This window comes from Polypterus senegalus, chromosome 13 (genome assembly GCF_016835505.1).
Source record: "Polypterus senegalus isolate Bchr_013 chromosome 13, ASM1683550v1, whole genome shotgun sequence".
In the NCBI taxonomy this organism is placed as follows: Eukaryota; Metazoa; Chordata; class Cladistia; order Polypteriformes; family Polypteridae; genus Polypterus; species Polypterus senegalus.
Window position 1 is genome coordinate 37729735 of NC_053166.1, and position 144179 is coordinate 37873913.

The 144179-nt window shown below is 39.0% G+C and overlaps 3 protein-coding genes across 4 annotated transcripts; 2 read left to right on the forward strand and 1 right to left on the reverse strand.

The window, feature by feature from the left end:
* Positions 1–1965: 1965 nt before the first annotated feature.
* LOC120543298 (olfactory receptor class A-like protein 1) lies at positions 1966–2907 on the reverse strand. The gene has a single exon (XM_039776334.1). It carries the CDS (start codon positions 2905–2907, stop codon positions 1966–1968), a length of 942 nt encoding a protein of 313 aa, XP_039632268.1.
* Positions 2908–25309: 22402 nt separating this feature from the next.
* LOC120542597 (TRAF-interacting protein with FHA domain-containing protein B-like) lies at positions 25310–31071 on the forward strand. Its single transcript, XM_039775165.1, has 2 exons — positions 25310–25348; positions 29837–31071. The coding sequence occupies exon 2, from the start codon at positions 29845–29847 to the stop codon at positions 30313–30315; it is 471 nt and encodes a 156-aa protein (XP_039631099.1). The 5' UTR covers positions 25310–25348; positions 29837–29844; the 3' UTR covers positions 30316–31071.
* Positions 31072–37816: 6745 nt separating this feature from the next.
* LOC120541925 (core histone macro-H2A.1) lies at positions 37817–105117 on the forward strand. 2 transcript variants are annotated; one of them, XM_039773908.1, is made up of 9 exons: positions 37817–37971; positions 47442–47640; positions 48405–48511; positions 49619–49813; positions 51458–51568; positions 61372–61471; positions 77588–77677; positions 100343–100517; positions 104556–105117. In XM_039773908.1, exons 2-9 carry the CDS (start codon positions 47469–47471, stop codon positions 104719–104721), a joined length of 1116 nt encoding a protein of 371 aa, XP_039629842.1. In that variant the 5' UTR covers positions 37817–37971; positions 47442–47468; the 3' UTR covers positions 104722–105117. The 2 variants fall into 2 exon arrangements, with proteins under 2 accessions (XP_039629842.1, XP_039629843.1); XM_039773909.1 differs by lacking the exon at positions 61372–61471 and adding an exon at positions 71726–71816 and having other exon boundaries at positions 37818–37971; positions 104556–104721.
* The last annotated feature ends 39062 nt before the right edge of the window (positions 105118–144179 follow it).

Consider the following 144179-nt stretch of genomic DNA (forward strand, 5'->3'; position numbering starts at 1 on the left):
TACAGATTTTTTTCAAAACATGGCAGGATCTAATCAGTAATATTTCAGAATACGCTCTTAAAGCACCGGGGAAGCAATTATTTCTTTATTTCTTTCTCTTCTCCATTCAACTCTATTGGCTTATCAAACTTATCAATTTAGGTATGTTTATAAGCCTTAAGTTTTACTCCGTTGGCCATGTTCTCTCTCTCAGGGGTGGGGATCAACTTGTTCTCAATCCTACTTTTTATAAAAATTGATTGATTTGTATGGAATGATTGCAATAACATTAATACAATTTCAAAAAAAAAAAATGGTATCTTGCACTGCCACCTAGTGGATTCCTCTAGATTTACGTAAAATACACTTGCAAGTATAAACAGCAAAACGCTTGCGTAGCAGGAGCGTCCGCTGCAGCATGCATCGTGTTGCGTTAAGTATAAACCTGGCCTTGGGCGCAGCCATCAGCAGTGTCTGTCTGCCAAGAGAGTGTCAGCCTTGTCGAGAGGTTTACTTACCTTGGCAGTGACATTCATGTCTCTGGTGAGTCTTCCTATGAAGTCGGTAGATGGATTGGGAGAGCATGGGGGGTCATGAGGTCGCTGGTGCTCCCGATAGCTATGCCAAAGTATGAAGGTTCAAGTCTTTAGAGTCCTGGCTTCCTGTCTTGCTATATAGTTTGCGAATATAGACGCTATCCAATGACCTGAGACGAAGACAGGACTCCTTTGGGGCTGTGTTTCTTCAGAGAATCCTTGGGTACCTCTGGTTTGACTTTATGTTGAATGAGTGGTTGCTCACAGAGTCCCGAAAGAGGTACATTACCTGCATTGTGAGGACTCGTCAGTTGCAGCACTACGGTCATGTGGCGCGATTCCCAGAGGGTGAGCTGGCTCGAAGGATCCTTATTATTCAGGCCCAGAGTGGCTTGACAAGGCCAAGGGGATGCCCACGTAACACCTGGCTGCAGCAGATAGTCATTTCAGGAGAGTAGGACTGGACCGTGTGTCTGCCTGGGGGGTTGACAACTAGGATCCCAAGCTATTTTGTTGTGTGGTGGGTGTGGCAAACAGTGAGGCTTGAACTCAAGTCACTTAATCGCATGGCATCATTTTCTGCTATTGCACTGAAGGAGACATCTTTCTGCCCAACGGCTAATCAGACTGTGTAAGGAGACATCTTTCTGCCCAACGGCTAATCAGACTGCTAATTACACAGGAGTCTCCTGTTTCACAGCAGGCTCTTTCTCAGCCTCACAGCACGGCCCTTCTTGTTACACTCATGTTTCTAGAGATAATGTAACCATTGACCCAGAAATATGTAGACCATAGCATTATGACAATGAAGAATACACCACCATGAATATAGGGACCATTACCTTATGTCTATTAAGACCACAGACTGTTGCTTTCTCAGACTATATCTTCATGCGTCTTGTTTATTGGGAGTACATTATGACATTATGTCTCCAAGGGTATGAATTGATATCTGTTTGGTAGTTTTACCATTTACAACTCTTTATTAAATCATTCAAATGAACTTTACCGGGTATACTTTAACCTGTTGAACCTTTAATTTGGCTTTGAGTCTTGCAGCTCATTTTGTATCATCAAACCCCTTGGCTACTGGGAGATTTTTGTAAAACCCCAGGATGAACACTTTTTTATTCTTATGTCAGGATGGCACCATATGTCATAGTAGTTGCTTATATTATTTCACTTGCACATCCCACATCCTATTTGCTTATAAAATATCAGAAACTTTTACATTATTGCTTAATTTTATTATTATTATTATTTTGAGACATGCTTGTCAACACAATAAGACATAATGGAAGCTACTTCTTTATCAGATTTTATGAGACATTATTTGGTACATAATTGCATATGCAAAATGAGGACAGAAGTTATATTTAGTCTTTTTTGTAATGTCCTTTTTGTCATAGAGACAGGCATTAAGCAATAATGCATTATGAGACAACAGTACTTACAGTCTCGACTCGGTGCTTTCTGGAGAGCTATTCTCACTTTTTTTTTTGCATGTCAAAATTTCTTTGATATTGTTGTTAGTCTTGAGAATAATAATTGGAAAAACAGTAGCATAGCAAGTTGAAAAGAAAAATCTCACATCTACAGCATAAGGGCTTACTGTCTTGCCGGTTAGTATGTACAGGAATATTGTGTTTTCAGCGCCTAGAAACAGGATGTCACTGACAACCAAGGCAATAACAATTTTAGCTGCTTTAATCTCTCTTAACGTGTTGAAACCGGACACAGACATCTGTTTAATTTTTCTTTGATGTCTGTACAGTAGCAGCAGAATTGCAGTACTTGTTGTAGCCATGAAGATGACAAACACCAGATCACGAATGACACTGGCAATTCCAAAGCCAAGGAAAGTAGCCTGATCAGGGAAGCGTACAATGCAGTAGCCCAGATAGTATGTGTATTCCTGTCCAGTTGTGTTACTAGCATGCCTGCTGTACAGAACTGAACAAAAACAAATTCCAAGATTTGGAAGGATCATAGTGAACATAATGAGTCCCAGCATTTTAGAGACTTTCAGACGACATACAGTCCAAGTAGGATGCGGTGATTTCATCACCAGAAATTGGTAACCACTGAGCAAGGAACTTAAACTGAAAGTCATAGCCCGAGAAAGTCTAGAAATGTAGACAATAACACTGCATGCGGTGTCTTTGAAAAATGTAGCTGCTCCGACAACAAAGAGACTATATGGAAGCCCTCGAGTCATTATCAGGATCGTGTTAGTAAGTGCCAGTGCTGATAAGATCTTCTCATTTGGACCAAACTTGACTCCAGAAACCCAAAGAGATCCCAAAGCAACCAAAATGGCAACGTTGGCTGGTATGCCAATTATTGCAAGTGAGAAGAATACAGCTGCCTTGAGTAAAGAGTACCAGTCCATTTTTGCTTGATTTTCTTTGTATTTGTATCTCTTGAAATTTCAAATGTGTCAAATGTACTGTCTGTGCTTGCTTTGAATTATATATTTGCATGCTAAAAAGAGTATGCGGAAAACTGATACGCCAGAAGCAAGAAGTACGGGGCAGAAAACAATGGCATGATTATAATGAATAAGGCAGAAGCAGAAGTTTCTTTGTGTTGGATAATTTCATTGCTCAGTATCTTTGAATACATTTTTTTTATTTTATTGAATTGTATTGCTAATAAAATCTTAAAGTATTGCATAACCCAATTCTCTATCAAATGTTGAGTGTTAGCCCATTGGATGACCACTGTGCCTGCAGTTTTCTAGCCACTTACTTAATAAGGAGTCAATTATTACTGCTAATGGAACAATCTTTTTGTTATAACCTAAGTTTAGTTCAATCACTTTTTATTATTCAGACAACTTAAATGCTAATGTTAAGGAAGCCAACAGCTAGCTTTATTTGCAACTGAAATGATCATCAAATCTTTATCAATAAGATATTTTGAAACAAAAAATACTGTAAGTGAAGTACTAATATTCTCCGAACTACACAACATTTTGATGATTATTTCAGTAAAGGAAAACCTATACTTTTAGAAGTGTGTAAATCTTCTTTGTATACTGTTTTATGCTCAAATCAATACCATTGTCAATTTATCTTTAATCGAGACAGCCACCAATTACTTAAAATAAGAAATCAACATAGGAGACATTTCAAGGTAGAAAAGCTCATATTTGTTGTACTAATAAAATGAATCACCTTTTTCCACCTTCTCAGTGTTTAACCTATGGATAATGTGAGAGATTATGACACTTAGAAATGTTCATATAAATAACTAGCACAATACCCGCGATTCGCAGCGGAGAAGTAGTGTGTTAAAGAAGTAATGAAAACGGAAAGGAAACATTTTGAAAATAACGTAACATGATTGTCAATGTAATTGTTTTGTCACTGTTATGAGTGTTGCTGTCATATATATACACACATACATACATATGAACATATACATATACATATATACAGTACATATACATACATATATATATACATATGTACACACATACATACATACATACACACACACATATATATATATACACACATACATATATACTGTATATACATACACACACATATATAAACATATATACATATATACATATCTACATATACACTGTGGCCGCCGGCCGGGGCTGGAGCCCGGCCGGGACGCCCAGGAGGACGTGAGGAGGGCTTGTGCCTCCTCCAGACCGCGAGGGGGCGTCCGTCCTGGTTCTATTGGGAGCCACGGGTCGAGGGCATGGAAGCCCTACCCTGTAGGGGCCCGTGGTTACCGCCAGGCGGCGCCCCGATGCCGGTTCGTCCCGGTGGCCTCGGCCGGGATGGAGCCCGGCCGGGACGCTTGAGGACCGGAGGAGGGCGTGCCTCCTCCAGAACGCAGTGGGGCGTCCGTCCTGGTTAGACAGGGGGCCTCGGGTACAGGGCTTGGAAGCCCAGCCTTGTAGGGACCCGTGGCCACCGCCAGGCGGCGCCCAGTGCCTGTTTATTCGGGAGCCGCACTTCCGCCACACCAGGAAGTGCCGGGGGGAAGACGACCGGCGAGACACAGATGGCTTCCGGGTGCACGGCCGGCACTTCCGCCACACAGGGGTGTGGCCGCTGTTAAGTGCCGGGAAGCAGCTGGAGCCCATCCGGCTCCCCATAAAAGGGGCCGCCTCCCTCCAGTCGGTGGTGGAAGTCGGGAGGCAGAAAGACTGAACTGGAGAGAGAGGACGGGAGGCGGCCAGGAAGGCAAAGAGACTGTGGGTCCTGGACTTTGGGGGAATCAGTGCAAGAGGCACTGGGGTTCGTGAGTGTGCACTGGACTTCTGTATTTGTAAATAGTGTAAATAAACAGTGTGATGGGTGACAAATTGATGTCCGTCTGTCTGTGCCGGGGCCAGCTTTCACAACACATATATATATACACATACATATATACATATATATATATACATATCTACATATATACACACATACATATACACACACACACATATGTGTCTGATATGGCATTATTAATTTGATTTAGCAGCATTACATTGTAATGTTTTGCTATTTGAAAATAAAATAATTTATAAAAGAAAAAATACACCATTTAAAAATAAAAATGTGAATGCCAGAGAAATATCGAAGTGTTCTGGTACTGTTGAAGTAGGCAGACATGGCAGGGGCACCCTCAGTCCCAATGAAGGCGCTCGGAGACTCAGGACAGACAGCAGAATTAAACTTTATTGTATGGCACACATACAGACTTAACTCAGATGGAACAATGAGCCCCCAGCAATGGCACCTTTTACTTTTATTACATTTTTGATCATCTCCGTCATAATTCTTCCTCATCTGACTTCTAGCATTCTATTGCTCTAGTCCTCCCTCTAATTAACTCCACTAATAATTCTTAGTTGTGAGAGTGTCAAATCCCCGCTCTCTCCATCTTATCTGTTTGATGAGGGCTATTCTCTCCCTCTGCTATCTTAGCGCTTGCTACCATGATTTACAACCAAAGAGTTCACATTCCCTTCTCTAAGTGCTCTCTAGCACGTCTGACCTTTGGTTTATGATAAACTAGTGTTTTCTGGCTCATACAAAATAATAAAGAATATGTAGGCATAAGTCTTTTTAATGCTAACTCTTACATCTTAATACTTAGTATAAAACAATGCTTACTTTCTCATGTGCTTATAATACTTTTCTTGTACATATAAATTACCAATTTTAAGAATACAATTTTCTATGTTTTGCCCTCTTTTTGGGGTTCACTAAAACTCCAACCAATCTGCAATCCAGAAGGTGAGAAGGGGAGCCAGGTTTCAATCTTCTTTTGGGTTTTGAACCCAAGACCACCATCAGTCATCACAACCCCTGGCTCACCTTTCTCTCCTTCTGGTGACACAGAGGCTAAACATCTCCCCCCTTTCACAGACTAGAGAGGAATAAAAGACTTCTGGTCTGCTAAATTAAAGGAGGCACTATATTTGGCAATAGCTTAGACTTACAGTAATATAAAGTATAAGAGTATGTAAAAATAAGTAGGCCCAGCGGTGGGCTGGCACCCTGCCCGGGGTTTGTTTCCTGCCTTGCGCCCTGTCTTGGCTGGGATTGGCTCCAGCAGACCCCTGTGACCCTGTAGTTAGGATATAGCGGGCTGGATAATGTATTGATGGATAAAAAATTAGTAGAAGTTATATTGTACAATAGTATAAAATCAATAATATAGATATTATGAAAGTATAAAAATATTGGGTTACATAGAATAACAATAGTATAAAACAACATCATCAGATAATGGCAAAGTCCAGTGTTCTTGATCTAGTGTGCTCAGTCCAATGGCTTTTCCAATTTAGTGTGGACTTTCCATTGAATAACATTACAACATTTGCTTTCACCCAGGTACTTTGCGCACCATAAAGTGTCCTCTTCTTGGGAAGCTGTTACCAGCACGTCACCCAGGAAGTCTTTGGTTTAGCACTTCCTCATCCGCAATGTCACTAAGAAGAAAATCTAAATCTGAAGTTAAAGATGCTTGTGGCTCGACAACCTGAATATTCATCTGTCTGATGGCAATTCTGGTAATAAATGATCTGAAAACTGACGATAGGCAATAAAATACCATTCAAGGACACAACGATGTAATCAAGAGAATAATTCCTGCTTCAGTAAACATGTTCCTAGGTTCAAATGGGACCAATCCTAAGTGTGCTGGTCTTGCCTTTTGTTTCTAAAGTTGGTTTACACTAAGTACATAATATCAGAATTATCCCATAACCACTCAGCTCCTAAATAAGGTGAAATAACATTGCAATCAATCAATGTCATCGTTTCCATTCCTCTAAAGTAACTGTTTAATGTACCTAGCTCTGCAGTCAGACCTTTTAATAATACTGTTGGTGGCAACACAGACAGCACAAATATTCATCTTAATTCAAAAGTTCCCAGTTGTATTTTGGCACTGATGTACACAACAATAATCAGAGATCAGGCCTTATACACCTCACCAAGCTCACATCCTGACACTTTCATCCATAAAGTTGCCCAAATTTACACCCAGCTGTGGTCTTAAACTTGGACCACCTTTATCGCATTAGTGCAAACAATTATTTTGCTGACAGTAGGTGTCAATCCTCCCTTCGGACGATGTAAGCACTACTATCTGAAATGCAAGTCACTAGCTGTTCTCTGAGGTCATATTTAAATTGCAAAGGTTATAACCAAGCTTCTCAATAAGGGTAAAATCTTCTGCCACCAGCTAGGATTTTCAATTCACAAACTACAAATTTACCACTACATGCATAAGACACTCCATCTCCTATGTGCCAAATTATTACTTTGTTTCGTTATCTTTTATAATACGTATGGTCAATATACCATCACATTTGTTGTATCACTATCAACATGTTATCCTGAACTGTATCATTCAATCCTATTGGTTAAGGATATTCAATGACCAAGTATATTTAAACTGAACTGGTCATAACTATGACTGCTGGAATGCCTCTGCAATGATAGTCACTTAACATAATCCCAAATAGGCATTTTGTGCTGTGTTAGATCAGATTTCGATTAGCTCCAGATTACATAAATCATTGGTCCTTAAAGGTACACATACTGATCACATTTTTAAATTATTTAAGTATATTATTCCAATTTCTATACCAGTGAAACCATAAACACTTTGAATTCATAATAATAATCTATCCATCCATCCATTTACCAACCTGTTGAATCCAAACACAGGGTCACGGGGATCTGCTGGAGCCAATCCCAGCCAACACAGGGTGCAAGGCAGGAACCAATCCCGGGCAGGGTGCCAACCCACCACAGGACGCACATACCCACACCCATACACCAAGCACACACTAGGGACAATTTAGAATCACCAATGCACCTAACCTGCATGTCTTTGGACTGTGGGAGGAAACCCACGCAGACACGGGGAGAACATGCGGGAAGCGAACCCAGGTCTCCTAACTGCGAGACAGCAGCGCTAATAATAATCCAGTATTCCTATTAATACAAATATTCAATGAATACATGTTGTTTATGAAAAGAGCTCCTCGGCTCTGCTTTGCTTGCAGATTATTAGCTTTTACTTCCATACCTTCCATATCTTCAAATCCTCTTTGAAAGTTATTACTGCGGAAATGTGAGCTCGAGTACCTGGTTGTCAAACAAGTGGGTGAACTGTGGACAGTTAAAGTGGGCTCCAGCAAAGAATGACGAGCCCTGTGGAGTAGAAGTGTGACAGATTTCTTCTCTGGTGAGGATTAAAGCAGGTCTTGGGGTTCAATACCCCAAGGCAAATGAGACTTCTCTAGAATTCTTGGTCCAAAGTGGCTGGATGCCATCTACAATTCATGACCCACGATGATCTTTTGGCGTCAACCCTCACCAGCACAATTGAGTTTTAGCAGCCGGGATCTGGGATGCCTTGGACTGGAATTTAGGTACATTGTCCAGTAGTCAATCATTTGATGGCCAGATCCATGACTTGATCCCCTCTCTGGTATGGCTGTTTTTTTTTTTTTGAGTCAGATGATTTGTTTATCTGCAGACCTTTATCACAACCGAGTCTCCCGGTTCAATTTCAAATGCTGCCATCTACGATGTACTAGGAAAGAACAGCTTTACCATGCATGTGTAAAGTCTCAAAATTTTTTACTTAAATAGTCAGATTGTCAATTCTTTGTAGAATTAAATCACCAGTTTTATTAACATCAGGAATTGGCCAAGGATTAACAAATAGCTTGGAGTGAAAATTGTGATCTTCTAGGTAATCAGTTTAAGACCCCCAAATCAGCCGGTATTCTGTTATCTCATTTTGTGTTTCTTTTTTGTTTGGATGCAGGTAAAGGAAAAGGAAACAATTAAGGTTCTGAATCCATTATCCACCCCATTATAACATAACTACAGGGTCACGGGGGTCTGCCAGAGCCAATCCAAGCCAACACAGGGTGCAAGGCAGGAAACAAACCCCAGGCAGGGAGCCAGCCCACCGCAGATAAAAAAAACCATGTCATTAAAAATTAAAACAAAGATGTATGTTCCATTAAGTAGTAATTGTTTACTCATGAAGAAAATGGCTAAGATGAAAGCCACTATAGCCGCTCTATATCAGACACCCCTGATTTAATAGAAAAAGCAGGTTTAAAATTGATTATTGGTTGATTACATTGCACTACACAAATTTCAAAATGACGATTTATTTTTTAACAGCATATGTGAACTTTCTATATGTCCAGTGACAGTTTCAACAATGATAGCACTATTTTGTAACAATCTATTCAGGCCATTAACAGCTGCTGTGAAGATTGTTCATACTTTTCTTTACAGAAATTGAAACTTTTTTAGTAGATGGGCTGCTCGTGACCATTTTCACCGTGTTTATTTGTTCCAATAAGAATTGACAGCACTTCACATTATCAGACATTCGCTCTGGTCTTAGTCAGCAAAGAACTTATCATAGACCTAACAGCATCGAGTATTAGCTCTAGAATAAGTGTTATAAATAAGCTTAGATTTAATTCATCTATTATTGTCTGAATCCACCTAGGCCATTAAAAGCTCCCCCAGTGCCATCTTTGTGTATGGCTCTATTTGTCATGAACATCTGAACATTATAGTATGTGTATCGATTAAAATTGTAACCATACATTAGGTGAAAAGGGGCTCAACAAGTGTATAGGATAAATAGATGTACAAATGTGATTATTAAAACTGAGATCAGGTTTTACCTTAGTGTTCTTTATGGCTTATTGACCTACCCTGGGATTAAACCCTGAAAATCAGGTTCACAAATTTTTTAAGGAACAGACTACTGTATAAGCCAAAATTAAGACTAGTTAGTGAAGGAAGATACCATTATTGCACCTTAAAACAACACGAGATCAATATAGATGAACCTGCTTCATCCATTGAAGGGCTGCCCAAATCATGGTGTACACCAGCAGAAGAAGGTACAAGGCAGAGCCGAGCTCTTAATAGGGCGGCACACTTAGCTATAACTAAACTAATTCATACTGGGAGAACTTAGGGACATGAATTCACATAACATGCGTATCTTGACAATGTCAGCTGAACCCGGAGAACCTGTCGAAACCCTTCAGGGGTGTCAAACTCCAGTCCAGGAGGGCCACAGTGGCTGCAGGTTTTTATTCTAACCATCTTCTTAATTAGTCACCAGTTTTTGCTGCTAATTACTTCTTCTAATTAATTTGACTCAGGCCTTTTAGTTGTTTCTTTTTCCTTATTTAGCAGCCAAACAATAATGAGACACAAAACAAGCTGCCACATCACACAATATCTGAAAGTAAAGAAAGGTGAAGGTCTCAGTAAGGTTGATCTCTCAAATCACCAAAACACTTTGACGATATTCTTATGAAAAACAGAAAATCAACAGTTTTGGAAATGTTAGCTGTGGCAGAACGAGAGCAACAACAAGCCATGGAATTAAATAACGAGTTTAATTAACAGCAAGAATTGGCTTCTCATTAAGAAACTGGTTGGTCTTGAAGCCCCAGTTTAGCTGCTCATCTGTTGACTCATTTCACGTCTCATTTCTGTTTGGCTGCATTTTAATAAGAAAACAAATCAATTCAGAGGACTGAATCTTTCTAACAGGGCTATTAAAATGTGAAGTAGCAGTGAGAACAGGTCACTGATTAGGAAAAGGGTTAGAATGAAAACCTGCAGCCGCTGCGGCCCCCCAGGCCTGGAGTTCGACACCTGTGCTCTATATTGAGTGCCATATGTAGAAGGATGTGTTCTTTTCCTGGTGTAATTTTTTTCCTAATTTAGAGGATGTTAAATGTAGAAATAGTGTTCTTGTTTGAAGTGTTCTTTTTACATTAAATGATAAAAGTGTCTGATGTTAAATACCATATTTAGTATAGATAACAAATGTCACGTTTAACAGGCAAGTGGAAAATTAAGTGAATCCAAACTGTAAATGCCCTATTTAGAAGGAGGCCTAATTTTTAAGGAGTTGCCAGGATTATCACTGGCAGTGGTTGCACAGGACGGGGAAAACCTCCAAGCAAAGTCTGAAAACAGAAGTGCACCTCTGCATGTCTGGGTGAGTAAAAGTGAACCACTAGGGGCAGTTATCTGAATCACAACGAGTTTGAGGCCACTTAACTCTGTAGCCTTACTGACTTTTCCTCCAAATTACATGCACACTCAGTCCATTGGCAGCTGTCTTGAAATCGTCTACACCTGTAATGCTGTCATTCATTGAGCAGCCATTTGAGCTCATGTCTAAGTTGGTATGCTTGCTTCATTAGTTTATATGCTTTGCTATTCTCTGCTTTGTCTACCAATGCACTAGTACCACCTGGAAAATACACAATATATTCAATGTGCATTCATAAAGCGTTGTTCAAAGCAAAGCAGGCTGTGATGGCTGTCAGTGGAGCTTGTGAGAAGACCATTTTTGCATGTTGTCATTCAACAGGTGAGGAAATAGGCTGTCAATTGTAAATGTTTCATTATTTTCAAACAAATCATTTTTTTTACTTAAACATTAAACATCAATAGATCATTATGTTATTTCTGTAGCTTCTTACAAAGGAGAACTATAATACAAAACAGAGGCTACAGCGCCATCTAGTTATAGGTTAGACAAACAACAACATACTAAAAAATAGTCTGAGAACTCCCATTATAATTTGCCTGACAACTATGTAGGAATATTTTGGACAACATAAATAAATAAATAAGTGCATTATGAAATGTGACAATAAAAAGATATGTGAAAATAAGTAGTTAAATGTGTCATGAAATGATCTGTATTGCTTATTTCTTTATACAATACAATAGTTTATTTTTGTGTAGCCCAAAATCACACAGGAAGTGCCGCAATGGGCTTTAACATCCCCTGCCTCTTGACAGCCCCCCAGCCTTGACTCTCTGAGAAGACAAGGAAAAACTCCCCAAAAAAAAAAAACCTTGTAGGGAAAAATGGAAGAAACCTTGGGAAAGGCAGTTCAAAGAGAGACCCCTCTCCAGGTAGGTTGGGCGTCAAAAGAAGGGGGTCAATACAATACAATACAATACACAGAGCAGAACAAATCCTCAATACAGCATAAAAATAAACATTTTAGAAGTACGGAGCAGAATTTAACAGTATTATGTTAGTATTTATGTATTTATTGAATTATTTTTTCATTTATTTATTTGAGTGATACTTCATGCAACATTAAATATTTTTCAGAAGTTTATAATGTATGTTGTTTAACTTATATTGTTTCAAGACCCTATATGTCATGATAAAAGCCCTATTCTAGAGTTTGAGGGTCTCTGGACTACTAGGGGACAATGTCTCACAGGCGTACTTACTGTTAGTCTGGCCCACTCTTGTGCACTTCTGTAGTAAGGCTAATGTGCAGAAATCTCTGGTGCTGCTAAGGGAATTGCTACCCATACAAAACCAGAGACTGGCGCTGTCAGCCGGGACCTTGGCAGTGCTTATAGCAGGGTACCCAGAAGGTGGCTGGGGCACAACATTTTGATCAGTAAGCTTGGAGCTGGGATGCAGCTGACAATAAGAGCTCCGCTGGTCAAAGTAGTGGAAGGTGAGCAGTTGAAACATGTAACAGAACAGGAGTTTATTAGTTTCTGACCTTTGCTGTACTTTGCTTTTAATTTGCATTATTTATTTAGGCTTTATTATTAAAGCTTTTTTTTGTTTGTTTTTTCTGTCAATTTGGGATTCTTGCATTGGTGTTTGGAGTTGTGAGACGCCCCCTACAGGCCACAAGGGTCATTATTGTCACATGTATGGAGTACTGTGAAAATCTTGCTTTCATATAATAATAAATATTCACCGTGTCACCACTCTTAGGAGCCATAATTAGTAAGAACTGCCTTTCCTCTTAACGCTGGTTTTCTGTACATGAAAAATCTCAGAGAATTAATGCCATGGGAAAGCGCTAATCAAGATGTTAATAGATTATAATCTACTGTTTTCAAACTCAGTTCTGGGGACCCCCGTGGCTGCAGGTTTTTGTTCCAACCAGATTCCTAATCAGTGACAACACCTGATAACACGGAGCTCATTTAATTAGCTGGTATTATTTTGTCTTTTATTCGACATTCAAAAAAATCATAGCAGCATGATTTTTACATTTATAAAACATTTAGAAATACTTCTGCTTTTGCTATAGATTTAAATGCTTAACTCTCTTATGTTGATTTTCATTTTACTTTGCCATTTCTCTGTGCAGTTTTCCCCCCTTCATTGTATCTTAATAATGACAACTTAAAACGAGCAGATCAGACACGCTGGCAAAAAACACTGAATAATCAAAGGCTGCAAGTACTTTAGCGTCAGACCCACTAAATAGTAAATAATGGATTAATTAAACAATTAGAACACCTGGAAAAGTAGGATGGAAATATTGTTAAAAAGACAAAAATACATTATTCCCATATAACTGCTTGGTACATTTTAATATTTTTTTATAGGAAACTTAGTTTTCTAATTTCTATATCATTCCCTAAACACAGAACTTAGGAAATATCACATCACTTAATTTGCCCAGGAGTTCAATTAAAAACAGAAGCTGGTTGAACAAAACCCTGCAGCCACAGGACTGAGTTTGGGAAACAGTGGATTATAATCTCTTCACTTTACAGTAGCTGTGAGAAATAATATTGTCTAACAATCCAAATTGTCTGTGTTTTTTCATAGTATTTCTATATATATATATATATTAATCAATTATTGTTTAACAAATTAGACACAAGTGTAATTATGCTGGGGTGGCACAGTGGGTAGTGCTGCTGCCTCGCAGTAAGGAGACCAGGGTTCGCTTCCTGGGTCCTCCCTGCGTGGAGTTGGCATGTTTCCTCCGGGTACTCCGGTTTCCTCCCACAGTCCAAAGACATGCAGGTTAGGTGCATTGGTGATCCTAAATTGTGCTTGGTGGGTGGGTGTGTGTGTGTGCCCTGTGGTGGGCTGGCGCCCTGCCCGGGATTTGTTACTGCCTTACGCCCTGTGTTGGCTGGGATTGGCTCCAGCAGACCCCCCTGTGACCCTGTAGTTAGAATATAGCGGGTTGGAAAATGACGGACAGACTGACTGAAATTATGCTCTTCAGAAATGCAAAGAGTTCTTGTAATGCTGAAGCTTTTCACGTAACACAACATAACATAACATTCTCAAACCTGCCAGATCCAATTCATGGTCACTGGGGCCTCATCCCCTCCCAACAAAACTGGGTCCAAGCAGGCAATGGCAGTGGGCAGGCTGTCAGACAGAGTCCTCTCACCCATGCAGGGCTAGTTTGCCGTTGTATTGCTCGAGCATGCATGTCCTTGGGGAAGTGAAGTACATGGCGGTGCTCTTTTTTATCTCAAGGCTTAATTTCTGTTAAAACATGGCCACTTGGATTGAAACAAGCAACACAGGAAATACTTTTCAGATTGCTAATACACTGTACTAGACTTACATCTTAAACATTAATCCTTTGTGTTTGAATTCCAACTTGAATAATATAGAAATGTTGGGTGTTTTCAAGATTTGCACCAATTTCTTAAATGATAATCTCAGAAATCACTTGCCCAAGTTATAACTCTGAAACCGGTCCTCTTTTATATTTGGCATTCTTGTTTAGACGTTTCTTAGCAGCCTAACTATTAAAAAAAAATGCAAATAAAAATGGATGATAGGACCTTTGCATGTGAACACTTCCTAAAACTTAATAAGTCTTTCTGTGTTTATAACCAAGATATAATGAAAAATACAGTGAAAATGGTGTTTATGTAGGAAACCAAGCAAAGTTCAATAAATTCACATGACTTTATAATTAAGAAGTCAAGTTTCTCAAATTTGGTGGAATGGACACAAGAGAAGATGACATTGTTCTGAAAGCTTGAATTTACAGGCAATGAAATAAAGAAATTGGTGGGATATTAGTTTATTAATTTTACCAACATGCTACTCTTATGGATTATGACTTTCTAAAAGTCAGATTGCTTTAGCACAACATTCTCAAGCCTGCCTAATCCATTTTGGAGCCATCAGTAACAACAGAAACATTTATTTCTATAGTACATTTTCATACAACAATGTAGGTCAAAGTGCTTTACAGGATGAAGAAAGAGAAAAAAGACAAAATAAATAAGAAAATAGAATTAGGGAACACTAATTAACATAGAATAAAAGTAAAGTCCGATCGCCTGGAAGGGCAAAAAAAAAAAAAATCTGCAGGGCTTCTGAGGCCACGAGACCACCCAGCCCCCTCTAGGCATTCTAACATAAATGAAACATCTCCTGGAAGGTCCATCAGAGGGTCCACTGGAACACACAACCACACTTACATTTTAGGCCAATTTAGGGTCATCAGTTTTACCCTAACCTGCATATCTTTAGAAATCTAGGAAGAAAGCCTTAGCACCAGGAGAATGGCTGACAGAGGCACAAGGATAATATGAAACTCCAAGTGGGCAACAGCTACTTGTGGGATTCAAACTCAGGACATTGGAAGTGGCAGCGCTAAGCCAGGAACAACTTTGCCACTCTAGAACTGTTCATGTTTTCCAGTAGTGCTTTTCACATCTAAATAAATGCAGAACCATTACATAAGGAACTGAAACTGACCTGAATTGTTTCAGTCTGACCATATATGCCTAGGTGGCAGCTGTGAGAATAACAAAGACTGAGGTCTCCTTCCACAATGAACGGAGGCACTGCTCGTGAAGGTGGCGGGAAATGGAGCTGAGTCACATATTATGAGTGTTTTTACATTTTCAGCAACAAAATGCTTTTTGCCTTTTGGTTTCCTCGTGTGATCCATCATTTGTTTCTGCTTCGTCATTCATTTGCATAAAGTGCACTCTCAGAGCAGCACAGAGCATGCAAATTAGCATAATATTAATAAATATTGAGAAAAAAATGCTTTGACAAGTAGTGCTTTTGTTGATTAGTGAGTGACTGAGTGAATGAGTCAATCAACTATTTATTTTATATACATTCTCTCTCTCTCTCTGTATATATATATATATATATATATATATATATATATATATATAGTGACAATTAAGAGTCCAAGACATTAAAGGGTAATAATAGATAAAGGATAAAGGGCAGCCACCCGTATATTGTTTTTCCCAGCTGCAAAAAGGGTTTTTATATCAGAAACACAATGTGCATATCACTAGAGTCCAAAACAGAACCGACTATAGTAGCCCAAGATGGAGGCTTTAAAGGTCTGGAGAGGAACTGATGTCATCAGAATGGCCAGAACCAGAAGTGATGTCAGCAAAGGGGCCGGCTTCAGAAGTGATGTCAGCAAAGGGGCCGACTTTGGAAGTGATGTCTTCTGAGGCGCCGGAACCTTGCAGGATTTCCCGGGAAAGGTCTGTAGGGAACTGAGAAAGACAGTCAGTGCACTCCGCACAGCCCCCTGGTTGGATGTTTTATTACACTTACTCAGACCCTTTAGCTGCCTCCTATTCGCACGTGTGTGACTATATATATATATATATATATATATATATATATATATATATATATATATATATATATAAGGTGGTCCAGGTCTAAGGGTGCAGACCTATCAATATCTGGGAATGCAGCTAGATGACAAATTAGACTGGACTGCCAATACTGATGCTCTATGTAAGAAATTTCAGAGCAGACTATACTTTCTTAGAAGGTTGGCGTCCTTCAACATCTGCAATAAGATGCTGCAGATGTTCTACCAGACGGTTGTGGCGAGTGCCCTCTTCTACGCGGTGGTGTGCTGGGGAGGCAGCATAAAGATGAAGGACGCCTCACGCCTGGACAAACTTGTTAAGAAGGCAGGCTCTATTGTAGGAGTAAAGCTGGACAGTTTAACATCTGTGGCAGAGCGACGGGCATTAAGCAAACTCCTGTCAATCATGAATAATCCACTGCATCCACTGAACAGGATCATCTCCAGACAGAGGAGTAGCTTCAGTGACAGACTTGTGTCACTGTCCTGCTCCACTGACAGACTGAGGAGATCGTTCCTCCCCCACACTATGCGACTCTTCAGTTCCACCCGGGAGAGTAAATGCTAACATTACTCAAAGTTATTGTCTGCTTTTACATGCATTTTTATTACTATTTAATCTAATGTTGTTTTTTGTATCAGTATACTGCTGCTGAATTATGTGAATTTCCCCTTGGGATTAATAAAATATCTATCTATCTATCTATCTATCTATCTATCTATCTATCTATCTATCTATCTATCTATCTATCTACAGTGGTGTGAAAAACTATTTGCCCCCTTCCTGATTTCTTATTCTTTTGCATGTTTGTCACATAAAAATGTTTCTGATCATCAAACACATTTAACCATTAGTCAAATATAACACAAGTAAACAGAAAATGCAGTTTTTAAATGATGGTTTTTATTATTTAGGGAGAAAAAAAATCCAAACCTACATGGCCCTGTGTGAAAAAGTAATTGCCCCTTGTTAAAAATAACCTAACTGTGGTGTATCACACCTGAGTTCAATTTCCGTAGCCACCCCAGGCCTGATTACTGCCACACCTGTTTCAATCAAGAAATCACTTAAATAGGAGCTGCCTGACACAGAGAAGTAGACCAAAAGCACCTCAAAAGCTAGACATCATGCCAAGATCCAAAGAAATTCAGGAACAAATGAGAACAGAAGTAATTGAGATCTATCAGTCTGGTAAAGGTTATAAAGCCATTTCTAAAGCTTTGGGACTCCAGCGAACAACAGTGAGAGCCATTATCCACAAATGGCAAAATCATTTAACAGTGGTGAACCTTCCCAGGAGTGGCCGGCTGACCAAAATTACCCCAAGAGCGCAGAGACGACTCATCTGAGAGGTCACAAAAGACCCCAGGACAACGTCTAAAGAACTGCAGGCCTCACTTGCCTCAATTAAGGTCAGTGTTCACGACTCCACCATAAGAAAGAGACTGGGCAAAAACGGCCTGCATGGCAGATTTCCAAGACGCAAACCACTGTTAAGCAAAAAGAACATTAGGGCTCGTCTCAATTTTGCTAAGAAACATCTCAATGATTGCCAAGACTTTTGGAAAAATACCTTGTGGACTGATGAGACAAAAGTTGAACTTTTTGAAAGGCAAATGTCCCGTTACATCTGGCGTAAAAGGAACACAGCATTTCAGAAAAAGAACATCATACCAACAGTAAAATATGGTGGTGGTAGTGTGATGGTCTGGGGTTGTTTTGCTGCTTCAGGACCTGGAAGGCTTGCTGTGAAAGATGGAACCATGAATTCTACTGTCTACCAAAAAATCTGAAGGAGAATGTCCGGTCATCTGTTCGTCAACTCAAGCTGAAGCGATCTTGGGTGCTGCAACAGGATAATGACCCAAAACACTCCAGCAAATCCACCTCTGAATGGCTGAAGAAAAACAAAATGAAGACTTTGGAGTGGCCTAGTCAAAGTCCTGACCTGAATCCAATTGAGATGCCATGGCATGAACTTAAAAAGGCGGTTCATGCTAGAAAACCCTCAAATAAAGCTGAATTACAACAATTCTGCAAAGATGAGTGGGCCAAAATTCCTCCAGAGCGCTGTAAAAGACTCATTGCAAGTTATCGCAAACGTTTGATTGCAGTTATTGCTGCTAAGGGTGGCCCAACCAGTTATTAGGTTCAGGGGGCAATTACTTTTTCACACAGGGCCATGTAGGTTTGGATTTTTTTTTCTCCCTAAATAATAAAAACCATCATTTAAAAACTGCATTTTGTGTTTACTTGTGTTATATTTGACTAATGGTTAAATGTGTTTGATGATCAGAAACATTTTGTGTGACAAACATGCAAAAGAATAAGAAATCAGGAAGGGGGCAAATAGTTTTTCACACCACTGTATCTATCTATCTATCTATCTATCTATCTATCTATGCAGATCCAGATTGTCTGGATGACTTTGATTTATGTGGGGATGATTCCAGTTCGCCGCAAAGACGATTCTTCTCGATGGTCCGGGATTTTTCAGGTGATTTTCTATGTAATAAACTTAATAAGTGATAGCATAATGAAAATTGCATAATTAGATCTGGATGACCCTATATATATATATATGTATAATCCACATACGCGAGTGGCAAAGACATGAAGTGGTTGGCGCGTAGCGCAGGCCAGGAGGGTTGGCAAGTGAAATTTTCACTTTCAATAAACAACAAATCTTTTAATTCTCGCTGATACGCCTCTTCATTGGGAAGAAACACTACTTTTCCCTGATGGCAACACGAGTTAGATGATCTCAAAGTCTTCATCTTTAAGTTTAAATCCAAATTAGGGCTACAACGATTAGTCGATGTAATCGACGACATCAACTACAAAAAATCATTGACGCAGATTTTTTATTGTCAATGAGTCATAAACAGAACCTTCAACAGAACCACATTGGTTTTTGTAACTGCAATGCACAACATGAATGTCTGGGGGCAGACATTTGTTATTGTTTGTCAAGACTGCACAGAGTCCTACCAATGCAAGCATCCTGGAGCTGTGATGCCGCCGTCTCTTGAGCGAGTGAAGTTAGTGTCATGTGTTAACGTTGATGTTTGTACTATAATGTGTATATCAAGGTTTCGACAATGATAGTAAACCCTTAAACTGACACATACTTGGGGGTTAATGCACCCCTGGACGCCAAATACTTTTTAGCTGCACTTTTTAAGTAAACGTCACAATTCACAAAGAAAATGTGAAATTTTAATTTTAATGGAACACATTTTTTTTCATGCAAAGAGCATCACAATTACTGTAACACTGATCATTTTACACACTGCAAATGAACTGCAAAAACTATAAAAAAAAAAAACTACTGCAACAATCTATTATTATATGTTCAAAGTGCAACTGAAGCCATTAATGAAATTCAGTAAATCACCGAGCCAACTGCACTTGAGCTGGCTGCACGCAAACACACAGAGGTAAACGCTGACGCTGGCAGGCTAGTCTAGTGCAGCGGCTGAATCCCTGAATCAGTGGTCGTGAGCTGGCTGCGCAACGAATGTACGGCACTGACTGATCAGCTCTGGCGTGTCGGCAAATTGCTCTGTGAAGCAAATATAGCCGGTTTCGGGGTTCAATGAATGTACGTCGCTGAATATGCTTGCCCCCTGCGTGCAAATTGCACTGAGACACGACTATAGTCGGTTGCAACATTCAATGAATATACATTGCCAAATACACTCAGCTTCGGCATGCTAGCAAATTGCACTCAGAAACCAACTCTAGCCTGTTTGCGGCGTTCAACAAATGTACTTTTCCAAATATACTCGGCTCCGATGTGCTGGCAGTAATTAGCTTGTTACATATTTTAGTTTTTTTTTTATTTTGCCATAATATAGTACACAATGTGATAAACTACAAGACATTTCCTTCAGAGTGTGTTGATTAAAACATCTTCTCTGTCTGCAAAATCATTCTTGTGTATTCCTGCTACCTCTGCTCCCTCTGAGCGTCTCTTCTCAGCAGCTGGGAAAATTGTCTCAAAGAAGAGAGCCAGCCTCACACCAGGGCATGTCGAAATGCTCACGTTTCTGCATTGCAATCAGGAATATATGAACTGAATCTTTTATAAATTGTACATTATTGTTTTATTTTATTTGTAGTGAAGCTTTATTTATACTTTAGGACTTTAAGACACACCAATGACCATTTTTGGTTAAGTTAAATGCACTTTTTTTGTTTAAAGACTATGTGCACATTAGTTTGTATTGTTTAATGTATTTCTTGTGATAGTCATACTAATATAAAATGTCTGATTATTTTCAAATTCATATGTTTCACTGGTTGTTATTTTAATTTGATTATTATTAATTTTAATCATGTTAATGCAGAGACATCAGGGTGACATTCACAGGTTGACAGATGTGAGCAGATGAGGTAAGACATGCACTGGAGCCCAGAATATGATGTGCAACCACAGGTCTCAGGCATCAAAATAGTCAGGCATGAAATAATCGTGACTAATCGAAAATAAAACATTGAACGATTAGTTGACTACCAAAATAATCATTAGTTGCAGCCCTACAAACAATATATTCAATCTCTTTCAACTGTTCCGTTATTTCACCGAGTAATAATTTCCATTTGTTTGCGCTAATGCAATCTTTCGAATTTTAGTACTTTCATTATCTCTAACCTGCTCTGCATGTGTATTGCACCAACATTTTTGAATTCTTTACAACATTCTACTTTGTAATCTACTTGACACTTTTATTTCTGGCTCCAGATGTGGTTAAATCTCTTGGCACAAAGTCTTGTCTCGCGGGACTTGAAAGTATCTCTCTGAGAAAGTCACGTCTCGTCCCAGGCTAAAACGTCTTGTCTTGTCCCAGGATTTTTTTAATATAATAGAGATCTCAAAAAAAATTAAAGGAACACTTTTTAATCAGAGTACAGCTTCAGGTCAATGAAACTTTTGGGCTATTGATCTGGTCAGTTAAGCAGCAGAGGGGCTTGTTAATCAGATTCAGCTGCTTTGGTGCACTAGAGGGGCAACAATGAGACGACCCCCAAAACAGGAATGGATTAACAGGTGTGGGCCACGGACATTTTTCCCTCCTTATCTGTTTTTTTTTACTAGTTTTGCATTTGGCTACGCTTAGTGTCACTACTGGTAGCATGAGGCGATACCTGAACCCTACAGAGGTTGCACAGGTAGTCCAACTTCTCCAGGATGGCACATCAGTACGTATCATTGCCAAAGACCTGCAGTGTCTCCCAGCACAGTCTCAGTAGCATGGAGGAGATTCCAGGAGTCAGGCAGTTACTCTAGGAGAGCTGGACAGGGCCATAGAAGGTCATTAATGCATCAGAAGGACCACTATCTGCTCCTTTGGGCAAGGACGAACAGGATGAGCACTGCCAGAGCCCTACAAAATGATCTCTAGCAGGCCACTGGTGTGAATGTCTTTGACCAAACAATCAGAAACAGACTTCATGAGGGTAGCGTAAGGGCCTGACGTTCTCTAGTGGGCCCTGTGCTCACTGCTCGGCACCATGGAGCTCGATCGGCATTTGCCATAAAATACCAGAATTGGCGGGTCCTCCACTGGCGCCCTGTGCTTTTCACAGATGAGAGCAGGTTCACCCTGAGCACATTTGGCTGACGTGAAATGGTCTGGAGAAGTCGTGGAGAACATTTTGCTGCCTGTAACATCGTTCAACATGACTGGTTTGGTGGTGGGTCAGTGATGGTCTGGGGAGGCATATCCATGGAGGGATGCACAGACCTGTACAAGCTAGACAATGGCACCTTGACTGTCATTAGGTATTTGGATGAAATCCTTGGATCCATTGTCAGACCATCTTACTTGAAGTTCCTGAAAAATTAGTATGTCACAGCTGGTTTTTGGTGGGGGCAGAGTGTCTGTGTGAGACCACTTTACCTCAAAGTGAGCAAAGAAATGATTTAGTTCCTCTGCCCAGTAAGCAAGAAAAGTAAGTAAGAGAACTAAGTAAGAAAAGAAAGAGGAAACTAAGAGAAGTAAGAAAACGACCTAGTAATTTGGAAATGGATAGCATTTTAAGGATTTGAAAGAGAAAGGCATTAAAACAGCTTTTGTGTGGATTCCTTGAGTCAAGCTACTCTTGATCAAGAGACAGCATCAGAAGCGTCTCGCCTGGGCTAAAGACAAAACTGCTGCTGAGTGGTCCAAAGTTATGTTCTCTGATGAAAGTAAATTTTGCATTTCCTTTGGAAATCAAGGTCCCAGAGTCTGGAGGAAGAGAGGAGAGGCACAGAATCCACATTACTTGAAGTCCAGTGTAAAGTTTCCACAGTCAGTGATGGTTTGGGGTGCCATGTCATCTGCTGCTGTTGGTCCATTGTGTTTTCTGAGGTCCAAGGTCAACGCAGCCGTCTACCAGGAAGTTTTAGAGCACTTCGTGCTTCCTGCTGCTGACGAACTTTATGGAGATGCAAATTTCATTTTCCAACAGGACCTTGCACCTGCATACAGTGCCAAAGCTACCAGTACCCGGTTTAAGGACCTTGGTATCCCTGTTCTTGATTGGCCAGCAAACTCGCCTGACCTTAACCCCATAGAAAATCTATGGGGTATTGTGAAGATGAAGATGCAATACGCCAGACCCAACAATTCAGAAGAGCTGAAGCGCCACTATCAGAGCAATATGGGCTCTCATAACACCTGAGCAGTGCCACAGACTGATCGACTCCATGCCACGCCGCATTGCTGCAGTAATCCAGGCCAAAGGAGCCCCAACTAAATATTGAGTGCTGTACATGCTCATACTTTTCATGTTCATACCTTCCAGCTGGCCAACATTTCTAAAAATCCTTTTTTTCCATTGGTCTTAATTGATATTCTAATCATCAACATTAAAAGAAATAAACATTTGAAATACATCAGTCTGTGTGTAATGAATGAATCTAATATACAAGTTTCACTTTTTGAATGGGATTACTGAAAAAAATCAACTTTGTCATGATATTCTAATTTTATGACCAGCACCTGTTCTTCCAAATTAACATTCATTAGTTGTCTGCTCTCATGCACATGGAGCTTGATTGTGTCGGGGCAATTATAGCTGGAGTGAATTGCTGGTATGTCAGATCAGACAACAGAACTTTACGGGGCGTACTGCCAACTGCCTCTGAATCGCTACAATTATGTAAATAAAGAATGTTACTGAAAAAGTCATTCATGTAACATGGCCTTAAGACAGGTATTCAATGACAGATGTGAAATGAGGCAAGGCAGAAGCTAACCTTTTTACATTTAACAAGCAATATGTATTTACCTTGGCATTTTGGTACAGTTGAGGTTGGTATTACATTACTTTTATCAGTGATGTTTATCCTTTAAACAAACTACTGTATATCATTACTAGCAATTAAAAAAAATTTAATTACTAGTGAATCAAAAAAATGAATACACATCTAACACCTTCCTTATATGGTAACCCTCAGTCATCCAACCCTGCCTACATCCGACCCCGCCCCATCACGTGTCCTGCAGCGAATGGCACTTGAATTCTTTAAGCTATCTACGGACTTGTGCTGTTGGGGAAGGCTACAGGACACTCATTTGTTTGAGCTCCCACTCATCGCCTGTCTCTTTTTTGAAGTGGCAATGTGGCCAGCCGCCTGTACCCTCTCAAATTGACTGTTATTAAAAGGCACAGCTCAGATCAAACATGATTATCCTGAAGAGGTTAAACATGGAAAAAATGTGGCATTCCCGAGGACTGGATAACTTTATCATCACAAATCCCAGTGTCCACTCTATCAACATAATATACAACATAAAAGTCAGATACACGTGTCTAGATTTTATATTACTTAATATACTGTATAACAAGTAAAAAATCTAGCTTTGTCCAGTTTTCAAATAGAGAAGTACATGGATATGAACTGAACACAAAAACGAAGAAGTTTTCACAAAGTTTTGTGAAATCTGTGCCACTGCCAGATCATCATGAACCAAAGCACCAAGGCAGGAGGCATTTACTGGATGGAACGCCATTCCATTACCGGGCATTATCACGCACCCACGTTCACTCCGGACAGGACCAGACCAGTTTACTGAGAATAACCAGCTCATCATTTGGGCAGAAAAGGAAATCCGAAACTCCAGGACAGTCCAAGGCCAAGCAATCGTAATCAGGTACGGCGTTGATTTGCTTCATTAGCTCTGAAGTACTTTCTGGTGCAGAAGTAGGGCGTCCCGGGGAAAAAAACAAACGTCCTCAATGCACTTTAGAGGAAGGAGGAGGGGATTCCTGGCTTTGCCGCAGCTTCGCTCTGTTGGAGAGTTTCGTTCGCATGTTTAATAAGGTGGTTTACAGCATGTTCGTGTAACAAACTAGAGGAGAATTAAAGGTGACGATGATGAAGGGAGTAAGCGTTATGTTAAACGCTATCTATCTATCTATCTATCTATCTATCTATCTATCTACAGTATCTTCTGTTCCTTCCCTAAAACATGCTGCATTGACGCTACTGCAAATCAATACGGTCTTAACTTAATCGTGTCCCACAACGGGCAAAGCTCTTCGTTACTTCTATAATTAAAATAAACTAATGAATGCATTAAGTTAGAAACGTAGTGTTAGGGTGAGTTGCGGATTGCTTGTTTTACCACAGCTTGCGTGGACGAGTGTGCCGCTTAGTGTCGGGAGTGGCTGCGGCTCCCTGCAAAAATGGAGGTTAAAAAAACAAAACCAAACTTTTTCCTTTACGTAAACACCGCTCTGTGGTTCTCATTTTCTGCATACGCCTGACCAATACAGAGAATGTGAGGTTTTTACTTCCTCGCAGGTGACTGTATTTAACTATTTGAGTGCAGGAAACCTTTACTTAAATCCGCAGAGGCCATCTGAAGCAGTCAAGCAACATCACTTTTAAGGATTCAGGTAAATTCCATATTTACACAATGCAAAACTGACATTGTTGTAGACTAGCTAGCTTGGTTTAATGTGGAAAAATGTTTTACACTGGAAAGCAAATAATAATTGGGCAATACTGAATTGTTAGTCCATCCATTTTCTGGTCAGTACGCTTTATACCTCAGGGTCTCAGTGTCGTTAAAGGAGGAATTAAAAGACTACAGTATATATTTTATCGTCGTTCCCGATGATACACTTTGGAATAAAGTTTAAATCTTGCCTTGCAATATATCCAGCAGCGCGAACTCCTGCACCTTTTCAACTAAATCTTTATTAATAAAAGCACGGTTATAGTAATTCGTCATAATGTAAATAATAGCTGGATAAATTCACGCATTCACCCATTTTCAAATCTGCCTATTCCGATTAAGCGATCTGGATAATCGGAACAAAAATGAATTGAAATTCAATCTAATATAGCGCCTTCCGTATTTATCTATCTAGCCTGATAGATTAATTATTATCTATTTCCCAGTGGCGGTCAACGTGGGTTGGGGGCTTGTTGTGGCTAACTAGTGGGACCCCAGTGAACTTCCAAGGGTGCCGCAAGATCACTGAAAACCAATTTATAATAGCCGCAAAGTATTAGCTCTCTAAAACAGCAGTCATGATCAGGGGTGTCAAACGTACCTTTATAAAGAGGGCCGCCTTATCGATATTCAAAACAATGTGTGTGGTATGGCCGGCAGCGACTCCCAGTTTTCTTAAAGGCCCTAACAAGAAAAAACGAAAAGAAACCAAAATGCGACATTTCGCATGGTGGCGTGTGGCAACCACCGAAGAGAGATGCTGGTGGGCTTCACAGACGCCGCTCACTTTTTAAAGCTGCACGGATGTCAGCGCTGCTCGATTCTTTTGTCTTTTTGCCGTCTCGTTTGTTCTTTAAAAGCCTTTGCACTTTCATTCGTACTCACTGTGGATGAAAACCTTCCAGTGTTAAATCCAGTACAGTGTTATCTGAAAGAAAAAATGTCTGTAGCGACTAATTCTGCATTTTATTTATTTTTAATTTTTTTATTTCAGAAATACGTATCCATTTATGTTTAATGTAAAAGTAATACTAAAGCCGAGTGAGTACTGAGCAGCTTTTGCTGTTACCAAAAATATTTGCAATGACGAATTCTGTATTTTGATTATACTTTAAGAATAATAAAATAATTAAGTGATTCAGACACTAGTAAAATATACTGCTCAAAAGAATTAAAGGAACACTTTTTAATCAGAGTATAGCATAAAGTCAATGAAACTTATGGGATATTAATCTGGTCAGTTAAGTAGCAGAGGGGGTTGTTAATCAGTTTCAGCTGCTGTGGTGTTAATGAAATTAACAACAGATGCACTAGAGGGCAACAATGAGATGACCCCAAAACAGGAATGGTTTAACAGGTGGAGGCCACTGACATTTTTCCCTCCTCATCTTTTCTGACTGTTTCTTCACTAGTTTTGCATTTGGCTACAGTCAGTGTCACTACTGGTAGCATGAGGCGATACCTGGACCCTACAGATGTTGCACAGGTAGTCCAACTTCTCCAGGATGGCACATCAATACGTGTCATTGCCAGAAGGTTTGCTGTGTCTCCCTGCACAGTCTCAAGGGCATGGAGGAGATTCTAGGAGACAAGCAGTTACTCTAGGAGAGCTGGAGAGGGCCATAGAAGGTCCATAACCCATCAGCAGGACCAGTATCTGCTCCTTTGGGCAAGGAGGAACAGGATGAGCACTGCCAGAGCCCTACAAAATGACCTCCAGCAGGCCACTGGTGTGAATGTCTCTGACCAAACAACCAGAAAGACTTCATGAGGGTGACCCAAGGGCCCCATGTCCTCTAATGGGCCCTGAGCTCACTGCCCAGCAGCATGCAGCTCGATTGGCATTCGCCATAGAATACCAGAATTGGCAGATGCACCACTGGTGCCCTGTGCTTTTACAGATGAGAGCAGGTTCACCCTGAGCACGTGACAGAAGTGAAAGGGTCTGGAGAAGCCATGGAGAACATTATGCTGCCTGTAACATCATTCAGCATGAGCAGTTTGGTGGTGGGTTAATGATTGTCTGGGGAGGCATATCCATGGAGGGTCACACAGACCGCTACAGGCTTGACAAAGGCACCTTGGCTGCCATTAGGTATCAGGATGAAATCCTTGGACCCATTGTCAGACCCTATGCTGGTACAGTGGCTCCTGGTGCACGACAATTCCTGGCCTCATGTGGTGAGAGTATGCAGGCAGTTCCTGGAGGATGAAGGAATTGATACCATTGACTGGCCACCACACTTTCCTGACCTAAATCCAATAGAACACCTCTGGGACATTATGTTTTGGTCCATCCAATGCCACCAGGTTGCACCTCAGACTGTCCAGGAGCTCAGTGATGCCCTGGTCCAGATCTGGGAGGAGATCCCCCACAATACCATCTGTCATCTCATTAGAAGCATGCACCGATGTTGTCAGGCATGCATACAAGAACACTGGGGCCATACAAAGTGCTGCGTACAATTTTGAGTTGCTGCAATTAAATTTTGGCAAAATGGACTAGCCTGCCACATAACTTTTTCACTCTGATTTTTGGGGCGTCTTTGAATTCAGGGCTCTGTAGGTTGATCATTTTCATTTCCATCAAACGATGTGGCATCCTTTCGTTCCTAACACATTACCCAGTCTATATCAGTATAGATATCCAGGAGGATTTCTTTTCTCCATTGAGATCTGATGTGTTTTCAAAGTGTTCCTTTAATTTTTTTAAGCAGTTTAGATTGTATCTAATAAAAACATACAAATTGACTTGGCATACACATTTTGCATTTTGATTTAAAAACTGAAAAGGTGTAATAACACGAGCAGCAAATACTTCTTTAAATAAATCTAAGTTCATAAACGATAATCTTTGTCAAGAATGCAGCAAAATTACAAGAGTGGGAACAACACGGCCTGTATATGGGGTCCCTCGCATATTCTCGTGGTTTATCGGCGGATATTGAAGGAATACAGATTGAGAACCCCTGCTTTAATCAGGAAAAACACAAAGCAGGGTACAACTGCTGTACACATTCCTCTGCCAAAATTCGAGAACAAAAGAAAACGGGAAACACACTTTAGGCATGAGATGAACAAACTTCACTATTTAAATAAAAATACGGACATAATTTAAATTGATTCTTGTGTTTCTAAGGGACATAATTGTACGTAAAAGGGGAAATAATCGACGTGTTCGCAAACAGTTGCACGTAGCAATTTAGCCAAAGAATTGAAAATGCGACCAAGACTGAAGTTTTTTCTTTCTTTTATTTAAATAAACGTAGGTGACAAGTGCGTGAGGGGACGTCAGTCAATGCACGATCGTCACACCCCCTCGCACGCATGCGCACACCTTTTTCCACTCACAGCAGGTCAGTTTAAAGAAGCTTAAGAACTTCTCGTGCAGATCTTTGGGATTTGATAGGAAACCTCATACAGACACGAAGTGACTGTGCTGTGCAAAATGTGGAGGCTGACCACACAGGGCTTTTGAACCCCTCTTGCTCCAGATGAGAAACACCAGCACTAAGCAACCTGCTGTTCATTTTTGGTCTATATTTAGTATTCGAAAGGTAGGAATCATTGTGGAATATACGTAATTATAGCATAAGAAAACATTCTAAAAGCCACGCAGTCCAATTCTGTGTCACGGGGAACAGGAGCCAATGGGATATATATTTGTGAACCAGCAGCGGACTGGACACCAGCATATCCTTCCCTTTCTTACTTCGTTTATTTTTTTCCTCTCTTCCCACTTCTATTCGGGGTCGACGTGTCCGATCACATCCGCCCATCAGACCCTTTTCCTTTTTATTTCTGTATTTGCCTGATGCCTTTATCCAGTGCGACTTGCGCCATTTGAGATTTGGTTACGTTTGTTTTTGTTTATGCAAATGCTAGCGACTTGCTCGTGGTCACACAGTGTCAGTAGCGGGCCTGATCCCACGACCTCAAGGTTTAAAGTCCACAGCCTTAACCAGTAGGCCACACTTTTACTTCAGATCTTCTTCTACTTTATCCAACCACCTCTTTGGCCTCCTTTGCTTTCACTTCCCATCACTTTTTTGCCCACATATTAATCATCTCTCCTCATCACATGCCCATACCGCTTTAATCTCCTTTCCCATACTTTCCTAGATTTATCTCCCCATCTGGTTGTACCTCTGTCTCATTTCTTATTTTGTCCTTTGGAACTCCACACATGCATCTCCACATTCTCATTTCTGCCTCATCTAACTTTTCCTGTGCTCTCTTGACTGGCCACATCTTAGCTCCATCCACCATTGCTAGTCATACCCCCCAGTCTTCAACCTTCGCCTTAATCTTTGATCACATAACAATCCTGATACCTTCAATTAAAAAGTAATTATAAAAGCAGTCAAAATGTATTCAATATTTATTATGTTTGGAGCGAATTTGAATCTTCTTTGTTTTCTTTCAGGGGCCACTATGAACAATAACAAAAGTGACAATTTAGCAAAAATTAACATCACCCTTTACCACCCAGAAGGCCAAAGTGGTATATTCCAGGATATCATTGTGAAGGACCAGTACTGCATATTCCAAAACTTTTCCATTGGAAGAAGCCCTAAATGCAACCTACAGCTGAATCACATATTTATATCAAGGCGACACTTTGAACTTGAACCTTATTTTATTAAAGGCAACCCTTACCTTTGCTTCAGCCTAAAAAATCTCAGCCATAAAAGCATTCTTAAAGTGAATGGAATGAACATTGAATACCTGCAGAAAACTCCTATTCATGCCAAAAACACAATTCTCTTCTCTGGATTCCAGATGTTGGTGACCGTGGATCAAGGCGTCTCCTGGGATGGCTATGTGTGTGAGATTCACGTGTCGGACTCTCCTGTAATTCATATGAAGCAGCCCGAGGAAAATGATGAATCTGATGTCATATAAGTAGTCAAAGTTGTTGTCTGGCTCTTGCAGGATATTTTGCCAAGAGCTGATCATTGCAAACAGATGTATAAAATAGTTGGAAGCAAAATGATACCTCTTGAGGTTAATGTGATGTACAATTTTATAAACTCATGACCTCATTTGGTATGACAAACAATCTACTAACTCTCCAGCGACCACAAAGATTTCCCAAGGAAAAGAAGAGCTTACACAAAAAGCCTAAAATATGACATTCCGTGATTGGGCAGGGTCTGCCTATTCATTCATGCACAAAATGAGCTTATTATCGATTCTGCTTGTATTTTTACTGTCACCTACAGGAAGTCCATGCAATGAACTATTGGTTAAGCACTGGACTCTAAACTTCAGAGCACTAACTTAACGGCCACTGCAAATGAATGACATGAGGCCGTGCTGAGCTGTCCGCTCTTATGAATCCATTGAGTGACCCGGACTACGTGGGCATGAAGAACTTGAATCACCACCAAGACACCATAATGAAGATCAACTACAACTAGAAGGGACATTTTGACATTATTCAGTGGTTTTTACTTGTGTGTGGTCATTTGGAACTTTTTAACCATTCAAATCGCATTGTGCCAGGTGTACTGGCTGCATCTGTATATGAAATATCCGTCTGTTTACCCAGTGAGTTTATGAAACTGCTATCTCTAATTAAGAATTACAAGGAGATGAGTGCAAGGATATACAGTGGTGTGAAAAACTATTTGCCCCCTTCCTGATTTCTTATTCTTTTGCATGTTTGTCACACAAAATGTTTCTGATCATCAAACACATTTAACCATTAGTCAAATATAACACAAATAAACACAAAATGCAGTTTTTAAATGATGGTTTTTATTATTTAGGGAGAAAAAAATCCAAACCTACATGGCCCTGTGTGAAAAAGTAATTGCCCCCTTGTTAAAAAATAACCTAACTGTGGTGTATCACACCTGAGTTCAATTTCCGTAGCCACCCCCAGGCCTGATTACTGCCACACCTGTTTCAATCAAGAAATCACTTAAATAGGAGCTGCCTGACACAGAGAAGTAGACCAAAAGCACCTCAAAAGCTAGACATCATGCCAAGATCCAAAGAAATTCAGGAACAAATGAGAACAGAAGTAATTGAGTCAGTCTGGTAAAGGTTATAAAGCCATTTCTAAAGCTTTGGGACTCCAGCGAACCACAGTGAGAGCCATTATCCACAAATGGCAAAAACATGGAACAGTGGTGAACCTTCCCAGGAGTGGCCGGCCAACAAAATTACCCCAAGAGCGCAGAGACGACTCATCCGAGAGGTCACAAAAGACCCCAGGACAACGTCTAAAGAACTGCAGGCCTCACTTGCCTCAGTTAAGGTCAGTGTTCACGACTCCACCATAAGAAAGAGACTGGGCAAAAACGGCCTGCATGGCAGATTTCCAAGACGCAAACCACTGTTAAGCAAAAAGAACATTAGGGCTCGTCTCAATTTTGCTAAGAAACATCTCAATGATTGCCAAGACTTTTGGGAAAATACCTTGTGGACTGATGAGACAAAAGTTGAACTTTTGGAAGGCAAATGTCCTGTTACATCTGGCGTAAAAGGAACACAGCATTTCAGAAAAAGAACATCATACCAACAGTAAAATATGGTGGTGGTAGTGTGATGGTCTGGGGTTGTTTTGCTGCTTCAGGACCTGGAAGGCTTGCTGTGATAGATGGAACCATGAATTCTACTGTCTACCAAAAACTCCTGAAGGAGAATGTCCGGCCATCTGTTCGTCAACTCAAGCTGAAGCGATCTTGGGTGCTGCAACAGGACAATGACCCAAAACACACCAGCAAATCCACCTCTGAATGGCTGAAGAAAAACAAAATGAAGACTTTGGAGTGGCCTAGTCAAAGTCCTGACCTGAATCCAATTGAGATGCTATGGCATGACCTTAAAAAGGCGGTTCATGCTAGAAAACCCTCAAATAAAGCTGAATTACAATTCTGCAAAGATGAGTGGGCCAAAATTCCTCCAGAGCGCTGTAAAAGACTCATTGCAAGTTATTGCAAACGCTTGATTGCAGTTATTGCTGCTAAGGGTGGCCCAACCAGTTATTAGGTTCAGGGGGCAATTACTTTTTCACACAGGGCCATGTAGGTTTGGATTTTTTTCTCCTAAATAATAAAACACATCATTTAAAAACTGCATTTTGTGTTTACTTGTGTTATATTTGACTAATGGTTAAATGTGTTTGATGATCAGAAACATTTTGTGTGACAAACATGCAAAAGAATAAGAAATCAGGAAGGGGGCAAATAGTTTTTCACACCACTGTAAATGTGTGAGCATTTATGTACAACATATGTTTGAAATAGCCAGTAACAGAATTATTTTTAGTGTATTACTAGTTAGCAGGCTTAGTGCTCGTATTTAATGTTACAAGAAGGAAGAGGTCTTTTCTAAACAAGTGTATCAACATGGTAGGTGTACTTCACAGAAAAAGGAAAAGAAATGCATAATAATTGGGACAAAGACACATTTTTTCCTTGATTCAGATGTGATTAAAGTGCACATTGCAGACTTTCATTTAAGGGTTTTTGCAGACATTTTCGTCACACCATATAGAAATGACCACATGTTTTATACAAGGTCCCCCAATTGCTGGGCACCATAGTGTTTGGGACACAGCAATGTCAAGTGCTATTAAAACTGTCACATTAGGACTTTGTCACATCTCCCATGGATGCAATGATGATTGAAGTCTGTTATTCATAGACATCTCCAGGTGCTGAGGATCTTCTCTGGTGATGCTCTGCCAAGCCTCAAATGCAGCCATCTTCAGTTCCTGCTTGTTTTTTCCTGTTTAAGTTTTCTCGTCAGCATATTGAAGGCCTACTCAGTTGGATTTAAAACGGGTGACTGGCTTGGCCATTCAAGGATTTTCATTTTTAGGTCTGAATAATTCCTGTGATGCCATAGCAGTGGTTCATTATCTTGTTGTAGGATAAAGTGCCGTCCAATGTGTTTGGAGGCCTTCTAATCTCCACACTTTGCTCTTTCCATCACTCTGATACAGGTTCATCTTTGTCTCGTCTGTTAACAAGATCTTTTTCCAACCTTCTGCGGGTTCTTTTAAGTCCTACTTCACAAACTGTAATCTGGCCATCCTGTTGTTGTGGCTAACTAGTGCTCTGCATCTTACAGGATGGCCTCTGTGTTTCTGTTCATGAAGTCTTCTGTGGATAGTCGTCTCTGACACACACACATCTGCCTCCTGAAGACTATCTCTGATCTGTCAGACAGGCATTTAGGGCTTTTTCTTAATGATACTCTAGACAGTTGATTTAGGTAATTCTAAGAATTTACCAAAGTCTCTAATGGTTTTATTCTTATTTTTCAGCCTCATAATGGCTTGTTTGACTTTCACTGGCACAGCTCTTCTCCTCATGTTGAATAATAGCAACTACAAACTCCAAAGGGTTCAAGCAAGCCAATGTAGCTGATGAATCAATAAAACCTGCCTGAGGAATCACAAGCAGCTGTGACACCAATTGTCCCAAACATTATGGTTCCCTGAAATGGGGGTGACCTTGTATAAAAAGTGTTGTCATTTCTACATAGTGTGACCAAAATGTGTATAAATACCATTAAGTTAAAGTCTGCAATGAGCACTTTAATTATATCTGAATTGTTGAAGCAGAAGGGTGTTATACTGTGTTAGCCATTATAGATGCAATGAGAAGACAAGCAAAATGACACAACTAAAAAGATTACACTGTGCAAGCTTTGAAGGCAACTCGGGTCCCTTTTTCAGGCAGTTTGTAAACAGTTAGCCAATAAAAGGTGTCAAGTTGTTTGACTTCTGTTTGCGTCAATGGATTTGTAATTTCCGTGGAGGAGAAAAATGTGTCTTTGTCCCAAACATTATGTGAAATAAATAGAAAATCTGTTTAAAATAAAAAGCTACATCTAAAATGTACAGTAAACCTAATACACAGTTCATAAAATAGATAGCTCTTATTGTTCATGAAGATGTGAAACAGTTTTTATTCATAAACTACAATGACTGTTATGTCTAGAAATACACGGGAAAGTGAAGGGAGGCAGATGTGCTTTGGATTCAATATTTTACTGTTTACGTGTAGACTGGAAACACGTTTTTTGTTCAATAGCTGCCTTGTTTCAGATTTAAGTGCACATTGTTTTGTCACAGTGGACTCCTCCACGTTTGCAGTGTTTAATTACAGATTATGTCAATACTAATTTAAGATTTGGGGAATATTAAACTGTATAACTTCCAGGTTTGGTGCTTGCTGAAACTTTTAATAATGAGAAATATAACCCAAAATAATAATTCATTCATTTTCCAAGCCTGTTTTTGTTTTCCCACTGCATGGTCCATGGGGCCTTAGTAGGAAAGCTGAACAGGCAGGAACCAACCCTGGGTGGGATGCCTGTCCATTACTGGGTCCAACTAACATCTGTCCATTTTATGATCTTCCAGGGTTGGGGTTCTGAGCACCTCTCAGGAGCTTTGAGTGTAAGGTAATAGCTAACCCTGAGTACAAGTAACATCTCTCCTTCCATCTTCTGAATTTGATTCTTTCAGTACAGGACTGCGACTGCCTTGAGATAAGCAGGAGGCTATTCTTGCAGGATTTGGCCCAAGATGGAAACCAAACCTGGAAGGGAAGGTACAGGTAAAAAATGTCCATGTGTTTTCTAAACACGACAAGGGATTTTTACACACTTTGCATTTCAGCACTCAGTGGCCCAGCTCTGTGTTTGTGTGGTCTATCACTTTGCCGCTGTGATGTTCTTACTGCAGACACTTTCCTTTCACAATAACAACACTTACAAGTTGACCAGGAGACAGATCTATCATAGCAGAAATATCACCTACTGACTTGTGGCCAAGGTGGCATCCTATGACAGTGCCATGTTTAAGGTCACTGGGCTCTTCCACTCCATCCATTCTACTGCCAGTGTTTGTCAATGGAGATTGCACCTGTTAATAATGAGATACCTGAACTCAATAATATGGAGGGCTGTCCACATAATGTGGTCATGTAGTGTAGCTCTAGGAAATCCTAGGTTCAAAAAAAGTTAGATGAGGCAGAAATGAGAATGTGGAGATGCATGTGTGGAGTTCCAAAGAAGGACAAAATAAGAAATGAATCTACAGTAGGTTCAAATCCTTGCTTGCTTAAATACTTATGTTATCCATCTTTTTGTGTGGGTTTTCTGTTTTCCACTCACAAGTCGTGTGTGTTAGATTAATTAAGTATGTGTGAATGTTTCTCTATAGGCGACCGGTGCCCGGTCCTGATTTTCAGTCCTGTTTATACCTTGTGTACCATGCTGCCTAAGTAAGGTCCTCCTTCTAGCAATCCTGAGCAGGTTTAAGGCAGGTCAATATATGAAATATGAGATTATTACTGATGTTCATGGACATGGACAATGCTATCTAAGGACGACACACAGGTACAGTAGCAATGGCTTGTATATGTCTACATTTCAGAAAGATAATAGTCAAGCAGAAAGATTTTAAGTGATTTAACACCAGATAGATCAGTACAGGGAACACAAATCCTGCAGTGGTCTTCCTTGTACAATACTGTAACTGATATAAACAGGATAAACCCCTGCCAAAAAACCTGCAGCCAATCAGAAAGCAGAGAATGGTATGACTTGTGCATAGTCGCTGACAGCCTGCTGTCCAGTTAGTCACATAAAAGCTGAGCATAACATGAATGTGGTTATCGAGGGCATAGCATAGCTTCCTCTGACTCTCTTAGTGCCATGCAGGGGCTAAGTCCAAACTCGGGAATACTTGGTGCAAGGCAGGAAACAGCAATGGACAGAGTAGCAGTCCATCCCAGGCCCCACTCCCACATACACACACACACTCTTACACAGGGACCACCACCTGGTAAGTCTTTGGAGCGCCTGGAGGAAAATCCATATAGACGCAGTGACAACATGCAGACTCCACACATATCATAGCTAGACACAGATTGCAAACCTAAGACCACGCTATTTCTGTGGAAATTACTTCATAAATAATAAACAGGAGAGAAATGGTGTTGTAATTTAATATTTGGAAATTAAAAGGGGGACCTGAGGCTGTTGTAGGTTATTCACAGAGTAATGTGAAAGCTGTTGCACATGGTAAGCAAATCAAAATATTACACAGGTAATATTTGACAGCGTTTTAAGGAACAAATATTCATAGAATAAATGAGTCAAACTTTCATAACTTTTTTCAGTTACATTACCTTTACCAATAGACAGTGTTTCAATGAAAACTAAAACTTGATATGTCCATATACTGTATGTTATCTATCTATTATAAAAAAAATCCTGGCAGGGAGATCAGGGAGCCGAGACGTGATCTTCTCGGAAGACAATTTGACGTCCCGCCTGAGACACTTTAATGTCATGCAAGACAAGGCAGAGAGACAGGACAGCTGCTGTACAGGCTTTTAAATGATCAACGTGAAGTGCGAAAGATAGCAGCTGATCAGACCGCATCTCCTTAGCGTACGTTCAGCACCCCCTCCCCCTTCACAACGCGAGCAGCTTTATACATCCTGCGAGAAAGAGATTTAACCATGCCCGGGGCAGGAAATAAAGGACAAATATTGTTTTTACAAAAGTTTTAAAGTAAAAGTAAAAATAATGCATATGTAACAGTTCACATGAAAATAACAATCTCTTTAAATTGTGTATCCGAAAAACCAAACCCGGGGCCAGTGAAGTGAGTATGGGGTGTTGCTTAGTTTTTCACAGAATGAAAAATGTGTCCTGTGATGGACTGGCATCCCAGCCAGAGTGTGTTCCAGCCTTGTGGATGGATTGATGGATAAAATGAATTATCAGTTGTATATCCCAGCTAGTGCTGCTGCCTTGCAATAAGGAGACCAGAGCTCAGCATTCTGAGTCTTCCCCGACTACATGGAGTTTGCATATTCCCACCATGTCACTTGGTTTCCTCTGGGTGCTCCAGTTTCATCCCATAGTCCAAAGACATGCCAGTCAGGTGGGTTGGCAATGCTAAATTGGGGCTAGTGGGTGTGAGTGTACGTGTGGTGTGTGTTTTCACCCTGTTATGGACTGGCCCCCTGTCCAGGGGTTGTTCCCGCCTTAGGCCCTTATGCTTGCTGGGGTTGGCTCCTGCTCTGTATGAGGTGGGTTTAGAAAATGGATAGCTAGGTCAACTGTATATAGTACATGTGAATTAGAATTCAGGGATGGTAAATGCTCACAATTCCCAAAATCACTTCTTACAGTTAATATAATATAAAATTGACAAACATAAAATGAAAATCTGGATCCTGGCAAGTGATTAGATTATACAAATAAATGTACTGTTAACACCAGAGGCCGAAATTCAGGTACATGTTTCTAAAGGATAAAGGTACCCTGGCTGCCGGACCCGTTGCCCCGGTTTCCAGTCCCCAAGCGGCGCTGCCCCCAGGAGGTCTTCTGCCTGAGACACAAGCGCGTACTGTCACTATGCGTACAGTGCGGCATATGCCATCAAGCTCAGGCTGCACGGCCTTATGATTTCGGTCGCTGTGGATTGTGGGAATCAAAGACACTGCCCCATCTCGTGCTATTTTATTGGAGCAGTAGGGAAGGCTGTCCGTAGACATATTGCTGTGTATTTTCTGTGTAAGTAACTTCATTTCTTTCCATCTTAATGTGCACGGTACGGCCCTCGTATAAGTTGCCGCGGTGTCGCCCCCTTTTGTGCAGCTGTTGTCGGTTCTGTCGTTGTGTCGTTTACGCCACTGCGATCGCGCGATGGTGACTGTCCTATTTATTGCTCAAATGCAATACGGTATCGTCGCAGGCATGGTTTAGTGCAAGTCTCTCCTGGAATAAATAATCTGACAGCGTGTAAAGAGAAGCCCCCCTCCTCCTTCGTCACTTCCTCTCATTCTGTGAATTATGAATTTTTGTGGAGAATTAATGTATAATTTGAACGCGGTGCTTTGCTGGCCGGGGCTGCAGAACATACCGAGGTGATTGCCTTGTGAATCCCGGAACCATCCCGTCACTCGTGCAGTGCGTGGTTCACGACATGCCTTCCTAGCCAGTTTCGTTAAAATAAAAAGAATTCGGTACGTGGGGATACAGTATAACAGGCTAAAAAAGTGCGGATACAGTCGTAGTTTTTCTTTCGAAGTGATTAAGGTCAGAGGTACGTGCGCCGGCTGTGGTACTGCCATACATGCCTCGCACACCGGCAGTGGTTCAAGTTACAGTATGCACGTAAGACTTGGCAAAACTAAAAATTGGGAATCATTTTAATACGTGGCCGACCTAACATACCTGTGATAAATACTATTATATAAGGCCACGTCTGACTGTTACAGTGTTCCGTCAAAGAGCACATTATTTCCGTATTGTACTGTGTAGAAATAACAAATCGTATTACTTTGAAAGGCAGATGACTTCCGCCAAGGGTTAAAGTAGGACGTTAAAATTAAATAAAAAGAAAAGTCTGAATTAGCGCAAATCGCCGTAATTCGTGGTGTTCATGGGAAATGCAGTGATTTACTTCAAGAAAGTAGAAATACATAATGAACAAGAAAGTTGCACCAAATATTTCAAATAGTAAAATGTAAATATTTAAAAATTTTTGATTGTATCATATATTTGTCACATTCCACCCTTTTTAGAGGTCTGCAGTGGGACAGATCCCTAGGAAAGAATCAAAAATCAAAACACCATATTCGTAACCACTGACAGTGAAATAGTCTAAAATGACACCCTGCATGTTTATGTTTAAAAGGTGTTATTCTCAACCTTTTAAGGGCTGTGACCACCAGTGACGAATTAGATATAAAAATAAATTTGTGACCGGCAGCCTTGAAATAGAATTAAACAACAGTCCACATGGCTACTATACTGATGCTCATTTTTTCAAAGTTTTGTACAAGAGTCATTTTGACCCCATTTTGAGAGTCATTGGTTGATGTGGCCTGCACAACTTTTAGTCCTTTTAATCATTTCTGCTAAAAAAAACTTTATGGTTTACTCTTTACCTTAAGTGTGTGATTTCCTGCAGAAAATGTAGTCCAGAAATGGCCTACAAATTAGGGTTGCTGGTCCATTGGGCCAAAAATAGGAGGAGACCCCAAATATCTCAATGTTTTGCATAACTAGACAGCCAGGCAAATTGAATGGTGTAGCATATTGTATTTTTGGGTTTTCTTGTACTGGTAGCCAGGAGGTGTCAGTTCGTTTGAACACACACACATACAAAAAAATACCTCTTGATCATCAACCTGTTCACAGTGAGAAGGCAATCAATTATTACTCACTGCTGCCTTGAACCTTGAGCCACCGTTTTTGGGTGACTGTCTGCGTATTAAATTAGCATGGATGTACTCAAGCATGAGAGGGTCTAGAAAGTGAAAGGTGGGGAGGATGTACTGTACCATTAGGTTAGGGTTAGGGTTAGGGTTAGGAGTTCTGGTCATAAGCAATTGGTAGCAAATGTAACATGCGTTTACCACTAGTTTAAGGTATAAGAAGGGAAACAGGTTGTTATGATAGGAACTTGGATATTATTGCTCTTCTAAATTTTATAAGAAAACAGTAACATTCACACATGATGGGAAAAACAATTTGTATTATTAGAACATAAAGTGAGGATTGTTGTGTTACTGTTATTTCATCAAAATGTTGTGTATTTGTATGTATATGTTATATTCACTGTGGTGAGATGGCACCCTGCCAGGGATTTGTTCCTGCCTTGTGCCCTGTGTTGGCTGGGATTGGCTCCAGCAAACTCCCGTGACCCTGTGTAGTGGGTAGAATGACGACCGACTGTTATATTCATTCATTCATTCATTTTAAAACATGCTTAATCCATTCCAAGGTTGTAAGGACTCGGTCCAATCCCAGTAGCTTGAAGTGAAAGATACAAATTAACCCTGAATGGCATGCCAGACTGCTGCAGGACATACTTATTCATTTAGCTGGTCCACTCCTATGGGACCATTTAGGGAAATCGGTTAATGGAACCGTCATGTGATGTAAACCCCAACTTTAGGATTTTGGAGAAATGCAAGAAAAAACTTCTTTCAAGGCGTAGGATTGTTGCAGAATGCACCAGGTCTTCTTCCAGGATTTTACTGCTTTCTTCTTTCTTGACTACTGTACCAAAATTCCACCCTGCAAATTGAGTTTAAAGATATAATAGCTGACCATTTTTTAAACCTGCCTTATCTTGAGCTGGGTCGCACTCCAGCGAGCATAGGGTGCAAGGCAGGAACAATCCCTCGACAGGGTGCCAGTCCATGACAGGGTGAAGTGCTGCAAGTACTGGAGTCAATTTAGCATCGCCAGTATACCTAACCAACATGTTATTGGACTGTCGGAGGAACACCACGTGGACATGGGGAAGACCATGGAAATTTTGTGCAGGGAGGATCCGGGACATGAACCTTGGTCTCCTAACTGCAAGTGCTACCAGTGCTTATAATATAATTTAATATAATATAATCCACTCTCTATATATTAAATCCTAAGCCTAAAAGTGCAACGATTTTGTGCAGTGATTTTATGTGACATTTTTTGTCACGCTTTAAATCAGGCTTATTTTAAAACCTACATATATATGTTTGGTATCATTCTTTTCAGAATTTATCAAACTTTAATGTGATGTTGTTAGATTTTCAGATTCTTATTCCGGTGTATAAATTCTAAACTTAAAAATATCAAGAACTCATGTCCTGCAAGACAAGACTTTGTGCCAACAGATTTAACCACGCCCGGGGCCGGAAATAAAAGACAAAGAGTAGGTCAGCTGCTGTACAGGCTTTTCAATGTTTGAAACGCCACGTGAGATGCAGATCACACGGCATGGCAGTAGCAGCAAGTCAGCAGTTGATTGAGCAAAGAGGAGGTGAAAAAAAACTTTGTTTCCCATTGTATCACCGTTTAAGACGGAGTTTCAGATGAGCGACCGCGTCTCCTTAGTGTGCGTTCAGACCCCCTCTTCAGAACACGAGCGGCAGAGATGCGATGTGTCTGGCGAGCAAAGCAAGCAGGGGAGAAGCCCCCTAGTATAATATAATATAATATAATATAATATAATATAATATAATATAATATAATATAATATAATACTAGTTTTGTTACCAAACTAAGACAAGTTGAAATCTAAATAATCAACATGGACCTCAGCATATTCAGCATTAACAGTCATTTATTGGAATTTATTTTGTAATAATAAAGTAATAAAATGCATTGCATTTTTATTCCAACAGGTGGCACATAGCAAACATTAAAACTGCTTTTATAAATTCCATACCAAATGGCATATAAGAGAGACACAGCAACTGGATGTACACACAGACACAAAAACACACACACACAGACACTTGTCATTTTTTTTCAGGTGTATTATATTATATTATATTATATTATATTATATTATATTATATTATATTATATTATATTATATTATCCATCCATTATCCAACCCACTATATCCTAACTATAGGGTCACGGAGGTCTGCTGGAGCCAATCCCAGCCAACACAGGGCGCAAGGCAGGAACAAACCCTGGGCAGGGCGAAAGCCCACCGCATTATATTATATTATATTATATTATATTATATTATATTATATTATATTATATTATATTATATTATATTATATTATATTATATTATATTATATTATATTGTGGAGCAATGGTTAAGTAGTTAACACTGCAACCTCATAGTTGTAGGTTTTTGGGTTTAAATCTCACAAGTAAGAATTTCAGTGCACTGTATACATGTGACAGTTCTGACTGAATGACCTGTGACTTCAGGTTGGTGGCTGCATGGAGTCTGAATGTTCTTGTGATATTGTGGTGTTTTTTCCTTCCCCGGATGCTGTGTGGATGCTGGTGTAGATGTGGTTCCTGTCTTGTGCCCTGTGTAGCTGACATTAATACCTTGAACAGGTGTTAATATGTCCAGGCTGGCAGATCATTGCAAGGACCATTCACACACACTCATCAACACAGGAACAATTTGGAAGTCTCAGTCAACCTAAACTTTGGGGTGGTTAGAGGAAAATCCAGGCAGACCTGGGGAAAATGTGCAGACGTCACATAGATAGCACTTGGGCACAGCAGGCAGACCCAGGACAGTCTTATTTATGATGCTGCCAGGAGAGCACCACACAACCCTGTACTGAAATAAACTAATTTGAAAATTGAATAAACACATTAAAAAGAATGTCATTTAAATTAATTAATGCTTTAAAAAGAATGTCTACAGATATAGGACTGCAGATAATTTGTGGTTCCAGAAAATTTTATATACCTCAGGTAATCTAAACATGTTCTCAGTTAATCTCAGGTCAAAGCTCAGGCAGTTTAACAGTTAAATGGTGAATGTATACATTAATTATTTATGAATTAGCCTTGTTCATTCATAATTTCTTCATTTAAATTTGGAATTCTGTATTTTTCAAAAAATGGAAATGATTAGATGTTGCCTTATGACAGGGTGAAATAAAGATCTTCAAAGTTTACTTTCTAGGGCCTGATTGCCTAATCGTGTTGTGTCAGGTATGGCTGATCGTTTTGCCAGGAGCCACATTGTTGTGTTTCCTTAGTTACTGTTGTGACAGCCTAGTGGCTCGGTGGCACAAGACAAATGGTGGGGAAACGAAACAAATATTGTTAGGGAGTACGTAAGGCAGTTTTATATACAGTAGGTGGATATATCTGAATTCATATTGAATGTCCGTTTCTGCATGACTCCAAAGCAGAAATGGAGAGAGAAGAGATAAACTAATAATTGCTTTAAAGTTCTTTCAAAGGGCAGAGCACAACAGAGCAGTAGGGTACCAATTTGTTTTTGTAGAATAATAGACTAAAATGGATTTGAGGAGTATTAATGTAGCCCAGTAACAAGAATTTTGCAAATTAAGTATTTCTCATGAAATGTGAATGTAATTTACATAAGGATTGTAATATTTTACTTTATATTTGAACAGTTAGTTCATTAAGAAGACGTCTACGCAGGAAAATGCATTTCTTTAAGAAAATTTCAGCATTATAATAACAAATGATTTTTTTGGATCCATGATGTTTTTATATGTAAGTAATATGGGATTGTATTATCTTGTTCTTTTTACAACTGATAGGTTTGCGTCGTCGGAGTCCCTATATGCACAATGTGTGGTAGACATAATCCATAATCTTCACACATGCACATGTAAGTGTGTGTGTGTGTGTGTACAATTATATACTGTAGATGCCCCCACTTGTCTAAGCAGCCCCCCGGTATTTACAAGGTTAGGACAAATGAGAATCTTGATTTAAATCAAATCAACAACAAAAAAAAAGATATCCCCATTGAGATGCCAGCTCTTATTAATGTCAGGGGTGAAATTCTGCTCGTCGTTATTCAGATTTGAGTCCCTGGCCTGGCTACATTTCCAGTAGGTCCTTCCTTGACTTCCTTAAAACTGTACTATACACCTTTACACTTGGAATTAACGTGCATTTTGTATCTGGATTGTACTGGGCTATCATTTAGCTGGGTTACGTTTACGCCTGATAGAAAATGCATTTTATTTGCACTGAAATGAAATTAGGGTTATCACCTGCTTCTGACATTCTTCAGATGTGGTCAGAGTGATCTAATCCCCTAAATTCACAGATTTCCAGTTGCAGCCGTGTAATACCCACTAGGTGGCAGCACACATTAAAAATGTTTGACTGTCATGTTAGGTGGGTGTGCTCAGGCTCCAACTGACAGACATGTCTGGTTTGGTAGCATTCCAACTAAAGCTTTCAGGAAATGTAACACAGTGGACATATTTATTAGTCTTTTCATGTTTCATTTGTCATTTGCATATGCCAATTTACAAAAAAATAAAAATGCCACCTGTCTAGAAATAAAAACTGTTAAGGGAATTAGATAGATAGATAGATACTTTATTAATCCCAAGGGGAAATTCACATACTGCAGCAGCAGCATACTGATAAAGAACAATATTGAATTAAAGAGTGATAACAATGAAGGTATAACAGACAATAATTTTGTATAATATTAACGTTTACCTCCTCGGGTGGAATTGAAGAGTCGCATAGTGTGGGGTCTCCTCAGTCTGTCAGTGGAGCAGGACGGTGACAGCAATCTGTCGCTGAAGCTGCTCCTCTGTCTGGAGATGATCCTGTTCAGTGGACGCAGTGGATTCTCCATGATTGACAGGAGCCTGCTCAGCGCCCGTCACTCTGCCATGGATGTCAAACTGTCCAGCTCCGTGCCTACAATAGAGCCTGACTTCCTCACCAGTTTGTCCAGGCGTTAGGCTTCCCCAGCACATCACCCTGTAGAAGAGGGCACTCGCCACAACCATCTGATAGAACATCTGCATCATCTTATCGGAGCTTATAGAGCTGACATAGGGGTAAAGAAGTGGTGCAGGCATCTTGTGCTCGACGCACACAACCACAAGCGTGCAGTTCAGTCACAGGTCAAGGCCTCGTGTGCTACACTCAGTTCATCAGTGGTGAGCTGACCACCAGTCAGGACTGAGGGTTTTAGTCTGACCCAGTGGGTGAGCTATATCTACAGTGGTCGGACTCATCTCGGGCAAGGAAGGTGAGCTGGCATACAGGGACGAGGTGGAACGGCTGTTGGAGCATTGCATTGCTCCTCAACACCACAATAACGAAGGAGCTTGTTATTGACTTTATAAAAAACAAAACTGACATCCAGCCCCTTATCATTGGCGGGGCCTGTGTGGAGAGGGTACCGGTGTTCAGGTTTCTGGGCATTGAGCTGGAGGATGACCTGACCTGGAGCGCCAATGCCAAGGAGCTGCTGAAGAAGGCGCAGCAGAGACTGTATTTTCTGAGAATCCTCAGAATGAACCATCTCCCCAAAAATCTGCTCCTTGCCTTTTATCACTGTTCCATCGAGAGTGTGTGGTATGGCAGCTGTACTTCCTCAGAAAGGAAAGCGCTCCAAAGGGTCTTCAGGACAGCGGAGAGAACAATTGGCTTGTACCCTCCCCCTTCTGGAACAAATCTACACCTCCCGATGCCGCAAAAAAGCAATGGACATTTCACAGGATTCATCACATCCCGGTCATTGCCTCTTCCAGCTTTTGCCATCTGGCAAGAGATACAAAGCAATGAAAACCAGGACAAACCACCTTAAAAACAGCTTTTATCCAAAAGCAATCATGGCCCTGAACTCAGAATAAAACTGTTCCATATAATTATCTAAATGTGTAATGTAGACCTTAAGTCAACCAGTGCAATTTTTATATATGACAAGTGTAATTTGTATATATTTGTAATGTACTTTTATTACTATTCCTTTTCTTGTTTTTTAACTCTGTATGCCTCACACTGAGTCGAAAGCATCTTCAGTTTTGTTGTTCATTGTAAAAGTGGAACTCACAATAAAGATCTATCTATCTATCTATCTATCTATCTATCTATCTATCTATCTATCTATCTATCTATCTATCTATCTATCTATCTATCTATCTATCTATCATATAGTGCCTTTATCTATCTATCTATCTATCTATCTATCTATCTATCTATCTATCTATCTATCTATCTATCTATCATATAGTGCCTTTATCTATCTATCTATCTATCTATCTATCTATCTATCTATCTATCTATCTATCTATCTATCTATCTATCTATCATATAGTGCCTTTATCTATCTATCTATCTATCTATCTATCTATCTATCTATCTATCTATCTGTCTATCTATCATATAGTGCCTCTATCTATCTATCTATCTATCTATCTATCTATCTATCTATCTATCTATCTATCATATAGTGCCTCTATCTATCTATCTATCTATCTATATTCTGCGTGATGTTGCTTTGTGTGCATCACTGCAGGCTTTGGCATTTGCTGTTTTCTGTTCCATCACCTCCTACAATGGTGTAGTTTGGGTATCATTTTAGTTTAGGTACTGCAAAAATGCATCTATTACTCTTTTGCTCTTATGTTACAAGACCTTAACAAAGGCTTCTTTTGGTCTTCACATTGCAGAGATGAATAAACACTTTACTGATGCTTTGTAAATGTAACGAAAGGCCAAAGAACTATTTGATAATGTCTTGTTACATAAGAGTAAATGAGCAATTGGTGCATTTTTGCATTACCTAAACTAAAGTACTGCAGTGGGCTGGCGCCCTGTCTGGGGTTTGTTCCTGCCTTGCACCCTGTGCAGGCTGGGATTGGCTCCGGCAGACCCCCGTGATCCTGTGTTAGGATATAGCGGGTTGGATGACTGACTGACTAAACTAAAGTATTATGATAGTTTGTTTGTGTTCAGGCATTTTAGGAGTACATTTTGGGTGACTTTTTCACCAGTGGGAGGTACCTTTATACACCTACATATTTTGAAATGCAACAGGCATATTTTTAAAAGAATTTATTCATTCATATAGTAAATGCTTGATATCTGTCCGTGACACCACATCGTGTAGGGCTTGTTGCCACCCATAGCATATGTAAATGACAAACATATGTAAGAGCGTAAGTGGTGAACCCACATGGATTCATTGAACAAAGAAAGTAAGAGCAGTGGCCCTAGTCAGAAATATAGAATATTGCTTGCTGAGCCTTCATCACTTAAAATATTCAAAGGTAAGATGTGGCTGCCTAATTGTACATGTGTCAAACTGCTAAAAAGCTCAGGAAAGGTAAAAAAATCTAGAGTTTGAATGAGAACAAATAATAAACACCAAGGCCCCTTCAGGACAGGCCTGAGCCCTACTACTTGTCTTTGGTCTTTACCTCTGCATGTCTTCTTTATTATCCCAAAGCTTTATGAGAAGTCTTAGAACATATAAAGAGCTTATCTTTTGTCTTTTCTCATAGTTTTTATATTTGTAATTTAGCATGATTGTTGATGTGTGAGCCATGCAATTAACTAGCACCCTAATGCTACTGTGAGGTGTTTGGGTCCCTCACTAGCCTGAGTGGATTTGAGAATTTTTTATATGAAAATGTATTTTTAAATGTATTTTAGCTTCTAAAGAGGCCCAAATAAAAGATATCATTTAAATATGAACTACAGTTTTTGAGGTTAAATACTAAATGTTTGCCACAACAGTATCCTGTTTTATGTTCCTAGTGAAGGAATCATACTGGCTGGGGCACTATGTCTAGCCGAGGAGGAAAGAAGAAGACCACAAAAATATCTCGATCGGCAAAGGCCGGCGTCATATTTCCTGTTGGCAGAATGCTACGCTACATAAAGAAAGGTCATCCCAAGTACAGAATTGGGGTGGGTGCACCAGTATATATGGCGGCTGTCCTGGAATACCTTACAGGTGAGCTGTCAAAAAAATTGGAACAACTTCGTTTTGGACAACTGATTGTGAGATCATGAAACATTTACTGATAATATAAAAATGTAGATTTACTCCATGAGTACAGCAGTTTTCCATAAATGTTTTTACTTTATATTCTGATTTTGTAATATACTAGATGAGAAGCAACTTATAGGACAAAAGAACTGAAGTCCTCAAAAGAAGTTTCTATGAAACAATTATTTTCCATTTGAACCCACACTCACAACTTCACTCATTTTCCAAACCTGTATATTCAAATACAGTAGGGGTACCAAAGCCTGCCCTGGAATCACTGGATATGACACAGGAGCCAGGCCTAGACTGGGCACCAGTCTGTCACAGGGCACACTTAAGCTCTCACCAAGGCTAATACTCAGTTTCTAGTAACATAACTTGACTGTTTTTAGGGGGTGGGAGGCAAAAACTACACAAACACAGAGAGAATATGCAAATAGCACAAAGACATTGACTTTGGCAGGATTCAAACCCAGGACTTTGGAACTGTTAGTCAGCATCGCTACCCATAATGCATTTCATTCACTCAGTAAAGTAATGAATAGCTGCGAAAGACAACATTGTTGCATCACTAGACCTTAGTTACTGCCATATCTCCTCATGCTTTTTATTGCAGAATTACTTTTTTAACATCAGCAGAGAATAACTGAACACTCAGTACTGTACATAATATCAGGTAAATACAAATGTGTAAACCAAGTTTTTTTTTTTTTTTGTTGTCCTTTTAGCTGAGATCTTAGAGCTGGCAGGTAATGCTGCACGGGACAATAAGAAAGGTCGTGTAACGCCTAGACACATTCTTCTGGCAATTGCCAATGATGAAGAACTAAACCAGGTAAAATGGAAGCGGATTATTTAATCTCATGAATGGGAAACATGCGAAACAGCAATGAATGTCCTTGCATATATTGTAAATTTTCATGTATATCATTAAGAGCATGGAAGGCAGGGTAGTGTACTGAGTAAGAATGCTACTTCATATATCCAGTGACCAGCATATGAATCCCATCCCATCATTGTCTGCCAATGTCTGTCGGTCTGAGTTTTGCTTCAGGCACTCTGCTTTTCCTTCTTCATCCCAGAGTTGTGAACCTTAGGATAGTTGTTGATCTAAATAAGGCCCATGGAGTAAGATCTGTGAAGGACTCATGCCCACTGTTGCTAGGACAGGCTTCAGCCATCCACTACACTGAATTGGATTAGGCGAGTGTGGGAATTTTGAATTATGTTATATTATGTCCAAATTACATGAAATCTAACATTAAAAGGTCTTTGCATCCTGTACAGTCACTATCATATTGTAGAAGCCTACTCCATTTTCCAGTCATTTATCACATATCTGGTAATCAAGATAGCTGTATGATTTGGTGGAATCTAACACAGGCCAAAACTGTAATAGGGGTCACTTAGAAAAGTACAGCTATACACACACAAGCTCGTGAGAAGGAAATTTATCGTCATTATCTATTCAGCCAACATACCTTTATACTTAGAAGAAACCACAGCCCAGACAACTAGACAACATGGTGAGTCTATGCATATTAAATTTGACAGGCACCCTTCTCTGGCACTGAACTAGTAGCAGTAGTGCTGTGAGGCAGTACTGTAACATGTTGCAGTCATTTAAGAATCATTCTTGCACTTTTTTTCTCAATAACGGATATGCTGGCAGCAATAGTTAGCTCAAGGCCGATACTAACCATCCCAGTGATGTGCACATTGATTTGATTGGTCCCTCTACATTTGCTCAGTATCAGTAAACATGAGTGTGCTCTATGACAAACTACCATATCTTTCAGATTCAGTGGATGGATTATCATCATCATTTTTTTATAATTAGGATAATGATGTTGATGATTATTATTAATTATTGTAGTGTAGTAATAGTATTGTTGTTGTAAGTAATGTTATTCCAAAACAAATGTCTTGCTTTATTTTGCAGTTATTGAAGGGTGTTACCATAGCTGCTGGAGGTGTTTTGCCCAACATTCACCCTGAGCTTCTGGCAAAAAAGAGGGGCTCAAAGGGTAAGCAGGATGCTGTTATCACACCTTCACCCGCCAAGAAATCCAAAGTGTCCACAGCAAAGAAAGGCACAGGAAAGAAAGGTGGCAAGAAAAGTGCAGGAAAGTCTAAGGTAAGGGTTGTTTTTTATTCTGAGGCAGATGTTTGTTGTCAAATTACAAAATATCTTTTTATTTTACAATAATAATAGGTATATGGGTATTGTAATTGTTTATGTTACATAGTTCTACAAAAAAGAATATGTTAAAAGCATGCTTATTACTGATTATGAAATATCCAGCACACCCCAAATCTCAGATCCTTCTTTGTTAATTTAGTGTTTTTATAGATTACACACTATTTTCATGTAGCCTTTATCATTCTTGAGGGTATTCATAGCTTTGGCAATAAAATCTTAATTCAGAATTACAAAACATACAAAATATCACCATATTCTATATCTATGTTTGCATCTGTCCCGTTCAACCATTTTATTGTTCCTCCTTTGCTTACTGCAGTTACTTTCTAAGTCTTTAATCCAGCCTTTTTAATAGACTATAACTGGTTAAAATTCTGCTGCCAGAGTCCTGACTTGAACTGAAAGTAATATCACAATTTCCCCTTAGCTGGGCTGACTACACTGCATTTCTTTTCCAAACAGTAATGTCTATAAAATTCAGTTACTTGTTTACCAATCTTTGATTTTCATTATTCCATAATACTTGCTTACACTTCTTCACCAACATGATCCTGAGATGTTTTATTGCCAGCCTACTTGCTGTGACGAGATTTCCTGGAGTTCTCATGCTTGCTCTGCCCAGAAGGCTTTATCTTTACAATCAAAATGTGGTTGAAGATCTGCTTGTTATCATTTTATATTTAATATTCTATATGTCTAACTCTTTTGAAATCAAGTTTTTTTGTAGTTTACTGTGGTTTAGTCTGTCTTTATTGTACTGCCTACCAACTTGATCTGTCTACTAAAATGTAAAGTATACATTCGTTGTGTTGTTTTAAGTTCATTGTGTTGTTTTAAGTAAGGATATTTTTCTAGCTCTACCAGAAGTGTCTTGGTATATTCCCTTGGTTTATGTTTTACTTGAATTTTATTATTTAAACATTAACATTATGGCTTCATTTGGGTGGCAAGGTGGCACAGTAGTTAGCTCTGTTGCCTTATGGATGCTATGTCTGAATCACATACCACCTGATGTTTGCTGGATGTGCTCCATGTATTCTGGCTTTCATCACCAACCCAAAGATATGCATGTTAGATTAAATGATAATTCTAAATTGGCCTGATATGGATATGTGCATTATTGTGTTCTGTATTACTGCCACTGTGTTCAGGGTTGGCTCCTGTTCTGCATGTAGTGCTGTCAGGATAACAACAACAACAACAACATTTATTTCTATAGCACATTTTCATACAAACAGTAGCTCAAAGTGCTTTACATATTAAAGAATAGAAAAATGAAAGACACAATTATAAAACAAAATAAATCAACATTAACATCGAATAAGAGTAAGGTTCAATGGCCAGGGGACAGAAAAACAAAAACTCCAGACGGCTGGAGAAAAAATAAAATCTGTAGGGATTCCAGACCACGAGACCGCCCAGTCCCTCTGTAGCCCCTACAACCCCGAAATGGATTAGGCAGTTCAGAGAATATTAGTTTATGCTATTACTGCTTCTTCTGTCTGTTTTGTAATCTTGACTTTATCATTTTGCTGTTTTTTGCTCAAATATTAATTAATTTATTTATTGATTGTTTAGAAGAAGAAAAGTTTAGCTAGCAAGTCTGCTACTGCAGACAGCACAACAGATGGCACCCCAGGTGATGGATTCACAGTCCTTTCCACCAAGAGTCTCTTTTTAGGACAGAAGGTATTGTACCAATGCATTTGTTTAAAGCTGTGTAAATTATAATAATTATTGCTAAATAAGTTTGCAGTTTCTGGGAAGATGATGATGTATTCCTTATCTCTTTCTGACTTTTATATGAATAATCTGAAAGAGTTAATTTTCTGAGAAAGTTGACCTTTTGCCAACACTATGCAAGAATTCCAATGTGGGTGCTTATTTGAAAGTTATAGGATTGTTATATTAGTCACAAATTGTTAAACTAGTGGTATTTATATAGTGCCTTTTTGTGACAAATTCCTTTCTAATGCTCTTTATATTCACTGCAAAACATAAACATGCCTAGCATAGTTGTGCAAAATGACTTACTCAAGGTCACACTGGGCCAAGACTGGAATTTGAAGCTGCAGCCATACTAGTCCAAATCCAGGTCCCTAGTCTGCTTTAAATATTTACTACAAATTTAAATGGAGAGGATTTATGTATGTTTGGACCAAAATAAGCAAACTCCAAGGTGTTTACAAGTGCACATAGCCATATTGTCATTCATTTTTTTTTACAGTCGGAGCACATCCCTGTTAACTGACTTGATCAGTGTCACAGGCACGAATTGAACCGACATCCTTCTGATTAGAGTTCAGCACCTTGACCACTCAAAAAGTGATCTGTTGGATGAAATTGTTCTAACACTTTTGTAAATGTTAAGCATACAGTAAATGGAGTGACTATTACCAAAAAAAAAAATAAAAAATGCAATTCACTGTACTTAAACAACAACTAGTGTAATTAAACACTCTAATTATAGTACATTAGGGTGGGGTTATATAACTTATTGGACTTAAATGTATTCAGGCTGATCAAATTATGTGATGTTAACTGGACATACAGTGCCTATAAAAAGTATTCAGCCCATTGGAAGTTTTCACATTTTATCATTGTACAATATTGAATCACAGTGGATTTAAATTGGCTTTTTGATACTGATCAACAGATAAAGACTGTTTAATGTCAATTTGAAAATATATTTCTGCAATGTGATCTAAAAAAATTATAAATATAAAAACACAAAATAGTGGATTCCATAAGTATTCACATTGGTGCAGCCAACTAGTTTTAGGAATCACATAATTAGTTCAATGGAGATCAACTAGAAGACTATTGAGGTAGGCCACCAAGTGATCTATGAGTATTTACAGGCTACAGTGGATGAGATTAGAGAGACTGTGCAGTGAACAACTGTTGCCCAGGCATTTTAGCAGTTGAATCGTTATGGGAGAGTGGCAAAGAGAAAACCACTGTTATAAAAGCACAAACACATAGTGTCTTGGCAGAAGACACATGGGAGACTCTGAAGTCAGAGGGGAAAAACTTCCATGGTCTGATGAAACAAAACTGCTTCTTGGTCATCAGACTAAATGTCATTTTTGGCATAAGCCAAACACAGCACATTAGCAAAAAATAACTGATGCTGTCTTCAAGAAACCTGTACCTTGGCAGATTTATTTTCTTAGCCAGTTCAAATCTCAGTCCAACTTAGAGTTTGTGGCTGGTCTTGAGAAAGGCTGTTCACTCGCAATCCCCATGTAGCTTGACAGAGCTGGAGCAGACTGGGAAAAGTGACAGTGTACTGATGTGAAAAGTGAGTGTGAAAGAGAGCACACAGACTCAAGGCTGTCATGGCTGTCGAAGGTGCGTCTACTAAATGCTAACTTAATACTTATGCAGTCGTTATTTTGTGCTTTGTATTTATAATGATTTAGGCTACTTTGCAGAGATCTGTTTTCTATTTGACATTGAAGAGCTTTTTTTCTGTTGATCTTTGTCATTAAAAGCCATATTAAATCCACTGAGATTCAATGTTGTATAAGAAAAAAAGTGGAAAATGTAAAAAGTCTAAGGGGAGGAATACTTTTATAGGTACTGTATTATCTGTTTGTGTTTTATACTTTAATATTACTTACACTGTATTACTGTAACAAAGCTATTTAAGTAATCCAAACAACCAACTTTTCTTTTATAGTAGTTTTACTTCCAAATTATGATTAAATTAATGCCACACAGCTAGTGTTTTTTTTTTCATTTTTGACTTTCTTATTATCAGGCTGTTAAACTTCACCTTTCACAACTGTGTTGATTATTACTAGTGCAACATTTTATATGAGTATTTGTCATTGTTCACATTTAAAAATGTTAATGAAGAAATAAATCTATCTGTCCATTATAATTTCTGGGTGATGATTGATTGGCACAACGATGACCACATTCATTTGATTAAAAAGTTAATTTTTTATTTTGTACTACTGTTACAATTGGTGCCTAATAAATGCACTAACAGCACACACATAACTTGAATTAAGAGATGCTTATTAGGATTAGTAAAACGAGATAATAAAAAATGGTATTGTACAGTTAGGTAGACTGACCAAATCTAACAGATACAGAAAGAGCACATTGTGCTGTGGTTAGAAAAGGTTTTATTGAAATGTTACATTGCAGCATGTACTCTTTACAGGCAGGATTTCTGACTGACGCAGTCACCATATCTGGTATCTCGGCTGACAATGGGAATGTCAGCATATTTGCATTGGTGTTTAATTCTTACCGGTAATTTTATTATTTTTTTTAGATGAATAGCTTCAGTCACTTTTTTCTGTAGCAAAGGACTTTATTTAGATTATTGGGCTCTTCATTTTCATTTGGTCAAAATCAGAAATGTGCCTAGTTAAGAGATTTTGATTTTGGAATTAGATCCATATTGTTATCTGTTTTGATTTGATCTATTGCAGTTCAAGCACATACTGACTTTACAAGGTGTGTCTCAGTGGTTTAATGCTGCACGAGAGGAATCACATAAGTTAGAATGTTTTATGATACGTATGTCTTGTTGTGACACTGTTCACCATATATTACAAAATAATCTGTCAATATAATGGAATGTTTATTAAAATATGTTTTTTTATCCATTCTTCATCACTCAAAATTAACGTTTTGCTGTCATCTGACTTATACCGGAAAGCTCAACTGAATTACATTTATTAAGCTAAAATAACACATCAAATCTACAAACAGTAAAAGATACATTTTGATTAAGTTTTAGTCACGTTGGCTTTTATTTTAAAGTAGAAGTAAAAAATATTAAATGTCATTTTTAAATATATAATATATAAATATTAATAAATAAATATAAAAAAATCTTGGAAGAAGACGAGACGTGATTTTTTCGGAGAGACACTTATACGTCCTGTGAGAATGTTGGCGTGGTACACATGCAGAGCAGATTAGAGATAATGGAAGTAATAAAATTCGAATGTCTCAAAAAAAGAATAGGAAAGATCGTATTAGTGCAAACAAATTATAACTCTGAAATAACAGAACAGCGAAAAGAGATTGAATATATTGTTTTGATTAAAACCATCAGGGAAAAAAAAGTAGTGTTTCTTCCCAATGAAAAAGCATTTCCACAAAAATTAAAAGATTCCAAAAACATTGGCGCGGTAAACATGCAGAGTAGGTTAGAGATAATGAAAGTACGAAAATTCGAAAGTCTCAATAAAAAGAATAGTAAAGATCGCATTAGCGCAAACAAATGGAAATTATTACTCAGTGAAATAATGGAACAGCGAAAAGAGATTGAATATGTTGTTTGGATTTAAACTTTAAGTTGGAGTCTTGTAGATCATCTAATTCGTGTTGCCAGCGAGAATTAAAAGATTCTAAAAACGTTGGAGCGGTATGAAGTCCCGTGAGAAAGAGACTTTTAACATGAGATTCTTTCAAGTCACGCCCTACTTACAACTGTTTTCAAACAAGACCACGGTCATCTAACCTCAGTCATGTGAATGCTTTTGTCAGACACACTTCCTGCGCTCTCAGCTCTTGTAACTTTTTTCAGGACAATAATTCTATACATTCTAGATGACGCGTCAACGACTAAGCGAAGTAGAAAGAGCATAGACAAATATTTGAAAAAGTAGTTTTATTTATTAGAGAGAAAGAAACAATATTCACTCACTTATACGTTGTGTTGTCACGATGTAAGTCCAAACATGGAATCAAAATTCAATGTGATCTTAAAGAAAAGTTAATTCCAAATATTATTTTTACTAAAGTTTTAAAGTAAAAGTGAAAGTAATGCATATGTAACAATTCCCATGAAAATAACAATCTCTTTAAATTGTATATCCGGTTAACCAAACCAGGGGGTGGGCGAGCGAAGTGAGCAGGGGGCAGAGCCCCCTAGTGTAATATAATATAATCCCCGATTATGCACCTATAAGACCTTTGCAACAACCCTGTTTGTTAGTTATTAAAGCCATTATGTTATTAATATTTTTTTAATAATTTACCTAACCTGTACATCTTTGGGAAGCAAAATTGGACATGGGGAGAACATACAAACTCCACACAAACACTGACCAGGCAAGTGATTTGAACCCAGAACTCTAAGAGGCAAAACCACTAAACACTATGCAGTATGACATTCATAATGTATTTAGTATTAGTATACATTTCTTACAAATACAACTGAAAAAGTTTTATAATATGTTGTATTTATTAAAAAAAACATTATAATGAAAATTGCAGGCTGAACCAGCTTTGCGCAACTTAGCCTACTGTAATGTATGCATTTGATCAAGAAAGAACTGGTTTCTCTCACATATACATTGACACATTAATTATTTCTGAGTCACTTTGGATAAAATAATTGTCTAAATAAGTAAATGTGTTTGTTTTCAATTTAATGCTAATGTCTTTAAAATTAAATGAGTCCTTTCAGAGCCACTGGCAACATTAGAACCTCTTGCATTATGTGCATAAATTATATAAGCTTCAAAACAAAGCTTAGAGGCAACAATGAAGGTAATACTTTAACTGACATGGGGTTAGTGTCATTTTGATTTTAGTTCAAGTTTCAGATTCAGGAATATGATTTTCAGGGTGTTAGCTTCTCAGTAATTTGTGAAATAGACAGGTTTTTCTTGTTTTTTTTTTCTTTTTCATTTTTGTCTCTTTAAAATACAAAGTAATTGATGTGAAAAGAACAGAGGTGGTATCTAAAACTGTTGCTAGGCAACATTGCTTTGATTGGATGGAGCAGGGAGAACAGCGTCTTTCCCCAAAGCTGAAATGTGAGCGAGAAATACAATCCCGGAGGTAATAGTGCTTCTTAATGATGTTGGCCATTGTGAAATGTCTGCTTCAGTGCTCATAATTATCGTATAGTTAATCACTGAGTTACTGGACAGGTGTCCTCTAGCACTGAGTGCAGAAACATTGGGAGAAGGAAAATAAAGAGCGATATCCGGTTGAATCACTCATGATCTCAGGCATACTCAAGATAAAACGGATTAATGAAAATACATTACTTGAAAATGATCAGATTACACTGCCTGTTAAATTAGGAGAAATGCTTTTAAGAGAGTGAAGTAAGCATATATCAGAAAGTTAGGTACATAAAATAAATAAATAATTTAGGTGTTTGTTACATATTTAACTTTAGTAATAAATAAAATCAAATGACATAAATTAATGATAGATAGGTATTCAATAATCAGTAATTGTTGCTTAAATAATAAACCGGTTTTCCTAATAAACCAATTATTCAATAAATCAGTTATTACACAAGGCATAAAATACCTACAAATTATTGTATTCCATTCCTCAGTTACTGGACTGATTTTGTTAAAATTTGGCACACTTCTTCTTTTGAGATATCTCAAATACAGCACACATTTTTTAAATTTCAAAATCTCCTATTTAAAACAATCAGTGAATTTGCAACATTGTCTATCTTGAAATAAAGAAACATTCTGTATGACATTGACTACATATATGTATGAAGATATGTCGATAAATGTGTATTTATGCATTCAGTTTGCTAATAATGATATTATTTCCTGAAATTATTACATATGGTATAAATTATATTGTTTAATTTTTTATCACCACAAGGTAAGTACTGTCTCTGACTTCCACCTCTGCCCTTATCCTGTGCTCGTCTCTGTGGCTGTGCAGCATCTTGTGTGAACCGCAGTCACAACAACTCAGTTCTCCAGTTCCTTGAAATCGAAGCAGGTATGTGACATGATGTTCATGACTGTAAAAGTAAAAAATAAAAGCAACTTACCTGTTTTAGAAATAAAAAAAGATGGCTTGAAACATTGTATGCTACAGTGACTAAACATGTACTTCATATTTCTGTTACACTAAAAATAACCACATGGCTGCATTATCTAAAGTTTATAATGATTCAGTATTTCTCTGTCACAGTAATTTATTGACTGTGCACCACAGTTATCACCGATCTGACATGTTTGAATGCAGCCAACAATTTCAGCTTGATACTTCAACACAGGGTTTAAATCTACATTGGGTACTTATTTGAAAAATGTTATGTTAGTTAGCCACAGGCCCTCCACATTCAACAACTAACAACAGCACAGGAATCTTTTTATCACCTGAACTGGGATCTGCAGTCTATGAAGGCAATTTCAGCCACATGATGTTGTAAAATGGTATTATAAAACATTTTATGTACACTATTAATATATATACTCACATTCTGAATATGACTCACTGTTACAAAGATACGTAATAAAAAAATGTGATTAAAAAAACTCCTCGATAAAGTGACTAGAAAATGTAAAAAAGTTCCAGCTTTTAAATCAGTTACATAATTCACTTGAATGTTCTACAATGCAGACATTTTTTCCTTCTTATTTTATGTTTTATGTCACCTAAATGATTAAACTATATTTTGCCCTACAAAGTCTTTTTGAATCTTAGTGATTAAATATATGACCTGCCGCAGTATTGTCAAATGCACTTCGTCCATTGCAGAATCTTACATGGTCAGAGCCTCTCCTGGTAGTGCTGGGAAGGCGCATTCACACAGGGTGTGTTTAGAGTCACCAGCCAAGCTGACATAAGGAGGATAAGCAACCAGGATTCAGTACCAGGACACTGGATCCATAAGACTGTGGGGGTAAGCGCTGAATAACCTCCAATGACATTATCTAATAAATGAGCACTGGATGTTGTAATGCTACCTTTTTGCACAACATGACATATCTGAGCATTTCTAGCCAAAAAAACGTTCATCAATCTCGTTATTTTTTAATTACATAAAAAGGTGCAAAGCTGACTTGCAGCTGGCAGCATTTCACAAGGAAATGTCAACTGCATAATCTATGCTAGATCAAATTTAAAATTATTTTGTAACAACTTTTAGCAGCTTTTGTTCTGTGAGTGTGCAGCAGTTGTTTTCGGAAAGCAGTTTTGTAAATTGAAAATTTTCCAGTGAATTTTTAAATTATTGCTCAGATATCGTCTTTTATGCGTTAAACTACACTCTTTGTATGTCTCGTTGTACAGGTTAAAGGGAAATGTAAAATGAAACTGACTATATTCTTTCTACTGGTGGCACGTCTGCATTAAAGGGAAACAGTCAAGTTTTTCTGGTTTTTATTGTGAAAATTACTCTCATGTGGGTACTTCAAAAAATTGTGGTATGAATTGATGCAGCTTTTTTACAAATAAATCAGTATTGAAGAGCAGACTAGTTACACCACTTGTCTAGTGTTGCGGTTGTGGAATAATGCAAATCTCAGCAGTCTTTTAAAGAATATTTTTCACTATTAAAAGATAGAAAAACTTGATAAGTACCCTATAAGGGCAGGTAGGACACTGATTGACTCCCATCCTCCAGCAGATGTTGCTGTTGTGCTAAAATTAAATATGTAGTAAACTTACCTTAGTAATTTAGTGTATTGGAAAAATGTTTATAGCAGTCTCAACTGCCATGATCGAATTTTCCAATTTTGTGCAATATTCTGAATGCAATTTCATATCTTGAAAAATATTCCTTTTATGATTTATGTGAACGCTTCTTTGTGCCTTGTTTCTAGGTTACTGCCACAGGTCATTTGACCCTGCAATATTCTAGGCATACCCTTGCTAATGTGTGCACGTGTGCAGTTTGAACATAGTCCTGCCTCGTGGCTTGAAGGTTAGAGCTATGTCTCCTGCCTACACATTCATGGTACTGCCTCTGCCTCATGCTGCTCACTTGGTGTCAGATGCAGCACAATCTACATCCACTTTCTCCAACTCTGTGAACCAGTCCAGGACGGGATCCTTTCCAGAATTTGCTGGCGGTCACACACCCAGGCCAGTGGTGTTAAGCAGAGGAGTGGGTCTCAAAAAATTGTGCTGTTAAGTGCTTGATCATCTTTCTCTCTCTCACTCTCTCTCTCGTATGCTGTACTTGCACACACACACACACACACACAAACACACACACTCTATTCATGGATTCCTTTTATATCTTGATTTTCAGGATTGCCCTGCCACTGAAATCCTTAGATTCAGTACCTTTGTAGAGTCTGTCTCCTAGACCTGTGTTGTCCCACAAACATTTACAAGCCAGAAACCGCACTGTTTTCATTATTTGTGACATAAAACAGTTGCAACTGGAGGCAGTAGTTCAGTTTTCATGAGTCCCAGCATGCAGAACAGGTGACATAATTATCAGAGATGGTGGAAGACATTCTTTATGTATTATTGGCCAGAAGAAATGGGAATCACAGTTCAGATACAATTCACAATGGAAAGTGCATTCCCATGCTTGTGTAGCTCTGCCCCAAGACATTATCTGGCAATCCAGTGAGGAAGTGGCATCTACACAGATGATGGAATGGGATTATGTAGGTGTTGTGTCAGTTTTTCCTTCCTGAGAGCCTTCCTACAACCATCGTCCAACACTGGCATTGACCTAGTCTCATCTTAACAAAACGTTTGGCCCCTGTCAAAATCACCCACTTGTTAATATGATTGTTGCATACCTTGTTGAGCCATTCTTGGTGTGTAGTAGCACAGTACAACCATTCTGAGGTCACTATGACCTGACCCAATCAAGTTGTCAGTTTGTTATGGCACACCACATGTGCAGCTTTGTAGTGGTTAAACTAAATATGACAGTTTCCATATCTGACTATGCAGCTCTCCCCTTCTGGTTTTTATGTTAACAAATCTGACTATAGCCATTTCTTTGTCATGGAGTACTCATAACTCAGTACACTGGTAATCATTAATATCCTTGTCCATATCATAATATTTTTATGAGCATTTTGGGATTATGTTTGCAATGAAAGGCACTATATAAATACTAGTTGCTTGATAGAACTAGATCAAGTGAAGGTTATCTGTTTTAACAGACATGTGTCACTGTATACAGTGCAATATCTGCATACAATGTACAAATCAGTCTAATTTAATAATTCTTCATTAACTCTACTAAATGTAATACTTTATGTATGCATTTATTTTACATTATCATGATTCTTATTCCTAAATGTTTACTTGACAGATTATATTGTTTTTATTTTCTGGAAAGCTCTTATTGTACTGAATGCTCCTTAACAAAATCATGATTCATACATTTTAAATATGGGGCAGTGTTACAGAACAGAGGTTCTCAACATTTTTACTGTGAAGAAGACTGGTGAGATGGAGAATGAGATTTTGCTTATTTAAATCAAGCACTGAAATTATTGAATAGTTTGTCCATTTAGAATTACTAAGTCAAAAATGATCGTTGGCTTTGCCTCAAAATTGAATATTGCATGAGGCACTTTCTAAAACATTGAATACATTTATATATAAGGAGTCACACTTTTGCACAATGTTATAAGCCAATGTTTATGAGAAGGACTGCAGTGCCTTTGAGAACCACTGGACACCATAAAATGTTATAGCCCCCATTTCTTCTTTAATTTATTAACGTTTAACTCTCCTCCTGTCCACTGCTGCATGCCTTTTCTTCACAGCTGAACCTTATTCACAGTGAAATCAGTAACTTGGCTGGCTTTGATGTTGAGGCGATTATCAATCCGACCAATGCAGATATTGACCTTAAAGATGATCTAGGTAAATGGGTCTTGGTCATTTCTTATATGGACTTAGAGCTGCAAAGAAAAGAATTTATGAGTGTTGCAAAGCCAAGAGTCTGATACCAAATTAAATTTCTTGTTGGCCTACAGTTTAGGCATACTATATTTCAAAATGAAAGCAGTATAGTGTTTCAGCTCAATAAACATATCAACCAAATGATTTTGCTAGATAAAGCAAAATAACTCCTATATATTGTCAGATATGCAACATTGTATGGAACTGATTAAACATCTTTTATTAAATGAGTATTAACTTACTAAAGCTATTCTGTAAAGTTCTGAATAATGACAATACTGAGCTTGCAGTTAATTGAAAGAGTAGTACCAAATTAGTGTAGCCAAAGTGATGTGTAGCCTTGGTCAAAATACTCTGGAGATTTCCAAGATTGTAGCTTATGTTAGTTGTTGCTCAAAGAGTTTCCTCAGTTACATTTGTAGGTTCAGTTGATACGCCTTTTCTTAAAAATCCAGGGCAACAAAGTAGACCTTTTGTCTATGTGCTGGCTAATTGTTTTCAGTTAATAAGAAACAATGAGTACAAAGATTATGGTGAAATTGGGAAAGGCTATTTGTGAGTCAAGTCTGCAGCTAATAAAATCATTAAATCCTACTTAAGGTATTATGAATAATGTGTAAGCAAGTCTGTAGCTAAGGGATGTGGCCCGTTCTGACTTTCATTGCAGCTTTGCTGAATAACTAACTCATATCCTTCATTAAATAAATGACCATACGGGATAGATGATACTCTTGGATCTCTTGCAATTGACGTCACTGAACTGGAACAGGGTGTTTTATATCATCATTTGTGTAAAATGTACATCATTTCCGGACAAAGTGGAGACAAGCTCTTCTCATGAGGAATGTTAGGTGGTATGATCAAACAAACTGCTGACATATCCTGTGGTGAAACTAAATATTCTCAATAACAGGTTTTTCACTGCTGTTGTTCTTATGTGAACTAACGTAAAAGGATGTGATGCAGTGACTAAAGAGGCTTGCTAAAGAGTGAATGTCCGCTTTCAGATACCCAATAATGTCCATCCATCCATTTTCTGTATACATGGTTACAATATATTGAGGAATATTTTGGAAGAAATTAAGAAATATATATGGAAATGTGGGAGTAATTATAAACACAGCAAGTGATCGTGAAGAATGAAATGTTTAGTTAAACAGGTTTTTTGTTGCATATATATTTATGTATTTATTTCATTATATCTTAATGTATTCATTTTATTGTTAACACACACAATGTGAAATATGCAGTAAACTGTTATTTTCACCAATCAAAGTTTAGAGGGTGGGCTGTTGTGAGTCCTGGGCATTGATTGATGAATCACTACTAGAGTAGAATTAACTCTTTGACCCTCAAGGACAACATTTACAAGAAACACTTCAGATGCAGACCTCTGACGATGAATTCAAGATCTTTTTTAATTAAATAGCCACAGAAATTGTTGACAACTTTTTCAAGTGCTTAATTGCCTCAGACATTCACTACGTTAAGCATTTGCTTCACCGACGAATTGCCAATCAAAATACTCTTTTCTAGAGCCCACTCATTTTGCTTGGACGGGTGAAAATGACAGTTTTCATTTCTATACATATTTCATGTTGCATGGGTTGTCACTGGAATAAGTGAATTAAGAAATAATTCAATAAATATATAAAAAAAAGCAACAAAAGACATATTTTATGAAACATATATTATCCATCCATCCATTATCCAACCCGCTATATCCTAACTACAGGTCTGCTGGAGCCAATCCCAGCTAACACAGGGCGCAAGGCAGGAAACAAACCCTGGGCAGGGCGCACACACACACACAGGACAATTTAGAATCGCCAATGCACAAAACCTGCCTGTCTTTGGATTGTGGGAGGAAACCCTCACAGACATGGGGAGAACATGCAAACTCCACGCAGGGATGACCTGGGAAGCGAACCCGGGTCTCCTAACTGTGAGGCAGTAGTGCTACCCACTGTGCCACCCAGACATATATTATGCTGGTTTTATTTATTGACTGTCACATTTCACACTACATTTATTTTTATTCATATTTATTTAGTTATTTTTTTGTCTGAAATATTTCTCCATCAAAAAACTGAATCTTTTCCCTGTATCTTAGGCACAATGGTGGGAACCACCACTGGAAAGGGTGCTTTCTTACTACAGGGTAGAAAAACCCATGCACTTTGTGCTCACTAATGCTGAGCCAATTAGAATTTCCAGTTTTTCTAACATGCTTATCAGTGAGATTTGGGAGAACATCGGTTTACACACAAGCACAAAGGCAGGATGTGCAAAGTCTACACACACAGTGACCAGAGATTCTGCACAAGGTGCCTGGGGCTGTGAGACAGCAACAATAACCACTGTGCCACCTTAATGCTCTACACTATGACCTGTACAAAAATTAACAGAAACACCATTTGGAATAAATATATTACATTTGTAAAGAAATAATTGATGGAAAGATTTGTAACAGTTAAATTATGATTTGTCTATGCATAGCTATCAGTTTATTTGAATCATGTATATTTACAATTACCCATCACAAAACAGATGTATTTATTTAATCATTAAAGGAAAAAGTGGGTTAAAAATGAATGAATGGATGGATATTCCTTTATTTGCTAATTCTGTTTTCTTCATGTAAATAATTATCCTTCTAGCATTGGATATTCTAGTTATAACACTGAATCCCCACGGAACACATGTTCTTGTATAAAACCTTTTAATATTTACAGTTCCTAGAAAAAGTATTCACCACCTTGAAGGTTTTCATATTTTATTGTTAGGCAACATTGAATCATAGTGGATTTATTTTTACTTTTTTGACACTGATCAACAGAAGAAGATTATTTAATGTCAAAATGAAAACAGATCTCTGCAAAGTGGTTTGAATGAATTGCAAACATAAAAGACAAAGCAATTGATTGCATAAATATTCACCCATTTTACCCATTTATTTATGACACACCTCATTCACAAGTGATTCAGCCAGTTGGTTTTAGAAGTCACAGAATTAGTTCATTAGTGGTAAGTTGATTGTAGTCTAAGTTAACCTTTTTTGGGAGATCCAGCTTGTGGTATGTCAGTATGGTGGCCTAATCTACACAACAAAGACACAAGGAACACTCTAAACTGAGTGAAAAGGTGATTGAAAAGCACAAGTCAGGAGATGGATACAACATTATATTATATTCTAGTCAAAAGCTTCAGCTGGTAAAACTCCAAGGAGATAGCAGTTGTCTGCACAGTTTCTCCAATATTACACACTGTAGCTTGTACAATATCTCCTTCAGACTTCTCAGAGGTGTCTAGGTGGCCTTCCTCACTAGCACTCATCTGCCTGCTCTAGGCAGATTTACAGTTGTGGCATACTCTAACTACAGTATTTCTTCTTTAACTGGATTCCAGTATTTAATGATTTGGAAATTTTCTTGTCTCCATTCACTGACTTGTGCTTCAGTCACCTTTTTCACCTTAGAGTCGTCGGTTTGTCTTCATGTGTAGGTTAGACCAACTACTGACTTACCATAACCTTCTAGATAAGGTGCATTTATCCAACAATCAAATTGAAACCCCTTGACTACAGACAGGTGATCTCCATTGAGTTAAATATGTGACTTCAGTTGTTTTGTGTTTTAGATTTGTAGTACTAGGGTGTTGTACTCTGTTAGCCATCATGGATGTAATGAGAAGTCAAGCAAAATGATACCTTTTATTGGCTAACTAAAAAGATTACAATATGCAAGCTTTCGAGGCAACTCATGTCCCTTCTTCAGGCAAGATGTAATGTAGTGTTTTATATTTGTAATTAATTCAGAAGCACTTTTCAGAGATCTGTTTTTATGTTAATGTTGAAATGTCTTTTTCTGCTGATTATTTTCAATAAAGTCAAATTAAATCCACTGCGATTCAATGTTGTATAACAACAAAATGAGAGAACTTTCAATGGGGTAAATATTTTCATAGGCACTGTAGCTTTACGTATGCTTTGAAAAGAGTGAAATAAACCTCAGACTCCAGCACCCACCTAATATAATTTTGATATCATTCCAACTATGCTATAAGCATCAAATTAATACACTTCTATTCAAAATGTACTTTAAATATATTTATTGTAATTAAAAAGCATACTTGCCTCTGTTTTGGTGTGACTTTCTAACATCTGATTGTGCAGATATAGCTTAGAGGCTGTAATACCGTAGTACTTTTGAGCACACTGTCTTGTCTAATTCCGCCATTTACATTTTAGGGTGAATTGTTAATCATTCAAAACTCAACCTGTGCAGCTGATTTATTGAGGGAATCCTGGATACTAGGGGCAATGGCCCTCATTTGCTACAATCCTCTAAAATATGGATTGACGGTTATCAAAATGAGTGGGTTTAGGAATTCTTTGAGCTGTTATTAAAGTAAATTGCAGTATGTCAGCCAAGGCTAGTATTTATTTTGCTATGGAGATGTTGATCTATTTAAAAGAATCGTGACATTTTAAATATTGTATGTTCCAAAAATATGATAATATAGACCAAGTTTCTGACCATAATCTATATTATTTACAAATATGAAAATAATTTTGGAGCAGATTAGCCAATCCTAAACTAATTTCTTAAAGGATATCCGTATAATAAATGGATTTAATTAAATTCTTTCTTTCACAGCTCTAAGTTCACATCACTTATTGAGTAGGTGTGTTCTGAGAAGATTGCGGAAATCCTTGAAAAGCAGTGAAAGAACATAATAATTAAATTGTATGTTGTACATTATGAGTGGTTTGTCTAAAAAGGAATGACATCGAGAGCAGGTGATGTCTTCACTCATGAGACAGACGGGTGGCCCCTATTCTAAACAAAGAGACCTGTCTGCATTAAATAAACACAGCTCGCTTTTGTTTTCCTAGATTCTGTCTTTTCCCAGTGCTGTCTTACCTCAGTGACAGGACAGTGTGAATTAGCAATAATAATCATCTTGGTTCATCACCTGCTCATTTTTCATCCTTTACTTGGACAATCTGCTTTTTAGATTTGGTGTGTGTAATCCACAAAGTGAAAGCTGAACTGCATTGCCCTCCATTCATCCACCCATCCATTATCCAACCACTTAATACAGTTCAGGCACACTGTTTTCTGAACCAAGCAAGAAAGGGGTCAGCCCTGCATAGAGCACCAGTCCATCTCAGGGAGCATTTATGCACAAACTCATATGACAAAGCAAAATAACTTTCCAGTGTTTCAAAGACCAGTGTCTTTTTTCTTGTATACTGTAGGTTGCCAAGCTACTCCCTACTCTATAATTTACAGAGCTATATTTTATGTATTTTAAAAATCATCCATCCATCAATCCGCTTTCTGTACCTGCTTAACCCATTACAGAAGTGTGTGGCAGTTGAGATACTCTAGCTTGCAGGACTCCAGTCTGTCACACAGGTCTAGTACTGGGCCTATTAACTTAAAAAGAAAGTTTTTGAGATGCCAGAGTGAACCAAAATGAGAACATGCAAGTCGCAAAGATGGTGTACAGGCTGCAGCCTGAATTTTAATTCCCAAATTGGTCACTATGGCAAACTTTGGTAAAACAAGTAAACATAATTAACATGTATGGTAAACAAGTTTTTATTTTATACAGTACCTTTCTTAGCACACCACTTGAATAATGTCTAAGGAAAGCATGTCATTAATACAAGCACCTTTAATCCCCTCCATTAATACATAACACTTTCAGTGAATTATTAAGAACCAGTAAAAACAGTTATCGCACATCCGAAATCTTAGTGGTATTCCACCAACTGCTTAAACTGTTGGTTTTTTAGTGAATTTCTATTTTCTAATTTGTTTTTTTGAAATATATAAAGGGTATATACATTTTATGACATCTGTCAATAATCCAAAATCTCACTCCTCGGCCCCAGAAAGAAGTTTACAAATTCTCAAATTTTAATTAAATTTCCCACAGGGGATGCACAAACCAGTGTGTTTCTTTGTGCCAGTCCCAAGCCCGGATAAATGGGGATGGTTACGTCAGGAAGGGCATCCGGTGTAAAATTTTGCCAAATCAATTTGCGGACAACGATGCAAATTTCCATACCGGATCAGTTGAGCCCTGGGTTAACAACGACCGGCACCAGTACTGTTAGTCAACAGAATGCTGGTGGAAGTTGGGCTACTGTTGGCCGAAGAAGGAGAAGAAAAGGGGGGAGACGAGAGGAGGAAGGCAAAGAGAATGGAACTGAGGGTAGGAACTTTGAATGTTGGCAGTATGACTGGTAAGGGGAGAGAGTTAGCAGATATTATGGAGAGAAGGAAGGTTGATATATTGTGTGTGCAAGAGACTAAATGGAAGGGGAGTAAGGCCAGGTGGATCAGAGGTGGATTCAAATTGTTCTGTCATGGTGTGGATGGGAGGAGGAATGGAGTATGGTTATTCTGAAGGAACAGTATGTCAAGAGTGTTTTGGAGGTGAAAAGAGTGTCAGACAGAGTAATGATTATGAGGCTGGAAATTGGAGGTGTGATGATGAATGTTGTTAGTGCATATGCCCTGCAAGTTGGGTGTGCAGTGGGCGAGAAAGAAGATTTTTGGAGTGATTTGGATGAAGTGATGAACAGTGTACCCAGAGACAGAAAGTGGTGATTGGAGAGGATTTCAATGGACATGTTGGTGATGGGAAAAGAGGAGACGAGGAGGTGATGGGTAGGTATGATGTCAAGGAGAGGAATGAAGAAGGTCAGAGGATAGTGGATTTTGCCAAAAGGATGGACATGGCTGTGGTGAATACATATTTTAAGAAGAGGGAGGAACATAGAGTGACGTACACTGGAGGAAGATGCACATAGGTAGATTATATCCTATGCAGAAGAGTCAATCTGAAGGAGATTGAAGACTGAAAAGTGGTGGCAGGGGAAAGTGTAGTTAAGCAGCATAGGATGGTGGTCTGTAGGATGATGCTGGAGATCAAGAAGATAAAGAGAATGAGGGTAGAGCCAAGGATCAAATGGTGGAATTTGAAAAAGGAAGACTGCAAGGTTGAGTTTAGGGAGAAGGTGAGACAGGCACTGGGTGGTAGTGAAGAATTACCAGACAGCTGGGAAGCTACAGCAGATGTAGTAAGGGTGACAGCAAGAATGGTGCTTGGTGTGACATCTGGACAGAGGAAGGAGGAAAAGGAAACCTGGTGGTGGAATGGGGAAGTACAGGAGAGTATACAGACGAAGAGGATGGCAAAGAAAAAGTGGGATAGTTAGAGAGATGCAGAAAGTAGACAAGAGTACAAGGAGATAAGGCACAAGGTGAAAAGAGAGGTGGTGAAGGCTAAAGAAAAGGTGTATGATGAGTTGTATGAGAGGTTGGACACTAAAGAGGGAGAAAGGACCTGTACCGATTGGCTAGACAGAGGGACCGAGCTGGGAAAGATGTGCAGCAGGTTTGGGTAATAAAGGATAAAGATGGAAACATACTCACAAGCGAGGAGAGTGTGTTGAGAAGATAGAAAGAGTACTTTTAACCAGGTTGCTTAATGGAATCATGGAAAGTGAGAGGATGCCTGAGGAGTGGAGAAGAAGTGTACTGGTGCCGATATTTAAGAATAAGAGGATGTGCAGGACTGTAGTAACTACAGGGGGATAAAATTGATGAGCCACAGCATGAAGTTATGGGAAAGAGTAGTGGAAGCTAGATTAAGAAGTGAGGTGATGATTAGTGAGCAGGAGTATGCTTTCATGCCAATAAAGAGCACCACAGATGCAGTGTTTGTTCTGAAGATGTTGATGGAGAAGTTTAGAGAAGGCCAGAAGGAGTTGCATTGCATCTTTGTGGACCTGGAGAAAGCATATGACAGGGTGCCTCGAGAGGACTTGTGGTATTGTATTAGGAAGTCAGGAGTGGCAGAGTACGTAAGAGTTGTACAGGATATGTAAGAGGGAACTGTGATTGTGGCGAGGTCTGCGGTAGGAGTGAGGGATGAAATCAAGGTGGAGGTGGGATTACATCAGGGATCGGCTCTGAGCCCTTTATTATTTGCAATGGTGTTGGACAGGTTGACAGACGAGATTAGACAGGACTCCCCGTGGACTATGATGTTTGCTGATGACATTGTGATCTGTAGTGATAGTAGGGAGCAGGTTGAGGAGACCCTGGAGAGGTGGAGATATGTTGTAGAGAGGAGAGGAATGAAGGTCAGTAGGAGCAAGACAGAATACATGTGTATAAATGAGAGGGAGGTCAGTGGAATGGTGAGGATGCAGGGAGTAGAGTTGGCGAAGGTTGATGAGTTTAAATACTTGGGATCAACAGTACAGAGTAATGGGGAGAGTGGAAGAGAGGTGAAAAAGAGCGTGCAGGCAGGGTGGAATGGGTGGAGAAGAGTGTCAGGAGTGATCTGTGACAGACGGGTATCAGCAAGAGTGAAAGGGAAGGTCTACAGGACGGTAGTGAGACCAGCTATGTTATATGGGTTGGAGACAGTGGCACTGACCAGAAAGCTGGGGGTAGCAGAGTTAAAGATGCTAAGATATGCATTGGGTGTAACGAGGATGGATAGGATTAGAAATGAGTACATTAGAGGGTCGGCTCAAGTTGGACGGTTGGGAAACAAAGTCAGAGAGGCGAGATTGCGTTGGTTTGGACAAGTGCAGAGGAGAGATGCTGGGTATATTAGGAGAAGGATGCTAAGGATAGAGCTGCCAGGGAAGAGGAAAAGAGGAAGGCCTAAGAGAAGGTTTGTGGATGTGATGAGAGAGGACATGCAGGTGATGGGTGTAACAGAACAAGATGTAGAGGACAGAAAGATATGGAATAAGATGATCCATTGTGGTGACCCCTAACGGGAGCAGCCGAAAGAAGAAGAAGAAGATGCTTTATACTTTGGAAGCATTATGGTTAGCACTGCTGCTTCATGGTTCCACCATCCTAGTTCCAAAACTTGTTCCTGATTGCACTCTGAAGTTTTCATGTACTCCTAGTATCTGCATTGGTTTCTCCAGTTTTATTCCCAAAGATGTGTGTCTTAGGTTGATTGGCAATTCTAAAATTCTCTGTGTGTGCATGAGTGTGGCCTGTGATGCACTGGCACACCATTCAGTCTCCGATACTGCCAACTTAGGCTATAGCCCCTCATGTCCTTCAACTGAGTTTAGCAAGTTTGAGCATGTTACCTTCTGTTAGACTGTTTAAGTTATTTGGTAAGATAGTGAATAGTGACAGTGTGAAAAACAGTAAAATAATCCATTTATAAAATTACATTAAAGTTCTGATAAGGGTATAGTTCTTTTTCAATGCAGCTATAGTCAGCTCTGTGTGAATCAAATGTAAAATCCTTCTGTCTTAAAAAAAACATTTCTGATTTATGTCTAAGTGTTCTGTCTTGCTGTTGAAGTGCCGCCTTCACTCTTAAAAATAACAGATCTTTAATGGCACTTTACTGTGTTATGTGGTTCGTTGTAGAACCATTGTTTTACCATTTTGGAAAAAGTTCTTTGCATAAGAAATTGTCTCTTTGTGCTCTTAAAAGGTTCCTAATATATGGATAAAATAAAAATCCAATGTATAGTAGGCAAGCTAGCATAATTCTGAGAGATGAAGTAAAACGTAACTTAGCCGGTGTTATTGTATACAGTAAGAGTCATTGTTTGGGAGCTAAAAATGGTACCCCTATGGCATAACTCTTTAAAACCACTCTAGCATCTTTATTTCTAAGAGTGTAGGTGGTCATTTAGGCTTCATTCATTCATTACATTTGTCTAAAATAACATAATATTATCGTCATTTTTCATTTTGTGTCTTGTTTTTTAGATTAAGCCCCTGTTAGGACCTTGGCATTTGTTAACGGAACGTTAGTTGCTGTGCAACATCTGAGCATGTATTAAGTTGCAGTGAAGCCATTTGGCTTTCTTTAGCTCTGCTTTTCAAGGATTTTTGTAATCTCTACAGAAAGGGTGCAAACCCAGAAAGGGGCTCTTTGCTTTAATGCTATGTAATGTGACATTTCTTTGTTTTTCATGTCTTTCTCTGAAACCTTCCTTGGGATTTCATGTTCCATTAAATATGATATGTTTCATTTTTAATTTAATTTCTTTCCTCCCACTTTCAATGTTCATCATCACAAAGGAAAATGTGTCTCATGTAATTCCCATTGGCTTGAGTTTTTATGTATGCTCAACTTCCCCTTGACCTTCAGTGGTTGACACTGGGTGTTTGCCTGTGTTTGTTGTTGTTATTGTTTTAGTTGCAAGTTGTGCAAGCTGACATTGCCTCCATCGACAGCGAAGCTATTGTACACCCGACCAATTCTGATCTCTACACTGGTGGGGAAGTAGGTAATGACATTTTCTCACTGCAGGGCTCTTGTGTGTTTGCATTCATTGGCAACAAATCTAAAGGTTGAGGGCTGTGATCTTGATTTGCAACTCCTTGCCACTTCCAGCTGCTGCCTTTTTGCTCCCTCACTACCCCTCAGCATGAGCTTGGCTGGTGTTATGAGAAAGAGCGCGGACCAATGTTTGTCTTAATCATTCCACGTTTGACAACTTTATTATAAACCACGCTTACAAGCTTTACTGCTATTGGTCTTTTCAATTCTTTTAGAGCAAAGGTGGGCAGTCTTGATCCTGTATGACAGCAGCAGATGTACATTATTATTGGAGTCAATTTGAAAAACGTGGGTTGAAATCATCATTTTGTAAAATAAATTAGTGTCAAATTCAGTTACTTTTCTTTGAAGAGATTTTTTTATTTCATGTGACCTCATGTGATCTGTTCATTAGTCCCTATATTTCTGCTATCGATGACCAGTTAATTCTACATTATCTACTCATTTTAGGTGTATGCCCTTTCAGACAGCAGAAGGCTCATTGTATCCTTGCAGTGATGAGTTATGCTCCTTTCATTCTTTCTCTAGTGCTAGTCCTCATATTTGCTGATTGACCAGTGTAGACAGGACTCACAGTAGCATTGGCCTGTACCTTTATAGAACTAACACAGTTAGTAAACATATTCTGCTAAACGGGCTGAGCTGCAAGGTCAAGGGCTCCCGACATATTGTCTGAAAAGCATTTGCTAGTAGTATTCGTTGGCATAACATTAACAGTACCAGATATCTTGCCATGCTTTAATTTTAACTTATATTAGCAAGTAAGGTACCATGTTTTCTTTTTTAACATTCATGTTGGTTGAAAGTACAGGCTTAGATCACGCAGTACCTATAAAAAATTTTCACTGTCAATGAAGTTTTTACATTTTATTGTTAAACAACTTTGAATCTTAGTTGATTCAGTTTGGCTTTTTGTGACATTGATCAACCCAAAAAAGACGCTTTAATGTCAAAGTGAAAACAGATCTCTGCAATGTGGCTCGAATTATTTACAAATATAAAGCAAAGTAATTCATGACATAAGTGTTCACCCCCTTTAATATGACACCCCATAATCATCATTGCTGCAGCCAGTTAGTTTTAGAAGTCACAGTGGAAGTCACCTGGCAGTAATTAATGGGTTTCCATTGATTACAGTATAAATGCACCATATCTAGATGGTCCAACTTTATGGTAAGTCATTATGGTGGCCTGACCTACAGAAAGAAGAGAAAAGAACACTCCAAGCAGTTCTTTTAAAAGGTCACTGAAACACACAAGTCAAAGAATGGATGCAAGAAACAATCCAGATCACTGAATGTCCATTGGAATCTAGTTAAGAACAAATGGAAAGAGTATGGCATAACCGTAAATTCATCTAGAGCAGGCTGTCCACAACAACTGAGTGAACCTGAAAGAAAAAGGCTAGTGAATGAGGCCATCAAGAGACCAATGAGTTACAAGCTACAGTGGGAGTGATATCTAAGAAAGTGCAGGAAAGTAGGCTGAAATGGTATGGACATGTGATGAGGAGAGACAATGAATATGTAGACAAAAAAGTGATGGGAATGGAAGTACAGGGGAAGACAAAGCAAGAGAGGCCAAAGTGGAGATGGATGGATAAAGTAAAAGAAGATCTGGAGGAAAATGGTTTGACTGGGGAGCAGTTGCAGGACTAAGCTATATGGAGGTTAATCAAGCACATTGACCATACATAGGAGTGGGAAAAGATGAAGAAAAAGAAGATGTAGAAAGCAGGGAAATCCTGGAGGAAAACCTGATGCATTCTGTAACAATCCTGCGCCTTGAGAGAATGTTTGTTTTCCTGCAAAACAATGACCACAAGCATGAAACCAAAACTACACAGGAATGGCTTCAAAAGAACAATGGTATTGTCCTAGATTGGCTGAGTCAGAGTCTGTGGCTGTGGCTGGACATGAAAAATGCTGTTCATTCACATCCCCATGCAACCTGACAGAGTTTGAGACTGATGGGGAAAAAATGGCCGTGTCTAGATGTGCAAAGGTGATAGAGAAACAGATGTGCACACAGATTTATGCCTGTCATGGCCGCTAAAGGTGCATATACTAAATAGTGTCTTACAGAAGGCGAATACCTATGCAATGAATAATATTTTATAGCTGTAATTAATTTAGACCATTTTGCTAGAGATCTGTTTTCACTTTGACATTAGACAATCTTTTCTCTTGATTAATGCCAACAAAGCCAAATTAAATCCACTGTGATTCAATGTTGTATAGCAATAAAGTTTCCAAGGTGTTGAATACTTTCTATAGGCACTGTGTATGCAGCTATAGGACGACAACAGCTCACTGCTAAACCATAAAATTTTTGCATACATTAACACACGTACTTTATGAAGATAGGGTGTCACGGTGGCGCAGTGGTAGACCTGGGTTCACTTCCCAGGTCCTCCCGGCGTGGAGTTTGCATGTTCTTCCCGTGTCTGTGTGGGTTTCCTCCCAAAGTCATGCAGGTTAGGTGCATTGGCGATCCTAAATTGTCCCTAGTGTGTGCTTGGTTTGTGTGTGTATGTCCTGTGGTGGCCCTGCCTGGGGTTTGTTCCTGCCTTGCGCCCTGTTTTGGCTGGGATTGGCTCCAGCAGACCCAACAACCCGTGACCCTTTGTTAGGATCTAGCGGGTTGGACAATGACTGGCTGGCTGACTGACTGTCAGAAGATAAACAAATATAACATTCTCAGACTTGCTTAATCCAACGCAGTGTCATAGATGGCTGGGGCCAATCCAAGCAGCGCTTGTTGCAAGACAGGAAACAGCCCTGGATGGGGTGCAATTTTGTCAGATGTAAAGTTACAAACAGTAAAACAGAAATGAATCTGGAATGATAAACATAAACAAGTACTAGCACTGTAAAACACTGTTAACATAATACCAAGTAGCGACAAATTTAAAGCAACCATTAAAGTGGCATTATGTTTATAAAAGGTCATTTGAACTTTTCTCATCAACTCCCAACTTTTGACAAAGTAAACAAAGTAATTTTTTTTTGTGGAATTTAGGGACTTCATATTTTTCCTACACAGTTGCATTACTTAACTTTAAGCTGACATTTCTGTAGTAGCTCTGTCCTAAGTAGTCAACAGTATGTCATTGCTTTTTATGTTTAATTGTGTCATCTCAACATATGTCAGAAAGACTTAAAGAGTCAGTTTGAAACATCCAAGTAATGCTTTCAAATTCCATGTGTCCTGAAACTGTCACACGGATTCAGTTTAGCATTACTGATCAGAATCAATCATAAAAATTTTCATTTGTGCTTCTCTACTGTGGACATTATTGGTATACATTTTTATTTGGCACAGTAAGTACAGCTTTCCATGTGAAAAAGTATTTATTACTATATGATTTCAGGCACTGTTGGTGCTAGAAGTAAGGAGTAGTGAGTAGTGTTCAGTTTTTGTCTTATTTAAGGAGCTACTGATTGTATGTCTGTCCTCACTTACACTTAATGTTGGTCTGTAAAGCTTGGATAAAGTGGAGTGGTAGATTCCACAAAGGTTTTGAAATGTTTGCTCATTAGATAAGAAGAAGACTGCAAAGGTGGTCTTAATGTTTAGGCAGGGTCTGTTCACAGTAAGAGGCACAAACTAGAAGCTGACTTAAAAGCTGACATTTAAAACTCACAGTTCAAAGAGGTCATCTAGGACCTAAGTCTCAAATATGGCTGCCAATTACTAAGGTTATATACAATTCAATCCACAATTTTTAAACTTTGTTTTGCTTATCCATTGGATATTTCTTAACACGGTCTTGCATAATGAATATTATGCTATGCTTCCTGATATTTAGCCCAATTCAGCAAACATCTAAAATACAATACTAAGAAAATAATGTCATCCAAATCATCAAAATATGTTTAATTTATACTTCCCTATGTGAATATTTATGTTTTATACAGTAAAAAGCATGTTTTGGCAGTGTAGTTTATGTTTTGCTGTTTTCTATTATAAACAGACATGGCAATGCAAATAAAATTTAGAAACCGCTGTGTTTCACTACCAAGGTAGTGAAAAGTAAGAATCTTTATTGTGCTTTTTGTTCATATCACTCGTCACAAAGCACTATATTTAGTCAGAATGTACCAAAATGAATAAATTCTTCTGTTCCTTATAACACAGCCATCATGTACGACTGGTTGAAACTGAAGCTGTGAAATGGATCTCACCAGCCCAGCTTCTTAACCATCGGGTTCTTGGTCACCTTTCTGACTAAGGCCCTTCTCCCCTGATCGCTCAGTTTAGATGGCCGGCCAGCTCTAGGAAGAGTCCTGGTGGTTTCGAACTTCTTCCACTTATGGATGATGCAGGCCATTGTGCTCATTGGGACCTTCAAAGCAGCAGAAATTTTTCTGTAACCTTCCCCAGATTTGTGCCTGGAGACAGTCCTGTCTCGGAGGTCTACAGACAATTCATTTGACTTCATGCTTGGTTTGTGCTGACATGAACTGTCAACTGTGGGACCTTATACAGATAGGCGTGTGCCTTTCCAAATCATGTCCAATCAACTGAATTTACCACAGGTGGACTCCAATTAAGCTGCAGAAACATCTCAAGGATGATCAGGGGAAACAGGATGCACCGGAGCTAAATTTTGAGCTTCATGGCAAAGGCTGTGAATAGTTATGTACATGTGCTTTCTCAATTTTTTTATTTTTAATAAATTTGCAAAAATCTCAAGTAAACTTTTTTCACGTTTTCATTATGGGGTGTTGTGTGTAGAATGCTGAGGAAAAAAATAAATCTAATCCATTTTGGAATAAGGCTGTAACATAACAAAATGTGTAAAAAGTGATGCGCTGTCAATACTTTCCAGATGCACTTGTATATCATAATATAGTATATAGCCAGAACAACCTGCGGAGACATACAAGTAATTTAGGCCCTTCTATTCTTGTGTGTATTTACCTGCTATAGTTATTCAGAACACACACACTATTTAATTGAAGAAGATTCAGAAGGCAGTTCTTATAACAGGCTGTAGGTTTATGTCAATGGAAAACTACCAAACGCTTCACACTTACCTCCAGGCTTAGCTTCACTTAGTAATATAACTTTTTTAAACCCACTTCTTACAATTCAATTTTGCTGGGGTCCAGAGCCCACTTATCCACTTACCCCAACAAGGCCATTTTGCAACCACCAATTCACCTTACTTGAAATGATAGAGTAAAATTCACACAAGCATGGAAAGAACATACAAACATTGCACTGGCAAATGCTCAAGAGTAGAATCTGAACCCAAGAGGTTGGATTTGTGAAAGAGCGGTGCTAAATAAACACTGTGCTACTCCAACACCCTGTAGTCTCTGCTACTCTACCTTGCACACCTAACTGCTATTTTTTGTCAGCTGTTTAAATACACCAGAGTAATTTTTAGTTTAAGTGAATGCCAACATGTACAGTATATATATAAATGAAAAATAGATAAATCACACATGTTCAACAGGAAAAGTGCTGCTCACCCTTGCTATAGCAGATAATCTTGGTTTGACGTGTTGCTTGATAAAGGAGAAAAAATAACAGGAATTTTCATATTTTGTGCCTTTGGGTACTTTTCAGCATCCATGCGTATGGGGTGAGCTGCCTTGCTGTCATTCTGCCTTATTTGCTTATTCCTCACACCCCAGCTTCAGGAGAGAGCATCCTTTCTTTGCTAAATGTACTAGATTCTAACACTGTCATACTGTTGTTTATCAGGCCATGCCTTGGAGAAGAAGGGCGGAAAGGAATTTGGCGAAGCTGTCAGCGAGTTACGGAAAAAGAATGGTCCCTTGGACATAGCAGGAGGTTTGTTTCATTTTCCCTGACTGTCATGCTTTTAATCATTTTAACTAGTGTGTTGTTGACTTTCTAAGACATATCTACATAGTCACAACAGTGATAAAATTTGTTAAATCTATTTTTATGGGAAATTTGAATTAAAATTCAGGAAGACAGAGGTGCTGCAACTTATCCTTGATAGATAAAGGTGCTCATTGATACCCCTTAAAATGTATGAAATGTGGCCTAAAATGTTGATCCTAATTATCAGCTGGGTAATTTCTAGATCACAAAAAAGTGGAAGAGTGACACATAATAATAATAATAATAATAATAATAATAATAATAATAATAATAATAATAATACATTTTATTTATATAGTGCCTTTCCTGAGAGTGTGTTTAATAGTAACAGCAAGTCCTATAGTGCATTAATATTGCATATATTTAGAGTGGTCATTCACAACTTTAGAAACCACAAACAAATAGTTGTATTTTTTCAAATTTAAAAGCAGAAACAGGATGAATATTCAAGAATTAATCATATGCATCACTGCCACTGTTTGAGAGGTGGGACAAGTGGAGTCTGTAGGCTGCTGTCTTGCAGTCTCTGATATTCAGGTTGATTTGGTTCTCAGACAAGAACCATACATGATAAGCTACAAATGCTAGAAACTTGTAATTACTTTTTTTAGTACATTATTCGTTGGGCACTTACAAAATAAGCACTGTATAATAGTTCAGGCTATTATTCATAGGTTATACAAGTGCCTAAAGAAAGTATTCAAACATTTTCTTAACAATTGAACCACAGTTAGTTTAATTTGGCTTTTTTGACACTGATCAATAGAAAGGTCAGTATAATCAAAGTGAAAACAGATCCCTGCAATGTGGTCGAAATTAATTAAAAACGTAAAGAACAAAATAATTGATCACATAACTTTTCACGGCCTTTAACTCAGTATTTGGTAGATGCACCTTTAGCAGCTGTAGATGACAGCTTTGGGTCTGTGTGCTTAGGTCTCTGTTGCTCTCCGATTTGCAAATCTGGACTTGAGAGTTTTTCACATTCTTCTTCACAAAACTAGCTCTGTCAGGTTGCATGGGGATTATGTTTGAACAGCCTTTTTTAAGTCCAGCCACAAATTCTTAATTGCATTGAGATCTGGACTCCAACTTTGCTGCCCCATGACATCATTGTCACATCATTGTTTTAGGTCATTCTTGCATAGCTTTGGCTGTATGCTTGTGGAGGTTGTCTTGCTGGAAAACAAATCTTCGCCTAAGGTTCAGATTTCTTCATTCAGATCCTTTTACTGCCAGAAGGGATCATACTCTTAGCCTGAAAATTGCTCCAGGGATGATGTCCAAATGAATGTTACAGGTCTTGACATGTTCTAACATGTTTTAAATCAGCTAGATTATCAATAAATGATAAAAATGCTCTGACCTCCAAAGGTCATGCAAAAAGATTAATGAAGTATATCAAGCCAAAAATGAAAATATCTTGCAGACTGCATCTGGTTTTCCTTCTGGACTTACTTGTATTTTGCTGTGTTAATTTTCCTTCACAAGCCTTCTAGGGCATGATGCAGAGAAGCATCCCCACAGCATGATGCTGTCACCACCATGCTTAACTGTAAGGATGGTGTGTTATTAATAATGTGAGTTTATGCTATACATGCCTTTTACTGTGATAGCCAAAAAACTCAATTTTGGTCTCATTAGACCATAGAATCTTCTTTTACTTGTACCTGCCCTCCCTCTCTAGTCTTTTACTTGCAGATTCAGTCGGTTTTTGTAGGATGGCCTGCTCTAAACAGATTTACATCTGTTCCATATTCTTTAAATTCTTCAATGATAGATTCAACTGGACTCCAAGGGATATTCAGATATTTTCTCGTATCCATCCCCCTGACGTATACGTTCAATCACCTTTTCATGGTGTTGCTTATTGTGTTATTTTTGTCTTCATTGTGTAGGTTAGACCACCATACTGACTCACCACAAGTTGGACTTTTCAGATAAGTTGCATTTATACTAAAATCAACAGAAGCCCCTTGACAACCAACAGGTGATCACAATTGAACTACTTATGTGACTTCTAAAACCAATTGGTTGTATCAGTGATGATTAAGGTGTGCCATATTAAGGGATGAACACTTTTGAGATCAGTTATTTTGTGTTTTATATTTTTAATTCATTTAGACCACTTTACAGAGATCTGTTTTCACTCTGTCATTAAGAGTATTTTTCTGCTGATCAGTGACAAAACACCAACTTCAATCCACTCTGATTCAGTGCTGTGTAACAATAAAATGTGAAAACTTCCAAGAAGGTGAATGCTTTTTATGGATATCGTATATGTATATAAAGTTAATTGCAGTATTGTGTCAGGCAAACACTTTTTTACCTGTATTGAAATAAAACAACTAAGTTGTCATTTTCTATTGCCATATGAACATTTTGGAATATACTGTATGGCTTTTTAAATGCAGGATACCTTTTGGAGTTTTCTTAATTACAAGAAATTCAACAGTCATAAAGTTTTGAATTACACTATAGCAAGAAAAAAATATAACATTTCAATCCCAATAAGAGCTATTACGTTCCACTTCAGGGGGCGGCACGGTGGCGCAATGGTAGCACTGCTACCTTGCAGTAAGGAGACCTGTGTTCGCTTCCCGGGTCCTCCCTGTGTGGAGTTTGCATGTTCTCCCCGTGTCTGCGTGGGTTTCCTCCGGGTACTCCGGTTTCCTCCCACAGTCCAGAGACATGCAGGTTAGGTGCATTGGCGATCCTAAATTGTCCCTAGTGTGTGCTTGGTGTGTGGGTGTATGTGTGCGTGTGCCCTGCGGTGGGCTGGCACCCTGCCCGGGGATTTGTTCCTGCCTTGCATCCTGTGTTGGCTGGGATTGGCTCCAGCAGGCCCCTGTGACCCTGTGTTAGGATATAGCGGGTTGGGTAATGACTGATGACTGACTTACTTTCCACTTCAAGTCTTACTAATTTTGTACAAACAGTTAAAAAACATTTGTATTATATGCATATATATATAAATAGTTTAGTGCTGGTCTTGTCATTTTGTTACGTTCTGACTTTCTTGAAAGTCTCTCACAGATACATGAAATAGGACTTATGGGCCTGGAGGCATGTGAGCCTTTAACATAACATGAGTGACAAGAGTCACAAAACAAACCCCATTAAGACTGAAGTATACTATGTGCATGGCATGTAGGAAAACTTGCTCCAGATGGACTGTGGAATGAATGGGTGAGAATGTGTGTTCAGGGATCAGCTTCTCAGTGACAGCCTGCTTAGGCAATGTGTATTATTGCTGAGTGAACCTAGAAAATCAACAAAATAATTTTCATATTAAACCGATTAAGGCCATTCTGTTTGGATGAAAAGTAACGTAAATTGAAAAAGGTAACCCAAACTGGCTCATGTATGAACAAAATCTTATATAGAAAGTTTAAGTGTCTGTTGTTTTAATAAAATGTGACTTTGATTGTAAGAGACTTAAATGGAATTTTTTTTTGTGCCTTGACTTCTCCCCTCATAAGCTGCAGTATTTGCACTGCTGTGATTACTCAAACACGCTCAGAGTGAAAGAAAAACAAAGCATGAAAGGTTTTGTGTGCGTGCAGAGTTCAGCTCTGCCCAGACTGGTTGAACTTTATCACCTTACATGAACACACATAAGTAGCACAGGCAGCAAGTTAGATGTGTATTTTTTATTAGAGCACAAATTGAAGTCATATGGATCAGTCTGCCATGGTAAGAGTTTGGGACAGTTCAGACAATATTTTGGACATATTTGTTTAACCCATAGACTTGTTCATATTTTTTCATGATATTACTTACCCTGCATGCAATATAAAAACTACAAGGTCTTTTCAGTGAACAAAAATTAAGTAAGGAGTGAATGCCTGATGGTAGTTGTGCAAATTCAGGAAGTAGACACATGGATAGATCGGTGGAAAATCATTTACAATTCAAACATACTTTAGACATTCATTAAACTAGTCCATTTTTTACATACGTGGACAAACATGAATATGGTCATATTTGTTGGTTCTTCTCTACGAAAAAGGAAGACGCCACAATTGTCTCTGAAATAATTTGAAACTGACCAAAGTAACTGGCACATTGTTTATTTCATGTATAACAAAAATCAGACTTTGCTTTAGAGTTTTGATTCAACAGAATATTTCAAATAATAGCACAAATAAAAACAGCATGGACAAAAATGAATGGACCCTTGCACGGCCTTTAGAGGCAATCACAGCAAACAAATTATTCCTGGAGGTCTTAGTGAGACTGAAAGTAGTTTGGCCCTCTCTTCCTGAGCAAACTGTTCTAGCTGTGTCATATTTGAAGGGGGCTCTCTCCAGACTTCACATTTCAGTTCTTTCCATAGATGCTGAATAGGAATCAAACCAGGGCTCACAGAGGGCCACTTGAGAATAATCCAATGTTTTGTCCTTAGCCATTCATGGGTTCTTTGTTGGTGTGTTGTGAGTGTTTATCCTGTTGTAGGATCTACTTTGTATAATCTGCGACTGAATCAGACATTTCTAACACTGGACAGCACGTTTTGCTCCAGAATATCTTTATAGTCTTAAGATTTCATTGTTCCCTGCGCAGATTCAAGACACCCCGTGCCACATACAGTAAAGCAGGCCCCAAAACATAACCACGCCTCTTCCATATTTCACAGTGGGTATGGTGTCCATTTCTCTGAAAGCTTCAGTTTTTATCTCTATGGACATAGAACTGATGTGACTTGGCAAAAAGCTCCAGTTTTGTCACATCTGTCCAAAGGACAATGTCCTGGAAGCAGCAAGGCTTGTCAATATACATTTTAGCAAATTCCAGTCTAGCTTTTTTTATGTTTTTCTTTCAGAGGTGGCATACTTTGGACCTTGACCTTGGAGTTCTGATTTGATTTCTTTGGAAGTTGTCCTTGACTTTTTGTCTGCCATTCTCGCAATGCTTCCGCCCAATCTGGGCTTGATTTTTCTCTTGCGGCTGTGCCCAGGGAGGTTGGCTACAGTCCCATGGACCCTACACTTCTAAATAATACCGGGTGTCCCAAAAAGAATATCAGAGTTTTAAAGAGCTGTGGCTTGGCGCATATTCATCGGAGACTGCAGAGCAACCTAGTGGCGTCTTGAGGAATTAATCTAGTTTCATTTCGTTGCCAGTAGATGGTGCTAGTGCTTATCAAAAAGCTAACAGTTTTTTGATAAGTTTCGATTATTTCGATTAGTTATGTTTGCAGTTATAGCTGTGCCGCAACAAAAAGCTTTTTGCGTTTGCGAATTCGCCAGGACTCAATCGGTTGTTACTGAGCAGCGGGCATTTCGTCAAAAATATGGGACTGACCCTTTGAATGACAATAACATCCGTTGATGGTACCGGCAATTTCGGGATACTGGGTGTATCTGCAAAGGTAAAAGCACCGGGCGACCTCGCACTTCCTCCTCTGTTGAGAATGTCGCCCGAGTGCAAACTGCGTTCACTCAGAGCCCATCGAAATCAGTTCGACGAGCAAGTCATAAGTTACAGATACCAAAGTCAAGTGTATGGAGAATTCTCTGACGCTGGTTGGTTATGAAACCGTATCGTCTGCAGTTGGTTCAGGCCCTTAGACGAGGAGATAAGACGCATTGAGTTGAGTTTTCAACTTTCATCCATCAAAATTTGGAGACCAATGAAAATGGGGCACCACCTCACTGATCTCTTCCAGTGCGGCATTTCCTAAGTGAGACCTATCCCCAATGTTGGATAGGAAGATCTAGGAATCAAGATTTGTCACTCCACCATTGGCCTCCAAGATCCCCATATATCACCCCATGTGACTTTTTTCCTTTAGGGATTTATCAAAGATTTGTGTTTCAACCACCAATGCCTACAACTTTGAACGAATTGAAGTTGAAGATAACGGCTGCCATTCAGAGCATCAATCCCGATATGTTAGAGAGAGTTTGGCAGGAATTTGAATACCACCTCGATATTGTTACAGTTATTCGTGGGAGTCACATAGAACATTTATAGACAATGTGGGAAACACGTGAATATAACAGTTTTTATATATGCTTGTATAATTCAATAAATATAGCTCTTTGAAACTCCGATATAATTTTTTTATATACGAAATGAAACTAGATTAATTCCTCAAGATGCCACTAGGTTGCTCTGCAGTCTCCGATGAATGGGCGCCATGCTACAGCTCTTTAAAACTCTGATATTCTTTTTGGGACACCCTGTATTTGCAACAGTTGTCACTAGCCTTTGCTTTTAGAATTCTTCTAATTTTCTTTTTGACCTCCTCAGACAACTTTTGGTATCATAATGGGGGACATGCAATGATACCAACCAGCAAGCTGACTACTTTTCTCCATTTAAATAGGCTGGAAGACTAATTGCACATTTGGAGACATGTGTAATACTAAGTAAAGAAAACAGCTAGTTTTCAATTATTTATGATCTTTTCTATGAGTACCAACAAATGTACCTGGGCCACTAGAATATCTCTGTAGAATAAACAATACTTGATCTCTTTTCATACTTGCTTTGCTTTACTCGATGAAACATCAAAGTCATGCAGGTATACATGGGACAATTGCTTTTCATTTAATCACATTTCACGACCCACGCAGCACTTTTCCAATGTGCTGCAAGAGTTCCAACAAATTTTCCCACGACTGCATATTTTTTTGTATTTTTGACACTTTGCACATTGCAATTACAAGTTTATCATTTAAAAATTCAGATGTGAGCATCAGTAGGAACAAAGTTACCTGAAGTATCCTCTTTAATAAAAACCCCTGTGTGCGTCCAGGTGTCCGTGTGTGTGTCTTCTGGTGAAGTGTGCATGCTGGGTCTCATGGCACGTGTTTAGTCTCTTCCTGTGCATTCCCTGTGCAGACACACACACAGGCGCGTGCACGACAGACACACGCACGCACACAGGCGCCCACACGACAGACACACGCACGCACACACACACACACACACACAAACACACGCACACGGGACACACACACACACACACGGGACGCACACACACACAGGCGCGCAGGATGCACACACACAAACACACAGGCGCTGGGACGCATACACACACACAGGCGTCGCGGGATGCACACACACACAGGCGCACAGGGCCGCACACACACACACAGGCGCGCACAGGGCGCGCACACACACGAGCGGGTCATAAGGCTATAGTTGCGAACTCTTCCAGTTGTTCAAGGTTTTCTTAGTGTTATTCAATGTTTTTACATTTAGTTTGCTATCACACTGTGCATTCAGTGGTATGATTAACTATATTTGTGCTTAAAAACGTAAAAAAATATATATTTACATACAGTTCATACGGTCTGGAATGGACTAATTGTATTTACATACAATCCTATGGGGGAAATTACTTCGGTTCACGACCAAATCGGGTTACAACCAGATTTTTGGAACGAATTACGGTCGTGAGCCGAGGTTCCACTGCATTACTGTCAGACAAAATTACAGGCATTTTACGGAAATACAAACCAGTATTACTGAGAGAGAAAATTAAAGGCACACAATACAGTGACGCATATTACAGCCACATACAAGGTCTCTTGCCATTTAATATAGACTGTTCCTACTAATGTTTATGCACTACTGTTCTAGCGCCCATTATTGTAACGGGCTTAATGTCTAGTTCTATAATATTTCAGTAATTATTTACCACTCTGATGCTGATCTTTCTGATCATAAAATAGGTCATTACGACAGCCACTGATGAAAAGAATTAATAATTAATTGCAGAATTACAGTATTTAAGGGTTCCTCTACAGTGCCTCTTTCTCTTGCACGATTTGTCTCAATAACTAATCATCACATTGTCCTCTCATAACAGGCTTAAGTTTCGAGTTTGTTTTTTTTTCCGTCCGGCCGTTTTACCGACCATCCACAAGAAACAGTGACACACAGACACACACAGTATAAGTGTTTTCGGTATCAAGGAACCGTAAAACGTCAAGATCATACAAAAAACAGAGATCAAAATTTTAGAAAAATCTAGAGCTTTAGCTCCTCCCCATAGACGATAGGTTATGGTGGGGGAGGGCACAAAGCAAAAATGATTAACACTTGTATTATTATTATTTTTATTTTTACTAGAGTTTATATCCATGTATGCAGCACAGTCCATTACAAACCTGATCTACACTTTCCGAGGAATACTTACCTTTATATTGGAAAATGATTACAAACCTATCTTTTAAAAAACCTTTTATGTTTAATCAGAACCTTGCTTTGAATAGTGTATTGCATGGAATGCACCAATAGACACATTTAGATATATTGTTTCAGGCAAGGCTCTGAGGCTGTTGGATGGACACATGAGATTTTTTTTTAACTTTCATTCAGAATGGCAAACTATTTTAAAACCATTGTGCGAGGGGTGTCACCCTCTAACAACATAATAAGGATTTGTCAAGCATCTTCTGAACATGTTCATATGAGTGTCTACCATGTTTATTAGTAACACTAAGTTGAACCAAGGTGAATGTGTGTGGATTTGCATGGATTTGTGCAAGGGAATACCACTCAATGCTGTCTTGCTTATGGATGGTTCTCGCCTTTTGTTAATCTGTTCTAAATTAGGTGATAGTGTTTTCAACAGCAAATGGGACCTGATGCCTTACTTTTAGTTGTTAGGTTAGGTTGTAATATAGGCAATATAGACTTATAGGGTTATTATTGTCAATTAAAATGCAACACATCACCACTCTTGGGTGCCATGATTATTGAGTACTGATTTACTTTGAAACTTGTGTCTCCTTTACTTGAAAAATATATAGAGAGCTGACATTAAATTTTTTTGACTTCATTAATACTTCAAAAACTGCTGTTGCTCACTCACTCGCAGTCATTGGTATACCTGTTTTCTCCTGAGCATGGATGCAGAGAAACTGGAACCTACCCCAGCAAGCATCAGGCACAAAGCAGGAACAACGCACCCAGCATTGGAGTGTTAATTAGATGATATGTTTTATTGGAAGTAGCAGATTATATGCGGAACTCCAAAAATGGAGATATATATTTTCTTTTTTGCATTAATATGATTTTAATTCATTATTTAAATACAAGTCAAGATTAAAAATGCCAGGTTGTTTTGATACTCTTCAGCTGAAATGCCTTATTGACAGTAATGCTCATGCCTCATTGATGCAATTATTTGCTGAACCTGCTAATTCAGCTTGGAGTCACGGGGAGTCATAGCCTATATCAAGGTGAAGGTAGTCTACCTCAGGGCGTGTTATTCAAATCCAAACTCATGCAATGTATTAATGGCAGAGCAAAATGTCTTTCTATTGAAAGGAAATCAAAGTATTTTTTATTAATTTGGTTATGATTATTTTGTAGTCTGCATAGCATGTTACTCTCAAGGTGGTTATAAACACTAGTATGAAACCATCACCTGCAACTGGATAACTACCAGGTTTGTTTCAAGCAATAGTGCTAGAGTGAATAACCCATATTTGTTTTACTATTTCCCACATTTTTCATAACACCACTGAAATAATGGCATCATAAATAGAAGGGTTGCTTAAAGAGTTATGATTTACAATCTATGTACAGGACTGTCCTCTTGGATATTTTCCCTTGTTTCTGACATTTTGTCATCTCTAGAACACACTAAATATGATTCAGTGGCACTTTCAGGTAGTGTGCATCTGATTAAAGATTACATTAGGACAGAGGATTTGGAGCTGGAAATAATTCAAGGATAAGGGAGGCCGGAGCTCCTCAGCAACAGTGCAGAAGCTCTGACTGTTAATGTAATGAAGTGCGTGTGAATCACAAACCCAAAAGTCACATTAAGGAGTGCAAGCCTGATTAGGATCTGGACATGCTTCCATACCTGTTAGAAGTTTAAAATAGGCCTGATCAGCCTGATTGACTTCACCCAATTGCCCGAAAGAATAATATTGATTTAGAATATCACATTTAACCCTTTATGTTCTCTGATCTATACTAATAAAAGGCAAAGCCCTCACTGACTCACTCACTCACTCACTGACTCACTCACTCACTCATCACTAATTCTCCAACTTCCCGTGTAGGTAGATGGCTGAAATTTGGCAGGCTTATTCCTTACAGCTTACTTACAAAAGTTAAGCAGGTTTCATTTCGAAATTCTACACGTAACGGTCATAACGGTTGACAACGTTCGCCATGTTGAACTTTCTTATTTATGGCCCCATCTTCACGAAATTTGGTAGGCGGCTTCCCTGCGCTAACTGAAACCGATGTACGTACTTATTTCAATGGTATGACGACACTGTCGGCCGCCATATTGAACTTTCCAACGTCACTAATTCTCCAACTTCCCGTGTAGGTAGAAGGCTGAAATTTGGCAGGCTCATTCCTTACAGCTTACTTAGAAAAGCTAAGCAGGTTTCATTTCGAAATTCTACGCATAACGGTCATAACGGTCAACAACGTCCGCCATGTTGAACTTTCTTATTCATGTCCCCATCTTCACGAAATTTGGTAGGTGGCTTCCCTGCGCTAACTGAAACCAATGTACATACTTATTTCGGTGGTATGATGCCACTGTCGGCCGCCATATTGAACTTTCCAACATCACTAATTCTCCAACTTCCCGTGTAGGTAGAAGGCTGAAATTTGGCAGGCTCATTCCTTACAGCTTACTTACAAAAGTTAAGCAGGTTTCATTTCGAAATTCTACGCGTAACGGTCATAACGGTCAACAACGTCCGCCATGTTGAACTTTTTTATTTATGGCACCATCTTCACGAAATTTGGTAGGCGGCTTCCCTGCGCTAACCGAAACCAATGTATGTACTTATTTCGGTGGTATGACGCCACTGTCAGCCGCCATATTGAACTTTCCAACGTCACTAATTCTCCAAATTCCCGTGTAGGTAGAATGTTGAAATTTGGTACTTATTTCGTGGTATGATGCCACTGTCGGCCGCCATATTGAACTTTTCAACGGTCTTTGTTACTTATGGGCCCATCTTCAAGAAATTTGGTACGCGGGTTCCCAACGCTAACTGAATCCTACTTATGTACATATATACGTCCATAGCCTGCAGCTCAGTCACCGTGTGAGGCGGCATTGGGTCCCCCATCCCAACACTTCCCATGTTGTTGGCTGCCTGCCTATATAAGGCCGTCCGTTGCTCCAGTCTCTACATTCCATACCTTGCTTCACCACGGGATTCACGTTTCCCTGCTGATAACTACAGCCTTTTTATTTAATCCACGGCTTCTCCGCTGTTTTATTGTTCATTTATTATGATTATAGTTATTGTGTAGGTATTTTAGACTTACTTTACATTGTTCAGGTACCCATTTCCTTTATCATTCCAACCGTACCCGCATTAACATGTCTATCGAGGTGATCACCATCGATCAAAGAACTGACAGTTACCGAGTGGCTTCCATGCCCAGAGATGGCACCTATCTTTTTCATTCTCTTTGTTACATATTGCACGGCCATATCAGGCTCACTCTTGATATCTGGAGAAACATTGTGTCTTATGTATTGAATGACTGGGACAGGTTCAAGGTGTGGACTGATGATGGTACAGGAGATAATTATACTACACAGGAGCACTATAAGAGTGAAATGCTTAAGCCCTTCACCTATGCATCTGCATGTGAGTTGATGGCTGCCGCTGAATTGTTCGGTTGTCACTTTCAAGTGTACCGAAATGGCCAAATATTTTACACCTTTGGACAACCATCAATGTCTCTTAAATATCTTAGATTCACAGGTGACGATTTCAGTAGTGGACACTTTGATGTTTATGAATGTTTAAACTCTCAAAAGCTGAGATGAAACTGGTTGTATACTTACAGCGCTTGACAGATGCCGAATGTCTCTTCAACACAAGTCCTACAAATACTGTCGTAATTGAAACAAACCATGAAACTTAAACCAATTATGACAGCAGCAATCCAAGCTGTGAGATTTGAAACAAGATTACTGTTCACATGGCCAACTGTACTTGCATGCTCAAGAGTAAGCTCAGCGCAAAGATTGGTCATATTACAACCGGAGGGCCTAACTCACAATGTGGTATACAAAGAGATCCTCAACAAATAATTATTGCTATATTTTCCCTCAATTTAAAAAGGTTTAGTTTTCTTCTTAATAAACTTTTAAGGCAGTACTTCGCCGCTGCAAAGCTCGGGTATTTTGCTATATATATATATATATTTATATATATATAGATATAGATATAGATATAATGTGTGTATGTATGTGTATATATATAGAGATATAGATATATATAGATATTAGATATATATATAGATATAGATATATATACTGTATATATAATGTGTGTATGTATGTATGTGTATATATATATATATTTATATATATATATATATATATATGACAGCAACACTCATAACTGTGACAAAACAATTACATTGACGCTCATGTTACGTTATTTTCAAGATGTTTCCTTATCTTTTTCATTACTTTTTAAACACACTACTTCTCCGCTGCGAAGCACAGGTATTTTGCTAGTATGAATATAAATGGCATCTTTGTCAGAAACAGAAATGAATAGCAACGCAAAAAACGTTGCATCTGGACAAGTTCTACACCATAAACTAAAACAGGTAAAAGGATCACACATTTAGAACAATTAAGGTGGCATTAGACAGTCTGCAGTATGTAACTGCAACACATTTCAAGCTCAGGTTGTTCTTGTGAAATCAGATAAAAGTCAAATTACAAAGCTATGCATATAAATAAATGAAAATAATTATATAAAACTTGAAATTATCAGTATACTGCTGCTGGATTATGTGAATTTCCCCTTGGGATTAATAAAGTATCTATCTATCTATCTATCTATCTATCTATCTATCTATCTATCTATCTATCTATCTATCTGTCTGTCTGTCTGTCTGTCTGTCTGTCTGTCTGTCTGTCTGTCTGTCTGTCTGTCTATCTATCTATCTATCTATCTATCTATCTATCTATCTATCTATCTATCTATCTATCTATCTATCCCAGTTAATTTAATTCAGTGTGACGTTAGGCAAGAGACAAAAGTTGGAGCCAGCCCTGAGCAGCAGCCCACAGCATATGATCTTTCCAACTGGGTCAATTTAGATCCTCCAATCAATCTGAAAAACATCCTGTGGAGTACTTGGAGGAAAATCAAAATAGATACAGGGAGAATGTGGATACTCTATACTGACTGTAAGGAACCTGTCCAGGATTCAAACACAGTTGGAACCACTATGTTGTCATATGAGTAATTTATCTGTATCAAATAAATGGGATGAAAGAAACAAATTAACAAATTGCTTATGTAAAATAAATGTGAGGAGAGATTTATAATATGTAATTGAATAATTTGTGTTGCTCTTATTTTAGGATCTATTTCCATTAACTGCAGTACTGTGAATTTAATACAAAGATACCACTGCTTTCTGGTCGCTGTAATAATTTCTGTTAATGCAAGACTATGACTTAAGAATAAATTGTACAGGGTTACCTGGAGGAAATGCTGACATGAGACCAGAGTTGCTCCTTCATTATTATTTGGCTGAAACTTTTATTCAGGGAGACTTACAACATTTAAGATGTAACTCATTGCATTTCTTTTGTTATTCCAATTGGAGCACATGCAGGTGAGATGACTTGCTCATGGTCAAACAGTGTTAGTAGCAGAACTTGAACCCACAATATTAGAGTTTAAGATCCAAGACCTTAACCACTATGCCACATTGCCTTTTCACACCTCATGAGGAAAGTTCCCTGTGTTAACATAGGTAATACTTGAGGTGTTTTTTAATAAGTGATTAAACATAGGATTCATTTTTAGTTTCCAGAGGAGTATTCAGGGCTGGTTCTTTCTGTGTGCCCAGCGTTACCAGGAAAAGCTGTGGCGCATGCAACCCTGAAGAAGATTTAGCAGGTTTGTCAGTGGTGGTCTTTATGGACTTCAGTAGTGACAAAAACTGTAACAGGCTAGCAGCAACCTCTGCATTAGCACCTCTCTTTCTAATTGGACACTGGACTTTCTAACCCACAGACCCCAGTCTGTCAGGTTAAACACCCACACATCCTCTACCTTGATTCTGAATATTGGCATTCCACAGGGCTGCGTCCCTTTTTATGGCTCCAACTCCATCATAAAGTATGCAGATGACACCATAGAGAGGAAAGGAGACAGAGAGGAGGTTCAGCACCTGGCAGTGTAGTGTGCTGGCAAAAATCTCTCCATCAACACCAAGAAGACCAAGGAGCTAATTTTGCTCCAACACAGGGGTATCCCGGCTTGTTCAAAGCACCATATACTGAGTAGCACATTGCATGTTGTTTCGTTCAGATTGCTTCGTCCTAGCGAGAGTTATTACAGAATATCAGGGGCCTCTGTCTAGTGAATCTCCCTGCAGTATTCATTTATAAAATTCAGGAAAAAAACAGGCACATATGATTACTTGATAGGAAACATGCTGGTGAATTGTTACCTAACTGAAAATTATTTTACCTAAAAATAAAATACCAACAAAACAGTCAAAAGTGAGCTTTCCTGTTGCTTTAAAAGGCACTTTCATTCACTCACAGTAGAACGTTCTATATTTATTTTTGCTGGCTTTGCCTTTTAGAAACCATTATTTCTTACCATGAAAGCTGCTTGTGAAAAAAAAAGTGATTTTTGCTTTCCACAATATTAATTCACTGGGACTATATATTGATAGACTTAGAAGGCCAACATATTAAATGAATTAAAAATACTGTATCTCAACATCAGTTACATTTGAATGCGTATGTTTATTATTTAAAATGTATATATTTTAATAGAACAGTCCTATTTTCTGTATGATATACGGTCAGATATGCAAGTAGCCTACTTCTGTAATGTAATGAAAGCTAGCAAAAAAAAAGAACTGCCTTGGCCAGTAATAAACAAAAGTAATAGCTCTTTGTTTTTGCAGTACATTTAAATTAAACAGTAAGTACTACACCTCAAATATAGACTTAAATATTTTCGGACTGTAGCAGGTTTTGCATGACACGCATGTTTTATTATAGCTACATTCACATCAAGTCATATGAAGAATTCAGGTCTGGATGTCTTCTGCCCCTTTCAAGCCTACATTTATTTTAAGTGTCCACTGATAGTGTTTTGTGTGCTTCAGGTTATTGCTACATTGGCAATTTATTATGTTATTTAATGTTAATGCAGATTGGTTTCTCATTTTATGTTCGGTAATCTAGAGACACATTACATAAAGAAATTGCTAAGCCAGTATGTTTTTATTATCGCTAGGGAAAAGCAACATGCCTGAATTCTTCAGTAGCACTAAACATATGATCTATCTATCTATCTATCTATCTATCTATCTATCTATCTATCTATCTATCTATCTATCTATCTATCTATCTATCTATCTATCTATCTATCTATCTTATCTATCTATCGTGCATTTTCTGTCTATCTGTCTGTTGTATCTTTAACGTCTGTCTGTCTGTCCTGAGGGATGTCTTTCAGAGATGTTAGCAGGGTCATTACACTTTACATCAGGATGACACCTCACATTTGAATTTCTTTCTCCACATTAATTAAGAGTAACTCTATACTATAATTGCAGATGTGTCACTGATACAAATATATACAGCAGCATCTGCTAACAATCAGTGATACTGCAAAAACTGCCTATGGTCAAATTCCACAGGCTTGCAAAAAACAACAAAGGTAAATATTGTCTCCTATGAGAATAAAAAAGTGGTTTCAGAGCCAAATAATTTTTTTATTTTTCTGCCAAGAATGCAAATGTAAATATCCACCTATTTTGATGAAGGTACATGTCGGTGGAAGAACTAAAAATAAAAACATAAAAAGTAGATGACATGGTGCTGTTGCATATTTCTGGTGATTTAACTCATGCCCCGGACATTAAATGTGTGGAGATTGTATGTTCTTCCTTTTACTCTGTACTGTAGTTTCCTCTTAATTACTATTTATGGCACATATTTCCAAAAGACAAGCAAATCTGTTTTTTCACTGTGGAGAGCAACATCACACTTTTAATGCTACGTGTTTTTAATGGAAAATTGCACGTAACATTCTCAGGGTCACTTATTCAGATAGGGATGGAAATTTTATTTTCTAGTTCAGCCACACCACATACCTAAACAGAGGACTAGTCCAAATTTGCTTTTGCAATCAGTCTGACCCCTGCTAGAATGTAATTTCTGATAGGCTGTCATATTTCTGATAGGCTGTCATTTCACATCATCTGTTGAACATTTTCATATTATGTTTACTTGACAAGAAATTTCAAAATAATTATTCAGAAAGCAATGAAAGGAGTCCAAAAATAAAGTTGAGCAAATGTGCAGTAGAGTCCATGCATCACACTAATGCTGATTGAAGGATCTGCTTCATGAATGATGAACTGAAATTAGTGAGTTCACACCATTACTTTTGCACTGTGGGACCTCTGTACAGGATACAAGCAGATCACTTCAGTTTAAATATTTCCAAATTGTTTCCCACTTCTTAGCTTCTTGTGGCTTTAGCACAGCAAGCCTGTGGCTGCCAAGATAACACAAATGAGATGAATCAGAAGGCAGCAGACGTTCTCACTTAACACAAATCTGGTTCATGGCAAATCTGGCCTGTCCCCAAAACCTTTCATGTGGCTTTAGAAGGCACTGAGCTGTGTCCAAGGTCTAAGTGCTCAATAGATATCTTTGGCCTGGTACTACAGCTTTAAGCCTGCTGCTTTTGTTTTGCATTTTCGCAGTTCACAAGGCACCATCCTCAGTAACAGAGAAAGCTCTTATATCTAGTTAAACACATGTCATTTACTGTCACTGTGGATCTGCAAAGTGTTGATGTCTTTTTTTGATCCAGGTGTAGTGGTATAACACTAAATACAAAGCCTCTTTATATAGAGCTGGCTTGAACTGAGGTCAGTGTGACTTTCCACATACAGTACAACAAAGAAAAGATGTACGCACTGTTTTGAGTTTTGTAAACATGGTATGTACATATATGTACAGTATGTATGCAGTGGTGTGAAAAACTATTTGCCCCCTTCCTGATTTCTTATTCTTTTGTATGTTTGTCACACAAAATGTTTCTGATCATCAAACACATTTAACCATTAGTCAAATATAACACAAGTAAACACAAAATGCAGTTTTTAAATGATGTTTTTATTATTTAGGGAGAAAAAAAATCCAAACCTACATGGCCCTGTGTGAAAAAGTAATTGCCCCCTGAACCTAATAACTGGTTGAGCCACCCTTAGCAGCAATAACTGCAATCAAGCGTTTGCGATAACTTGCAATGAGTCTTTTACAGCGCTCTGGAGGAATTTTGGCCCACTCATCTTTGCAGAATTGTTGTAATTCAGCTTTATTTGAGGGTTTTCTAGCATGAACCGCCTTTTTAAGGTCATGCCATAGCATCTCAATTGGATTCAGGTCAGGACTTTGACTAGGCCACTCCAAAGTCTTCATTTTGTTTTTCTTCAGCCATTCAGAGGTGGATTTGCTGGTGTGTTTTGGGTCATTGTCCTGTTGCAGCACCCAAGATCACTTCAGCTTGAGTTGACGAACAGATGGCGGACATTCTCCTTCAGGATTTTTGGTAGACAGTAGAATTCATGGTTCCATCTATCACAGCAAGCCTTCCAGGTCCTGAAGCAGCAAAACAACCCCAGACCATCACACTACCACCACCATATTTTACTGTTGGTATGATGTTCTTTTTCTGAAATGCTGTGTTCCTTTTATGCCAGATGTAACGGGACATTTGCCTTCCAAAAAGTTCAACTTTTGTCTCATCAGTCCACAAGGTATTTTCCCAAAAGTCTTGGCAATCATTGAGATGTTTCTTAGCAAAATTGAGACGAGCCCTAATGTTCTTTTTGCTTAACAGTGGTTTCGCGTCTTGGAAATCTGCCATGCAGGCCATTTTGCCCAGTCTCTTTCTTATGGTGGAGTCGTGAACACTGACCTTAATTGAGGCAAGTGAGGCCTGCAGTTCTTTAGACGTTGTCCTGGGGTCTTTTGTGACCTCTCGGATGAGTCGTCTCTGCGCTCTTGGGGTAATTTTGGTCGGCCGCCACTCCTGGGAAGGTTCACCACTGTTCCATGTTTTTGCCATTTGTGGATAATGGCTCTCACTGTGGTTCGCTGGAGTCCCAAAGCTTTAGAAATGGCTTTATAACCTTTACCAGACTGATAGATCTCAATTACTTCTGTTCTCATTTGTTCCTGAATTTCTTTGGATCTTGGCATGATGTCTAGCTTTTGAGGTGCTTTTGGTCTACTTCTCTGTGTCAGGCAGCTCCTATTTAAGTGATTTCTTGATTGAAACAGGTGTGGCAGTAATCAGGCCTGGGGGTGGCTACGGAAATTGAACTCAGGTGTGATACACCACAGTTAGGTTATTTTTAACAAGGGGCAATTACTTTTCACACAGGGCCATGTAGGTTTGGATTTTTTCTCCCTAAATAATAAAAACCATCATTTAAAAACTGCATTTTGTGTTTACTTGTGTTATATTTGACTAATGGTTAAATGTGTTTGATGATCAGAAACATTTTTTGTGACAAACATGCAAAAGAATAAGAAATCAGGAAGGGGGCAAATAGTTTTTCACACCACTGTATGTAGGTGATGTGTGACATTCATCAATGACTATCAGCTTAGAAAAGTCTGTGTTTAATTTCAGAAAACTTGTACAAATTAATATATTAAAATAGGAAACTTTTTTGGAAAACAATGGTCAATGATGTCTAGTCACATTGACTACTGAAAGGGCTGGCATGTCTTCACACTAATTTGAACTGACAAGAGCGTAACAATCAATGAAGGGATAAATCAAATATAGAAAATGTTTCCATAGTAACCATCAATGTTAGAAGGAAGATAGTATATACTGTATGTGTTTTTTCGCCACGCTGAATGTATCCTTTTTTTAACAAAAAGCATGACATAGTTTGTGCATTACTGCAACATATACTCTAGAATAGCAAGGAGGCTATGTGGAAAAAATATTTATGTATGAGCCCTGTGTTGCTTATAAAAATAATATGTAGATGGTGAATATTTTGACCTGATGCAAAATTCTGAAGCCCACTTAATTTAGGTTTGCATGGGCCTGGAGCCAGTTCCAGCAATGTCAAGCGTAAGGCAGGAGCTAACATAGGAAAGGTTTTGGCAAGAACCTAGATTTTCAATCTCTGTTTTCCTTAAATTATTGGCACATTACATTACCTCTACCTGAAGGGAATGTCAAACTTCATGACTGTCGTTTCTGATCTCCTTGAGTTCATCTGCAATCTCTGTCTCCATTTTTTTTCTTCGTGATTCTGTCATGGTATGTAAAACACAAGACATCAGACAGAAGAGCTTCTGTTCTGCTGGTGATGTCCAGAACACCCGCATTTATTATTCCACATATCTAAGTTGCATGCATTGTACTTCTAGCTCAGTGCTCGTTAGTTCTCAGGTCTCACACACACAGAACCCGGTTGATTTTGTTGGATGGGGTCATAAACTGGTAGAACTGAGTAACTCGAGATGTCAGACTACACAACTAAAAGGCACAGGAGCTCATCATGATCATCACCAATTTACTTAAGTTCTGTAAATGAAAAAAAGTTGTGTAACATGACATGGTCTCGATGCCTTCAGAAAGCTGTTCTAATCAAGAACTGAAGGTCACTAAAGTGCTAATGCCTACTACAATGCTTAGAAACTTATTCATTGTACCTGGTGTCGTGTTTTAGTAAATATGTTATAACATTAATGCAAAATTGACCCTAATCCAATGTGTTCTGTGCCCATATTCTACTTTCTATCATAAGTTTGAAAATGTCTGTCATATTTCATCTTAACCTCCTCTTGCTTAATCTGAAAAAATAGCTCAAGATTACCTTGAAGCTCATGCTTTATAGACCTGAGATGATAATAGTCACTCTTCTCTGAACATTTTCTAGAATTTCCATGTATTTTTTATAATATGGAGCGAGACCATAACTGCTCCAAATATTTCAGGTGAGACCTCACAATAACATTAGAATGAACACGGTGATGCAATACAAATGAACAAGAATTTGTTGTGTTTCCCACATTGTGGATGGAATCCACATTGTTTCTCATGTATATGTTGCTCAACGATTTGGAAGAAACTCCCCTTCAGCACCCTGATATAGGCCTTACCTGGAAGGCTGAGGAGTGTAATCCTTCTGTAGTTGGAGTACACCCTTTGGTCATATTTCTTAAATATAGGGACCACTACTCCCGTCTTCAGTCCAAAGGTACTTTACCCTCCTTCCATGCAACATTGAATAGACATGATAACCACACAATCCAAACAATGTCCAGGTCTTTCTCCAGTTTGATTTCATTTATCCCATCAGCCTTACCACCATGGACTCCTTGGACCGCCATAGTGACATTAGTAGCCGTGATGGGTCCAACACTGCCTCCTGATAGGAGGGCCTCTCCATCCCTGCTTAATACAGTCTTGGCAAGGTCACGCCTTCCTCTTCTGAGGCGTCGAACAGTTTGCCAGAACAGCCTCAAGGCCATCACTCAATAGAGCACATTGTGATGTTTTTAATCTATCAAATATTACCTGAACAAAATATTGTTTTTCTTATTATTTCATAAATGTGACTTTCTGAATTTGATTAAAACAAAGTAAATATGCACTGACCACTCATTTCCTAAAGGCTTAGTTTCATTTTTCTTATGTTCTTTTTCCCTTAATAAGCAACAGCCTATGTAAGAAGGAAAAACACAGATGTTTTATTATGCGTATTGTACACTCAGACAGAGTATAGTTACTGCCAGTACAATTTTAACAAAAATCCACAAATTTCAAACTTATACGGGATCTTAGCCCCTTAAACACCTACATTTTGTAATGTGCCCTATGCAGCTCTCCCATTTGTCCGTGCCATTCAGATCATTTGAGTGACAGTTTAATAAGCTGCTGCAAAACTGGCTAACTTGTTTAGACTGGTGAAACTGCACACATTATATAAGGCATAATGACAACAGAGAAGAGGCAAACAAAAACTCCATTATGCTGGAAACCCTGCCAAAATACTAACCAATGCAGACCTCCACTTCATTTTTATCATGGAGTTACACCATGATCTATCCCTTTTTGGACATTTGCACTGTGGTAACTGCTAATGGACATCCACAAACCTATCGTATCTGGATTACAAAGGCCCTCAGAAGCGCACTCATTACAGTGTGATCTAATAGGAAATCTCTTATGTCCATATGTGCAGGTGTATCAGCTGAGTTCTCACTCACTCAGTGCCCAACATTCGTGCAGCACTGCCACTATGCTCCATCCATACACAGTTCCAATTCTTCCAATCACACCAATTGTTTTGTTGTGCAGTCACACCACTGGCATTTGCAAGTACCCCATGATATTACAATGATTTTACAATATTTAACCATGCAAAAAACAAACAGACACTTGCTAGTTTGATACCCCACCATTTTTTTCCAGGCAAACATCCAATACAAATGCTTGGCCATATGAACTGAGGGCACAGGTTCATCTCTGCAATTAGACTGTAAAGAGACTGCTCCTCCCATTTGTTAGTGAGAAATATGGGACATGGAAAATGGAATGGCATGTTGTTAATGCCTGTGATAGTGAAACGCTCAATATAATTACAGGGTAAACATGCAATATTTACAGTATAAACCCACCTAGTCCAGTTCACAGGCTCTAGTCCCACATGACTTTGAACTAAACTAGGTGGGTGTATACTGTAAATGTTACATTTTTACTCACTAATTATTTGACTATCACAGATTCAAGGATTAACAGCATTACTTGCTGTCATATTTCTCACTAGCAGTCAGTCCATGCAGACACAAGGAGAAACTGTAACCCCTATATGGACTACAAACAGGTATAGGACTTAAGTGCAGGTTTCTGGGTATGAAAGACAGTAGTGCCAACTTCGGCGCTACCCGTTAGCCTAAATTTATATGTAGTAAATTAAAAAATATCAATGCAGCTCTGCACAAACAGCTGTAACCAGGATAGTGAAATATTCCATTTTATTTTTATTCTAATAATTATGATTTTTTGAGGAGGCAGAGAACACTTTACAACTTCTACTGTAAGTCTTGCCCTGGTCAATGTCTGTGTGAAGTTTATATTTCCTTCCCATATCTGTGGGAATTTTTCATCAGTTTTTCACCTCCAGTTTTCCTCCTAAATCCAAGAAGTGTGCATGTTAAATTAATAGACTGCTTTTTGTTGGCCCCATGTGGGTATGTATGTGTGTAAGTGTGCCCTGTGATGGACAGAAATACCTTCAAAGGTTGGCACCTGCCTTGTGCATAGTGTTACCAGTAAAAGTTATGACCCGCCACTCCCCAGGAAGAGCACCATGTTGGTTTGAGTATTGATAGATCATAATTTTCACTTTACTTTTTTCAAATAATATAAAGAATCATTTAAGACTTGTTGTACATGTAACTGCTGCCAAAGCGTATATTATTTCCATTAGCCTTGCTGCAAAACTCACTTCATGAAAGTGTTTGTGGCATTGTTTGTTCTTCTTCTTGCATTTCTTGATTTGAATTTACTTACCTGTAAATTTTTTTCTTTTTCATTGTTGCAGCGGCGTTAAGTGCTGGTCACGGTCTGCCTGCTAAGTTTGTAATACATTGCAACAGTCCGGGTTGGGGCTCAGACAAGTGTGAGGAGCTCCTTGAGAAGACAGTGAAGAATTGCCTAGCTCTGGCAGATGAAAAGAAGCTCAGGTCGATTGCATTCCCTTCTATTGGTAGTGGAAGGTATGTTTAATTTTTTGTTTTTTCTTTCAGTGTAACCATTGTCATGCATGTGAACCTCGTGAATACCTTACTGTGACTAATATATTGGGACTCCAGGGGGCTTCCTGTGTCCTGAGGTTGGGAATACAAATTTTGTATTGTATATAGTATAGCCCCCTCTCCAGTTTTCTCAGTGTCCCAATAAATCGGTCACAGTAAGGCACTCACAATGCTTATGTACATGATAATATATATACTCAGCAAAAAAAGAAACGTCCTCTGACTTTCAACTGTTTTTACTTTCAGTAAACTTAATGTGTAAATATTTGTATGAACACTAAAAGAGTCAACACCATAAGACATAAACTAAAAATGTTTCAAAATGTGTCCCTGAATGAAGGGAGGCTCAAAATCAAAAGTACCAGTCAGTAATCTGGTGTGGCCAGTGCAGTGCATCTCCTCCTCATGGACTGGACCAGATTTGTCAGTTCTTGCTGTGAGATGTTACCCCACTCTTCCACCAAGGCACCTGCAAGTTCCTGGACATTTCTGGGGGGGAATGGCCCTAGCCCTCACCCTGCGATCCAACAGGTCCCAGACGTGCTCAATGGGATTGAGATCCGGGCTCTTCCACTGCGAGGATGATCAGCTGTCCTTCCTGTCTCCCCTGTAGCGCTGTCTTAGGCATCTCACAGTGCAGACATGGCAATTTATTGCCCTAGCCACATCAGCAGTCCTCATGCCTCCCGGCAGCATGCCTAATGCACGTTCACGCAGATGAGCAGGGACCCTGGGCATCTTTCTTTGGGTGTTTTTCACAGTCGGTAGACAAGTCTCTTTAGTGTCCTGCGTTTTTAGAACTGTGACCTTAAATGCCTACTTTCTGTAAGCTGTTAAGGTCTTAACGACCATTCCACAGGTGCATGTTAATTAATTGATTATGGTTAATTGAACATGCATGGAAAACATTGTTTAAACCCTTTACAATGAAGATCTGTAAAGTTATTTGGATTTTTAAAACATTATTGTTGAAATACACAGTCCTGAAAAAGGGATGTTTCTTTTTTTGCTGAGTATATATAGTAGTCATTGCGGATTTATGTTTCTGAGGGTCTTGCAGAGGAGTAGGTCTTTAAATAGCAGAATAGAATTGGATGGAAATGTAAGCGAACCAGTTCCCAGATTAGTAAAACCCTTGAAAGGCAACGTTAGCTTAAGCTAGATGGCCTTAAAACTAAATACTGAAAGGGAGCATTTATGTGAGCTGTTTACTGGAGCAAATGCAGAAGCTTTTCTGTCTTAGAAACCAAATCCTCAGCTATTTTACAGATGGCATCATGCTTTTTACAAATGAGTAGATGAGGATATTGGACCAGTTAAGTACTAACTAACCAAATACAGTAGATAAGGTGGCCAAGTGCTTCAGTTCTAGAGAATAATCAAAATCATAGAGAAATAAATACTTGTACACACATGTTATATTGTAATAATCATAAATAAATAATAATAAATAATAATGAACAACGTCTTCACTAAGTGTTTTACAATATACAGTATATGGAAAACAAAACAGGTTAAAGTAAGAATCATATGTTAAAAGAAAAATAAAATTAAATAAATAAATAACCATTATAAATCACTAAGAGCACATTGAAAGAGATGCGTCTTCAAAAACAGCCAGTTATGGCAAAGTTTTTTCATAAGTGCAGGCCAATGGAGCAGAAATCTCGATTACCCATTGTAGACAACTTTGTCTGTCGGACAACCAGAAAATTAGACAGCAGAAGTGGATGAAGTAAGTAAGTCCCAAAAAGATAGCAGTAAGAGCAGTAGCAGCAAGACACTTGTATAGGAGGAGCAGAATCTTATATTGAATCACAAGGGATATTGGAATATGTTTTTGTATAAGTGCATGAGCAGCATTATTTTGGATGTACTGTAATCTTTGGGTGGTCTTTTGTGGGAGACCAACAGAGAGTTGCAGTAATCCAGTTAGGATTATATAAGAACATGGACCAGCTGCTCAGCATCCTGCATTGATATAAGTGAAGTGAGATTAGATATATTCTTGAGGTGACAAAAAGACGCTTTAGACACAGAGGCAATATGGCTATGGAAGGTAAAAACTCAACACCTAGATTTGCGACTAAGGAGGAAAGTGGAATCATCTGACCATTTATTTTAACATGAGTGTAGCCATGACATGAAGTACCCACAAAAATAGCTTCTGTTTTGTCGCTGTTATCAAGCACTGGATATCATCCAAGCATTTTATGGCCTGTGATAATTCCAAACAGCCTTTTAGAAAGGTCTGAAATTTATTCTAAAATAATCAGAACGCCAGACACAGAATATTTTGGGTAACATCTGAGTCCTTGTTTATTACTGAACCAGCTAGAAAAGAGTCAAATGTGTGTGTGAATATCAACTTTGAGCAGATATTCGGATCTTTCCTCTACTCTTATCATTATTTCACTCTTGGGTACATTTCTGAACCACTTTCTGTTTTTTCAAACTGTGATTGTTTTTTATCTGGATTTGTGATTGGATTTGGGGGTCACATTTACAGATCTTGGACTATTGTAGGAATTGTACATGAAAGGAGGGGGCACGTTCAACTTTCCTGAATGAAACAGTAGGTGGCCACATTTAATGCAGTATCTAAATCTAGTGTGGAAGATAGGTAACCTTCCAAAGAATATAAGAGTGGCATTTGTAGTACACAATAGAGATTGATAACACAGGGGATGAAACAAGTGCAACATGAACAGATTACCAATGCTTCCTGGGCGTTCCTATACACATGCCAATCCAGGCTGGTCTACTACTTACCAAAGTACTGGAGGTAAGTACTCCTTCTTCTCCTCCTACCTTTCTGTCCAGGCTTGGCTTCACTTTCTCCCCCCATTTGAACCCTTATGCAGCTCACAGCATGACTCCAGGTATACTGCAAGTGTGTCAAGAGGATGCTTTTTAAACCTTCTAGAGTGAATCCCCTTATCATTTCTGGATTGTGCTCTTGATGCCCTGGGGATATCATCGTAGAGGTCTGCCGAGAATCGCCAAGTGTTCCTGTAGACACCAGGTTCATGTGCCAGGTTTCATTTAAAGGAGCAAACTACCCCTAGACAACCATGTCCTCCCCAACTTACAGCATAAACTGCAGAGGATTCATTTGTGCCCTCAGATGTGTTAAATTATTTGTTATCTTCCTATGCCATTTGTCCAATAGCGCCCTCTTCTACCTACAGTCCTAGTCACAGACACTCCTCAACACTTTATATTAGGGGTGGCCAACTCCAATTTCGGAGAGCTACAGTGGCAAACAGGCTTTCATTCTATCTATTTTCTTAACTACTGACTAGTTTTTGCTACTAATTAACTTCATTTATTTTATTTGCTATTTTAGACTCAGACCCTTTAAATCAGGGCTGAGCAACGTCAATCCTGGAGGGCCACAGTGGCTTCAGGTTTTTGTACCAACCCAATTGCTTCTAGAGAAATCATTCATTACTAATGAAGCACATATTGCTCAATTGACATTTTTCTTTTTCATTTTAGTTGTCTCGCTTGTTAAGATTTTAAACCCTTAATTGCTTATTTTAGTCTTAATCAGCTGTATTCATTGTTTTAACGTCTCCTTATTATCAAAAAGATGCAAATGACAAAGGAGCCAGCAGTTCTACATCTAGCTTGTCTCCATTTCCACCCCGTTGGTACTCATCATTCACTATTTGGTTTAATGAAGTACTCAGAAGGAAACTGAAAAGAAAGTGAAAAACTGAAAATTACTGATCCATTCTAGGCTTTAAATCACTTGAATGATACATGTATCATTAGAAAGGAACCAAAAATATATGATTTAAGAATGAACTGACAATGTAGAATTAAAACATTAACAAGCTATGAAATTAAATAAGATCTGTTAGTGGCTTCTAATTAAGCAACTGGGTGGAACAAAAACCTGCAGCCACTGCGGCTCTCTGGGATTGGAGTTGGCCACCCCTGCTTTATACCTTTGATATCATTTCACTTTATTTCTTTACTTTTTCTTTCCAGAAATGGCTTTCCAAAGCAAACAGCAGCCCAGCTGATCCTTAAAGCTATTTCCAGCTACTTTGTCTCCACAATGTCGTCTTCAATCAAGACCGTTTACTTTGTGCTTTTCGACAGTGAGAGTATAGGCATCTACGTGCAGGAAATGGCTAAGCTGGATGCTAATTAAACCACAATCCTGTCCTTGTGTATCGCCAGAGTTTCAATACAAATTTAGTCTTGTCTGACATCCCAGGCTCTGTTTACATATTTAAAAAAGAAGATATAAAAAAACCTGATATTTTTTTTTTTCTACCTAAGCTATTTTTTCCCTGCTGGGTCAAAATGAAAGTGCTGGGTTTCTAAATAGAAGTGTGCTTTAAAAGAATGCCTGCGACATGGCGGGGTGAATTCTGCACTGTATGAAGGGTAGCCTTCAAATCCTTTCCTAATTTTTATTTTTCTTAAGGCTCTATTGGTGGTTGGAATCCTGGTTATTTGTGCGGAAGGAAAACAGAAGGAACATTTTGTAACTGTGTTTGTGATACTGTGTCCTGCACTGATTCATTAAAAAAGGTTCTGCTGATGTTCGTGTCTTGGTTTTGTGTGACTAAAAGCACAGCTAGCTGAGGAGTGAAGATTGTGTTCCTGCTTTTTATTTGTTCCAAAAAATGTCATAATGTGTCAGCCAAGGGTGCTAACGGAAATAAAAGAGTCAGGGTAGTGAGCATCAGCCTTCGTTTAGTCAATGTCATTGCTTATGTTTGTTTGTTTGTTTCTGTTTTTAGCCATTCATTTAATGAAGAACAGTCCATTCAGGGTATCCCAGAATAATTTGTGGTTTAAAGGAAAGTGTTTACAGTAGCTGATTTCTAAAATGTAAATTTAGGAAGCTTGTGAAATATTGCTCCTATTGTATTTTCAATCAAGAGTTAATGCAAGGTGCATCATAAAAATCTCACTTCTCTTAAAAAAGTGGGTTTGTGTCCATCTGTAACTCTCTTGTGTGTTCATGTTATGGTGGGTGTAGGGCAAGGGTTTTCTTTCTAATCCTTTTCTTAATTAGTGATCTGTTTTTGCTGCTAACTAACTTCTTTTGAATTAATTTTAATTGACTTGGTTTTTAAGAAATGTTTCCCTGAATTTCTTCATTGTTCCTCTGAATTGCTTCTTTTCTTTCCTTAACTGGCACCCAAACAGAAATGAAATGTGAAGTGACTGAGCCAACAGAAGACCATCTTAGTCAGGGCCTCAAACTCCAACCAATTTCACTCCAACCAGTTGCTTAATGAGGCGCTGAGTCTTGTCGTTAATTAAACCTGTTCTTTAATTCCATAGCTTGTTGCTGCTCTCATTGTGGAATAGCAGACATTTCTGAAATAGTTACATCAATGGAGATCGCCTTTATGGAGTTTCCATTGATTGTAGTCTAAATGTACCTCATCTGGAAGGTCCTTTGTGTGATGAGTGTCACCTGTCTGTAGTCAGTGGGTTTCATCGGATTGCAGTATAAATGCATCTTACTTGGGGGGTCCAACTTGTGGTAAGTCAGTACTGCAATCTGACCTGTTTAGTAGGTGCAGCTATGGTAGCCGTGCCAGCCTTGAGTCTGTGTGCTGAGGTCACTGCCATGTTTCACTCCCATTCTCTTTCCAAAACTGTGTGGGGATCGTAAGCGAACAGCCTTTATCAAGTCCAGCTACAAATTCTCAGTTGGATCGAGATCGGGACTCTCACTCAGCCACTCCAGGACATTAACTTTTGGTGTTTTTAGGCCTTTGCTGTGTAGCTTTGGCTTTATGCTTGGAGTTGTTGTCTTGCTGGAAAATAAATCTTCTCCCAAGGTGCAGGTTGCTTGCAGATTGCATCAAGTTTTCCTCCAGGATTTCTCTGTATTTTGCTGCATTCATTTTACCCTCAGACTCCTTCCAGGTCCTGCTGCAGAGAAACATCACTACAGTATAATGCTGCCAGCACCAGGCTTCACAGTAGCTGTTTTATTTGATGGCCAAAAATTCAATCATGGTCTCATCAGACCATAGAACTTTCTTTCAACTGACTCCCATGAGCCTTCTGGCAAACTCTAGCTGAGTTGTCATCTGCTTTTTTCTGTTTACCCTACTCCCATTAAGCTGAGACTAGTGAAGCACCCAGTCAGCATTTACTGTCTGCTAGGTCTCTCCATTCTCAGCCAGTGTAGTTCGTAATTCCTTCAGAGTTCTCATAGGTCTCTTGGTGGCCTTCATCACTTGTCTTCTTCTTGCATGTTCACTCTGTTTTTGTGAATGGCCTGCTCTAGGCAGATACAGCTGTGCCATATATTTCCATTTCTTAATGACTGATTTAACTGCACTCCAAGGAATATTCAGTCTCTTGGACTTTTTCTTGCCTCTGTTCCCTTGTGGTTATCATGGAGTTGCTTGTTGAGGTATTTTGTCTTCATAGTGTAGATTAGGCCCCATACTGCCTCAGCATAAGTGATGTCTTCCGGGTCAGGTGCATTTAGACTACAATCAGTGGAAACCTCAGACAGGTGATCTCCACTGAACTAATTCTGCGACTTCTAAAACCAATTGGTTGCACCAGTGATGGAGTGTGTGCTATGTGGTGGACTGGCATTGTGTCCAGGGTGGGTTCCTTCATTGTATTTGAACTCAGACTGAAATGGAGCAGAGCAAAATGGTTATGAATCTGGGCAATCAGAAGAATGCTTGCTTACTATGATCTTTTTCCTTAATCACCACAAGATGTCACTGCCACTCTCTCTCTCTCTCTCTCTCTCTCTCTCTCTCTCTCACACACACACACTCTCTCACCAAACCTCTCACTCAGGTCCTTTTTGGCAGTCTGTCTCCTTTGTCAAAACTTAATTCTAAGGAAGCCAAGTTTACTGAAGGTGTTTCCACTTGTTAAACTGCATTTTTATTCAGTTGCAGAAAACAGGTTTATTTGTGTATCTGACAAGGTAATGTTATTACTTGATGCCTGAAAAGGAATAAAAGTATGCATAATACAATTAACTATAGATATGCACTTTGACAGGGAAACCATTTTTGAAAATGCACGTAGACACCACAACTTAGAACAGTTCTCTTAATGACATTAGTGGAAAATCTTAACTCCATATAGTAAGTAGTGATGATCAGCAAAATTTGCTGCTGACCTTGTTTGCCAAGTATTTTCCTGAACATTCGCTGTGATGCTTACTTAAGGCCGTGTCACATTAGATGACTTTCCCAGCGATTTTCAGTTGTAGCCTTCATTTACATAATCATAGCTAGTTGAAACCGGTCATCTAGTGTCACATACCCAAAAACTGAGACCAACTAGTCTGTGACTTGATGCAATAAAATCATAGGTTAGATTTTGTCTTTAATTACAGGGGTGGTCTTGTGTGCATGAGAGCTGACAATCAATGAATGCTCATCCATAAGTATAATCCATTTAATGTAGTGATGAGGAATAAGAACACGGGTATTTTGAATCTCCCAAACAGAATAGTGGCTCGTCTTTCTGATGTCTTGTGTTTTATGTTCTAAAACAGAATAGAAAAAAGAAAAAAAATGATTGAGACTGCAGCTGAATTCATTGTGCCTATTAACCCTTTGTAGAGCACCGGATCCATCAGGCAGCACGGAGGCTTGTACCTCACAAACGGAAAAGAGGCTTGTTGGCCTGATGTGTGGTGTTTTACAAATTATGATGAAGTTGAGATTGCTGCTGAACTTACTACAGCTGTTAACCCATTGTACCCATTTTTGGCTGTCACAAAAAGGGGCCAGTACAACTGCACTGAAATATTGCCACTTGGTCAAAACAAAATCAGAAATATCCCACAAATAGAAGTCATGTAATATAGTGCATCCGGAAAGTATTTCCAGCGCATCACTTTTTCCACATTTTGTTATGTTACAGCCTTATTCCAAAATGGATTAAATTCATTTTTTCCTCAGAATTCTACACACAACACCTCATAATGACAATGTGAAAAAAGTTTACTTGAGGTTTTTGCAAATTTATTAAAAATAAAAAAACGGAGAAAACACATGTACATAAGTATTCACAACCTTTGCCATGAAGCTCAGAATTGAACTGAGGTGCATCCTGTTTCCCCTGATCATCCTTGAGATGTTTCTGAAGCTTAATTGGAGTCCACCTGTGGTAAATTCAGTTGATTGGACATGATTTGGAAAGGCACACACCTGTCTATAGAAGGTCCCACAGTTGACAGTTCTTGTCAGCACAAACCAAGCATGAAGTCAAAGGAATTGTCTGTAGACCTCCGAGACAGGATTGTCTTGAGGCACAAATCTGGGGAAGGTTACAGAAAAATTTCTGCTGCTTTGAAGGTCCCAATGAGCACAGTGGCCTCCATTATCTGTAAGTGGAAGAAGTTGTAAACCACCGGACTCTTCCTAGAGCTGGCCGGCCATCTAAACTGAGCGATCAGGGGAGAAGGGCCTTAGTCAGGGAGGTGACCAAGAACCTGATGGTGACTCTGTCAGAGCTCCAGAAGTCCTCTGTGGAGAGAGGAGAACCTTCCAGAAGTACAACCATCTCTGCAGCAAATCACCAATCAGTCCTGTATGGTAGAGTGGCCAGATGGAAGCCACTCCTTAGTAAAAGGCACATGGCAGCCCGCCTGGAGTTTACCAAAAGGCACCTGAAGGACTATCAGACCATGAGAAACAAAATTCTCTGGTCTGATGAGACAAAGATTGAACTGTTTGGTGTGAATGCCAGGCATCACGTTTGGAGGAAACCAGGCACCGCTCATCGCCAGGCCAATACCATCCCTACAGTGAAGCATGGTGGTGGCAGCATCATGCTGTGGAAATGTTTTTCAGCGGCACGAACTGGGAGACTAGTCAGGATAAAGGGAAAGATGACTGCAGCAATGTACAGAGACATCCTGGATGAAAACCTGCTCCAGAGCGCTTTTGACCTCAGACTGGGGCGACGGTTCATCTTTCAGCAGGACAACGACCCTAAGCACACAGCCAAGATATCAAAGGAGTGGCTTCAGGACAACTCTGTGAATGTCATTGAGTGGCCCAGCCAGAGCCCAGACTTGAATCCGATTGAACATCTCTGGAGAGATCTTAAAATGGCTGTGCACCGACGCTTCCCATCCAACCTGATGGAGCTTGAGAGGTGCTGCAAAGAGGAATGGGCGAAACTGGCCAAGGATAGGTGTGCCAAGCTTGTGGCATCATATTCAGACGAGGCAGTAATTGCTGCCAAAGGTGCATCGACAAAGTATTAAGCAAAGGCTGTGAATACTTATGTACATGTGATTTCTCAGTTTTTATATTTTTAATAAATTTGCAAAAACCTCAAGTAAACTTTTTCACGTTGTCATTATGGGGTGTTGTGTGTAGAATTCTGAGGAAAAAAATTAATTTAATCCATTTTCGAATAAGGCTGTAACATAACAAAATGTGGAAAAAGTGATGCTTTCCGGATGCACTGTATAACATCGGCTTCTGATGAACAATTTTTTCCTAGTGCCCTATGATGTTATTTGTGGGCGGTATGCCAGATCAAACACTATACCAGATTATATTCCTTTTCTGGTATGGATTCATAGGAACTGATTTATTGTGAGGTAAAAATTAGAGGAAAACTTGTGAATGCATTTGAACATAAAATGTGCATGAAGAAGGAGACTAGGAATGTGTTGGTGCATTCATGGCTTAAACGCCATGTCTTTTTGTATGGACTTGTATGTGACCTGTGTGTAATACATGAATAATACATGAGTCAGCCTCATAATAGTATTTCCCAGAGTGCTTTGCAGTTGATAGATAGATAGATAGATAGATAGATAGATAGATAGATAGATAGATAGATAGATAGATAGATAGATAGATAGATACTGTATTCATCCCAAGGGGGAATTTACAATAGATGAGTCTTGGCGTGTAAAAATGCAAGCAGGTAGGAGTGAAGAGTCCACATGATTTAATGTTGTGCTTATTTAATAGAAGCAGCAGTGAATTAGCAAAATGGTCAGGAAAAAAAACCCAAAATGTACTTTTTGGTTCAAGAGGGATGGGTACCTGCTATCAAATCTGTGGTTGGCAAGCCTCAGCAGTGAGTTGATTCTTCCTTTTTGCCACTGATTGTGCAAGAAGAAGATTATTGAGGGAGGCCAACAAGAGACCTATGAGGACTCTGAAAATGGGACAAACTACAGTTGATAAGATTGGAGAGACTGTGCTGCCCAGCTGCTTCACCAGTCACTGCTTTATGGAAGGGTGACAAAGAGAAAGCCATTCTTAACAAGCATGTCATCTTTGCTAGAGTTTGCCAAAAGGCACAAGGGGATTCTGTAGTCAACTGAAAGAAAGTTCTATGGTCTGTGCAGACCAAAATCAAGTGTTTTGTCCATTAGACTACATGCCATGCTTGAACACTGAACATTATTATCAAACACACCATCCCTATGATGAAGCACAGTGGTGACAGCATCATGCTGTGGGAATGCTGTTCTGCAGCAGGCCCTGAAAGGCTCATGAGGGTAAACTAAATACAGTAAAATAAAAGGAAAACCAGAGGTAAACCTGATATAGTTTGCAAGAAACCTGCACCTTGGGAGATTAGTTTTCCAGCAAGACAAAGACCCCAAGTTTAAAGCCAGTGATACATAGGGATGGCTTGAATACAACATTAATGTTCTGGAGTGGCCAAGTTGGAGTCCAGATCTCAGTTAAACTGAGAATTTGTGGCTGGACTTGAAAAAGGCTGTGCTGTCAGCACCCTCATCCCAATGACACTGGAGCACCTTGCACACAGTCAGGCCTCGGCTTTGTTGAAAAATAAGAAAAATTACTTCTCACTCTCAACAGGCCTGAAATTTGTCTGCAACATCCTGTTTCATTAAATATCTGTTTTAATGAGAATATACGACCTGTCAGTCAAATGAAGTTCATGTTAAATTATTTCATCTGCCTTTCCAGCAATTTTTAACAAAGTTGTGCTATTGCTAGCCTGAGAAAAGGTCCAAAGGGCTTATAGATGAATTCTCATGAAAGATCTTCTCTAAACTGCTGCCGTATGGTAATGTGAGTGCCTGCCTATCATTAACTAGCTCCTGCAAAAAGATAACAAACAACACCACAGAGCCAATCATCTAAAACAAGACTGAACAAAAATAAATCAAACATAAGCACAAAGAAATATAAAAACAAAAGGTGAAAATAATGTGGAACATTCACAGACACGGATGTAAAAAGTTGATTAAAATTACAATAATCCGAAATACAAAAGGAGAGTGTCAATTCCAAAGAGTTCAGAAGAGCTGAAGATCATGCCATTGTGCCGACCTTATTATATAGCGGGGTAAAAATAGATGCTGTGATGTCACATGCTGATTCAATGCAGTCACACCGAGCCATGTCCGCAAAATGTTGTGATTTTTAGGCCACATTGCAGGTCATTTGGTGGAGTGGAGTGGAATCTTTTTGTGAGTATTGCTTTGTTTCTCTGGATTTATTGGTTTCTTTGACTTTTTTTTGCACTGAACTAAGGATACCAATTTAGATTTTGTGTTGGGTTTTGGTTATTTCTCAGGTCGTTCAGTATGGAACTCATTTTGTATCTTTTTTGTTATTTTTATTTTTCTGCATTCTGAAAATAAAAGCCTGTTTTTTTAAGAACTTTGTTTTCTGTATCTCATAAAATATTCTTCTTCTGGATATATTTTGGAACATACATATTTTTGAGGCTTAAACCCATTTTAGACCCGTGAAGGCCAGAGCAGGCCAGTAGACCTGAGGTTTGACCCCCTGGGGTGAGGCCTATTCCGGTCAGGCCTAGAGGCCCGGTCTGGCTTGTAGAGCCTTTTAGAAACCTCACACCCTAGTTTGCCAATAGAATCAACTCCAGTTTATTACACATACAGGCTCCTTCAAGTTGACACGTGAGGAATTGTGTAAAAATAATCTGCGCTGAGTATTTGTGTGAAACTCAGCAATTGATGAGAAAGTAGGAAACTGCTAGTTCTGTGAGATGTTATTATTAATTTGGATGCCAACCTGTTTTGTTGTAGCACTGAGTCTCCTTAGCAAGTTCCTTACATTGCTAGTGTCTAGCTACAGTGCCTTCTATTGGAAGTTTTCTGCATTGAATAGTGAAACAACATTACAATTAGTACTGCTGATTAGCGTTATACATATATATATATGTATATATATTTATAAATATATAATACATTTAAAAATATAAATATATGAAATAATAAATATTTATATTTATATAAATATTATGTATATTAAATGTTAATATATATAGAATGTTCTATTTTTCTGCAGTGGGCTGGCGCCCTGCCTGGGGTTTGTTTCCTGCCTTGCACCTTGTGTTGGCTGGGATTGGCTCCAGCAGACCCCCGTGATCCTGTAGTTAGGATATAGCGGGTTAGATAATGGTTGGTTGGTTGGTTGGTTGTTCTATTTTTGTTGTTTGCCTTGTTAGAACCACACATGTATTTACTGCCATAATAAACACTAAGTGATGTAAACTATTAACATGGTAAAGTTCAGAATAGTTTTCTCTCTAATGTTCAACCCTTTACTTGTGAACATGTACTGTACGTAAGAACTTACATTTGGTCAACAGACACACAAACTTAAAACTTTCTCTAGCGTCTTCAGTATTTCTGCCTTTCATGCTGCAAGCCTCTCATGCTCACATGCACAGTGCACACTCTGCCAGCTTTCATGTAACTGGGCTTCAGTGCCCAAAAGACATATGAGCCTTTTTCACAGTGAACAATACTCTGAATCCATGAAGCCCTAGAGGTTGTCACTGACATTACAGATCACATTAAAAGAAGTCTTCATAAGTTGAAGCAGTAATTATCAGAACAGACAAATGTGTTATGAAGTCCAAGTCAGCGTGCACTCCATGATTTACAGGATGCTGTTTCGTATGCCATCCTGTATAAAGGCATTGTTTATTTTCAAGTACATTGCAGGAAGGGCTGTGCTTAACTGTGCCCTACTCAGTTTTCTGATGGCTATTCTAGATCCCACTCAAAACCACTACCTAGATTGCATTACTGATGTCTAGCTTGAAGAGATCTACAGTACTTCACATTGGCACTGTGGCTCACAAGCTGTAATACACAGAATGTGCACTCAGCTTTCCAGAATCTGGATCTGAATCTTTTATCACATTAAAGACCTTTAAGCTTGGTTTTGACATAAGCATTGATCTGTAAAAAAGGCACAGTAGTATGTTTCATGAGAAAATTAAACTTCACTACCAAAAAGAAAGACTTCAAACATCAACTGTACTTTGAATCCTTCTCTACATGGCTTGTTATTTGGGTACTTCAGTTTTCTTCTCACATGCCAATAATACATTTTAAGTGTATTTGTGACTTATAACTCCCCCTTTATGAGTGGGTCTACACACTATGGTAAACTGGCAACCCACCTAGTGTTGATTCTTGTTCTGCCTTCAGTGTTCCAAGTTGGGCCCCTGTTGTTCTGACTCACAATGGAGACTGTTTTTTTGTTTAATGAGAGAGGACTGGGAGATGGACGTAGTCAAAAGTCAAGCTGATTTTTGTCAACCAGGAGGTCAAGTCAAATCCCAAGCATTAATCAAGAATCAAAGCTGTAAAGCCTGAAATATTTTTCATTGCACAAAAACAAAGTGAACAGTAAATATTCGTTAACCCACATAAAGTTTATTCAATCTCAGATAGTTAAGATATGTGAATGTCCACTTTTATAGGGTCATCCTGGTGATGTCACCCGAGTTTCCTTCAGGGTGTTAGGATCGCTCATTTTATTATGCACATTCTAGCAGAGTGTCTGGCTAACCATTTATTGATTATCAGGTTGTTACACACAGAGATTGTAAATCTGAGGTTTGCTTTTCTGATTCTTGCACTTTAGCAAAGTTTAAAAATGATTAACATTTTACCTCGATGCATTTTCCATTTTGTGAATCCCATTTCTGTTATGCATCCTCTCAGACATCTGTTGACAGAGGTTGTGATCCTGAACTCATTAGATCAAGGGTTTAAAGGCTGGCTTGAGTGGCCATGTTTTATCCGAATTGATGGATATCCCTTGAAACTCTGCATTAAAAGAATTATTTATTTTGATTGTCCTGGTTAACAAACCACTGCTGTTCTTTTTTGACCCTGATTGTTTGATTACTTTTTGGTTTTAACTCCTGGTTTTGATTCTCCCGCCTCCTTGTCATACTGTCATTTGAGAACCAGTGCACTGGTTGATGTCACCATGAAAACCATCAATGCTATAATAGAAAATGGAGTCCCCCCATAGTAATAAAAAATGACATTGTGATATAATGATGAAAAAAAATTACAGCTTTTTCCAGAAATGTTACAAAAACAAATAAATGTCAAAAATAAATTCCTTGGGCAAAACCCACCAAATGGGCACCTACATATCAAGTGAAGACTCTAGAATTCCCACACAAAATTAACTTAAATACCAGATCATACCATCTGTTACAAAAATAGATATTCCTGCAGTATACCCTGCACCAGTAAAGACAAGTACCAGTAAGGTTCCAGTAGCAGCTCCTAGTACGTGTTTAGCTCCTACTCCAGGGTATGTAGCTTTCATTCAACAAAGAACTATTGTGGGTGGAGCTTGGGTGTTGAATTGTGCTGATTGGTTGATCACAAGCACTGGCGCAATTTTACAAATCTGTTAGTAGTCTGGACTTTGGAGAGTTACCGGTGAAGATGGAGCGCCGCATTTCACACCATATCACTCTTCATAGTCACCTCCCTGGTGTGCTACGCCATGCCCAGCACTGAAGCAACAATCTCCCCCATGAAGTCGTAATTGCTCTGACGTATTAAGGTGTGGGGTTCGGCCACGAATTCCGATCACATTACAATTTGCACTGCATCATCCCTTATTGTTGCCTCCCTGATGTGCCGTTCCATGCTTAGCATTGAAGAAGTAATCTCCCTTGTGAAGCTGCGATTGCTTCAAAGCAATTAGGTGAGGGTGTCCCATGTGAACTCCCGATGTTTCTGCAGTTTGCACCACAACACTCTTCATAGTCACCTACCTGGTGCGCCGTGCCATGAGCCACATTGAAGCAGTAATCTCCCCCATGAAGTTGTAATTGGTTTCAATCAGTTAGGTAGGAGTGTCCCCTGTGAACTCGTGAACATGCCTCATTTTGTACCACATCACTCTTCTTTGCATGTCACATATTTTGCCTAAAGTTTACAATTCTGTTTGTGTGGTGGGAATGCAACACATGGAAGTCGCCGGGCAGCACAAATGGCCCAGGGCCTACAGGAACTAATTGGTTCCTGAAAACAAAGCTCCTGCGGTGGGGAAACGCCTGATGACAGAGATGGGCTGAGTAGTGTACTGGTTATCTCTGCTGCTTCTCAACTCTCAGCTATTGTACTAGATACGTGATAGATTGGTTGTTATGATTTTGTTCATTTTAAATTAATTACTCATCTTTTGAAGCTTTGTGTATGACATGCTAAATACTCAAATATAGTTTTTTGGGGTCATAGAACCCTGGTATCAGTTTTTGATTAGATATCATTTTTTAATCTGCTATATAATAAAATGCTAAGGTCCCTCTGGATAAAATGATTGGTCAGTTTGGCTTTGGTGATGCGGAGCAGAAAAGGCATAGGAGACACACTCAGAGTCGCCTTCAAAGAAGGAAAGTATAAAAGCAGACAGAAGGTGAACAGACCACCTCAAAATGGCAGATTCTGAGAAGAAGGCTTTACGGAAATATACTCGAGAAAGGAAGTACCGGTCAAAAGAGGTTCAGACACACAAGGATACCAAGGGAAGGCACTGAAGGTACAAGTAGGTAAAGGATATCAAATATTTTTAAATGTATGCTATTACCTGTCTTTGAGAGGTAATTTGACAGGTAAGCATATATTGTTCAGCATTTTGTGAAGTAATTGTTATGGCGTTCCTATACAGCAACCCTTGGATGTGCATGGAGCTGATGTTTTGCCACATCAAGATAAAAGTTTGGCACCTTGCACTTTCCAGTCTCCACGTGTTTCTTCTTGTGTTCTAAGGCAGTGTTTTAGACTCTGTTTTCCAGCTTCACCTTTGATTCCTACTTTAGTGTTTATATTTAATAAATGATAGGATGGGTTCTTGGTATCAAACCTTTAGTTGGTATTGTTGACATTTCTTCTCTTGGCCACCTCTATTAATTTAGTTTGCTTTCCTTTTCCTTGACAAACTCACAGCACTGGTGTGGTGTAACTCCAGGTCCCCATCCCAGTGACAAACAATTTAGTTTGATTGACAATTCTAAACTCTCCCAATAAAACTGAGTGTTTACTTCCATTTAGGGTACCCACCCCAGTACTGCAAGGGTATTGTTAAGACTGACATTCTTAATTAAGTGTACTTGTGTTCTCCTTAAGATTTAAAATTAAGTTATGCATTTTTTCTGTTTTGGCGATTCTAAATTGTCCCTGGTGTGTGCTTGGTGTGTGTGTCCAGCGGTGGGTTGGCACCCTGCCCGGGATTGGTTCCTACCTTGCACCCTGTGTTGGCTGGGATTGGCTCCAGCGGACCCCAGTGACCCTGTGTTCGGATTCAACAGGTTGGAAAATGGATGGATTTTTTCTGTTTTTTTCCAACCCAGAGAGTTTATTTCTGACATCTGCTTTTAAAGTGGAGACTTTATGTAAGAGTTTATCATTTTTTCACACTTGTTTTACCAAAAGGAGCCACCATTTTGAGAGTTTTGTGCCATGTGTTGCCTTGTTGATGCATCCCACAATGCACTGCGATGATGACATCATCGGCATGACAATTTAAATTTTACCTCTCACAGTTCTAAATAATCTGAGGTTGACTGAACACCCTTAGTGAATGTGTGCAACTTTATTTGATACTTTTGGTTAGTTGAATCTATGCTTGTTGTTTTTTGACTGACTTTTTGGTTAGTGTTGGTGGCTTTGATGATTGTGTTTTTAACTTACAGGTTTGAGCTTTGCTTTGTTTTTTGGGCTACATGTATTCTGATTTTTTTGTCATAAAAATTTCCTTTGGAATAAGCAGTAAAAAAATGAAAGTATAAAACATACAGTATGTTGTTAAAAGACCTGCTGAACTCCAGGGTGGCATTTCAATAGTAGAAGGAAACCCACATGCACCAAGCTTTAGATACCAGACTTTAAATCCTCAAATCTTAATACTGGAAAATACACATTCAAAAAATGAATGGCAGCCCTAATGACACAAGCCTTCATTCATTTCTGTTTCTGTAAATGTAAGTATATAGTATCTGTGTGACCATAACATTATTTTAATTTAAAATCCACATTTCCTGTCTGCAAAGTCAAAAAAAGATGAAAGCTGGCAACACAAATGTTATAGGTGGTTGTTAAGGAAAGGTGCAATTTCTCTGTATCATTCATTTATTAATATTCTTTATGAGACACATGAAAATGCATCACTTCAGAAGAAGAACGTGGTGACTCTCTTTCTGGTAACTGGCCATTAGAGAGCAATACCTGTTCAAGTTCAGCTCTCTAAATGAGGTTTTGCTTATTTTCTATATGTTTATAGCAGTATGCATTAAAAATAATTTTCATCTAATAAGCTCATATTGCAGTGTTACAAGTAAAGCCTGTTGTAAGGTGGAGGTCAGGACACCAGGCTATGCCACCGGTGACCAAAACTGTTCACAGCACTTAAAACACCTGGTTGCCTTAAAATCTGTAAGTTGCAGGAAACCTGTTCAAACATCTTGAGACCATGACCAACAGGGAGGCCATGAAGAACAGAAAGTCGAGGGGTCACTTTCCCAGCCAGTGCAAAGCAAAGTAGGTGGACCTCCTCAGAGAACTGCTGTCTGTAGGATAATCCCAGGAAATACAGGCAGGTTTTGTGACTGGTTCTCTTAGGAAAATCCACACAAATTCAAAGCATCTGTTCTGGTGCTCACTCGCTTTGCAAGTTTCCCAGTCCCAAAATGAGATTTTTCTCTTTGCACGAAAGTCACAAAACTGAAGAATAAAATAAAACAAACAGTGCTAAAGGTCCCAAGGTAAAAAAACAGTCACTGATAAAATGCCAGTAAAACTTTAATAAAAAGAAGATAATCTGGCACTTATTATAGATGAAAAAAAAAATCTCAAATAACTAGCGGGCTGTCCAGCTCATGTATATTCATTCATCTGATTCCTTTTGGTCCTCGGTAAAGTAAACATAATCAGAGGGTATGTTTGTATAAAGTGACTTCATGTTAGATGACTCCCAAATAAGCACAGATGAATTAATATTTAGTACGGACAAAGAAGATGGGGAAAAAGTCATATTTAATTTTGCATTACCATGAACAACATGATGCAAAGTGAACCATCAACAAAATCACCTGACAATATACAACCGTTAATTACACTATAATTGCTTAAAGGTGTGCCATCCTGTTTATACTGTATGATTTCATTGAACTATTTAGAAGCACAATATAATATAATGTAATGGATAGCCCTTTAGCCTCACAGCTTTAGAGTCCTGGGTTCAAATAGCATCCTGGTTGCTGTGTGGAGTTTCCATCTTTTCCCCCCAATATCCCAAATCCATACATGTTAGGTTGATGGGCACCTCTAAACTAACCTGACATTAGTGAGTGCGTCTGATTCACTGGCATTATTTCCAAGGTTGGTACCTACCATTCTCTCAAAGTGGTTGTGATAGGCATCTGAACCTTATGATCCACTTTGAAGTAAGTTGATTCAGAAAATGAGTTAGTGCCTCATGAACTACTCAATGATCAGTGCTGTTGGATGGTCCCTGACTCCTCAAGACTCTGAACTCAGGTAAGCTTCCTTATACTTTGATATATGGATGTGTAATACGATATCCTTTTGTTTCATTCAATGCTAGATTTCTGCTGCCTTGATGTTTTTTTGAATAATGGCTTACTCTTCAAACTACCATGACACCAGTGCCTTTGATACACCAGCTACCTTGGAATATTCAAAGATATATAAATCTCTAATGTTAACTGTTTCCACATCTGAATTGCATGCACACACTCACACACAATTGATTTAAATAGCATTATCTGTACACCGGATACTGTCACAAACTTAGCAGTTGGTTACTCTGTGTAAATACTTTTATAGTATTATTAATTTTGGCTCCTGATATATTAAGCAGTGTATTTTACTTTGTGCCATTCATTTGCATATTCTAATATGCGCAGAACTACTAACAGTATATTATTTTATTAAGAATTATGCAGTGATACATATGATATACTGTATATTTTATAAAATCTGGGAATGAATGTATTTTATTCAGCATGTTTGCAAAAATTATGCCATCCCGGGTGTGTAATAGCCACCTATCAATTACCAAACTGGCTTAAACCAGTCAAGGATTGTTGATGGCAGAGATAATTCTGGTTACACTGGACAGGACATGAAGCAATAACCTAACATGCATGTTAATATAATATAATATAATATAATATAATATAATATAATATAATATAATATAATATAATATAAGACCTTTTGTTTGTCTTGAATATTTCAGCTTTGTTTGTTGTTATTTATCTGTTTTGAACACTAAGCTTCTTATTTCAATGTCAGATTGCATATTATATTATATTATATTATATTATATTATATTATATTATATTATATTATATTAACATGCGCACTAGGTTATGTTGCTATTATTAGCAGGCCATCTCTATCATGGCATCACACTTTCATATACATGCCCATGATCACTCATATGGGAACAAATTTGAGTTGCCAACTAACTTAGAAAGCATGTAAGGAATATAATATAATATAATATAATATAATATAATATAATATAATATAATATAATTATTTATTTGAATTGTTTAGTGATGTTATGATGGCAGTTCCATCCATCTTTGCATGTATTTGTCTTGTGATGTCCTGGTGTTCATTATTACATTTTTCTCCAAGATGATGCACTGATTAATATGTTGCTGCCTGAGGTGAAGACTTTGAATTCTATGGACAGAAACAAGGAGTGATGTATAGCAACAAAGCTTTTTGAGATAATCTTCAAAATTATAACTGTTTTCTTCCTCTGCTAAAGGGTTAAGAGAAAATCCCCTCTTATGCCACACTGCAGAGCTTACTGGCTAACACAGGAAACCTGATAGTTTTGTTTCTTTGATGGCCTGATTCCTTGGCTTAGGAGAATAAATTATCTTCAGTCCGAACTAGGCCTCAGCTGCAATGAAGGGGCAAACCGATTTATTTTTTCATCTGGGGAGCTTAAACCTGGCAGCCCCCAAGAAAAAAAAATGGCTCTTCCATAATTAGCTGTCAATCAAGTTTCAAATAAAGGACAGGCTACATGGGATAATTGTAGACCTTTTGGAGATGTGTCAAGGGGTCTACTGTACCAGGTCACTCCAGCAAAATAGCTCCGTTAGGATTCTGAGAAAGGTTACTAATAACATCGTCAAACCTTCTGGCAAATTGTGCAACTGTACAAACTATTCAAACGTCGACTCATTTACTAATAAACTGGGGCTTAAGATAAGTACTGTATCTTTCAGGGCTTGTTTATTTATAAGCTGCTGTCTCAGTATTCAAAGTTCACCCTTAGTGTGTCTTATTAGGGAAAAGAAAATATACAACAGTACACTAATCTAAAAAAGGAGAAACCGAATTGCTTATGTGATATCTGGAGAGCATGATGAGGTAAAGAAGATGGAAAGGATTTACAAAGTTATTTGCCCTCCTTCTCTAATACTCTGAAGTTCTTAATACTCTAAAGTCCTCTGAGTGTAATACTAATAAAGATCTTTTAAGCTAGTCCAAAACTAGCAAAGACCAGAACAAAATAAATTACTTTAACTATTAAAGGCATTTTCCATTTTTCTATGAGAAAAAAAAAGAAAGAATTTGTAAACAGAATAGAGAATTTAATATGGACACTTGCAGAGAACTGGCATGTTTGTCCTGCTCTGGCTGCTCAGACCGTCTCAATGCTCCATGACTTTTGGTCTTTGATTATCTTCATTACGAAAGGACGTTCAGTGTTACTAGTAGATGCTTTCACCTGAGTTCTGTTGAAGGGAACTCCTTTGCGTCATTCCAAAAAAACAATTTTGTCACGTGTAGGCTCTTTCATGTTTTTCTTTCGTAGATGCTTGGATAGACCTGTTATAAAATGGCAAAGTGATGTGAGGACTGGCACCATCTGAAACATAATTGGTGACTGTTTCTTCTGGCTAATACCCTGAATTTCATTAAGTGGCAATAGTAAAAGATTAGATGAGAAGAAAGGTAACATGCCATAACATTCTCAAATTCACTTAACTCAATTTGAGGTTGTAGAGTGGTGGGGCCTAACCCAGCAGCCATGGACACAAGACAGGAACCAATCCTGGACCACCCCAATCGCAGAGTCCAATTGCACACAACCACATTTACTGCATGCTCAATTTAGCATCACTAGTTAACCCCAAATCAAATTTTTAAGATAAGGAAAGAAAACAGAAGTAACACAGACATGCAAAGAATATACAAACTCAGCAAACTGACAGTTTGAGGAACTCAGACCTTGAAAACTTGATCCGTGACAGCAGTGCAAACCTCTTTACATTTTGTTTGGTCACAATTCCATTCCTTGTTGAAACGTCCAGTCTCCAAAGTTGGTCAAAGAAAATCTAGTACTATATAAAAAAAAATACAATCTATCAATATGTGGAGAAAAGCCCACCGAGAATAACAGTTACAGTGCAAGCTCAACATGGCTGGCAATAGGATCCTATAGGACTGTGCTGGTTGAAACCCACTTGGAGCTCTAGGCGTGGTTGGAGGACGTCGCCCCTCGTTGTCTATAGTGTGTAATCAGCATTAGTAGATTTTGATTACCTATCCACCTCATATTTGTTTTTATGGCTTCTTTGTCATGAAGGCCTCACAGTGCCTCTAACTGTGATGATCAAGTTAGTTTAAAATGGTAAGAGGTTATAAACATAATCTGTTTATTAAATCATAGAATTTATCACCATTATAATGAAAAGGACAGAGATTTTTATTTCTCGTTCCCACCCTAAAAGGCTCAACATAATTTAAAAATAGTGTATACTTCATACATACTGATACTGATTGGCATTCAGCCCAACAAATACTTTGAGGATACATGGCCACACTTTTTTTCTAAATCTACTCTCTATATATAAAATCCTAAGCCTAAAAGTGCAGTGATTTTGTTCAACGATTTTATGTGACCTTTTTTTATCACAATTTAAATCGGGCTTATTTTAAAACCTACATATATATGTTTGGTATCACTCTTTTCAGAATTTATTGAACTTTAATGTGATGTTGTTAAATTTTCATATTCTTAAATTCTTTTAAATTATAAACTAAAAAATATCAAGAACTCATGTCCCACGAGATGAGACTTTGTGCCAAGAGATTCAACCACTCCCAGGGCCTGAAATAAAAGACAAAGAGTAGGACAGCTGCTGTACAGGCTTTTAAATGTTTAAAGTGCCGTGCAAGCCAGCAGCTGATCGAGCAAAGAGGAGGTAAAAAAAAGCTGTATTTGTTTCCCATTGTATCACCGTTTAAAATGGGGTTTCAGAGAAGCGAGCACCTCTCCTTGGGGTTCATTCAGCTCCCCTTTTCAGAACGAGAGTGGCAGAGACGCAAAGTGGCAATCGTATAGCACAGGCTGGTGGGCGGGGGGAGGGTTTGGGGAGCGAAGTGAGCAGGGGGCATCCCCCTAGTTTACAGATAAAGTTAACAAGAAGATTAATAAACTCCTGCCTTTTCACAAAATTACATTAACTTGCAAGCCCAGTTTTAATGGATTTAACCTTACTTTCTGCCCCCTTGGCATAATAAGTCTATATCACCTCTTTTGAACATACTTCATGGACTCTGTTTACAAAAATGGAGGACACCATTCATTCAACCAGGACATCCCAGACATTTGCTGTGGCACTACGAAAACACTCCATTCCATTAACATCTAAGCTGTGATCTCACCAGCCTCTACTGCTACCTCACTATGGAGGCCGCTGAGCACTTCAGTGACCCCAGACCATGAGACTGATGAGGTCCCACACAAAGTTTCTCACACTGCCTCTTGAAAGAATTGAAAACATTCCTTTAAAGGCTCAACTGCATTTCTTGACAATCTTGTCAGTCGAGCTTATCTCTGCGTATGCTACAAACTGTCTAGACAATGTCCTATCCACACCTTACAAGTTGTTGAATAGTTTGACAGCCATTTTCTATAGCCTGATGAAGCTGTACTGAAGGTCAGACATTACTGGAATTATGTTTTTGAAATTTGAAGGTGACCTGCGCACAAAAAGAATTCAGAAAAGAGGAAAAGATACTAAATATGGTCAAGCACATCAATCAGTTTAAGTGCCTTAAAGAAATTAATTCTCTAGTGTTTTCCTTTTTTTCTGGTGATTACCACAGAGCAACATACTGTAGACTTTCAACAAGATCATTTTTCTGTGTTGTCATTATCAGGATCTATTAAAGCCTGAATATAGACGATCTATCACAGTGGACAATCAGGCACACACACGCACACATACAAAATGGGCCATTCTAGACATGTCTGAGAGACAATAAGAAGGAGCCATGCCAACTGCACACAGACAGAGGCAGGATTGGGGTTTGAATCAAGGACACTGGAATTGAGATTCAGCAGCAGCACTAGCACTAAATACTGTGCCATCACACTACTCAATGATAAATCAAACCAAAGCATTTAGCTAAATCTGATGGAGTTACAAAAGACAGCTGGTTGCCACATACTGCAATAACACCAAGGTACTCAGAGCTGCACTTTGGAGACTACAGACCTAAGTATGTCCTCACTTAGCATTGCCTCTAAGTCACGTCTCCGACCCTCCAAGTAGTAAGATTGGTTGAAACCAGCTCCAAGACATTTTCAAGATCACTTCACACGTTTGAGGCCGTTTATAATAAGTCATTTTCATAAGACACACAGTCACATCACACTTCAATTTTAAACAAAAAACTTCCCAAACAATAGAGTGTAGCTAGAAAACCAGATGGGGCATAAATTGTAACTGATTTCAGCTGATGACAACAAATCCCTTCACGGTATATATTAGGTGTTTTTTGTATAAACAGTCGTGTGCAACTGGTGGAACATGTTTTACATTTCTTTTGATGCAATATTCAGGGTAAAAAGTACTAACAGTGTTTGGTGATTGTAAAGAAAAAAAGGTTAAAATGTGGGAAATAACATTATATTAACTCTGTACATTAGACTTTCATTTGGCTGATGTAAAAATGAGTGGCTTTACACTACCAGGAAACGTAGTTTAGGAAATGAGATGAGCTGAACAACTCTAGTCTACCTATAATGTTAAAGTATTACAACACAACGTGAACTGACATGAAGCAGCCAGTGAAATCACTGGAGTCGATTATTGGCCATGTCCTGAAGATGTTTCTGCATGCTCATAATGATCCTGCTCATCACTGGGTAATGCTGCTGCCTCGCAGATTCTACATTATAGCCTTGAATTCCGCGTGTGTTTAGTCTGCATGTTCCCTCCAATGGCTTTTCTGTGCAAGCTTTCCTCTAAATTCTCTCATCCTTCCTCTCACATTCCAATACTGTGCATGTTAGGTTATTTGGTGATTCTAAATGTGAGTGAGTCCTGTGATGGTATGGTGCCCCGTCCAGTGATTGTTCCTTCTATTCACCAGATGCGGCTAGGGCTTACCCACTTCATCTGACTTCAGGAAACTTGGTTTAAATCCTTCCTCGGTCGCAGTCTGTATAGAGTTGGCATGTTCTTATACAGACCAGTCTGGCAGATGTTTTTGCAGATGATAACTTTTGCTTCGATTCAACCCCTCACCTATTCACCCCTAGCAGTTGTTCCCTTGCCTTTTGTTCATGTTCAAATAGGGCATCTCTATCTCCTATTTGAATGATCTCACCCAGTGCATGGGACTCTCTTTTAAATCTGTCTTGACATCTAAATGGTGTTCTCATAATCTCATGATGCACATCACTTCTGCCAATATCAGTGCTTTCAGCCTGCCTGCTGTCTTCTGTACCAAGAGGTCTTTGGAGATCACTGGCTGAAATCTGTGACTTGTCATATGATGTCATTTTCTTATCCACTTAATCCAGACCAAGGTCACAGGGGCTACTAGAACCCATCCCAGATAGCAGAAGTCACAAGACAGGAACAAACCCTGGGCAGGGTGCCAGTCCATCGCAGGGTGAACACACCAACACCAAACATACACTAGGGCCAATTTAGCTTTGCAAAAAGAAAATTTAGTGTTTCAAAACCAAATCCAGCAAGAGTTTTAACATTTTGCCTAAATGACACTTGTAGTAAGATACATTCAATAACTGAAACCTAGAAATTATGGTAAGAATTGGCTGATCAGCTTTGGTGGTCTACTGTATTTCGGGGATTGTTAAAGTGGTCCTCAGTCAAATTCCAAAACAAAAGGTGGACTTTCCTTTGCATGCTGATAAGGATAAACGAGGTCCACTGGGGGGCAGTACACTCTGTCAGTAGGTAGTGCTCCTCGGAAAGAGTGGTCCAGGCACACTTTAGGTCAGGGATCAGTCTCAGTGGGGTGGAAGACGTTTAATCTTTTAAATTGATCATCTGTGTCACGTCAAACTTTGATGCTTAAATACAAAAAAAGTTTGTGCCAGTTTATACATTGTTTAAATTAGTATACCTAAGGAATTAATTTCTTAGTTTATTTTGTGATCTAAATCTTACTGAGAAAGTTATTTATGCTGTGAGCACATTTTGTTTTTCTTCTGGATGTTGCTTTATTCTAACCATGGCATTGATGGTTGCCATGACGAGGAGTCCCAGAATTCTCTGGGGTTGCACAACATGAAATGTCATCGATGGGACTGTAAAAATAATAATGCGTGTGCTTACTGTAGTATCCAAAATTGAATAAACCATGTTAAAATAGTTGAGAGTTCTTTAGTGCTTTTCTTGCTTAAGAATTATTTTTCTAAACTCTTGATTCTTGTTTTGCCGTTGTTCTGATGAAAGATTGTTTTTTGGTTTGTGATCTTTGCATGTTACAACTTTTTGCTGGTCCTTTACAATGATGCTCAGTTACAAAATGATCATCAATGGATGGGCATCCCAACTGGGATGGTTGGTGTCCCCTTTCTTGGTCAGGAAGATATAATAGAAGGATGGGGGGGTGACTGTCTCCTGGGGTTGTATGTTCCTCCAGTCCACTGTGTGGCAGCATCTCTCTGGCAAGGCTCCCAGCTGAACATGTGCACGATTACATGGGAGTTGTAGTTCAGGAGAGCAGCCTTGGTAGGGTCTTTGGGTGCTCCTAGAGGGTGCTGTTGGGAGGAGCCACCCCTATGAGATGGGGGCTCTGTGTGACTCAGAAGTGCTTCCTCACCGCAGTGCTCATACACCAGAAGTACTGTAGGGTCTGGGTTAAAAAGAGCCCTCCACCACACCCAGGGGAGTTGGATTTGGAAGAAGAAAAGGACAACACTTGCCTGGGTGGAGTAGAGGAGGAGATTAATAAAAATAGTTTTTTGAACCCAAAACTGTTGTGGTGAAGTTGTGTCTGAGGTGTATATATATATATATATATATATATATATATATATGTGAGGGATTGCCGGCCATGTATCCCGGCCAACACCCCCAAACCGCCAGATGGAGCCATCCCTGCAAAATGGAAGGGCCCCGAATTCCAGCAGGGCATCATGGAAATTGGAGTCTTTCGTCACAGCCTTGCTGGGTACCATGAGGGCCACCGGAAGACGCTGCAGGGAGGTCCAGGGACTTATACTTTCCTTATAGCCCGTAAGTAATTCACAATTATGGAAACAGAAGAAATGATATACTTCCAGGCTGATCCATCCCGGAAGTGCTAGGAATCACATTGAATGGGGAGATCAGAAGCACTTCCAGGTCAAGGACTTTAAAAGGACTCTGGGAAATCTCAGCAGTGAGCTGAGTTGGGAGGCAGGGTGGCTAAGCGCCTGGGAGTGGAGGATTGTTTATTTGATTTGGGAATTGTATTGTTTATTGAATATTGTGGAGTGGACGGTGCTTTGTGCACATTATTATTATTATAATAAATAATAATTCTGGACTTTTACCTGGTGTCTGACGAGGTGTCTGAGGGTTTAAGGGAGCAAGAGAGCCCTTAATCTGTCACTATATATATAGTGTGTGTATATCCATCAGTCCTTTATCCTTAATGCTTATCCAGAGTAGGTTTGAGAGGCAGCTGGAACATTTCCCAACATTCATTGGGAGCAAAGCTGGAACAACAGTTGCTTAGGGTGCTTGTCCATCACAGGGTAAACACACACACACACACACACGCACACACACACTAGGTCCAGTTTAACAATTCCAGCTCAGCTAACCTGCGTATCTGTTTAGACTGTGAGAAGAAACTGAAGCACCAGTAGAAATCTCTCATGAGCACGGGGAGAACATGTAAACTCCATGCACCCATACATCATTTTGGAAGGCTTTTGCCATTTAAATTCTGCGCTGTAGTAATTTATCCTACAGAAAGACCTTGTTACTCTAGAGAGCACAATTTACTTAGATAGACTGCAGGCACTACCTTTGGTTCATAGTCAGAACCAGTCCAAGTGTTAAATGGTGAGAAAGACAGTAAGGTCATGCTGAAATACAAGTAATGGTATACAAATCTGCAATGACATCCCAGTAACAAATCCACCAAATATAGCCTATAGAAAATGTTTTCCAAAGGTACAGTGTCCCAAATGTTGTTTTGTCCTGTTACTCATTATCATCATTGTCATTAGTAGCCTATGTAACAATTTGAGATCTAAGTAAAAAGAAGGACCCATTTCCCCTAATAAAGGATATGCATTTGAAAGTTTCAGCCCTTTTTCATGCTGTATAAACCTAAATTAGGTGCACTAATGATTTCAACGAGAAGTTGGAGGGGTCACAGTGGCAAGGTGTTGTAATATCCATGGGGCACAGGCTCTCTTTTACTTCATAGACTAATGCTAACCTGCGAAGCACACAAACAACACCTGGAAGACGAATCACTTGACTATTAAAGAAGAAAAGCACTTACCCTGGCTGTTAATGCAAGTTTAACCTCTCGAAACCAGCAGCTGTGAAGACATCATATCAAACCATCAAACGAGAGTCTCTGGTGCAACAGGAACACGGGTGACCTTCTAGTCTGAGGCTCAGGATCTGTCTTTCCAGCTGTGTCCAGGTGGCCTGGTTCAGGGTAGAAAGTCTAAAGGCTGGATGGTTTGATGACTTCCGACAAGACAGCATACAGATGTTACATATCAGGCATATTATATTGATTTATATTTATGAAGTCATACTGGGGAGTGTAAAGAAAAGGGAATATGAATACAGCAGAATATGAAACATTAAAGCATTTATTGACATTAGGTTGAACTTTGTAAAAAGATCTAAATAAAAAAATAAGTCAAACCCACTCTGAAAGTCATTATATTAAGCAAAGCTAAAAATGACTAACATGGTCCGATTCTGGCATTCTGTTTTGCATGTATGGTAAAGGCCATAAATTCATTCCAGGAAAGCAGGTTATCAGCTCATTGTCCACATATGGTGAATACATTTATAGAGTCCCTTCCTACACAGTATTTGGCACAAAGCTCATTGTTTGATAAACTTTCTGTATGCTGTCACTTAATTCTTGAAATATTTCTGCCAAAATACGTTTCCTGACAAGGGACTTGCGTGCAAGTCTAAGAATGTGATATGAATGTGTATTTGTTCCTAGAAAGTTTTTTTTATAGAAGTTTGTTTCACAACTGAAATAAAAGCATATTATTTAATATAAGAATAAGAAGAAGACCTTTATTCTTCAAATCTGCATGTAAAATACCATACTGCAGATATGAATTAATTGTATTGTAGATAAGAAGTTACTTGAATTACCTATTTGTTTCTTTGTTTCTCCCCAGCCTGTATATGAGAAAAGTACTGGAGCTGACCACCAGACTGACTGGCCAGCATGTTGAAACCCTGTGCCATCTGAATAACAGCAACAGAGCAGATGGTGTGGCAGTTACAGACAGAAACAAGAAAGTGTGGCCTGTAGGGGGCACACCTGTCCCAAAACTTGACACAGACAAACGCAGACACAATTGCTCCATACTTGTAAAATTTTTATTTGTATACTGTATTGAGGATTTGTTCTGTTCTGTGTATTGTACTGTATTGTATTGACCCCCCTTCTTTTAGACACCTACCTAGAAAGGGGTCTCTCTATGAACTGCCTTTCCCAAGGTTTCATCCATTTTTTTTCCCTACAAGGGTTTTTTGAGAGTTTTTCCTTGTCTTCTTAGAGAGTCAAGGCTGGGGGGCTGTCAAGAGGCAGGGCCTGTCAAAGCCCATTGCGGCACTTCTTGTGTGATTTTGGGTTATACAAAAATAAATTATATTGTATTGTATTGTACAACTCCAGCAACACATGCAGCTTTTATTCAGTTGTAGGAAACGCTTTCTCACCATTTCCCACCAATGCATGGTACAAAAGCACAGCAAAACACAACAGTACTTGTCTTCTGTTCTCTTTCTCTTCCTCAATCTGTATCCTCGGCCTCCACTCCTCCGGGCAAGCTTTGTGTTTTTGCTCCCAACTCTGGCTCTTGGAGCAGTGGCAGCAGACTCCTTTTAACCTGCACCCGAGAGTACTTCCACTGGCCTGGTAGTGTGGTCTAGAAGCACTTCCAGGTGAGTCGGACGTCAAACGAAGTAGGTCTTCACAGTCACTGCAGGGCCCCATGGCAGCACCAATAGAACCCAACAGGGCTGTGCCAAACTCCAACTCCCATAAAGCCCTGTCGGAATCCAAGGCACTGCTGCGCTGCAGCTCATGGGGGTGGCTACCCACTAGCACTCTGGGGGATATAATGCCCTATGCAAGTCCTGTCCCCAAGTCCATCTGTAATACAGGCGTCCCAGACAGGTAAGAAAAACATAGGGAATTTAGGTGCAATATGTCAAAATGTTCTTATTCTTTGCGGTGTGCCATTTTAATCCTGGGCCAGCTAGTGTTGAATTTAGAGCTTTATTCTGTGTGGGTTTTTGGTGCCCAGCTTTCCACATCCCCGTGTTAATTAAATGGTGACTCTAAATTGGTCCTATATGAGTGAATATGAATGCGAATGCGTCCTGATACCCATCCAACATAGCCTCCTGCATTACACCCAGTGCTGCTAGGATAGGCTACAGCATTAATGGCTCATTAAGCCAGTTAAGAATATACTGTATTTACACATAGCTGAAGTAAAGTTCAGTTATTTTAATTATATAGCATCTTGAGCATGGGAAAGGCACTTTATAAATAAAATATATTATTATTAAAATTTATATTCTAGGAAAATTTTCTTATCACTTATATTAAATATATTTCTTAAATACACTCTGTATTGTTTAAGAGGTATTGTTTTATAAAGAAAGCAGGTGCCTGTTCACTTAATGGCTCCACACTAGTGGTTTTTATGTTCCAAATCCAAAGTTTATTACCAGGCTCATATTTACAGACTTATAAAAACTAACTCTATATACAGTATAAGGACTCTGTTTCTCTATTGATTGTATATCTGACTTATATATGTGTGTATTATTTATTTTTTGCACATTATTTATTAATTATTGCACTTATCTAATTTAATGTTTCTATTTTCTTGTAACAATTTCTTTGACATCTTGTAAAACACTTTGAGCTACATCCTGTGTATGTGCTATAGAAATAAATGTTGTTATTGTTGAGAGAGAAACCCACAGTGACACAGGGAGAACATGCAAACTCGACAAAAATACCAAATGAGCCAATGGTTTAGGTCCAGAATTTGGGACATGCCATTATGCTTTCCTATTTCAATATAATGAACACAATTTATTTTGGTGAAGTTGTGGAAATTATGTGTTTATTGATAATTTTGTATGACGTTTTTTAAGCTACATTTAAATGTGTTCCTATTTACCCATCATGCAACAACCTCTGTTAAATATGGGTTGTATTATAATAAACTACTAGGTTGCTGAGTTTCTAAACAAACTTTCTAAACTAGTTTCTAACAAGGAAGCAGTTTAATTTTTCAAGAGACACTTCCTAATGAGTCCAATTGGACCAAGTGGCATTTGTGAAGATTGGCACAGCTCACTTCCAAACTGGTATTGTTTGTATGGAGTTTCTCCCAAAGTATAAAGGTGTGCTGGTACTGTTTGTTGTAGGACAGATTGACATTATCCATTCTCACTCTGGTTTGAATACAAGACCTGGCTTAAAGGGTGCTGCTGGACATTCTTCCTGCCATCTAAAGGGCTTAGTTTCCATGATAGGACCCTTCATTGGAATGCAGCCACCATATCTTACCTGATAAGATGATCAGTCCCAGACCGACTAACAGCATGCCGACATCTCTTGGAGGCACTAATTGGACGCTCAAATTCAAACTAGAGACCAGACCATAACTCCAGGATGAATAGCATTGATGGACAAAGCTTTGCTCCAACAGTCATCCAAAAACAATGGACTGATATACACTCAAGACACCAATGGGAAAGTGTTGAATTCTGCCCTTAAAACACCTTAGCACACCCCAACTTGTTAACTTCCCTCTATCAATTTACTGTGCGACCTAACTGTAACTTCAGCAGGAACCCCAGTGCTTCTAGGGTGTGTCTATAATGAAGTTGGAGCAATCCCTTCTACTCCAAAGGATAACTGGGGCAGGGCTGAATAAACCATCCACAACAGGAGTTGGGCGAAGGAGCTCCATTAGTCTAAAAAAGACAGCAAGTACCCAATAGAGGAAGATCATATATGTAAAGCCACATGTTTGCCTTGCCAGCAATGGGAGCTGACTGATAACCAGCTGACCCAGCTTGTGTAACTTTGCTAGCAAGAAGTTCACTGACACAATGTGTTTGAACCTTGAAGAGAAACTGCAGTATTGCCCACAACCAGAAGGTGCGGCCTGAGACAATGAAGGAGACAAGCTCCTAAGACAAAGTAAGAAATCACGCTGAAGATTCTTCCATGTGTCAGGCGAAAACTGACCAGGAAAGAAACAAACCTTTACTTACATCAGACCATAAGTACACCTATTTTGACTGTGAAAACTATTAACTGTAGTTGAACACTTAGGAAAAAGCTAGCTAATGTATTGTGTTATTGGTTTAACTGTAACTTAAAGGTAGTAACCCTGTGAAGAATAAGTTCAAGCTGTTAAGTTTCTTCCTAAATCCAGTAACAAATTGTGGAGCAGTAAACTGCACCTACATACACACACAGAAACTGATGGGTTTGGAAGAGATAACCAGTGAACAGTGCAAGTAACAGAAGCTCACTAAGTAAGTTAAGATCTTATCCATTTTGACCACATGAACTGAATGATCAGAATTCATAAGTTATGTGTCTTTTTCTGTAGGAGAGAAAAAGATAAACTAAGCTTTCATAATTTTATTTTTGTTCTTGTCTTTCCTATATATCTATATACTGTATATATCTATTGTCATGAATGTGTAAAAATAAAGCATTCTCAGGAGTCTGGAGAGGTAAGCGATATCACTGCTAGGACAAAAGGGGCACTTCTGTTGATGGAGCATCTCTTCTTTCCACAACTCAGATCGACGTCAGCCACACGATGAATGACCTCACTTTCGGCTCATCATTGTAGAACTTTAAAACGACCCAGGACGAGAAAGAGGCAGTCAGTCTTGGACTCATCAGCTACTGACTCAAATATTTAGGAGCTCTAGATTCTTTGTATTTAAAGGAACTGAAAAGTACTATTTATTTTTCATCTTTTGCCATTTAACAGCTGCTTGCACTAAACGGAGTCCCACTGTTTTTCCCCACACTTTTTGTTTGGCTCCTGTTTAGTCATTTACTATTGTCACAAAAAGACTCCAGACAGTCAAAAAGGTTTGGGGCAGCCACCCATATATTATGATCCTGGCTGCAAAAGGTTGAAATGGCAGAGTTGTTTGCAAGACTGAGTCCAAAACAGAACTGAATATGTGGAGGTAAGATAACGGTTTTAAGGGCTGGTGGAGGAAATTATATCATCTGTGCTGGAACCAGAAGTGACGTCATCTGAGGCACCCGAACCGGAAGTGATGTCATAAGAGGTGCCAGAACCTGGCAGGATTTCCCGGGAATGGTCTGCAAGGGACTGAGAGAGACAGTCAGCACACTCCGCCACCCCCTGGTCTGAAGTAGTATTACAATTACTCAAGCCCTTTAGCTGCCTCCTAATCACACGTGTGTGAAACTATATATATATATACATACACTCATATCTATTCATCTTCTGCTATCCTTATGTTATAAATAAATTCTGCTATTTTGTTTATTTCAACAAGCATATCTGGGTTAATTGTGAAAAACAAGTGAATTGCCACATCAACCCACAACAGAGAAAGTGATTATTGTAGACTGTCGCTGATTTATGAACCTCATTCATAAATTGTACAGATCTCTTCATATTTCTGATGTCCTGGTCGGAGAGTGAAACAGAGATCCCTCACTTGACCTACAATATTTTGGTGGCATTAAATCTTTTATTTAAGCACCAGCATTGCAGAAGGCAAAACTGATCATTAATTAACTGAGGGATTAGTTCTTCTCCTCTCCTCCAGTGCTGATTAAGATCTACCGTGGCCTGATGTCTAATCTGAGATTGCCTGCTGCCTTGCTCCTGTTGCTGCCAGTTAAGCTCTGGCTCTCCATGGCCTCGTGTATGATAAAGTGGGCTCAAGAAATTGAAGAAGCAGGCCTGTAGTAAAGCTGCTTCAGCAAAGAAATGATCAAAATATACCCTACAGTCAAATCCCAAATGTTTAATTATCAGTAACAGGTAAGATTATGAATAAAGACCACAGTCAACAGAAGAACATTTTTGAACAATTACCTCCTGAAACTACTAATAAACTTTGATTAGGAATCTTTGCAGAGTAATGAGGCCAAACTGAAAAAGTAAAGCCCTCCAATTAGCCCATGCGCAAAGCCCCCTGCTCAGCTGATTTTCGTTCTGTGTTTTTCATCAGTTCCTTTCGTTAAAACGCCTGACACCTGCACAGCAACATTTATTTTCAGTCCTTGCCAAGACTTGAATGATTGCAGCAGACAGAAGAAATATGTCTCATATTTGTGGACAAATTACAATTTCAGGCCAGAAATACAAAGTAACAATTGTAGGTAGGACTTGGATGATTTGAAGGTCTTGAAATGGTCTATATTTGGTATTTAAATAATCTTAAAAGGAATCATATGCGTTTTCACGTGTTTTCATTTCTAATGTGAATTACATGTGATTTCTTTTAAAGTCAGACAAACATCAATGTGAGCCAGCATTGAGCCAATTGCTTAAGCGCTCACTTCAGCAGTTGAGCTAATGGGTGAATGACACGGTAGTGAGGAGGTACAGCTCAGTGATCAATGAGATGTGAAGTCTAACTTAACTAATGCTAGCAAAGAGCAGCTTTAAGCAGAAAATGACCCTCATATTTGTACTTCAAGTAGAGTGAAAGTGACGGGTCTGCTCAAGCAGTAAAGGTACGCTGGGGCCTGAACACAACACCGCTAGGGACACAGCAGCCACTTTCCTTGTACTGTCCATGAATTAAAAGTGGACCTGTCTGTGTCTCCCTTTGAAATTGAAAACATTTTAATACTGTCCAAATCGTACAGTGCTTATAAAAAGTATTTACCCTCTCGGATGTTTTCACATTTTATTGTTATGCAGCTTTAAATCACAGTGATTTTTGACACTAATTAACAGAAAAAAGTGAATGTTTTGAGAGACATTTAGTTTGCACGACAAGGGTAAAATATGAACTGTTTAGCTTGAAGAGATAATTTAATTTATTTTTGCCCTTTTGTTGAGACAAATTGGTTATTTTAGATTTTTTTGTATTAAGACAAATATTTAATTCAGTGTTTGGAAATTTCAATCCCTGCCACTCGGTGTAACGACTGTGTATTGTTTTTATCAGTCACGCTGTATATGCAAAAAATACCCACAAGCATCAGATGCTATTCTGAACCTTTTCCTTTGAATTAAACATTTTATCTCACATTCAGATTGTCTCAGTATACATGCAAAAAAGGGTATGTTGCCCAACCGATTTATTTAGATTAGTAACAAAGAGGGGCAGCATGATGGTGCAGTGGTTAGCACCGCTGCCTTGTGGTCACAGAGTTCTAGTTTTGAATGCTGCGCCTGGTCATGTTTCTCCATTTTAAAAGAACAAAGTTTAAGAGGGTGCATTAGGAATTAGTACAGTAGATCACAGTTTTTTCTTTAAAATAAATTCTGCAACAAGAACATGATTAGTAAACCTGTAAGAGCAGATTTTGCACACATTAGAAACATGAAAACTTGGAAACATGCACCTTCACCACTTGATCAAAGTCCGCAGCAGCTGCCTGTGATGTTTGAACATTTGAATGAAAGCAGATATCCCAAGCTGCCAAGAGACCCACTGTGTTAAATCCACTAAGACAAAACCTTAAAAAAATAAATAAATTAAAAAAACATAAATAAATAAATAAAGGACGGCACGGTAGTCCAAAGGCATGCAGGTTAGGTGCATTGGTGATCCTAAATTGTCCCTAGTGTGTGTTTGGTGGGTGTGTGTGCCCTGCGGTGGGCTGGCGCCCTGCTCGGGGTTTGTTCCTGCCTTGTGCACTGTGTTGGCTGGAATTGGCTCCAGCAGACCCCTGTGACTCTGTAGTTAGGATATAGTGGGTTGGACAATGACTGAGTGACTAAATAAATAAATAAAGAACTACTTAAGAACATCTACAGTATGTTAGGAAGAATTGTTGGCGATCTTTTGGCCTGAAACCCCGACAGATTTTTTATTTCTTCTCAAGCTTAACTGGAGTCTATTTCTCTTAATATATATATATATATATATATATATATATATATATATATATATATATATATATATATATATATATATATATATATATATATATATATATATATATATATATATATATATATACTGTATATATACGTATATATATATATATATATATATTTGTAAGTACAACGTTTTTTTGTTTTTCTTTGCATGTGTAGGAGGAGAACGGGCATCCCGGAATGAGACAGGGGAAAAAACATTACCCAGATAAAATGACAGAGTGACGGAGAAAGCAAATTGGCCAGCAGATTGGAGAAATAACTTTGTGTCCGGTCAGCAGGAAATAATAGATGGACCAGCAGAAGCTGAGATTCAGGTGAGTTTCCTCCCCCCATACGCCAGTTGGGACACCTGCAGGGGTGCTTGGTAATTGCACTCTGGAAGTGCAGCCATGTTGGGGCTGCTGGGTCTCATTAGAGGGCGCTGTCAGGGGAGGACCTCCCGATATTCTGTATGGCTGGAAAGTGCTTCTCAGAAGACAAGATGTGACCCCGGGAGCATTCCCAGGTCTGGCATAAAATGAAGCCTGCTGCCACACATGGATGAATCAGAGTTGGGAGGCAGCAGGCAACACTCAGCAGAGGGCAGAAGGAGGAAGAACTGGTGATTTATTCTTCATTTATTGTATAATTGTGACTAATTGTTGGAGAGGTGTTCAATGGAAGGTGGTTTCTGGAATGAAAACCTTTTATTTTATTCACATATTGTGGGCTGTATTGCTGTGTCTGTGGTTTGGGGCTTTCTTGCGCCCCCTTGTGGTTACACATGTAACTACTTCTTTGAGGTCTGGTAAAGCACTTTGAGCTACATCCCGTGCTATAGTAATTAATGCTGTTGTTATCAACAACCTCTGGCATTCTGAAATGGAATGTAGTTCTTAAATATGATGGTTATAAGACATACATAGCTTTATAGCTTAATATGATCTTGATAGGGATATCCTAAGAGGTCACTTCCAGGTTATATGATTGCTTTTAATAGTCCAGAGTCCATCATAAAACAATACTAACAGCTTGCACCTGGGCACATTTCACCCCAGTCCTTGTCTATTATCTAAACGGGCAGACTTCCAGGACTGCTTCTTAAGTTCATGTTCGGTGTTAACTCTTTCAGGGCTGATGTCGACTTTTGTCAAAAGGAGGAGTTGACGATGAGGATCAGCTGTAAACTGTGAGAAAACCAACAATTATGTTTTATTTGGAGTCTCGTTGCTAGAAAGAAAGTTAGCTTTGTTGGTTTTGACCGAGATTTCCTGTACTGCCATGAGTAGCAAGACACAAACAACGGCAAAAATGGCCCTGACAACTGGCGGGAGATCAAAACAGAAGCGTAAAGCAGAATACTCCAGAGATGACGTTTTGCCTATTCTCTCTGAACTGGACTATGACTTGTTGGACTCTGATTTTGATTCAAGTGATCGAAGATGAATGTGTGGTTCTGGCTTCAGCTGGTTGTTCCCCAGCTGTTTGTGGTGCTGAACAGGTTCATGTAGCTGACACACCTATGGCACTGTTGGACTGGGAGGACTGCCACTTAACAATGATAAGAGGTAGAAACCAGATTGCAATGCACTGTGAAAGTGACCACTGCTGCTGCTGCCCCAGCCGCGCTAAGACAGCCTGGCAGCAAGCCTGTCTCACATTCTTGGCAAACTGGCAGCCACAGCATGCCACAACAGACGTTTTATGTTGATTTCTGTGTGAAGCCATTGCTTTTCGGAAAACTATGTTTTTTGGAAGAAATATTCAGCCTCAAAGAGTTAAATTCAATATAAGTCCCCATTGATCATTCTGTGGATCCCTTTGAACTCAAACAAGTTACTGCTCTTACATTTTCCATATCTTAGGCCACAAGTCTAAACTGCTTACCTCACAAGCTACGTAACCCCAGCACGATTACATCCTGCTTATCTTGTACTTCATGACAGAGGACCAGTGGTACAGAGGAACGAGATACAAACTGAAGTAAAAATTGAAATAATACTGAATCTTTACTTATAGGTGTAATGCAAAAAATCAAATCAAAAACCAGAACTGTGTTTTCCATAATAAAAACAGTCCAGACAAACAACAAAGAGAAAAAATACTTACAAGAAGAAAACAAATCCTTCCTTCTTCTTCTCACAGACAAAAATCAAGAAATAAAATCTCCCAAACTATTTAAAAAACTTAAATCAGCACAAAGCTCACTAAATCAGTCCCATTAACATGCTCTAGGGGTTTAGCTCTTTCACTTTGCCCCCTTCAATGCTCTCTGAAGGTTTACACCACCGACAGGTCAACAAAAGACAGAAAGACAACCTCTAGTCTGTACCCCATTTTCTTTGGCTGTGGGACTGTTGTGACCAAAGTCCTTGGACACCAATCCTGCTCCCTGAAACTGAGGAGCACAATGCAATGGTGACTGCACCCCCTTGTGTTCCCCTCTTACCAGAACACTACACTTAAGTGCATTCACACTTGTGAGGCAGACAAACTTCTCTTTCTCTCTCTCCTTCTTGGCCTTGGTGTTCCACAAGGCTCTATCCTGGGTCCGCTGCTCTTCTCAATCTACATGCTTCCGTTAGGTCAGATTATCTCAGGTTACAACGTGAGCTACCACAGCTATGCTGATGACACACAGCTGTACTTATCAATAGCACCTGATGACCCTGATTCTCTTGATTCACTAACACAATGTCTTACTGGTATTCCTGAATGGATGAATAGTAATTTTCTCAAACTAAATAAAGAGAAAACTGAAATCTTAGTAATTGGCAATAATGGATTCAATGAGGTTATCGGAAATTTAAATTGCATATTCATCAGACCACTAGGACAGCATTTTTTCACTTAAGAAACACAGCAAAAGTTAGACCTCTTATATCATTGAAAGATGCTGAGAAATTAATTCATGCTTTTGTTTTCAGTCGACTAGATTACTGTAACGCACTCCTCTCAGGACTACCCAAAAAAGACACAAATTACTTGCAACGAGTGCAGAATGCAGCTGCTAGAATCCTAACTGGGAAAAGAAAATCCGAACACATTTCTCCAGTTTTGATGTCACTACACTGGTTGCCTGTGTCATTCAGAATTGACTTTAAAATTCTGCTTATGGTTTATAAAGCCTTAAATAATCTCGCTCCATCTTATATATCGGAATGTCTGACACCTTATATTCCAAATCGTAACCTTAGATCTTCAAATGAGTGTCTCCTTATGAGTTCAAAAGCTAAACTTAAAAGAAGTGGTGAGGCGGCCTTCTGCTGTTATGCACCTAAAATCTGGAATAGCCTGCCAATAGGAATTCACCAGGCTGATACAGTAGAGCACTTTAAAACACTGCTGAAAACACATTACTTTAACATGGCCTTTCTATAACTTCAATTTAACTTAATACTGATACTCTGTATGTTCAATTCATCACAATAACTATTCATAGTGTCTCCAAAATCCATACTGACCCCAACTCTCTCTTCTGTTTCTTTTTCCGGTTTCTTTGTGGTGGCGGCCTGCGCCACCTCCTCAAAGCATCATGATGCTCCAACATTGATGGACTGAAAGCCAGAAGTCTACGTGACCATCATCATCAGGTCCTTCCATGAAAACCCTAAATACAAAGAGGACTGTTTGACTTATGTTAGGTAGATTGCCCAGAGGGGACTGGGCGGTCTCGTGGTCTGGAACCCCTACAGATTTTATTTTTTTTCTCCAGCTTTTGAAGTTTTTTCTTGTTTTTTCTGTCCACCCTGGCCATCGGACCTTACTTATTCTATGTTAATTAATGTTGACTTATGATTATTTTTTATTGTGTCTTCTATTTTTCTATTCATTTTGTAAAGCACTTTGAGCTACATTTTTTGTATGAATATGTGCTATATAAATAAATGTTGATTGATTGATTGATTGATTGATTGGCCTCCAGTAAGCATTTTCTACTCTAATATACTCAGGCCTTCACTCTCTTACGTAAATAAATGGTATCTACTACTACACAGCTTTTGATTTTAATTTCACTTCTTTGTCAGTTTTGATGGTTAAGTGCATATACTGTATAATGCTGGTTTGATTACTAAGAAAAAACTTCTGAGGAGTGCTGCTTTGCACTAATAGCTGAGGAGGGCCTGAGTGTTAGAGGTTACGTGTAAAAGTGGGAGAAACAAACAACACCCTGCTGCCTTTGCTCTTGTGGAATTTACAGTACCAGTCAGTCAAGTAACATCATAACATAACATAACATTCTCAAACCAAATTCAGTTTCTTGGTGGGCGACAATCAAGTATTTTGATGTAAATAAATAAGCTGTGAGAATAGCAGACAATGATGAACCTGCAAATAGCATTAGTGAGGCAATGAACACATCAAAATATGCTAAGGTCACCTACTAAACACTTCCCAGGATCCTCACATTAAAGTCAGTATGAGGGAGACTTGAAAGTGAAATCCAACTGCAAAGATTAGAAACTCACTGCGGGGGAAAAATGAAGTCAATTTGTGAGGCCTATAAAATAGAAGTACAAGTTCGACCACCTAGGGGGCATAGAACTCCCCAGATCCCTGACACAACAGACAGAGAGCAAAAGTCCAGCACACAACTTACGTTTATTATACATGGGGAGGCGTATTCTTTGGTCTCTCTCGCCCAGCAGCACAGTACAGTGCACAAGAACAATGACTATCCAGTCTTTTCTTCTCGTTTTTCTTCTTCCTTTCTCTTCTCCCTCTCTTGTCACTTCCACTCCTCCTTCAGCAAGATTTGTCCACCTCCTTCCGACTCTGGCTTCTCTAAATGGAGTGTGGCGGCTCCCTTTATAGAACACCTGGACGTTTTCCAGATATTCCATAATCTCCTTCTGACCAATCTTCTGGGTGTGGAGGCAGCCCTGCTGAGGATTGCTCAGCCTTTCTCCATGCACTCCCTGGTGGTGACCACAGGCCCCAGCAGAGTTGAGCTCCCATGCTCCAAAACCGTGGCACCACGGCAAGCCAGGTAGGCTGCCCTCTGTCGTCCCGGGGGAAATATTGCCTGTCCATTTGTCCGTTTTAACAGTAATGAGTAGAACTTTACATAGAGTGACTCTTATTACAGCTGTCATACACACTGTCACAATAATGAGACATACTCAGATAAAGATTTGGGGCAGCCACCCGTATAATCTGGTATCCTGGCTGCAAAGTCGTTCTTTTATGAAAATACACAGCACTGAAGTGCATACAAACGAGTCCAAAACAAGACTGAGGATTTAGGGAAAAGGGACAGGCTTTTAAAGGGGAAGACAGGAAGTGAGGTCATAAGGATCAGGCTCATGTTCTTTAGTCATTGGTTCAAGCCCGGACGTGACATCACAGGGGCCGGAGCCGGTAAGGTCTACTTCCATTGGCTCGGTCCCGGAAGTGACGTCAAGAGAGCCAGGTGGAATCTCCCGGGAATGGTCTACAGGAAAGAGAGAAAAAGAGTCAGTGCACTCTGCCAACTCCCGGCATGCCTCAGAACTGCCATCACTCAAGCCCTTTAGCTGCCTCCCATGCGCACGTGTGTGACAACACATACTTCAGGAGTGTTTTACGGGTTTCAGCACAGTGAACAAATCAGGAAGACTGAGAGGTTGACAGACTTACTAACCTCTGTTCCTTCTCTACCCATGAAATTAAGGAAAAACCACCAGAACACACCTGTGAACACTTCCACTGAGAGCTTCACCTCTTCCGGCCAGGTACACTTGATGACTGGAAGTCAGCATTCAGTGTGGAATTAGCGGATATCATGGCAGCATCTATTCAAAAGTCCTGGCTGAAATATATCAGACCCTGCATTCGTACTCAACTTCTTTTTCATTTTTAAAACAATATTAAACGGGGATTCCCTCAGGATCTCAATGTCATAGTGTGGTTTTCTGTGTTTCTGAGGCCAAGGAATTCAGTGGTTGTGTTTATTTTTTCCTTTATTATGTTTTTAACGTTAAAAACGATATGTTTTTCTAAAGTGCCATCTTGTTTTCTCTATCAATACCGCCATGTTGGATACTAGGTGCTAGGATTCAATGCCCCATTGCTGGGAGATGGTTCTTGGAGGTCACACATCATGACTTTAGTACCACATAAAAAGCTGGCCTCATGCATAACTAGTATTTCCAAGACTGGATTCCTGTAAGAAAACACTTTCCGTCATTTCATATTGCTGGTTTTTGATTCTGCTGGTTATGACATTCTTTACTGTCCTGTGATTATGGTTTACATCTTCTGTTTCTTGGCCCTAGTTATGTGTACCCTTTTTGGCTTATGGTTTACCACTCTGTTTTCTATGATTCTGACTACACGTACTGAACTTTCTTGTTGTCTTCCCAGTTGCAGCTCCTGCATGCATTCTGACTTCTCTGTGTCATCTGCTGATTCCATTTTCTTTGTAAACTGATGCCATACAAAGTACCAGGGTAACCACAGCTTAACTAAACATCATTAGCATGTGCTCACTTTGTAACTTCAATAACAATATAAGTTACCAGTAATACCTTATTACACACTTAGCCATGTTGTAGAGATGCTAGTTGAGTATTGCAATGTGATGACCTATACTGTGGAGGTTGTTTTTCAGTTTTGTTACTTCTTTCAAGATGTTGGAGTTAGTATGCTGATCCCAGAATGTACAATTATCCTTCTGAGACAGGACATTTGAGAGTTTTTGGGTGACAAGCAGTACAATTATCAGGTGCTTATAATCATGATGCTTTTTGCAGTCACTACTGCACTCTTGAGTCAGTTGCCACTGTCATCTGTCGCTCATTTAACAGCAGTAAGTGTTAAATCATTTGGTTTATAGATGTACTAAGCTGGCTGAGGAGTTCAATCTTCAAGCCATAGATCTTGAGACACTTGATTTTGCATATTTAAGTTCTCCTTGCTCTCCTTCCATTGCAATATGTTTGTGCAAATTCCACATTTGCCATACCCGCTTTAAGGTCAAGTCAGATAGGGGAGCGTGTACTGGTACAGTGCGTTGCCGCACCCACCACACAACAAATCAGCTTGGGATCCTGGTTGACAACCTCCCAGGCAGACACACAGTCCAGTTCCACCCTTCAGAAATGACCCCTCTATCTGCCACAGCCAGGTGTTGATGATTCTGTGAGCCAGATAACCCTTAGGGAATCACACCACATGGCCATAGTGCCGTAGCTGATGCTCCCTCACAATGCAGGTAATGTGCCTATTTGGGTCTCCATGAGCAACTACTCATTCGACACAAAGTCAAACCAGTGGTACCCAAGGATTCTCTGAAGAGACACAGAACTGAAGGAGTCCAGTCTTCTTCTCAGGTCACTGGATAGCATCCATGTCTTGCAACCATATATAAAAACAGGAAGCACAAGGACTCTAAAGACTTGGACCTTCGTCCTTTTGCATAGATATCAGGAGCGTCACATACCCCCTTCCAGTGACCTCATGACCCCCCATGTTCTACTAATCTGTTTATTGACTTCATAGAAAGAGTCACCAGAGACATGAATGTCACTGCCAAGGTAAGTAAACCTCTCAACAAGGTCGATACACTCTCTGCAGACAGACACACGCTGATTGCTGTGCCCAAGAGGTCATTGAAGGTCTGGATTTTGTTTTTTATCAGGACACTCGCAAGCCCAGACACTCAGACTCCTCACTCAGTCTCTTGAGAGCCCCGATCAGAGTCTTCATTGAC

Coding starts and splice junctions, on each gene's coding strand:
- LOC120543298 (XM_039776334.1), bottom strand. CDS start 2,907: ATGGACTGGTACTCTTTACTCAAGGCAGCTGTATTCTTCTCACTTGCA.
- LOC120542597 (XM_039775165.1), top strand. CDS start 29,845: ATGAACAATAACAAAAGTGACAATTTAGCAAAAATTAACATCACCCTT.
- LOC120541925 (XM_039773908.1), top strand. CDS start 47,469: ATGTCTAGCCGAGGAGGAAAGAAGAAGACCACAAAAATATCTCGATCG. Junction 49,814..51,457: donor AAAGTGCAGGAAAGTCTAAG/GTAAGGGTTGTT, acceptor TTGATTGTTTAG/AAGAAGAAAAGTTTAGCTAG. Junction 100,518..104,555: donor CCTTCTATTGGTAGTGGAAG/GTATGTTTAATT, acceptor TTTTCTTTCCAG/AAATGGCTTTCCAAAGCAAA.